The sequence below is a fragment of the Triticum aestivum genome, chromosome 7B (genome assembly GCF_018294505.1).
Source record: "Triticum aestivum cultivar Chinese Spring chromosome 7B, IWGSC CS RefSeq v2.1, whole genome shotgun sequence".
NCBI classification, from domain to species: Eukaryota; Viridiplantae; Streptophyta; class Magnoliopsida; order Poales; family Poaceae; genus Triticum; species Triticum aestivum.
In genome coordinates, this window is record NC_057813.1 from 454,693,266 (window position 1) to 454,837,444 (window position 144,179).

The following is a 144,179-nucleotide window of genomic DNA, read 5'->3' on the forward strand; positions in this document are numbered from 1 at the left end:
GGCTACACTTCTGGTGCATGCGGTAACAGCATGGTGCTCGTCTTCCTCATCCCTTCCGCATATGTCACATACACGGTCGTCTGCAATTGTCCTTCTGAAGGCATTGTATTTTGGTGGCTAGAGAGTTTGTGGCCACTCTCGAACCGAATATCTTCACCTTCTTCGGGGTCTTAGCTTTCCAGATGGCATCCCATATGCTACGGCCACCCGGCTCCGTTGAGGAACTCGTAACTTTTTCTGTACATTTTCCCTTAAGCGACTCTGCAAGTTTGTAAGCACTCTTGACCGTGAATGCACCCGTTTCATAGTGCCAAGCGATACAGTCCTTGAATCCCCCCTCTGGATTTTTAATTTGCATATCTCATCCGCATCAAAGGAGTGGAAATTTTGCTTTACTAGATCAACCTTCCACTCTTTTGTCTGGGGATCGATCAACTGGTTAACCCACCTAAGCCTGGACCTCTTTATAAATGATGCCACCTTTAGCCCCTCTTTCCTTGGGATCCATTGATCTCTCGTGATTTGAATGTTTCTTCCATCCCCGATTCGCCAGATGAGGCCCTTTTTCAAGAGTTCCAGGCCAAACTCAATTCCCCTCCACATGGGTGATGCATCCGACGAGAAGACGGTGTCAAGAAGATTACCATTGGGATGATATTTGGATTTTAGCACTCTAGCACAGAGACTCTCTGGCTTGTGTAGCAACCTCCATCCTTGTCTGGCAAGGAGGGCCTGATTAAACAGATGCATATCCCGGAAGCCGATCCCCCCATCACATTTTGGCTTCGGCATGTTCTCCCATGACATCCAGTGGACCTTGCATCTATCATCTTTGTCTCCCCACCAGAAGTCTCTAATAATCTTCTCATAATTGTCGCAGAAGCTCTTATTGAGTTTAAAGACCCCCATTACATGTGTGGGAAGAGCCTGCGCCACCGCTTTCACATTTACCTCTTTTGCCGCTTGGGACATAAACCTCTCATTCCAATTGCCGCATCTCTTCTAAATCTCTCCATGGTCGGTTGAAAATTGTCGTCCTTCATTTTTCCCTCTAGCGTTGGTAGGCCCAAGTATTTACTCTCAAACAAGGATGATTCCACTCCCAGGATTTCTTTGATCTCCTTTCTTTCCTGGTCAATGCTCGTCTCACTAAATAATAGTGAGCATTTGTTATGGCTTAGGAGTTGGCCCGTAGCCTTTTGGAAGGCATTAAGCACCTCACTCACTTTGGTGGCCTGGGTTGTTGTAGCCTTGAAGAAGAGGAGGCTGTCATTCGTGAATAGCAAGTTTGATATTCCCGGGCATCCACGACTAATTTTGATTGGCGTGATCCCTCCGTTTCTCACCTCTCTGTCAAGCAAGGTAGTAAGGCTGTCAGCCACAAAGAGGAATAAGTATGGACTGAGGGGATCACCTTGTCTGAGCCCTCTGGAGGGGTAGAAGGTTTCTAGGAGATCTCCATTACATCTGACAGAAAAACTCACTGTCCTGACGCACGTCATCACCCACTTTGTAAACCTCTCATCAAAACCCAGTTTCTGTAGCACCTTCTCAAGAAAATTCCACTCAACATGGATCTTGCAAAAGCGTATGGCGCCCACCTCATCTGCAGCTGTGAGCGAGCAATGGCTCCCACGGTTCCTTCCATGCTGCCATCGGAACGGATGCTATTGGGTCGGACGTCAGGCTGCAAGTGGGACTATACTTGGGAGTCCCACCACCAATCCGCCAGGTCCTAACACAGTTTAATGTTAAAAAAGTGGTCATCCCACCAAAACTAACATTGAGTAAGTGGGAATAAGTGGGATTCCCACTTATAACCCAATAGAGCAGTTAACACAATAGAGCGTGTGTACGCCAAGAACCAGCGGCGTACTGTTGTAGCTGGAGGTTCATCATAATGGATGAATCAGTGGGCGTTTGCTTCATCCATTACATCATTGGGTTCGACACTGAATTGGATGAACGAGCGGATACATCATTGGGTTCGACACCTTCTGAATCATTAGGTTCAGACACTGAAACCAGCGGCGTACCAGGAACCAATCCGCTGGTTCTGAATCAGTGGGCGTTTGCTTCATCCATTACATGATAACATCCAGCGCGGGCCGCCGGCGTGATTGACAAAGTAGCCTATGGTGCCTTGGAGCTCGATACTGTCGAAGCCTGCCATGGCACGTCACGGTTGTTATCTGATTACAGAAATGAAACAGGGAGTTGGGCTTCGTCACTCGAAAACAATTTGACGCAACAAGCTCCCACGCACGCACTGGCAATCCGGCATCGATGGCATTACCGGCGGCGCGTCTGAACGCGTCGACGATGTCGGGCGTGTCCTCGGCTGCCACCCTCCTCGTGACGTGTGCGTGCTCCTTGGGGCGGCCGTCGAAGCTCATCTTCGGGCTCACCTGATGACTTTGCATGACGGCGTCGCCGACGCCGGCCGCGGCGTGCCAGAGCCCGGAGCTGGCAGAAGAAGACGGTGCCCTTAGCACGCACGACACAGCCACGACGAGCTTCCATGCCCGGACCAGATTCGTGAACGACGACAACTGCTCGTCCTGCCGCGCCGGCGCGAGGCAAGTGGCCTCATTGATGGGAGGCCGCCGGGGGTGGCGCGGTGTGAGGAGGAAGAAGCAGGGACGCGATGGCGGACTGGCGGTGGCAGGAGCACGCTGCGGCACTGCCCTGGCGGCTACTACGATGACCATTCCTACAATCCCACCAGTGCCAACCGTGCCCGCGCTCACGACCGGCAGTGCCGTCGATGTCGGCCGTCCCACGCTCACCGTTCCCCGTGGCATCTGGTGCGGCCCCTGCTGTTGCCGCCGCGTCGACGGAGGGGAATGCGCCGCCGTGGAACGCGTGCGTCGGGTGATGGTGGTGTTGCTGATGATGCAGGGCAGCGCCCGACGAGGGACAGAGAAGGGTGGCTTGGCATCCTCGCCGGCGAGCGTGAACGGGAGGCCGTGCCCCGTCCTTCATGAGTGGCAATTTTGTGGCTGGTGCAAACCATCCTAGGCACCCTCAGAATCTGCGAGTTCGATTCATGGAGCAGCAGTGCGCTGCATCCCCTCGTGTGGACTACCTCGAGCTCAGGCTTGAGGTTTTTTTTTTTTGAGACAATCTCGCGAAGCTTTTATTAAACCGTCACAATGTTTACAGGGACGAACGGAAAATCTCCGGGCTGGCCTAACCAAACATGGCGGCCAACCCCTAGAGAAAGTGCATGCTTCGCTAAATTGTGAGCCTCATAATTTGAGCTCCTAAAATTCATGGCTAAACTTGCAAAAATCAAAAAACGACGAGTGATCTATTATTTCATGTATGATTGCTCCATACCGAGATGTATTCTCCTTCGTAATGTCCTCAACCACCACTTTGCAGTCAGACGCCACATGGATCCTCCGCAAATATAGATCATCTGATAGTGCAAGGGCTTCTCGAATGGCCAATGCTTCCAAAGTCTCCGGTTCTGAAACATGTCTGAACACTAGGGCTGAGGTTCCCAGGAACGATCCATCCGCGCTCCTGCTTATCGCACCCACGGCTCCATATCTTCTGTTTTGAGGTACTGCCGCATCCACATTTACTTTTGCACTGTCCGCTACCGGCAGTTGCCAGATAGTCGATCTAACGGGCTTTGCTACCGCCGGCTTCGACGATACAGTATTCAACACTTGAAGCTCAGCCAGGTATCGCGTGATGAAACCATGTATAGATAATGGTGACTGGAATATGGCCTCGTGGATTGCTTTCCTTCTCGCTCCCCAAATTGCCCACAACGTGACAACAAGCCGAACAAAATCTCCCTTACTCAGTATATCATGTAACACAAAAAGCCAGTCCTTTGGGCTCTCCTCTTGCCGATCAACAAGGTGTTGCACCAGATGTTCAGGGGCCAGCGCCCATACACTGCTGGACATCGGACATGTCAGTAACGCATGCTTCCATGTGTCTCTTGCCCCGCAGAGATTGCATGTATCTTCTGTCGACATATGGCGACGCATAAGTAACTCACCGCAGGGCATAGACTGTCTAGCTAACCTCCAAACGAACATCCTAAGCTTTGAAGGTACTTGGATGTGCCAGATGCTGCTCCAATCCTTGCTTTCATGCTGAACAAATGATGATCCTTCCGTTTCATGCAGCCATGCCTCTCGATTGATTTTTGTTCTCAAAATCATACGGTATGCCGAGCCAACACTGAAAATACCATGTCGTTCCTCGTGCCATGCCTAGAAGTCTAAAACTGTACGCGTACACAGTGGTATCTTTAGGATTTCCTCAGAATCAAAGGGAGTGAAAATGGCCCGGACTAGTCCTTCATCCCAAGTCGCAGAAGATGCACTGATGAGTTGCGCCACTCTAGTAGGAGGAGGATGCACCAGAGAAGTTATAGGTCTTTTGAAACTCTCCCTCGGTATCCAGTTGTGTTCCCAAATGTCTGTGGTTTCTCCATCTCCAATCCTTCTAATCAAGCCTTGTGCCAAAATGTCTCGGCCATCCAAAATAGCCCTCCAAATCTGCGATGGGTGAGCCCCCAGCTCTGCGTCTATCAATGAACAGTTTGGGAAATAAACTGATTTTAGGATCCTGGAGCTTAACGAGGATTCCGAAACCATTGTGCGCCAAGCCTGCCGTGCAAGAAGTGCTAGGTTAAATATCTCCATGTCTCTGAATCCGAGGCCCCCCATATATTTCGGTCTCGTCAAGACATCCCATGACACCCAACTGGGCTTCCTTCTGCCCTGCTTACTCCCCCACCAGAATTGCCTTATGATCGATGTGATGTTCTCGCAGAGCCCCCTCGGCAACCGGAAGCATGCCATGGAATAAACAGGTATCGCTTGTGCAACAGACTTAATCAAAACTTCTTTGCCCGCCGAGGACATCAGCTTCTCCATCCACCCTTTGATCTTTTCCCTTACTCTATCTCTCAGGTATTTAAACGTTCCATTCTTTGACTGACCCACATCAGTTGGCATTCCCAGATACCGTTCAGACAAGGACTCGTTTTGGACCTGCAAAGAATTCTTCACCTCTGTTCTGGTGGGACCCGGACACCCCTTGCTGAAAAATATGGAGGATTTATCATGGTTTATCCTTTGCCCCGAAGCATCGCAATATTTCTCTAGCAGGTTTGACACTGCAACTGCTCCCTCTATACTCGCCTTGAAAAGCAACAGGCTGTCATATGCAAATAGAAGGTGGTTAATGGTTGGAGCCGTGGGGGCCACCTTGATACCTGCTAGTGATGACTGAGAACTGGATTTCAGGAGGCACGAAAGGCCCTCTGCTGCAATCAAGAATAAGTAGGGGGAGATTGGGTCTCCCTGCCGGATTCCTCTGGTTGGTTTGAAAGGATCAAGCTTCTCACCATTGAAAAGAACTAAAAAAGAGACCGATGAAACCATAGCCATGACTGTGTTTATCCACTGTTCTGCAAAACAAAGTTTAGTCATGATAGCTCTCAAATATGTCCACTCTAGCCTATCATAGGCCTTCATCATATCCAACTTCAGTGCACAAAAACTGTTTGACTTCGCCCTGGACCGCTTCATAAAATGCAAACATTCATACGCACAAATGATGTTATCCGTAATTTGCCTCCCTGGCACAAATGCAGACTGCTCCTCCGAAATAATCTCAGGTAATATGACCTTCAACCTATTAGCGACCACCTTGGATGCGATTTTGTACAATACATTGCAAAGACTAATAGGTCGAAACTGAGACAAAGCAGTGGGATTTGTTACCTTCGGAATAAGAACCAACACTGTGTCATTGATGCATTCAGGACTTTCTTCCCCACGGACTATGCTTAGGACGACCTTGGTAACCTCGTCACCACATACATCCCAATGTCGCTGATAAAAGTGTGCGGGAAAGCCATCTGGGCCCGACGCCTTGGTAGGAAACATTTGAAACAAAGCATTTTTTACCTCTTCGTTTGTGTATGGAGCACAAAGTGATGCGTTCATCTCCTCCGTCACCTTCTGCGGGACCTTATCCAGCACTTCTTCCATATTACTAACACCCTCCGTAGTGTACAAATTTTTGTAGAACATGTTTGCCATGTCCCGGAGTTCAGCCGGATCCGAGATAACAGCACCCAGGGAGTTTTGTAAGGCTTTCACCATATTTTTCTTTCTGCGGAGGCTAGCGCGAAGGTGAAAGAATTTGGTATTCTTGTCTCCCGCTGAAAGCCACTCGACCCTTGCCCGCTGTCTCCACATGATCTCCTCTCTGTGATACATCTCGATCAGCTGCTCGTTGATCTTTAGTTCAACATGAGAAGGTCCAGCTCTCAGTGGGTCGCCCCTAAGCTCCTCTAGCATTTGCTTAAGCCTCTTAATTTCCTTCCTAACACTTCCGAAAGTGTCCTTGCTCCATCTAATCAGCCCGCCTGCAAGGTTCCGTAGCTTGTCACGCATCTGTTCCACGCTACTGCATGGTGGTTCCCTGGCCCATCCTTCTGACAAGATCGTTTTGAGCCCCTCATGTGTCTCCCACATTAGCTCATATTTGAAAGATCTCTTCCCCCTTTCAGTTGTTCTGTTTCCATATTCAAGCAAGATTGGAGAGTGGTCTGATGTGGCACACATAATGTGTGATACTGATGCCAAAGGGAACCTCGCTAGCCATTCCGCATTCTCCATTGCTCTGTTGAGACGACACCGTGTGTAGGTACCCCCACAACCTTTTTTTCAAAAGTCCAAAAATTGCCCTTATAGCCTAAGTCCAGCAGCATGCAATCATCCGTAGCGTCCCTGAAGGCCTGTATTTGAGCGTTACTACGCTGTCCACCCCCCTCATGTTCATTCGGACGTAAAACTTCGTTGAAATCACCTATGCAGAGCCAAGGGAGTGTACTCAAAGTACTAATGTTCTTCAGAACCTGCCATGTTTGGTGACGAAGGTGTGTCTGAGCCTCACCGTACACACAAGTCATCCGCCATATTTCTTGTTCATCTTCCTCTACCGACACATCTAAATGATAGTCAGAATAGCCAAGAATCTTCACTTTTATTGAATCATTCCAAAACAGTCCAATACCACCGCTTCTACTGCGGCTATCAACATCATATGATTTATCATATCCAAGAGTACTAGCTAAAGCTTCTACCCTAGCTCCTTCGATTTGTGTCTCAACTATACACAGTAGGGTAGGGGCAAACTGCCTCGCGAAGTCGCGAAGTTCACGAACTGTCGCAGCGTTGCCCGCGCCACGACAGTTCCAACATAAGGTACTCATTGGCCTCGGCGGCGCCCCTCGAGGCTCGCCAATATTATGTCACACTTGCCTTGCACTCCAGTCTTGTCCATGTTGTTCTTGCCATCATCTTTCTGCATCTTCGTCCTCTTGGGCTCCTGCTTACTACTCGGGCTGGGAGGGACAGCGGGAGCTGGGAGTGCCAACGTAGCTTGCTGTCCATTGCTTGTCGCTGCATGATTTCCTGCAGGCACCACAGTCTTCCCCATTGCTAGGTCTGACCCCCTCTTTCTGTTATTCTCAGCCTCCTTCATCACAACACCACTATCGTCCTCTAGATCCTCCTCCGAACCATCATCGCCATGGTAAGGCTGGTACTGAGCGCTTTTTCCTTGGCCATCAGATCGGCCACCCCTTCTGCCTCCTTTCCGGCCTCGTCCCTCACCAGGACCCCGGCCAGTACGCATAAACCAGCCTGCCCTCAGATCCTTAAAAACTAAAGCTGAAGGAGGGTGTATCCCATTGCCATGCTCCTTGTATTGGTGGCCAAGCATCCTGCAGACCGCACACCAATCCGGAAGCTTTTCATATCTGACCCTATAAATCTGCCTTTTGCCATCACGAATCATGGATACAGCATTCTTGAGAGGTTTAGAGACATTGACCCTCCTCTGTGTGGGGGCTGGTGGGTCAAGTGGGATTCCGATGGGCTAATTGAGCTACCCCACTTAATATTTTTTCTATCCAATGGAGGCCCACGAAACAAGTTTAAGTGGGATGAGCTTGCTAGTCCCACTCAACCCCGCTCCCACCTGCAGCGTGAGTCGGCCGACTCGATTGTTCTCTGTTCATTCATCAGGTCAAGGGCACCACCACCTTCGAGGAGGAGACCGTGCTCAGGCAGGGCTGGCTGGCCGCTGTGTCGCCGAGGCCCACGGGCCACGGTGCACTAATGGCAGGTGTGTGTGCAGCTGCCAGCCGCGATGCCCGATTAGCGGAGAGATGCTGCACACAGACGCGCAAGTGCTTGATCATAATACTGTTGGACACGGTCACGTACTTGTCATGCAACAGCCGATCGATGCATCAGCTCAGCTGGCGTTTTGCCGGAGATTCATGTCATGTCACTGCCCATATTTCTATTTTTCTTTTCTATTCTCATTTCCCAAGTTACCCATATTCTTCTTGTTATTCAAGTGAGGTCCGGAAGGGCCGGGGCGCATGTGCGTGACTTGAGTTCGGTGGTTTCGGTAGGGACAGCTCATGCGTGTGTGCATACGCGCAAATCTGGATACTGGCCTAGCTAGTGGACAGCAATGATGTTGGTAGTACAGTGATGGAATGGTTGGTATCCATTTTGCTGGGCTGGACCTGGACGATGTCGAGCTGGGTCCTCGTGTGAACTCTACAAAGAATAGAATGTACGTAGACGAGGATGATGGATGGTCGGTTCGGCAGCATAGCTCCGACTCGTACTGCTCTCGCCTTTTTCCATGGGACCTTAACCCTCCTGATGCTCCAACATGTACATGTGTCGAGAAGGTCAGGCATAAAATTTGATGTGATAAGAGCAACTCCGAGGGGGCCATCCAAACGGACACGGACGGCGATTTCATCCTTTTTTGTCCGCTTGCGTCGGCCGTCTGTCGTCCGTTCTGTTTTAGATATGGGTCGGCAGCGTGTGGGTCGATCCATGTGTGCCGACATGACCGTCTGACCGTCCTATTTTGCATTGATGAATTTACATTTAAATATATAGTTAAATAACATAGTTTGAACCGAATAAAATAGCATAGTTTTACAAGCCAAATAATAATAAAAATGTCTCACATAGTTTTGCAAACGAATAAAAGAAGATATATCTACTGATTGCCAATATGAGCCCACATATACTCAACCAAATCATTTTGCAGTTGCACGTGAGTTTCCCAATCACGCATGTCATGATGAAATTGGATGAACTGTTCAAACGTTGCCGCTCCTTCATGCTCAGGCACAACATTCTCACCCTGAAACTGAAACCCTTGATCATACAAACGTTTCGGACGCTCGTCTTCTACGATCATATTGTGCATGATCACACAAGCAGTCATCACCTCCCATAGTTTCTGTGTGCTCCAGGTATTAGCAGTATACCGAACGATGCCCCATCGAGATTGCAAAACACCAAAGGCACGCTCGACATCCTTCCTAGCGCTCTCTTGCTCTTGGGCAAATCTTTTCCTCTTCTCTCCGACGGGGTTGGGTATTGTCTTGACAATAGTGGTCCACTGAGGATAGATACCGTCACCCAGGTAGTATCCTTTGTCATAGTTGTGGCCGTTGACAGTAAAGTTCACCGGTGGGCTATTGTTTTCGGCAAGCCTAGCAAACACCAGCGAGCGCTGAAGCACGTTGATATCATTGTGTGATCTGGCCATACCAAAGAAAGAGTGCCAGATCCACAGATCTTGAGACACTACAGCCTCTAGTATGACAGTGCAAGCCCTGACATGACCCTTATTCTGCCCTTGCCAAGCAGAAGGGCAGTTCTTCCACTCCCAATGCATGCAGCCTATGCTACCAAGCATCCTTGGGAAGCCCCTACTGGCATTCATCGCCAACAAATAGGTTGTATCTTCAGCAGTCGACTCTCTCAAGTACTCAGGGCCAAACATAGCAATAACAGCCTTGCAGAACTTACATGGACTCTAGGCATGTAGACTCGCTCATACAGACGTACTCCTCAATGAGATCATCGGACACTCCGTATGCAAGCATTCGGACGGCGACAGTGCATTTACGATAAGAGGAGAAACCAATCTTGCCAATGGCATCCTCTTTGCACTCGAAATAGTCATCATAGCCGACCACCCCCTCTCTAATACGGTTGAAAAGATGCCTACTCATACGGAAACGGCGGCGGAATTTTTGATATTTGAACAACTGGTTTGTTGTATCAAAATAGTCCTTCCAAAAAAGGAAATGCCTGCTCTCTCGGTTGCGATTCAACGCCGGAAGGTGGCCCGGAATGGAGCCACGGAACAAAGGCCGCTGGCTGTTGAGATGGTGATGGACCAACACGGCAACCAATATCTCCTCCTCGCCATCGGACGACGAATCGTCGGAGTCGCAAATGAATTTGTGAAAAAGAACTCATCGGTCCATTTTGTACCTTGGCAAACTGTCGAACAACTTGCGGGCGTCGACGAAGGAGACGGCCGGCGAAGGGAGTCGCGGCGCGCACGGACCAGCTAGCTGTCGTGTCGGTGTCTGTCGGTGTCAAAACCGGCAGATCTCGGGTAGGGGGTCCCGAACTGTGCGTCTAGGCGGATGGTAACAGGAGACAGGGGACACGATATTTTTACCCAGGTTCGGGCCCTCTCGATGGAGGTAAAACCCTACTCCTGCTTGATTAATATTGATGATATGGGTAGTACAAGAGTGGATCTACCACGAGATCAGAGAGGCTAAACCCTAGAAGCTAGCCTATGGTATGATTGTTGTTCGTCCTACGGACTAAAACCCTCCGGTTTATATAGACACCGGAGAGGGCTAGGGTTACACAGAGTCGGTAACAATGGGAGGAGATCTACATATCCGTATCGCCAAGCTTGCCTTCCATGTCAACGAAAGTCCCATCCGGACATGGGACGAAGTCTTCAATCTTGTATCTTCATAGTCCAGGAGTCCGGCCGAAGGTCATAGTCCGGTCATCCGGACACCCCCTAATCCAGGACTCCCTCAGTAGCCCCTGAACCAGGCTTCAATGACGATGAGTCCGGCGCGCAAATTGTCTTCGGCATTGCAAGGCGGGTTCCTCCTCCGAATACTTCATAGAAGATGTTGAACACAAGGATAGTGTCCGGCTCTGCAAAATAAGTTCCACATACCACCGTAGAGAGAATAATATCCGTACAAATCTAATCTGCTGACGTATTCTGCAGCGTGACATCATGCCACGACCAAGCCTTTATTCGAATCATTTTACGTCCCACCTCAACGCGTTTAGCGAGGCGGTTTCTGTTGGAAATATGCCCTAGAGGCAATAATAAAAGCATTATTATTATATTTCCTTGTTCATGATAATTGTCTTTTATTCATGCTATAATTTTATTATCCGGAAATTGTAATACATGTGTGAATACATAGACCACAATACGTCCCTGGTGAGCCTCTAGTTGACTAGCTCGTTGGTCAACAGATAGTCATGGTTTCCTGACTATGGACATTGGATGTCATTGACAACGGGATCACATCATTAGGAGAATGATGTGATGGACAAGACCCAATCCTAAGCATAGCACAAGATCGTGTAGTTCGTTTTGCTAGAGTTTTTTCAATGTCAAGTATCTCTTCCTTAGACCATGAGATTGTGTAACTCCCGGATATCGTAGGAGTGCTTTGGGTGTACCAAACGTCACAACGTAACTGGGTGACTACAAAGGTACAATACAGGTATCTCCGAAAGTGTCTGTTGGGTTGACACGGATCGAGACTGGGATTTGTCACTCCGTATGACGGAGAGGTATCTCTGGGCCCACTCGGTAATGTATCATCATAATGAGCTCAAAGTGACCAAGTGCTTGGTCACGGGATCATGCATTACGGTACGAGTAAAGTGACTTGCCGGTAACGAGACTGAACGAGGTATTGGGATACCGACGATCGAGTCTCGGGCATGTAACGTACCGATTGACAAAGGGAATAGTATACGAGTTGCTTGAATCCTCAACATCGTGGTTCATCTGATGACATCATCGAGGAGCATGTGGGAGCCAACATGGGTATCCAGATCCCGCTGTTGGTTATTGACCTGAGAGCCGTCTCGGTCATGTCTGCGTGTCTCCCGAACCCGCAGGGTCTACACACTTAAGGTTCGGTGACGCTAGGGTTATTAGGAAGACTTGTATGTGAATAACGAATGTTGTTCGGAGTCCCGGATGAGATCCCGGATGTCACGAGGAGTTCCGGAAGGGTCCGGAGGTAAAGATTTATATATGGGAAGTTGTCAAACGGACACCGGAAAGTTTCGGGGGCATATTGGTATTGTACCGGGGCCACCGGAAGGGTTCCGGGGGTCCACCGGGAGGGGCCACCCCTCCCGGGGGGCCACATGGGCTGCGTGGGGCAGGAGCCAGCCCCTGGAGGGCTGGGCGCCCCCCCCTTGGGCCCATGCGCCTAGGGTTGGGGGGGACCCTAGAGGGGGCGCCCCCTTTGCTTGGGGGGCAAGTCCCCCCTCCCTGGCCGCCGCCCCCCCTCTAGATCCCATCTAGAGGGGCCAGCCCCCCTTGCCCCTTCCCCTATAAATAGAGGGGTGAGGGGAGGGCTGCATACCCAAGCCAAGGCGCAGCCCCTCCCCTCCCCAACACCTCTCCTTCTCCGTCACGAGCTTGGCGAAGCCCTGTCGGAGTGCTGCTTCTCCACCAACACCACGCCGTCGTGCTGCCGGTGGAGCTGTCTTCCTCAACCTCTCCTTCCTCCTTGCTGGATCAAGACGGAGGCGACGTCGCCTGTACCATACGTGTGTTGAACGCGGAGGTGCTGTCCGTTCAGCACTTGGTCATCGGTGATCTGAATCACATCGAGTACGAGTCCATCATCACTGCTCCCTCGAACGCTTCCGTACGCGATCTACAAGTGGTATGTAGATGCAAACTCACTCCCTTAACTCGTTGCTTAGATGAACTCATAGATGGATCTTGGTGAAACCGTAGGAAATTTTTTAATTTTCTGCAACGTTCCCCAACAGTTTCCTTGGCACGTCTTGTCAAAGCAGAGATTGTGTCCCCTTATTCCGGGATTCTCATCAATACGGGTGTGGGTAACCCAACCGCGCCATTAATCACGGTGCTTGGGAGATAAGCGAGTTTTACTAGGCTGGTGGGGGTACATAGTTTCGTCCGCCCATATAAGGGGATAAGGATCCACTCTTTCCATTTACGCTTTTTTCCTCCTTTGCTTATCCATCTCCGCGCACTCGAGCTCCAGCGCCCAAGTCCGCACCTCCCACCTCAACCTTCTCCAGCCATGTCCGGAGCGGGAGGCAGGTGGATGGCCTCCTCCGTCACGGAGAGGCACATCAAAAAGTTGAGGAAGGCCGGATACTTGTCAAACGACATCGCGCACCGGCTCCCAGATGAGGGGCAGCTCATCCCCACCCCCAGGTCCCATGAGAGGGTGGTGTTCCTCCCCCATTTCCTTCGCGGACTAGGCTTCCCACTCCACCCATTTGTCTGGGGGCTCATGTTCTACTATGGCCTGGATTTCCACGATCTGGCCCCAAACTTCATCCTCAACATCTCGGCGTTTATCATCGTGTGCGAGGTCTTCCTCCGCATCAAGCCCCACTTCGGCTTATGGCTGAAGATCTTTAATGTCAAGCCGAAGGTAGTGGGCGGCCAGCAGGCAGAGTGCGGAGGCGCCATGGTGGGCAAGATGACCAATGTCACGTGGCTCGAGGGTTCATTTGTGGAAACCATCAAAGGGTGGCAATCGGGGTGGTTCTACATCACCGAGCCGCGCGACCCTGAATGGGCAGCGGCCCCCGAATTCCGATCTGGCACCCCCACGCGGCTCACCTCATGGAAAGAGACGGGCCTATCGTGGGGTAATTCGACAGAGCTGACCGGACTCCAAACCTGCATCAAAGACCTGATTGACAGGAAGGTTAAACTTGTCACTGTAGTCCAGGTCATGCTCTTCCGCTGGATCCTCCCGTGTCAACGACGGGCTTTCAATTTGTGGGAATTCGACCCGGCCCAGCACCAAACTCTGTCCAGGCTCTTCGACACAACGCATGAAGATGCCTAGAAGGTGCTTTTCAAGAGCTCCGAGGTTCACCCTCCCATTACCGAGGATCGCGGATTCTGCGCGAAGCGCCAAGCCAGCGCGGTAAGCTTAGTTTACCCATTACAGGGTACTTGTTTTCCATAGTTTGACTCTATGCAGGATCTAAGCTCCCATTCCTTTAACAGGACTGGCAGAAGAAGTCCGGACAGATCGACTGTCCGGCTCCTTTGCCCGAAGGCCCAGCAGATGCCCGCTTGCGAAGCTGCTGGTCCCGGCACCTCACGTGGTGCTGGAGAAGAAGGCCAAGAAGAAGGCCACGGGAACACGAAGGAGCTCCCGGCGCCTGGTGGTGTCGGACTCATCACCCGACGACCCCGAAGCGCCCTCCTCCTTCGAAGACGAGGAGGAGGAAGAAGAAGCCTCTCCCCCTCCAACGGGGGAGGAAAGAAAAGGAAGGCCGCCCCAACTGGGGAGGCCGGAGGGTCCAAGAAGGGGAAGGCCCTTCTTCCGGACTACGCCACCGACACCGAAGACGGCGGAGAGGAGTGGCCATCCAAGGCCAAGCCCCTGGCAACATCATAAGTATCCGGATACCAGAATAACTCATGGCGTTCCCTTAGTGCACAATATCTTCTAACGCCGAACATAATCATGCAGTCCGTCCAAGGCCCAGTTCGACGCTTCGTCGAGCGGATCCCTGGATTCGTCGGATGTGAATAGTCTTTCACTTCCGACTGCTACCTCCCCTCGCCCCATGGACGATGCCGAGGTGGAGTCCCAGAAGGGGCCAGGCCAGGAGGAGGTAGCCCCAGAGGCGCCGCAAGGCGACCTTCCGTACTCCAGGCGCAAAGGGGATAAAACTCCAGAGGGATCTAAGTACGGCCCTGGGCCGGATGCCGCACCGGAACCTTCAGTGGTTCCGGAGTCCGACAAGCGGCCCCTTCGTAAGAAGGGCAAGCCCTATGACGCCAGTGACCTCCGTCCAACTGGAGGCACCGGATAATTTGCTGGAGGTGCTTAACGGCGCCTCCATCGATGAGGAGCACTGCACTATTATAAGTGCGGTGATCCAGAAGGTTCGGTCCGCCAAGAGCGGGCTGACAGAAGCCTGTGCCAGCTTTCTAACAGGCTTTGAGGTATGTATTTAAGACATGTGAAAATATTACCGCATAGACAGTAGCCCTTGATGCTCTGTTCGGTGTTCGGAAAGAAAAGCCGGACTGAGAATCTGAAAAGATATACGCAGGAGTCTAACATAAATATGTCAATATGGGAATGCAGGCTGCGCTCCTGACCTCTGTCGCACTGACTGCGGAGGTCGATGCATTGAAGCAGAGCCTCGAGCGGTCCGAGAACGAGCTCGGCCTTGCCAAGAAGCAGCTCGAGGACAAGGAAGGTAAGTAGTACCTTATTTAAGTATATAAAAATACCTGGTTGCAAATAATGACAGGACCAACGTGAATGTTACAGGGGCCACAACCGAGGTGGCGACCTTGAAGGAAGCGCTGTCCAAGGCCGAAGACAATGCGGCCGAGGAGCGCACCGAGCGAGAAAAGCAGGAGGCGCGGGCGGAGGAAGTGCGGCAAGAGCTCCATGCTCTTGTGAAGAAACACGAGAGATTGGAGCTTGACTCAAAGACTCGAGAGTCCGAGCTTGCCTCGGCCCTTGAGAGCGCCAAATCCGCCAAGGCCAAAGCCCAAATAGCCCTCCAGGAAATTGAGGCAATGAAGAAGATAGCGGCGGGTAAGGCATTCTTTATGCAAAGCAAGCACGTGAAAGTGAATTACTTATTACTTACCCGAGTCCGGAGCTCTCCAGGAGCATTCACAGATCTGCCCCATAGTGTGTCCGACACTGCCGCATTCTACCGAGCCGAAGAAGGGAGCTCGACGGAGAAAGTGTTCTGGTCCCAGTATGCTGAGGCCGGACACCCGGTGCCCTTGAGCGACTAGCTGAAGCAGCTGGTCAAGCTCCATAAGGTAGCCGACCAGGCCATGAAGGGCCTTATAGGCCGGCTGTGGCCTGGGGAGGTCCTGCCTAGGAGCTACTTTGGACTGGTGAGGCGGCTGGTGGATGCCTGTCCACGGCTTGAAGTCATCAAGCGCTCCGTATGCATCGAAGGCGCCCGTAGGGCCCTTGCCCGCACTAAAGTGCACTGGGGCAAGCTGGATGCTGAGAAGCTGGTGACAGATGGGCCACCCGAGGGGAAGGAGCATCGCAGGCCCGAAATGTATTATGAGGGCGTCCTGAAGGGTGCCCGCCTTGTGGCGAATGAATGTACCAGGGATGTAATTTTTGAGTAAACTCGCTCGTGTTTATCCTGTGCGCTGAAAACTTGTTCATATGTGCTAAGCAACGCTTTTTGAATTTAAAATATTACCTTCCGCGCGGCCGTTTATTGAATCCGAGAGATGGAAGTCGTCGGCTTCTACCCCCATGCCACGAGTGCTGGGGTGTTCGGGATAAACCTGAGCTCTCTTGTTCCCATTCTTGGGTCCTTCGAGGGAGGCGCTCAGCACAATGAACAAGGCAATCAGACTATAATGCTTTATCACTCTCACTTAGCCATAGAATTCTATAATTTTAAATTTCGACGAAGCCCCTAGTATTCGAAAGACCGAGTTCGGGGCGCTATCCACGCCTAGGCCGGACAAAGCCAGCTCCTCGCTCTAAGCGGCATAAGTCTTTAGGGACTCAAAAACCTCTCGAACAGCGACCGACTCTCTCCCTATCATGACGGTCAGTTTTAGCTTTCTCTACTGAGGTGCTCAACCCAGCTCAACTGGGGCACAATCGCAGTAGTTCTCCCAGTGCTACCTTAGCCGATATAACGGAACGTAAGGTACCAAAACATGGGAGCCAGGCAAACCCAACTATTGACCCAAGACATGATTCAGAGCCGATGCATATAATGCTATAAGTTCGGGATGCCGCACTCGTGAGAGTGTTTGGTCTTCTCACACCATATTCTGGGGTACTTAAGCCCCTGGTGTATTGGTCGTACCAAAGTGTATGGTTGCATAATGTTATAACTGAACATACTTAAAGAAAAAGTGAATGCAAGAATAGACAAGAGCTATGTATTGTTTATTAAAGGGCTGCTGTCAAAGCAGAACGATACAAATAGTGCGATAAGCAAGAGATGAGATTATTTGACATGTCCCCCTCCAGGGGCAAGCTGCGGGAATTTATTTAAGACAGGTATTTAGCTCGTTAAAGAGACCACCTGGACATTCCACGCAGCTTGCTGCCTCCCTGGCTGTTGCATCGTGTGTTCGGCGATTGTACTGCCGGACAGGCCTTCCGGAGAATCGAGTCCTGAAAGTAAGAAAAAAGAAATGAAAAAATCGGGAGCCCCTAGTGAGCCGCATTTTAGGCGTGCCGTGGTTGTGCCCCTCCCCTTATGCCCATGGTATTTCCAGAGCGTAATTATGTACGCGTAGCACTGGTTTCGCAATTTTGCGAGGGCTGGGGTTGGGGCCGCACTGCTACGCTTGCACGGAACGTGCCAGGCGGTCTTGTTGTAGGTTACTCCGGGCGCGCTTGACGGTGTCCGGACGTGTAATAGTCGGATTGGAGAATTGCCTTGAGAGGCTACTTTGTACTTCCGCCGCGAGGGCCGCCGTATGCTCCTCTGTTCGGAGTGAGCGTTCGGTGTTTCCATTGACCGTAATGACTCCTTGAGGGCCTGGCATCTTGAGCTTGAGGTATGCGTAGTGCGGCACCGCATTGAACTTTGCAAATGCGGTTCGTCCGAGCAGGGCGTGATAGCCACTACGGAACGGGACTATGTCGAAGATTAACTCCTCGCTTCGGAAATTATCCAGGGATCCGAAGACCACTTCTAGTGTAACTGAGCCTGTACAGTTGGCCTCTACACCTGGTATGACGCCCTTAAAGGTCGCCTTTGTGGATTTAATCCTTGAGGGATCTATGCCCATTTTTCGCACTGTATCCTGATAAAGCAGGTTTAGGATACTGCCGCCGTCCACAAGGACTCTAGTGAGGTGAAATCCGTTAATGATTGGGTCTAGAACCAATGCGGCGAATCCGCCGTGGCAGATGCTAGTGGGGTGGTCCCTTCGATTGAAGGTGATCGGGCAGGAGGACCATGGGTTGAACTTTGGGGCGACTGGCTCCAACGCATAGACATCCCTGAGTGCACGCTTCCGTTCCCTTTTAGGGATGTGGGTTGCGTATATCATGTTCACCGCCCGCACTTGTGGGGGAAAGCCCTTCTGTCCCGTATTGTTCGGCGGCCGGGGCTCCTCCTCGTCATCGCGATGCAGCCCCTTATCTCTGTTTTCGGCGCTTAACTTGCCTGCCTGCTTGAACACCCAAGAGTCCCTGTTGGTGTGATTGGCTGGTTTTTCAGGGGTGCCGTGTATCTGGCACAAGCGATCAAGTATTCGGTCCAAATTGGACGGGCCCAGAGTACTTCTTTTGAATGGCTTTTTCCGCTGACCAGGTTTAGAGCCTTGGAATCCGGCGTTAACTGTTGTATCCTCCGCATTATCACCGTTAATGCGGCGCTTGTGTTTGTTGCGAAGCGACCTGCCATTGTTGTCCTTGGTATCCGAATTACCAGGGCTCTTGGTCATGTTATTACTACGAGCTAGCCAGCTGTCTTCTCCCGCGCAAAAACGGATCATGAGTGTTGTGAGGGCTGCCATGGATTTCGGATTTTCCTGTCCTAGGTGCCGGGCAAGCCATTCATCACGGATGTTATGTTTGAAGGCTGCCAGGGCCTCTACGTCCGGACAACCAACTATTTGATTTTTCTTGGTTAAGAACCGTGTCCAGAATTGTCTGGCCGATTCCTCTGGCTGCTGAATGATGTGGCTTAGGTCATCGGCGTCTGGTGGTCGCACATAGGTGCCCTGGAAGTTGTCAAGGAATGCGGCTTCCAGGTCCTCCTAGCAACCAATTGACTCTGCTGGCAAGCTGTTAAGCCAATGCCGAGCTGGTCCTTTAAGCTTGAGTGGGAGGTATTTGATAGCGTGTAGATCATCACCGCGGGCCATGTGGATATGAAGGAGATAATCCTCGATCTATACTGCAGGATCTGTTGTGCCATCGTATGATTCGATGTTTACGGGTTTAAAACCCTCGGGGATTTGATGATCCATTACTTCATCTGTGAAGCATAGTGGGTATGCGGCGCCTTTGTACTGGGCTATATCACGACGTAGCTCAAATGAGCTTTGTCTGTTGTGTTCGGCCTAGCCGTATTTGCCATGTCCGGCATGACGGTTATCGCCATGTGCCGTGGGGCGCCCACGTGATTCGTAGATCGATCTTGTTTGCCTTGCCTTGTCCTCCAATATGTCTCGCAGGTCCGGCGCATTTCTCCGTGCCTTGGTATAGCGGCGCCGGGGTGCGGCTTGAATCGATGGCCGAGAGGCCTCTCTGTCGCTGCCACAAGGTGGCCGATCGGCCGCGTCGTGCACTGGTGAAGTAGGTTTAGGTGCTTCCTCCTATAATCAGGGTAGCAGCCTACACTTTGGGTAGCTCTTGGAGGGGCGTTCGAGTTCATACTCTTCGGCCGCAAGGACTTCAGTTCATCGGTCGGCTAGCAAGTCTTGGTCAGCTCTAAGCTGCTGCTGTTTTTTCTTGAGGCTGCTTGCCGTGGCCATAAGCCTGCGTTTGAAACGCTCTTGTTCGACGGGATCCTCAGGCACGACAGATTCATCGTCTTCGAGGCTTGCCTCGTCTTCGGAAGGAGGCATGTAATTATCATCCTCGACCTCCCTGTCTGCCGCTCTCTCATGAGGGCTGGCTTCTCCATCCTCCTATGCTGAATCCTGCTAGAGGGGGTTGTCTTCGATATTGTCCGGGGTGTTATTATCTCCCGCACCGGAATCACCGTTTTTGCTTTGGCGGGATTTAGAGCGGCGCCGCTGACGCCGGCGCTTAGGCTGCTTCTTGGAGGGGTCGTCCTCCGTTGTTCCATCGCCATTCCCTTCTTTTGGGGTGTCCACCATGTATATGTCGTATGACGAGGTGGCCTTCCAGTGCCCTAGAGGCGCTGGGTCTTGGTCGTCTCCTGCATCGTCGTCCATACCGTCGATGTCTTCGGAGTCGAAATTGAGCATGTCGGTTAAATCATCGACAATGGCTATTAAGTGGGTGGTGGGTGGGCTTTAAATTTCTTCGTCGTCCGCATCCCATCCTTGCTGACCATAGTCCGGCCAGGGCTCTCCTGATAAGGAGAGAGACTTTTAGTGAATTCAGAATGTCGCCGAAGGGCGAATGCTGAAAGATGTCCGCGGCGGCGAACTCCATGATCGGTGCCCAATCGGATTCGATCGGCAGGGGCGCGGAAGGTTTGGAGTCCGGAGAGGAGTCCGGCACCTTGGAGTCGCGAGCTTCGCAAAGGACAAGACTGGTGTTCGGCTCGATCGCCGTAGAGGTTGCAGCCCCCGAGGCGGTGTCTAGCCATCCGTCCTCGATTGGCGCAGTTGGCTCCGAACTAAGGGTCGGAGTGGACACCAGGGCGGCCTCCTGGGCACTGTTCGGCGGCAGAGCTAGATCATGCCCATCGCGACAGTGCGGCGCGCCCAGCGTGGCTCGAATCCATCGAAGATCAAGTCTCCGCGGATGTCGGCCGTGTAGTTCAAGCTTCCAAATCTGACCTGATGGCCAGGGGCGTAGCTTTCGATCTGCTCCAGATGGCCAAGCGAATTGGCCCGTAGTGCAAAGCCGCCGAATACGAAGATCTGTCCGGCGAGAAAAGCCTCACCCTGGACCGCGTCATTGTTAATGATCGGAGGAGCCATCGGGCCTAAAGATGACGACATAGAGGAACTCTCAATGAAAGCACCAATGTCGGTGTCAAAACCGGCGGATCTCGGGTAGGGGGTCCCGAACTGTGCGTCTAGCCGGATGGTAACAGGAGACAGGGGACACGATATTTTTACTCAGGTTCGGGCCCTCTAGATGGAGGTAAAACCCTACTCCTGCTTGATTAATATTGATGATATGGGTAGTACAAGAGTGGATCTACCATGAGATCAGAGAGGCTAAACCCTAGAAGCTAGCCTATGGTATGATTGTTGTTCGTCCTACGGACTAAAACCCTCCGGTTTATATAGACACCGGAGATGGCTAGGGTTACACAGAGTCGGTTACAATGGGAGGAGATCTACATATCCGTATCGCCAAGCTTGCCTTCCACGCCAAGGAAAGTCCCATCCGGACACATGACGAAGTCTTCAATCTTGTATCTTCATAGTCCAGGAGTCCGGCCGAAGGTCATAGTCCGGTCATCCGGACACCCCCTAATCCAGGACTCCCTCAGCTCCAGCGAGTGGGCCGGGGTCCGACGAGCGTGCCAGTGAAGATCTGGCCGGGGCGGCGAGGCGGCTTCTTGGTCGGGGGCGGCTGTGTGGTGGGGGGCACGGGGGTGGGAAGCAGTCAGCTCCCCGACGGCAAGACAACGGTGGCGGGGGACATGGGAGTGGGCGGTGTTGCTGGGCGGATGTGGAGGCGCCGACAGCTGGCAGAGTCGTCGGCAAAAATGGGCGGCGGCATCAGCGACAAAGGAAGTGGGCGAAGGTTGCTGTTGGATGGGGGGAGGTCAATGTGCCACCAACCAGCAGGCCCAGGAGAGGAGAAGGCGAGCGTGCGCGCGTCCGTCGCGTGTCCGCCCCGATGCAAATCTGGCTTAAAAATGGGCCAGGAATGTGTCGCCTACGGATGAAAAGCGAACACGCGTCCATTTGGGCCGACGCGTTGAGCCGTCTTTTGTGTCTGCGCCGACCCAAACGGACGACGGCGGATGAAATGGGTCGCCTCATTGGAGTTGCTCTAAGTTAACTGAAAAAATAGTTTGATGACCTCAGAAAAAATGATGCAAAGCTTATGTATCTAATTGGAAGCACAATTATGAGTCTACAACTATTAAATGAAGGAAACTTAGTAGCAAAAGGATACTAACATCTATGCATTGGGGACTTGAGTTACTAACCCGTTTAATATACTTGGCATCTCATCTAAGCACCTTTGCATTGCAAGAGGCCTAATATCTGCTCACGACAGCTGGAGCTAAACTCACTATTGAGTAAAATGCATCATAAGTCCTAAAACTATTGGAGGTCTATCAGTTTAGTCCTATAACTTTGAAACTGCAGGCCATCAATGGCGGCCGTACCGACGGGAGAGGGATGTCATCCTCCATGCCGACTGGCTCGGGGTCTCCCCGCGTCCATGCCAAACCTCTCAGCGAGGTTGCCCTGCACCTCATGGCCACGCAGGTGGTAGGCATACAGGTTGCAACACACACTGTGACATGGAAGCCTATGAGCCACATTTTGGGAAGTAAACATATATAAAAGGCTCATTTTAAAAATGCACCATAGATGATGATCATTCAATCTTAGAATCTTAGATGAACAAACTTACATAGTTTTGAGACCCAAAACTACAGTTTCAAAATTATAAGACTAAACTGACACACCTCTAATACTTTAGGATGTAAAACTACAGTTTCAAAGTTATAGTACTAAATCGACACACCTCCAATAATTTTAGGACTTATGATACATTTTCCTCATTCCTATTCAGCGCTTATAGAGTTAGTTCCTTCATTATCGGTACACAACGCTCACATCTCGTATGATCCCTATATGAGCCGGCCCAGGTGGGGTTTTCACCCTCTGGTTTTGGGAACGTTGTTTTTCTAGGGTTACTTTTCTCTGGTTTTATCAGGATGAGCTTAATTTGGTTTTCTATTTTTCTTTTTATTTTTCTTTATTCATTTTCTTTTTTGGTATAGGACGAGTTTACCATTTTTCTTTTTTTTCTTTCTTAGTTTCTCTGGACGGGTTTATGGGTTTTCTTTATTTTCTTTATTATAGCATCCGGTTCACTCTACAACCTCAGTTTTTTCTCTGTTTTTATTTCTACTATTTTTAAAAATGAATATATACAGTGATTTTTTAATACACATTGAACATTTTTGAAATATTTGTTGAATAATTTTTGAATTCACATTGAACATTTGTGTAATATATGTTAAACCAATTTCAAATACACAATGAACATTTGTATTGTATGGTGGACGACTTCTTAATATGCTATGAATATTTTAATAATGCAGAGAGGACTTTTTGTAATATACCACATTTTCTTAATATACGAGAAACATTCTTGCAATACACTGTAAACTTTTGTATCATACACAAAAAAGAGAAATAAAATAAAAAAAATGGGAAAAGTAATAAGTAAATAAATAATCAAATAATCAAATCAAATAAAAGAAATACAAATGGAAATGGAAAAAAACAGATGGCGCTTAAGGTAGGGCTCGCGCGGAAACTACCCCGACCGCAGACTTCGGATCATTAACATTGGATGGTCCGCTACCTCGCCAGCTGGTAGTGGAACAGGAAAACAAATCAAGTTTCTCTATAGGTTTAAAAAAATATTAGATTAATAACCACGAATTCGTAAGAAAAAACATGATGTAAAAAATGTTCAAGATGTTTTTGAAAAAATCACAAATTTCACAAAGGCCAATTTGAAAAAGTGTTCAAGAATTATTACAGATTTTGTGTGAATTTGAAAACAGTCACAACTTTTTTCCTTAAATTTAAAAAATGTTATCTAAATTTGACATTTAAAAAAAATTAAACAAAGTTTGTGAATTTAAAAATGTTTGCTGATTTTTCTAAAATTTCACAACTTCAAAAAGGTTAGTGTATTTTAAAGATTCTATATGGATCTAAAAAAATCTCGAATTTTGATAATATCCATGGATTAAAAAATATTTGGGATATGTTTGTAATTTTTTTTAAAAATCCTGAATTAATGTTCATGAATTTTTTAAAAAAGTGTGAAAAAGACGGCAAAAAATAGAAAGACAAAACAGACCGAAAGCTTGCTAAAACCATTACTGTGTAAAGATAAAACGTGCCAAAAGCTTGTGGAAACTTCCGAAAAGTGGGACTAATGTATAGCTTATACTTGCCGGCCCAAAGGAAACAAGCTTGGACACTGCCTACCACTACTAGGAAAACCCTAGAGGTAGCGCAGGATAAATACCTAGCAGTAGCGCTGGGGCCTGTACTATTGCTACGACGCTACAACTAGTGTTTAGCAGTAGTGCTGGTTGAACTAGTGCTACTACTACGACGCTACAACTAGTGTTTAACAGTAGTGCTGATTGAACCAGCGCTACTGCTACCCCTATCTAGCAGTAGCGTGGATCATGTCAAGCGCTACTGCTAACTACCTGTAGCGTTGTTGTTTGACCCGTGCTGCTGGCAAACCAGCGCTGCTGTGACAGGTTAATCTACGCTACTGCTAAACTTTTCTATATTTTTTTTCCTGTGTATTTGTGCTGTATTTGTACGAGTTTTACATAGTAGTCTCGTCATATCATTTTTTATGATGATCGTGAGTTATTATATCATTGCGCGAAAGAAACACGGATCTATCGTCATAATAACCACTCATCATCATCATCATGATCATCATCATGATAACAACTCATCATAGTCATATAACAACTCCTCATCATCATCTATGAGTCATATATCAACTCATCATTCTAACACATTGTAGCACATAACTCATCATCATCATAATAACAACTCATCATCATCATCATCATCATAGTCATAATCAACACTAGCTAATTGTTTTTACTACCTAGGACCTACTCCTCTCTCTCAGGTAAAATAGCATAAAATAGGTAATCTGGTCCATCTCCAAAATGGAAAATGGAGATCCACCTGTCGCCAACTTGTGGCTTGGGCACATGCATGTTGTCTCCAATCGGTTGCGTGTGCGCATTCATTAGTTATCTCCATCCTTTGGTATTGAGCCTTGCATCTTTCAGAGATATAGAGTATGGACTTTGGTAAGCCGTCGGCGGAAACAGTCGTAAGCTAGCCATATACATATGACCTTTGCTGAGCATCATGTCAGTCACAACTTCCTTCGGGAGCTTCTGTTGAACAACATAATAGTAACATGTATAGTTAGCACTGTAGTTTACTTTAGAAGAATGTATGCAATCAAGTTACCATCATTAACAAAATCATACTAAGTTTTTGGCAATGAAGTTACTATCTTGCAACTCATGGACTAGTGGCACATATCCACTAAAATTCGTCCTCGGGATCATCATCTTGCAACCCAAATGTCGATATTATTATCAATATCATCTTCAGGATGAATATCGAAGGTTATTTGAATATTCTCCTCAAATCCATAGGCCTTGCAAAGAGCTTCCTAGTTAGAGCAACCGAAATGTCTGTGATTAAGTGCATTGTAGAGCTTAACCCGAAAAGCATAACCATGTGTAGTCCCCAGGTGAAATATCCTCGTATCCATATTCTTAAACTCTTGGAAACCAAGCTTCTCCAAGACATATGGTCTTGCATGGCAGGGGATGTACTAGTCGATTTTTTTTGGAAACTACACGTTGAAGGAAAGAAGCACAAGTCATGATTAATTACGAAGAAATACTTTTCATCGTTGCGTATCATACAAACATCAAAGGTCTCTTCCAGGTTGACGGTGAAGAACCTACCATTTTGTAGGTGAGGCTCCCTATCGCACATACCCCGATCATCGCAACAGTATTCACACTCGGTGATCCTATCATCGTCACACATTTCCTATGTTTAAAATTCAAAGATTATAAAGCGATGGTAATTACCAGGAACTCAACACACATATCACTATTCACTACGAGTTGACTTCTGGTCTGTTGAGTCTTTCCTTGAAAACTCTCATCTCACGTGGTGTTTACGGTAAGCACTCCCTATCTGATATATTCGACCGTCGGTGATGGCCGCTCCTCCCTTTGTTCCCGAGTGCATTACACCAAAATGTCTAGCACATGGGAACGAACGAGAAGCGATTGTCGACGTCAAAACCGGTGGATCTCGGGTATGGGGGTCCAGAGCTATGGATCTTGGATCGATGGGGAATAAGGGACGATGAACACAATGTTTACCCAGGTTCGGGCCCTCTCTAAGAGGTAAAACCCTATGTCCTGCTTGATTGTATTTGATGTGTATAGTATGGTTACAGAGTCGATCTACCTCGAGATCAGGCGAGCTAAACCCTAGGTTGAGGAGGGATTGGATGTTGCTCTAGCCCTAAAGACTAAAACCCTCTGGTTTATATAGACACCAATAGGTGTCGGTGTCAAAACCAGCAGATCTCGGGTAGGGGGGGCCCAAGCTGTGCGTCTGAGGATCAATGGTAACAAGGGACAATGGGACACAATATTTACCCAGGTTCAGGCCCTCTTAAAGGAGGTAAAACCCTATGTCCTGCTTGATTGTATTGGATGAGTATAGGGGTTACAAGAGTTGATATACCTTGAGATCGTAATGGCTAAACCCTAGATGTGTAGCCTATGAATATTCTGATTGCCTCTACGGACTAAACCCTGCGATTTATATAGACACCGGAGGAACCTAGGGTTGTATTGAGCTGGTATACAAGGAAGGGAAATAGAATATCCAGACACCAATCTTGCCGTCCACGCATATAGGAGTCCTACCCGGACATGGGGGATGATCTTCTGCTTTATCTTCATGGCCCATTGGTCTGGCCCATATAGAATAGACCGGACACCTGAGGACCCCCTAATCCAGGACTCCCTCAGTAGCCCTTGAACCAGTCTTCAATGACGATGTGTTCGGCATGCAGATTGTTTTTGGCATTTGAAGGTGGGTTCCTTCTCTTGAATATCGTACGTCAGCTCCCCTTACAAAGGAACTATGTTCGACTATGCATAATTAATACAACTCGTAGCCACAAAGCCAATATGTCAAAACAGGGATAGTGCCTTTTACTGACAACTTTTTTCGGTGAAGCATCACACTTGACCTTTCAGCATTTCGAACCGTTTTCACACCTCCCGTTTCGTGTTTCGAGGTCGAGCCTCCACTGGCACGTCTTGTCAAAACAAAGATCGTGCCCACTTGTTACAGGATTCTCATCAGTGGGATTTGGGTAACCCAACCACGCCTTACACACAATCTCATGGGGAACAAGCGGGGTTTAAGGCTTAAGAGAGGGACGGTTGGCATTTTCACCGTCTATAAGAGGACAAAGATTCCTCCTTTCTTCCCCATGTCTTCCTCTAGCCTCTGTCTTCCAATCTCCAAGCTCTAGCACCCCAAAAGCTCCAATCTTTCCCACCGCCACCACCGTCCCCAGCCATGGCCGGGTCCGGCTCCAAGGGCAAGTGGGAGGCCTCCTTCGTCACTGAAAAGGACGTCAAGGATCTCCGGAGCACGGGCTATCTGTCCGCGAACATCGTGCACAGGCTCCCCGACAAGGACCAGGTCATCCCCACTCCGGGGCCCGGCGAGAGGATTGTGTTCATCCCCCATTTCCCCAAGGGGCTAGGATTTCCCCTCCACCCCTTCGTCTGAGGCCTTATGTTCTACTACGGGCTAGATTTCCACGATCTAGCCCCAAATTCCTTCATCCAAATATCGGCATTTATCGTCATGTGTGAGGCTCTGCTCTCCATCCCGCCACACTTCGGCTTATGGCTCAACATTTTTAATCTAAAGACGAAGGTGGTCGGCGGACAACACATGAACTGTGGTGGGGCCATGGTAAGCAAGCTGCCCAATGACACATGGCCCAAAGGGCATTCATTAAGACCGTCAAGGTGTGGCAGTAGGAGTGGTTCTACATCACCACACCTCACCGCGCCAACTGGGTGGCCATACCTGAATTCAGATCCGGACCCCCCACGAGACTCACCTCGTGGACCGCTAATGGCCTTGATTGGGGGTCTCAAATGGAGGTGAAGATGCTACAGAAACGCATCACCAACATGCTAGGTACGAACATTGGCCTCACGAACGTGGTTCAAGTGATGCTCTTCCGTCGCGTCCTTCCCTGCCAACGCCAGGCCTCCCCCATGTGGGAGTTCAATCCGGAGGGGCCATGGACCCTAAAGCGCTTCTTCGGCACCACACATGAAGAAATATGGAAGCTGCTCTTCAAGGCCTAGAAGAGCTGGCCAATGAAGACCGATGACATCACACTCGACATCGAGAATCTGGCCTCAGAGGTAAGCATTAGTTTTCTCGTAGACCTATTCGGTTGATATTTTAATCGATAGATATCTTATCACCTACCTTCCACACAGGGCTGGACAACAAAGGCGGAGTAGATCGAGTGTCCATCTCTGCTGCCGGAAAACCCAGCCACTCCCCAGCTAACGGAGATGCTAGTCCCGGCGCCTTATCAGGCGTGGGATAAGAAGGCCAAGAAGAAGTGCAAGGAAGCCAAGGGCGGCCCCCGCCGCAGAGGTCCTTCGGACACTGTGTCTGGAGAGGCCGAGGTCCTATCCTCCCACGAGGGAGACGAGGAAGAAGAGGAGAAGGAGGAGGAGGTGGAAAGCGACCCCCCACCCCCACAAGGGGAGGAGGAAGAAGAGGACTGCCTCCGACGATCCAAAGGGGAAGGTTCCAAACAGAGGGAAGCTGGCCCTCTCAGACAGTTCGGACACAGAGTCCGAACACGTCCCCAAGAGACCTCCCAGGGTGAAGCCCCTGGCCGAGTCGTAAGTATTCATAAACTTTATTGTTTGTCTCCAGACCTTCTGTCTCTTGTTATGTAATTTGTTTTGTTATTTGCCTTGCAGCCCTTCCCGTGAGATTCTGCAGACTCCCTTATCGGAGGGGAACTCCCTGTCGCGGAGCAGGAGGAGAGTGACACGCCACCGCGAGCCTCCTTGCCTATCACCATGGAGAACGCGGTACTATTGTCCTGAAGGACCTCTCCTGGCCGAGGAGGGGCGGACGAGGTCATCGAGAAGGCGCTTGAGGTTAATACCTCGGTCGCCGAAGACCTGGGAGAGGTGACCCCCATGACAACCAACGGTGGGGAGCCCCATCAATCCGGCCCCCCATCGAACACCATTTTGGAGACCAACGCGGCTCCGGGATTGAATACGCAGCCCCCTTCTAGAGAGGGGGGAGGAGCAACAACTCCATCTGCAGCCTTTGTTAATCTGGAGGTGGCTCACGCTCTGGAGGAAGCACTGCAAAGTGCTTCCATCATGGAGGAGCACCGCACCCTGATGGGTGCGGTTATGGAAAGGGTTCAGTCTGTGAAAAGCAGACTAACGAAGCCTTCTGCAGCCTGCTGATAGGCTTTGAGGTATGCAACATAATGCTCTAAAAATCTGTTCATATGAAAGGATAAACCTGTGTACACACAGTAGCCCCTGAGGCTCTGTCCTGATTAGAAAAATCCAGACAGAGGATCCCAATGATAACCCGGAAAATAATATAATGTGCTACTTTTGTAACATGCATCGATGTTGGTGGCTGCCGCCCAGGCTGCAGAGGTTTCCAAACTCAACCGGAAGCTTTGAGTGGCCGATGAGGAACTCGACCGCATTAACAAGCGGTTCGAGGAAACGCAAGGTATGCGGAAATTTTGAAGAAGGAATTTATTTTGATATCAAGAGTGATATGTATATTGAGTAATTTAACTCATGGATTTTTTTGGATTTTGATCATAGTTGGTGCAGCCGAGGTCGAGTCCCTCAAAGGCGCGCTTGCCCAAGCCAAGAAGGAGGCAGAGGCAAACAAGGCAGCCGCTGATGAAGCGGCTGCGGAGCTGGAGGCATAGCAGACTGGCCGCCGCCAACATGAGGCTCGGGTGGCCGAAGTCGAGCAAGAGCTAAAGGACGCCATCCGCAAATGCGAGACCTTGGGGCAGAAGACTTCAAACCAGTCATTCGAGCTTGCCAAGTCTCTCAAGGATGCCAAAGAGGCGCGGGTTGAGTCTCGGAGTGCTCGCGAGGAGATCTAGCAGGCAAGACAGATAGCGGCTGGTAAGGCCTTTCTTTTGCAAAGTAGCTTTGGAGGTAAGAGGTATATCTTGCTTACCCGAATTTGGAGTTCTCCAGGCGCATTTGCGGATCTTCCGAGGAGCGTCGTCGATGCTACGCAGTTTTTCCGATCCCAAGAGGGGAATTCAACCGAGAAGCCGTTCTGGTCGCAATATCTCGTGTCGGAGCATCCGACGCCTCTAAGCGACCAACTGAAGCAGTTGACGGAGCTACATAGGGTGGCCGACTTGGCCATGAAGGACCTAGTACTCCAACTCTGGCCAACCAATCCTATTCCTAACAGCTACTTCGGCTTAGTGAAGCGGCTCGTCGATGCGTGGCCAAGGATTGATGCTATAAAGCGTTCGGCCTACATAGGGTGCCCGGATGGCCTTTGCCTGCGTCAAGATGCAATGGGCAATGATGAAGGCCACCAAAGTGACGATCGCAGGCCAGCCCAAAGGCAAGAATCATCGGAAGGCGGAGAGGTACTTTGATGAGGTCCTAGAAGGATCCCGAATAGTAGAGGGCCAATGTTCAAAGGCCATCATGTTCGATTAGATGTATTCGGGTTGTACAAACTATGTTATGAATCCGTGCTATACTTGCGCCTTTTGTTTTCATTAATTTATCCTCTTGTGCGGCTGTTTATTGTTTATATTTCCGAAGTTGCCAGTCATCAGCTTCTGCCCCCATGTAAATGCTATGGGGGTGTTCAACATAATGCATGACCGCACTTTATCCAACGTCTTGGTCCATAGAGGAGGCGTCTGTAGGGTGAACTAAGCAATCGGACTATACGTCTTTATTACCTTTACTTAGCCACATGAGTCTAACGGTGGGGCTAAGTACTAGACCTTGTGGCATGTGCGGCTATCCGGATTACACTGCCTTTGCAACGCGGCTGGTTAAAGACCAGCCCCTCGTATGACACAGTGAGAATCGCTAATGATTTGTAGTATAACATTAAGTCACCGGATCGCTAACCGGCTCTCGTATGTCATGACAATCAGTTTTTGGCTTTCTCTACTGAGGTACTTAACCGGACAAACCAGAAATACAATCACACTAGTTCTCCCTTTACTACCTTAGTCGAACGAGCGGAACGTAAGGTGGTAAGCACATGAGCCGGGCAACCCAACTATGGACCAAAGACATGATTCGGAGTCGATGCATATAATGCAATATCCGGGACGCCGAAGAGCTCACTATAGGTGTTCGGACTTTAGATTGTGTCGGATCAATTACAACCCCTGGCGTTAAGGCCAGACTAAAGAACGTGTGGCAGTCTGAAGTAGGGAGAGAATACAGATGATAATATAACATAAGTACCAAACAAAAATGGTGATCAACTTCTTCCTTTATACAATGATTAATACATCGAGACGTGCATCAACACAGAATGCCAAGAATATTGTGGTCATGTTACATGCCAAAAGTTTACATAAGGGAAAGGTTTACACAGGGCCTAAAAGTAGCGGTTTGAAGATCCCAATGGTGCCCTGCCGCACGTTTGCATCATTTCTCCTTGGTAAGCAATCCTTTGAAAGCAGGAGTTGATGGTTGTCTAGAAAAGAGAGGGACCTGGCGAGGAGCCCCCATGCAACCGTAGAGTCGATAGGTTTTCTTAACAAACCTGCAATGAGAAAACGTATTTAGGGTCCAAATAGGGTCAAGCCGTACTACGGACTTTTTCTGCAGTGTGCCTCTGGCGTTTGCCCAAGGTATTTCAAGTGCATAATTATGCACACGTGGTACGTATGTCGCCACCTTATGGGGCAGTCGGTGGAGGCCGAACTGCTATTCGAGGTCCGGATCCGTCGAGCTATCACACTGAGATGTGGACTGGACTTGCTTAGTAATGTCACCAGTTTTGATCACCGATAAGTTGTTCGGCTTAATGAGGCCGTTGTGTACCTCGGATGCTAGGGCCGCAGTGTGCTCCTCAGTACGGAGGGAGCGCTCCATATTTCCATTTACTGTAATGACGCCACGTGGTCCAAGCATTTTGAGCTTCAAATAAGCATAGTGTGGGACCATATTAGAGCGGGCGAAAGCAGTTCGTCCGAGCAGTGCGTGATAACCACTTCGAAAAGGGACGATATCGAAGATAAATTCTTCGCTTTGGAATTTGTCTGGAGAGCCGAATACCACTTCCAGTGTTAAGGAGCCCGTGTAGCAGGCCTCCATGCCATGCATTACTCCTTTAAAGGTAGTATTACTAGGCTTGATTCTTTACGGGTCGATGCCCATTTTACGGACAGTATCTTGATAGATCAAGTTAAGGCTGATGCCGCCATCCATAAGGACTCTAGTAAGATGGTATCCGTCAATGATAGGATCGAGTACCAGGGCAGCTGAACCTCTATGACGGATACTGGTTGGGTGGTCCCTGCGATCAAAGGTGATCGGACAAGCCAACCATGGGTTAAATGTTGGGGCGACAGGCTCTACGGCGTAGACGTCCCTTAGTGCGTGTTTGCGCTCCCTCTTGGGGATGTGGGTGACATAAATCATGTTCACCATTTTCACCTCGGGGGGAAACTGCTTCTGCCCCCCAGTGTTCGGCTGACAGGGCTCGTCATTGTCCTCACTTGGAGATCCTTTCCCCTTATGCTCGGTATTTAATTTACCATCCTGCTTGAAAACCCAACAATTTCTATTGGTGTGGTTGGTAGGCTTGTCGGGGGTGCCATGAATCTAGCAAGGGCTCTCGAGGATTTTGTCCAAGTTGGATGGACCATCTCTGTTGCCCTTGATAGGTTTCTTCCACTGACCGGGTTTGGAACCATTGAATATGGCATTAACTGCCATATCTTCTATGTCATCCTTATTGTTCCAACGCTTGTTTTTATTGTGGTGTGGTCAGCCATTGCCGTCCCTGGCCTTAGAAGTGTCGGGGTCGCTAGAACTGTTGCTTCTATGAGCTAACCATCTATCTTCGCCTGCACAGAAGTGGGTCATGAGTGTTGTAAGAGCTGCCATGGTCTTCGGCTTTTCCTGCCCAAGGTCTCAGGCGAGCCATTCGTCATGGACGCTATGTTTGAAGGCCGCTAAGGCTTCAACGTATGGACAGTCCATGATTTAGTTCTTTTTAATTAGGAACAAATTCCAAAGTTTGCTAGCTGACTCTCCGGGTTGCTGGACTATGTTACTTAGGTCATCAGCATCCGGTGGCCGGACATAAGTGCCCTAAAAGTTTGCCCGGAAAGCATCTTCTAAGTCTTCCCAGCTCCGAATGGAATTCTCTGGGAGGCTATTCAACCAGTGTCGTGTTGGTCCCTTAAGCTTCAGGGGAAGGTATTTAATGGCATGGAGGTGATCTCCACGAGCCATGTGAATGTGGAGAAGAAAATCTTCAATCCATACGGCGGGGTCCGTCGTTCCATCGTACTGCTCAATGTTCACGGGCTTAAACCCTTCCGGAAATTGGTGCTGCATTACTTCATCGGTAAAGCACATAGGGTGTGCGGCACCTCTATACCGGGTGACATCGCGACGGAGTTCAGAGGGCATCTGTGTTCGGTGCTGACCCCTAACTTGATGATGCTCACCGTGCCAGGCTTGATCGTCGTCTTCTCGTGCCGGAGTGATGTCTACTATGCAACCTTCTTCTTGTAGACATTTTTGGGCCTCCAAGTGCAGAGGTTTGTAGGACAGTAGCAAATTTCCCTCAAGTGGATGACGTAAGGTTTATCAATCCATGGGAGGTGTAGGATGAAGATGGTCTCTCTCAAACAACCCTGCAACCAAATAACAAAGAGTCTCTTGTGTCCCCAACACACCCAATACAATGGTAAATTGAATAGGTGCACTAGTTCGGCGAAGAGATGGTAATGCAAGTGTAATATGGATAGTAGATATAGGTTTCTGTAATCTAAAAATATAAAATCAGCAAGGTAACAAGTGGTAAAAGTGAGCGTAAAACGGTATTGCAATGCTTCGAAACAAGGCCTAGGGTTCATACTTTCACTAGTGCAAGTTCTCTCAACAATAATAACATAATTGGATCATATAACTATCCTTCAACATGCAACAAAGAGTCACTCCAAAGTCACTAATAGCGGAGAACAAACAAAGAGATTATTGTAGGGTACGGAACCACCTCAAAGTTATTCTTTCTGATCAATCCATTGGACTATTCCTATAAGTGTCACAAACAACCCTAGAGTTCGTAGTAAAATAACACCTTAAGACACAAATCAACCAAAACCCTAATGTCACCTAGATACTCCAATGTCACCTCAAGTATCCGTGGGTATGATTATACGGTATGCATGACACAATCTCAGATTCATCTATTCAACCAACACAAAGAACTTCAAAGAGTGCCCCAAAGTTTCTACCAGAGAGTCAAGACGAAAACATGTGCCAACTCCTATGCATAAGTTCACAAGGTCACTGAAACTGCAAGTTGATCACCAAAACATACATCAAGTAGATCGCGTGAATATCCCATTGTCACCAGAGATAAGCACATGCAAGACATACATCAAGTGTTCTCAAATCCTTAAAGACTCAATCCGATAAGATAACTTCAAAGGGAATGCTTAATCCACTACAAGAGAGTAGAGGGGGTGAGGGAGTCCTGGATTAGGGGGTGTCCGGATGGCCGGACTATGACCTTTGGCTGGACTCCCGGACTATGAAGATACAAGATTGAAGACTCCGTCCTGTGTCCGGATGTGACTTTCCTTGGTGTGGAAGGCAAGCTTGGCGATACGATATGAAGATCTCCTCCCATTGTAATCGACTCTGTGTAACTCTAGCCCTCTCCGGTGTCTATATAAACCGGAGAGTTTTAGTCCGTAGGACGAACAACAGTCATACCATAGGCTAGCTTCTAGGATTTAGCCTCTCTGATCTCGTGGTAGATCCACTCTTATACTACCCATATCATCAATATTAATCAAGCAGGAGTAGGGTTTTACCTCCATCGAGAGGGCCTGAACCTGGGTAAAAACATCGTGTCCCTTGTCTCTTGTTACCATCCGCCTAGACGCATAGTTCGGGACCCCCTACCCGAGATCTGCCGGTTTTGACACTGACATTGGTGCTTTCATTGAGAGTTCCTCTGTGTCGTCGCCCTTAGGCCCGATGGCTTCTTCGATCATCAACCACGACGCGGTCCAGGGTGAGACCTTTCTCCCCGGAGAGATCTTCGTATTCGGCGGCTTCGCACTGCGGGCCAACTCACTTGGCCATCTGGAGGAGATCGTAAGCTACGCCCCTAGCCATCAGGTCAGGTTCGGAAGTTTAAACTACACGGCCGACATCCGCGGGGACTTGATCTTCGACGGATTCGAGCCACGGCCGAGCACGCCGCACTGTCACGATGGGCATGATCTAGCTCTGCCGCCGGACAGCGCCCAAAGCGTCGCTTAGGTGCCCGCTCCGACCATTAGCTCGGAGCCGACTGCGCTAGTCGGGGATGGACGGTTGGACGCCACCCCAGGAGCCACAGTCTCTACGGCGATAGAGTCGAATACCAGCCTAGTCCTTTGCAAGGCCCATGATTCCAAGGTGCCGGACTCTGTTCCGGACTCCGAATCCTCCGCACCCCTTCCGATCGAACCCGATTGGGCTCCGATCATGGAGTTCACCTCCGCGGACGTCTTTCAGCACTCGCCTTTTGGCGACATCCTGAATTCACTAAAGTCTCTCTCTTTGTCAGGAGAGCCCTGGCCGGATTACGGTCAGCATGGTTGGGATACGGACGAGGAAGAAATTCGAGGCCCACCCACCACCCACTTCGTAGACATTGTCGACGATTTAACCGACTTGCTCGACTTTGACTCCGAAGACATCGACAGTATGGACGCCGATGAAGGAGACGACCAAGAACCAGCACCTATAGGGAACTGGAAAGCCACCTCGTCATATGACATATACATGGTGGACACCCCCAAAGCAGGGGATGGCGAGGAGAAAACGGAGGATGACCCCTCCAAGAAGCAACCCAAGCACCGACGTCAGCGGCGCCGCTCTAAGTCCCGCCAAAGCAAAAACGGCGATTCCGGCACCGAAGATAACAACATGCCGGACAGTCCCGAAAATAACCCCCTCCAGCAGGATTCAGTGCAGGAGGACGAAGGAGCCAGCCCTCATGAGAGGACGGCCGACAGAGAGGTTGAGGACGACAACTATATGCCTCCCTCCGAAGACAAGGCAAGCCTCGACGATGATGAATTCGTCATGCCAGAGGATCCCGTCGAACAAGAGCGTTTCAAACGCAGGCTTATGGCCACGACAAGCAGCCTCAAGAAAAAACAGCAGCAACTTAGAGCTGACCAAGACTTGCTAGCCGACAGATGCACCGAAGTCCTGGCGGCCGAAGAGTATAAACTCGAGCACCCCTCCAAGAGCTACCCAAAGCGCAGGCCGCTACCCCAACTTGAGGAGGAAGCAACTAAACCTACATCAACAGCGTACGATGCGCCCGATCAGCCACCCCGTGGCCGCGACAGAGAGGCCTTTAGGCCCTCGACCCAAGCCGCACCCCGGCACCGCTCAAAACATACCAGAGTACGGGGAGACGCAACAGACCTGCGAGACATATTGGAGAACAAGGCAAGGCAAACAAGATCGATCTACGGATCGCATGGGTGCCCCGCTTCACGTGACGCTGGCCGTCACGCCAGACATGATAAGTTTGGCCAGGCAGAATACAATAGACCAAGCTCATTCGAGCTGCGTCGTGATATAGCCCAGTACAGGGGCGCCGCACACCCACTATGCTTCACAGACGAAGTAATGGATCATCAAATCCCCGAGGGTTTTAAGCCCGTAAACATCAAATCATACGATGGCACAACTGATCCCGCGGTATGGATCGAGGATTATCTCCTTCATATCCATATGGCCCGTGGTGATGATCTACACGCCATCAAATACCTCCTGCTCAAGCTTAAAGGACCAGCTCGACATTGGCTTAACAGCCTGCCAGCAGAGTCAATTAGTTGCTGGGAGGACCTAGAATCCGCATTGCTGGACAATTTCCAGGGCACTTATGTGCGGCCACCAGACGCCGATGACCTAAGCCACATAATCCAGCAGCCAGAAGAATCGGCCAGGCAATTCTGGACACGGTTCCTAACCAAGAAAAATCAAATAGTCGACTGTCCGGACGCCGAGGCCCTTGCAGCCTTCAGGCACAACATCCGAGACGAATGGCTTGCCCGGCACCTAGGACAGGAAAAGCCGAAATCTATGGCAGCCCTCACGACACTCATGACCCGCTTTTGTGCGTGAGAAGACAGCTGGCTAGCTCGCAGCAATAACATAACCAAGAGCCCTGGCAATTCGGAACCAAGGACAACAATGGCAGGTCACGTCGCAACAAGCACAAGCGCCGCTTTAACGGCCACAATACTGAGGATACGGTAGTCAATGCCAGATTCAGAGGCTCTAAACCCGGTCAGCGGAAGAAGCCATTCAAAAGAAACCCTCCGGGCCCATCCAACTTAGATCGGATACTCGACTGCTCGTGCTAGATACACGGCACCCCCGAACAACCAGCCAACCACACCAACAGGGATTGTTGGGTGTTCAAGCAGGCAGGCAAGTTAAGTGCTGAAACCAGAGACAAGGGGCTGCGTAGCGATGATGAGGAGGAGCCCCGGCCGCCGAACAACAGAGGACAGAAGGGATTCCCCCTGCAAGTGCGGACGGTGAACATGATATACGCAACCCACATCCCCAAAAGGGAGCGGAAGCGTGCTCTCAAGGACGTCTATGCGTTGGAGCCAGTCGCCCCAAAGTTCAACCAATGGTCCTCCTGCCCGATCACCTTTGATCGAAGGGACCACTCCACTAGCATCCGTCACGGCGGATTCGCCGCATTGGTCCTAGACCCAATCATTGAAGGATTTCACCTCACCAGAGTCCTGATGGATGGCGGCAGCAGCCTGAACCCGCTTTATCAGGATACAGTGCGAAAAATGGGTATAGATTCCTCAAGGATTAAACCCACAAAGACAACCTTTAAAGGCGTCATACCAGGTGTAGAAGCCAGCTACAGGCTCGGTTACACTCGAAGTGGTCTTCGGATCCCCGGATAATTTCCGAAGCGAAGAGTTAATCTTCGACATAGTCCCATTCCGCAGTGGCTATCACGCCCTGCTCGGACGAACCACATTTGCAAAATTCAATGCGGTGCCACACTACACATATCTCAAGCTCAAGATGCCAGGACCTCACGGAGTCGTCACGGTAAATGGAAACACCAAACACTCTCTCCGAACGGAGGAGCACACGGCGGCCCTAGCGGCGGAAGTACAGAGTAGCCTCTCAAGGCAATTCTCCAATCCAGGCGTCAAACATCTAAACAACGTCAAGCGAGCCTGAAGTAACCTACAACAAATCCGGCTGGCACGTCCCGAGCAAGCATAGTAGTGCGGCCCCAACCCCATCCCTCGCCAGATGGTGATACCGGTACCACGCGTACATAATTACGCCTTAGAGATACCGTGGGCATAAGGGGAGGGGCACAACTACGGCACGCCCAGAATGCGGCTCAACCGCACTAAGGGGCTCCCTATTCTGCCGTTTCTTTTTTATACACTTTCAGGATCCAACTATTCGGAAGGCCTGTCTAGCAACACACTCGCCGAACATACGATGCAACAGCCAGGGAGAGAACAAGCCGCGTCAAATGTCCAGGTGGTCTCTATAACGAGCTTAATACCTGTTTTACTTAAAATCCCGCAGCTTGCCCCTGGAGGGGGGCATGTCAAATAATCCCATCTCTTGCTTATCGCACTACTTGTATCATTCTGCTTTCGTAGCAGCCCTTTTTTAATAAACAATTCATAGCTCTTATCTATTATTGTACTCATTTATTTTTTATACATACAAATATGTTCAGTCATGACATCTGCAACCGTACACTTTGGTACGGCCAATACACCAGGGGCTTAAGCACCCCATAACATGGTGTGAGAAGACCGAACACTCTCATGAGTGCGGCACCCCGAACTTATAGCACTATATGCATCGGCTCCGAATCATGTCTTTGGTCAATAGTTGGGTTTGCCCGGCTCCCATGTTTTGGTACCTTACGTTCCGCAATGTTGGCTAAGGTAGAGCTGGGAGAACTACTGCGATTGTGCCCCAGTTGAGCTGGGTTAACACCTCAGTAGAGAAAGCTAAAACTGACCGTCATGATAGCGCGAGAGACCGGTCGCTGTTCGCGAGGTTTTTCGAGTCCTTAAAGACTTATGCCGCTTAGAGCGAGGAACCGGACTTATCCGGCCTAGGCGTGGATAGCGCCCCGAACTTGGTCTTCCAAATACTAGGGGCTTCGCCGAAATTTAAAATTATAGAATTCTATGGCCAAGTGAGAGTGATAAAGCATTATAAGTCTGACGGCCTGGTTCGTTGTGCTGAGCGCCTCCCTAGATGGACCCAAGAATGGGAACAAGAGCGCTCAGGTTTATCCCGAACACCCCAGCACTCGTGGCATGGGGGTCGAAGCCGACGACTTGCATCTCTCAGATTTGATAAACGGCCGCACAAAAGGTAACATTTTAAATTAACAAGCGTTGCTTAACGCATATGAACAAAGTTTTTAGCGTATAGGATAACAGATGCGAGTCTACTCAAAAATTACATCTTTGGACCATTCGTTCGCTATACGGCAAGCACCCTTCAGGACGCCCTTATAATACATCTCGGGCGTGCGATACTCCTTGCCCGGCGGTGGTGCGTCCGTCAAAAGCTTCTCAGCGTCCAGCTTGCCCCAGTGCACTTTAGCACGGGCAAGGGCCCGATGGGCACCTTCGATATAGACGGAGCGCTTGACGACCTCAATCCACGGACATGCGTCCACCAGCCGCCGCACCAGACCGAAGTAGCTCCCAGGCATGGCTTCTCCAGGCCACACCAAGCTATGATGCCCTTCATGGCCTGTTCGGCCACCTTGTGGAGCTCGACCAGCTGCTTCATCTGGTCGCTCAGGGGCACCGGATGTTCGGCCTCAGCATACTGAGACCAGAACACCTTTTCCGCCGAGCTTCCCTCTTTGGCTCGGTAGTATGCGGCGGCATCAGACACACTACGGGGTAGATCAGCGAACGCTCCTGGAGAGCTCCGGATTCGGGTAAGTAGCAGATAATTAACTTTTATATTCTTGCTTTGCATAAAGAATGCCTTACCCGCCGCTATCTTCTTCATCGCCTCGATCTCCTGGAGGGCCTTCTGGGCTTCGGCCTTAGCGGTCTTGGCACTCTCAAGAGCCAAGGCGAGCTCGGACTCTCGAGTCTCCGAGTCACGCTCCAAACCCTCGTGTTTTTCCACGAGAGCTTGGAGCTCTTGCCGCACCTCCGCCACCTGTGCCTCCTGCTTCTCTCGCTCGGTGCGCTCCAAGGCCGCACTGTTTTCGGCCTTGGAGACCGCCTCCTTTAGGGTCGCCACCTCGGCTGTGGCCCCTGCAACATTTACGTTGGTCCTGTCATTATTTGCAACCAAGTATTTCTATATACATTTACATGCGGTATTACATACCCTCCTTGTCCTCGAGCTGCTTCTTGGCACGGCCGAGCTCGTTCTCGGACCGCTCGAGGTTCTCCTTCAAGGCATTGACCTCCGCAGTCAGTGCGGCAGAGGTCAGCAACGCAGCCTGCATTCCCATATTGACGTATTTTTATTAGACTCCTGCGTATATCTTTTTAGATCCTCAGCTCGGCTTTTCTTTCCGAACGCCGAACTGAGCATCAGGGGCTACTGTCTATGCGGTAACAGTTTTTATATGTTTTTTAACACATACCTCAAAGCATGTTAACAGGCTTGTACAGGCTTCTGTCAGCCCGCTCTTGGTGGACTGAACCTTCTGAATCACCGCACTCATAATAGTGCGGTGTTCTTCGTCGATGGAGGCGCCGTTAAGCACCTCCAGCAAATTGTCCGGCGCCTCCGGATGGACGGGGGTCGCCGGCGTCGTAGGCTTGCCCTTCTTATGAAGGCGCCACCTGTCGGACTCTGGAACCATTGATGGTTCCGGAGCAGTGTCCGGCCTGGGGCCGGACTTGGATCCCTCCAGGGCTTTATCCCCTTTAGGCCTGGAGTCCGGGAGGTCGCCTTGCGGCGCCTCCAGGACCACCTCCTCCTAGTGCAGTCCCTTTCGGGACTCCACCTCGGCGTCATCCGTAGGGAGAGGGGAGGAGGCCGTCAGGAGTGAAGCGCTATTCACGTCCGACGAATCCAAGGAGCCACTTGTCAAATCGTCGAGCTGAGGCTTGGGCGGACTGCATGATCAAATTCGGCATCAGAAAATGCCAAATAACGGAGAAGCGCCATAAGTTATTCGGACATCCGAATGCTTACAATTTTTCCAGGGGCTTGACCCTGGATGGCCATTCCTCCCCGCCGTCTTCGGCATCAGAGGTGTAGTCCAGAAGAAGGGTTCTCCCCTTCTTGGACCCTCTGGCCTCCCAAGTTGGGGCAGCCTTTCTCTTCTTTCCTCCCCCCGTTGGAGGGGGAGAGGCTTCTTCTTCTTCTCCTTCCTCCTCCTTGTCTTCGGAGGCGGGGGGTGCGTCGGGGTTGTCGGGCAATGAATCCGACACCACCAGGTGCCGGGAGCTCTTTTGAGTCCCCGTGGCCTTCTGCTTGGCCTTCTTCTCTGGCACCACGTGAGGTGCCGGAACCAGCAGCTTCATTAAGCGGGCGTCCGCTGGGTCTTCGGGCAAGGGAGTCGGACAGTCGATTTGTCCGGCCTTCTTCTGCCAGTCCTGTTAAAAAGATGGGAGTTTAGATCCCGCATAGAATCAAATCTATGAAAAATGAATACCCCGTAAAGGGAAAATTAAGCTCACCATGCTGGCTTGGCGCTTGGCGCAGAATCCGCGATCCTCGGTGACGGGAGGGGAGACCTCGGAGCTCTTGAATAGCACCTTCTAGGCATCCTCATGCTTTGTGTCGAAGAGCCGAGACAGAGTCTGGTGCTGTGCCGGGTCGAACTCCCACAAGCTGAAAGCCCGTCGTTGACACGGGAGAATCCGGCGGAAAAGCATGACCTGGACTACGGTGACAAGTTTAACCTTCCCGCCGATCAGGTCTTTGATGCAGGTTTGAAGTCCGGTCACTTCCGCCGAATTACCCCACGAGAGGCCCGTCTCTTTCCAAGATGTGAGCTGTGTGGGGATGCCAGATCGGAATTCGGGGGCCGCTGCCCATTCCGGGTCATGCGGCTCGGTGATATAGAACCACCTCGATAGCCACCCTTTGATAGTCTCTACGAAGGCGCCCTCGAGCCATGTAACGTTGGCTATCTTGCCCACCATGGCACCTCCGCACTCCGCTTGGCGGCCGCCCACGACCTTCGGCTTGATGCTGAAGATCTTCAGCCATAGGCCAAAATGAGGCTGGATGCGGAGGAAGGCCTTGCACACGACCATGAACGCCGAGATGTTGAGGATAAAATTCGGGGCCAGATCGTGGAAGTCCAGGCCGTAGTAGAACATGAGCCCCCGGATGAACGGGTGAAGAGGAAAACCCAGTCCGCGGAGGAAATGGGGAAGAAAAACAACCCTCTCATGGGGCTTGGGGGTGGGGATGAGTTGCCCCACATCTGGAAGATGGTGCGCGATGTTGTCAGACAGGTATCCGGCCTTCCTCAACTTTTTGATTTGCCCCTCCATGACGGAGGAGGCCATCCATCTACCTCCTGCTCCGGACATGATTGGAGAAGGTTGAGGTGGAAAGTGCGGGCTTAGGCGTTGGAGCTCAGCGTGCAGGGACGAATAAGCAAAGGAGGAAGAAGGTGTGAATGGAAAGGGCGGATGCTTATCCCCTTATATGGGCGGCCGAAACTACGAGCCCCCACCGGCCTAATAAAACTCGCTTATCTCCCAAGTGCCGCGGTTAATGGCGTGGTTGGGTTACCCACGCCCGTATTGATGAGAATCCCAGAATAAGGGGACACGATCTCTGCTTTGATAAGACGTGCCAAGGAAACCGCCTCGCTATACGCGCTGAGGTGGAATAGTGAAATGAATAAAAGCCTGGCCGTGGCGTGATGTCACACTACAGAATACGTCGATAGGTTGGATTGGTGCAAATATTATTCTCTCTACGGTGGCATGTGGGACTTATTTTGCAGAGCCGGACACTATCCTGGTGTTCAAACATCATCTATGAAGTATTCAGAGGAAGAACCCGTCTTGCAATGCTGAAGACAATTTACGCGCCGGACTCGTCGTCATTGAAGCCTGGTTCAGGGGCTACTGAGGGAGTCCTGGATTAGGGGTGTCCGGATGGCCAGACTATGACCTTTGGCCGGACTCCCGGACTATGAAGATACAAGATTGAAGACTCCGTCCCGTGTCCGGATGGGACTTTCCTTGGCGTGGAAGGCAAGCTTGGCGATACGATATGAAGATCTCCTCCCATTGTAACCGACTCTGTGTAACCCTAGCCATCTCCGGTGTCTATATAAACCGGAGAGTTTTAGTCCGTAGGACGAACAACAATCATACCATAGGCTAGCTTCTAGGGTTTAGCCTCTCTGATCTCATGGTAGATCCACTCTTGTACTACCCATATCATCAATATTAATCAAGCAGGAGTAGGGTTTTACCTCCATCGAGAGGGCCCGAACCTGGGTAAAAACATCGTGTCCCTTGTGTCCTGTTACCATCCGCCTAGACGCACAGTTCGGGACCCCCTACCCGAGATCCGCCAGTTTTGACACCGACAGGGGGAGAAACATCATAAAGTCCAACTATAATAGCAAAGCTCGCGGTTCATCAAGATCGTGCCATATCAAGAACAAGAGAGAGAGAGAGAGAGAGAGAGAGAGAGAGATCAAACACATAGCTACTGGTACATACCCTTAGCCCCGCGGGTGAACTGCTCCCTCCTCATCATGGAGAGCCACCGGTCATGATTCCCCCCTCCGTCAGGGTGCCGGAACAAGGCCCCGATTGGTTTTTCGTGGCTATAGAGGCTTGCGATAGCGGAACACCCGATCTAGGTTATTTTCTGGGGGTTTCTGTATTTATAGGAGGGTTTGGCATCGAGAACAAGTTAGGGGGCCCACAGGGAGTCCACGAGGCACAGGGGTGCGCCCTCCACCCTCGTGGGCCCCATAGGACTCCCCTCCGGTAACTCTTTGTTCCAGTATTTTTATATTTTCCAGAAAAAATCTCGGTTGATTTTCAACGCATTCCGAGAACTTTTATTTCTGCACAAAAACAACACCACGGTAGTTCTGTTGTAAACAACGTCAATCCGGGTTAGTTCGAACCAAATCATGCCAAAATCATGTAGAAATATTATAAACATGGCATGAATACATCAAAAATTATAGATACGTTGGAGACGTATTAGCATCCCCAAGCTTAATTCCTGCTCGTCCTCGAGTAGGTAAATGATAAAAACAGAATTTTTTTATGTGGAATGCTACTTAACATATTTATCAATGTAATCTTCTCTATTGTGGCAAGAATATTCAGATCCATAAGACTCAAAACAAAAGTTTAATAGTGACATAAGAACAATAATACTTCAAGCATACTAACAAGGCAATTATGTCTTCTCAAAATAACATGGCCAAACAAAGCTTATCCCTACAAAATCGTATAGTTTGGCTATGCTCCATATTCGTCACACAAAATATTCAAATCATGCACAACCCCAGTTTCAGCCAAGCAATTGTTTCATACTTTAGTATTCTCAAACTTTTTCAACTTTCACGCAATACATGAGCGTGAGCCATGGACATAGCACTATAGGTGGAATAGAATGGTGGTTGTGGAGAAGACAAAAAGGAGGAGATAGTCTCACATCAACTAGGCATATCAACGGGCTATGGAGATGCCCATTAATAGATATCAATGTAAGTGAGTATGGATTGCCATGCAACAGATGCACTAGAGCTATAAGTGTATGAAAGCTCAAAAAGAAACTAAGTGGGTGTGCATCCAACTCGCTTGCTCAGGAAGACCTAGGGCATTTTGAGGAAGCCCATCATTGGAATATACAAGCCAAGTTCTATAATGAAAATTCCCACTAGTTTATGGAAGTGACCACATAGGAGACTCTCTATCATGAAGATCATGGTGCTACTTTGAAGCACAAGTGTGGAAAAGGGATAGTATCATTGCCCCTTCTCCCTTTTTCTCTCATTTTTTTTATTTTTTTTGTTTTTTTGGGCCTTCTCTTTTTTTGGCCTCTTTTTTTTGTCCGAAGTCTCATCCCGACTTGTGGGGGAATCATAGTCTCCATCATCCTTTCCTCACTGGGACAATGCTCTAATAATGAAGATCATCACACTTTTATTTACTTACAACTCAAGAATTACAACTCGATACTTAGAACAAAATATGACTCTATATGAATGCCTCCGGCGGTGTACCAGGATGTGCAATGAATCAAGAGTGACATGTATGAAAGAATTACGAAAGGTGGCTTTGCCACAAATACGATGTCAACTACATGATCATGCAAAGCAATATGACAATGACGGAGCGTGTCATAATAAATGGAACAGTGGAAAGTTGCATGGCAATATATCTCGGAGTGGCTATGGAAATGCCATAATAGGTAGGTATGGTGGCTGTTTTGAGGAAGGTAAATGGTGGGTGTATGGTACCGGCGAAAGTTGCGCGGCACAAGAGAGGCTAGCAATGGTGGAAGGGTGAGAGTGAATGTAATCCATGGACTCAACATTAGTCATAATGAACTCACATACTTATTGCAAAAATCTACAAGTCATCAAAACCAAGCACTACATGCATGCTCCTAGGGGAAGTCTTGGTAGGAGTTAACCATCGCGCGATCCCGACCTCCACACATAATGAGGACAATCAAACACATACCTCATGCTTTAAATTTTTTACACAACGGTTACCATACGTGCATGCTACGGGACTCACAAACCTCAACACAAGTATTTCTCAAATTCACAATTACACCACTAGCATGACTCTAATATCACCATCTTCATATCTCAAAACAATCATAAAGAATCAAACTTATCATAGTATTCAATGCACTTTTTATGAAGGTTTTTATTATATCCCTCTTGGATGCCTATCATATTAGGACTAAATTCATAACAAAAAAAAATTACCATGCTGTTCTAAAAGACTCTCAAAATAATATAAGTTAAGCATGAGAGTTCATCTATTTCTTCAAAATAAAACTACCATCATGCTCTAAAAGATATAAGTGAAGCACTAGAGCAAATGACAAACTACTCCAAAAGATATAAGTGAAGATCAATGAGTAGCCGAATAATTGTGCAACTATGTGAAGGCTCTCTAAATTTTAAGAATTTCAGATCTTGGGATATTATTCAAACATCAAACAAAACAAAATAAAATGACATGACGCTCCAAGAAAAGCACATATCATGTGGCGAATAAAAATATAGCTCCAAGTAAAGTTACCGATGAACAAAGACGAAAGAGGGGATGCCTTCTCGGGCATCCCCAAGCTTAGGATCTTAGTTGTCCTTGAATATTACCTTGGGGTGCCTTGGGAGTCCCCAAGCTTAAGCTCCTGCCACTCCTTATTCCATAGTCCATCGAATCTTTACCCAAAACTTGAAAACTTCACAACACAAAACTCAACAGAAAACTCGTAAGCTCCGTTAGTATAAGAAAATAAAATCACCACTTAGGTACTATTGTGAACTCATTCTAAAATCATATCTGTGTTATATCTACTGTATTCCAACTTCTGCATGGTTCATACCCTCCGATACTACTCGTAGATTCATCAAAATAAGCAAACAACACATAGAAAACAGAATCTGTCAAAAACAGAACAGTCTGTAGTAATATGTAACTCCTGAATACTTCTGTAACTCCAAAAATTCTTAAATAAATTTGTGGACGTGAGGAATTTGTCTATTAATCTTCTTCAAAAAGAATCAACTTAAAATCGCTCTTCTGTAAAAAAATATTACAGCTAATCTCATGAGCAAAGTTTCTGTTTTTTACAGCAAGATTGCATTAACTTTCACCCAAGTCTTCCCAAAGGTTCTACTTGGCACTTCATTGAAACAAAAGCTATAAAACATGATAACTACAGTAGCTTAATAATCTAAACACACAAAAACAGTAGGGGTTAATATTGGGTTGTCTCCCAACAAGTACTTTTCTTTAATGCCTTTTTAGCTAGGCATGATGATGACAATGATCTCACATAAAAGATAAGAGTTGAAACATAATGGGAGAATCATGAAGCATATGACTAGCACATTTAAGTCTAACCCACTTCCTATGCATAGGGATTTTGTGAGCAAACAACTTATGGGAACAGGAATCAACTAGCATTGGAAAGCAAAACAAGCATAACTTCAAGATTTTCAACACATAGAGAGGTAACTTGATATTATTGCAATTCCTACAAGCATATATTCCTCCCTCATAATAATTTTCAGTAGCATCATGAATGAATTCAACAATATAACTATCACATAAAGCACTTTTTTCATGATGCATAAGCATAGAATTTTTATTACTCTCCACATAAGCAAATTTCTTCTCATGAATAGTAGTGGGAGCAAACTCAACAAAATAACTATCATGTGAGGCATAATCCAATTGAAAATTAAAATCAAGATGACAAGTTTCATGGTTATCATTATTCTTTATAGCATACATGTCATCACAATAATCATCATAGATAGGAACTTTCTTCTCATAATCAATTGGAACCTCTTCCGAAATAGTGGATTCATCACAAAATAAAGTCATGACCTTTCCAAATCCTCTTTCATCAATATAATCATCATAAATAGGAGGCATTCTTTCATCATAATAAATATTCTCATCAAAACTTGGGGGACTAAAAATATCATATTCATCAAACATAGCATCCCCAAGCTTGTGGCTTTGGATATATTTAGCATCATGGATATTCAAGGAATTCATACTAACAACATTGCAATCATGCTCATCATTCAAAGATTTAGTGCCAATTTTTTTAATGCATTCTTCTTCTAGCACTTGGGCACAATTTTCCTTTCCATCATTTTCACGAAAGATATTAAAAAGATGAAGCATATGAGGCACCCTCAATTCCATTTTTATTTTTCTTTTATAAACTAAACTAGTGATAAAACAAGAAACAAAAAGATTCGATTGCAAGATCTAAAGATATACATTCAAGCACTAACCTCCCCAACGACGGCGCGAGAAAAGAGCTTGATGTCTACTACGCAACCTTCTTCTTGTAGACGTTGTTGGGCCTCCAAGTGCAGAGGTTTGTAGGACAGTAGCAAATTTCCCTCAAGTGGATGACCTAAGGTTTATCAATCCATGCATGGGAGGCATAGGATGAAGATGGTCTCTCTCAAACAACCCTGCAACCAAATAACAAAGAGTCTCTTGTGTCTACAACATAGCCAATACAATGGTACATAGTATAGGTGCACTAGTTCGGCGAAGAGATGGTAATGCAAGTGTAATATGGATAGTAGATATAGGTTTCTGTAATCTAAAAATATAAAATCAGCAAGGTAACAAGTGGTAAAAGTGAGCGTAAAACGGTATTGCAATTCTTCGAAACAAGGCCTAGGGTTCATACTTTCACTAGTGCAAGTTCTCTCAACAATAATAACATAACTGGATCATATAACTATCCCTCAACATGCAACAAAGAGTCACTCCAAATTCACTAATAGCGAAGAACAAATGAAGAGATTATTGTAGGGTACGGAACCACCTCAAAGTTATTCTTTCCAATCAATCCATTGGGCTATTCCTATAAGTGTCAGAAACATCCCTAGAGTTTGTAGTAAAATAACACCTTAAGACACACATCAACCAAAACCCTAATGTCACCTAGATACTCCAATGTCACCTCAAGTATCCGTGGGTATGATTATATGATATGCATCACACAATCTCAGGTTCATCTATTCAACCAACACAAATAACTTCAAAGAGTGCCCAAAGTTTCAACCGGAGAGTCAAGACGAAAACGTATGCCAACCCCTATGCATAAGTTCAAAAAGTCACTGAACCCGCAAGTTGATCACCAAAACATACATCAAGTAGGTGAATATCCCATTGTCACCACATATAAGCACATGCAAGACATACATCAAGTGTTCTCAAATCCTTAAAGACTCAATCTGATAAGATAACTTCAAAGGGAAAACTCAATCCATTACAAGAGAGTAGAGGGGGAGAAACATCATAAGGTCCAACTATAATAGCAAAGCTCGCGGTTCATCATGATCATGCCATATCAAGAACATGAGAGAGAGAGAGAGAGAGATCAAACACATAGCTACTGGTACATACCCTCAGCCCCGAGGGTGAACTAATCCCTCCTCGTCATGGAGAGCGCCGGGATGATGAAGATGGCCACCAGTGATGATTCCCCCCTCCGGCAGGGTGCCGAAACAGGGCCCCAATTGGTTTTTTGTGGCTACAAAGGCTTGCGGCGGCGGAACTCCCAATCTAGGTTATTTTCTGGGGGTTTCTGCATTTATAGGAGGGTTTGGCGTCAAGAACAAGTTAGGGGGACCCACGAGGAGTCCACGAGGCACAGGGGCACGCCCCAGGGGGGTGGGCGTGCCCTCCACCCTCGTGGGCCCCACGGGACTCCCCTTCGGTACCTCTTTGTTCTAGTATTTTTTTATATTTTCCAGAAAAAATCTCTGTTGATTTTCAGCGCATTCCGAGAACTTTTATTTCTACACAAAAACAACACCACGGTAGTTCTGCTGAAAACAACGCCAGTCCGGGTTAGTTCTAACCAAATCATACCAAAATCATGTAGAAATATTATAAACATGGCATGAATACATAAAAAATTATAGATACATTGGAGACGTATCACGGAGCATGTCCTATGGATCCATAGATTGATCTAGTCTGGCCGGTTTTATTGTCCAGGTCCTGACGTATGTCATATGTGTAGTCCGGAGCCGCTGTCTCCTTGCCTCTACGATGAGGGGGTGCAGGCTGATGTTTGGCGTGATGAGCCATTTTGTCCCGCCACGTGGTGGTCGGTCTGTTGATCAGCATAATTGTATCTTGATGGTATTGGCCCGAGGGCTTCGTCTTCGAATTGTGGCAGCAACCTGCGCTTGGGGTAACTCTTTACTAGTCGCAAGAGGCTGTATTCTTTGGTGGCTAGGACCTTGGTCCATCTGTCGTTGAGAGTGTCCTATTCAGCTCAAAGCTGCTGCTGTTTCTTTTTCAGGCTCCGTGTGGTGGCAATGAGTTGTTGCTTAAAGCGTTCTTGTTCGAGGGGTTCCTCTGGGATGATAAAGTCTTCGTTATCGAGGCTAACATCCCCTTCAGAGGCAGGTAAGTAATTACTGTCTTCCGAATCTCCATGATCAGCATGTTCGGGGCTGTATTGGCCCTCCTCCCTCTCGTTTTGTTCAAACATGGGTTCGACGGGGTGGTCAGGGTCTTTGGTGTTATCTGGAGTGTCATTATCTTCGGTGTCGGTATTGCTATCCTTTGCCCGACATGATCGTGAGCGGCGCCGCTGACGCTGGTGCTTTGGTGTTTCATCGATGGGCTTGTCCTTGCCTGGATCTTGAATGTCGTCGTCGTCCTTCTTCTCTAGCATGTCCAACATGTATACATCATATGTGGAAGTGGCCGTCCAACGCCCAGTGATATGTGGGTTTTGACCTGGTTCGGCATCAACATCATCGTCCATGCCGTCGATGTCTTTGGAGGCGTAGTCTAGCATGTTGGTTAAGTCCTCAACAATGGCTACCAAGTGGGTGGTGGGTGGGGTTTAAAATTCCCTACTCTCAGCCCCCAGTCTAAGCTGGGTGTAGTTCGGAGGCGATACTTCTGTGATGGTGAGGGATTGTATTAAGTCCAGTGCTTCGTTTAAGAGCAAAAGCTGGACAAGAGTCTGAGGATCTGCGGGGCTAGGTTTGGTGATAGACACTAGATCGAGCCCAATGGACGCGGACCTCGATAGTTTGGAGTTATCTTCCAGATGCGAGTCCGGCTCCCTGATGAATAGGAGAGTCCTGTTTGACTCTAGGTTCGCCAATGGCATGATCGCATCTGGGTCTCTGGTTGGGACCTCTGTGACAGGAGAGAGTACGGCGGGGTCAATCCTCCCGTCTTCGGACAACTTGATCTGCCCCAGATCTAAGGCCGCGACAGGTATGTGTATTGCTCCCTGGATGGGATCTGATAGCGTATCCGAAGGACCTTCTTCGTAACGGTGGGGAGCGGTAGTCGAAGCCGCGAACCCTTCAAATATCAGGTCTCCTTGGATATCAGCAACGTAGTTTAGTCTTCCAAACCTGATCTGGTGACCGGGGGCGTAGCTGTTGACCTGCTCAAGGTGGCTGGCCGAGTTAGCACGTAGCATGAAGCCGCCGAACACAAAGAGTTGACCGGAGAGAAAGGTCTCCCCAGAAACAAGATTGTCGTTGATGATGAGGTGAGTCGTCGATTCCTCTGTTGACAACACAGTGGAGCTCTCAATAAAAGCACCAATGTCGGTGTAAAAACCGGCAGATCTCAGGTAGGGGGGACCAAGTTGTGCATCTGAGGATCAGTGGTAACAAGGGACAATGAGACACAATATTTTCCCAGGTTCAGGCCCTCTTAAAGGAGGTAAAACCCTACGTCCTACTTGATTGTATTCGATGAGTATAGGGGTTACAAGAGTTGATCTACCTCGAGATCGTAATGGCTAAACCCTAGATGTCTAGCCTATGAATATTCTGAATGCCTCTATGGACTAAACCCTTTGGTTTATATAGACATGGAGGGACCTAGCGTTTTATAGAGCCGGTATACAAGGAAGGGAAATAGAATATGTGGACACCAATCTTGCCGCCCATGCATATAGGAGTCCTACCCGGACACGGGGGATGATCTTCTGCTTTATCTTCACGGCCCATCAGTCCGACACATATAGAATAGACCGGACACCCGAGGACCCCCTAATCCAGGACTCCCTCAATAGGGTTACGACTACATGCGACCGGTTAAAACAAAGGAAAGACTATGCTAAATCTTGACTTGGAGGGTACACCATGGCCCCGAAGATCTCCTGTCTAGTCACGGGTCCACGCCCTAGTTCGGCTCTATGGGAGCCCATCAGTCCGGCCCATATGCAGTGGGCCAGAGGCCCGAGAACCCCTTAATCCAAGACTCCCTCAGTAGCCCCTGAACTAGCCTCCAATGCCAGCGCTTGTGTCTGGCATCCATATATCCCACGGTCTTCGGCTTGCGAGGCGAGCTCTCCATTTTGTCCTATGCGTGTTTGGAGTCGAGTAGTGATACGTCTCCAACGTATCTACTTTTCCAAACACTTTTGCCCTTGTTTTGGACTCTAACTTGCATGATTTGAATGGAACTAACCCGGACTGACGCCATTTTCAGCAGAATTGCCATGATGTTGTTTTATGTGTAGAAAAGAAAAGTTCTCGGAATGTCCTCAAAATCCACGGAGGCACTTTTTGGAATTAATAAGAATTTCTGGGTGAAAGAAATACACCAGGGGCCCAGGGCCTATCCACGAGATAGGGGGCGCCCCCCTGTAGGGCGCGCCACCCTATCTCGTGGGCCCACTGGACCTCCAGCGACCTCAACTCCAACTCCATATATTCCGTCTCGTGGAGAAAAAAATCAGAGAGAAAGTTTCATCGCATTTTACGACACGGAGCTGCCGCCAAGCCCTAATCTCTCTTGGGAGGGCTAATCTGGAGTCCGTTCGGGGCTCCGGAGAGGGGGACTCATCGCCGTCGTCATCATAAACCATCCTCCATCACCAATTTCATGATGCTCACCGCTGCGCGTGAGTAATTCCATCGTAGGCTTGCTGGACGATGATGGGTTGGATGAGATTTACCATGTAATCAACTTAGTTTTGTTAGGGTTTGATCCCTAGTATCCACTATGTTCTAAGATTGATGTTGCTATGACTTTGCTATGCTTAATGCTTGTCACTAGGGCCCGAGTGCCATGATTTCAGATCTGAACCTATTATGTTTTCATGAATATATGTGTGTTCTTGATCATATCTTGCAAGTCTATAATCACCTATTATGTGTTATGATCCGACAACCCCGAAGTGACAATAATTGGGATACTTCTCGGTGATGACCGTAGTTTGAGGAGTTCATGTATTCACTATGTGTTAATGCTTTGGTCCGGTTCTCTATTAAAAGGAGGCCTTAATATCCCTTAGTTTCCACTAGGACCCCGCTGCCATGGGAGGGTAGGACAAAAGATGTCATGCAAGTTCTTTTCCATAAGCACGTATGACTATTTACAGAATACATGCCTACATTACATTATTGAACTGGAGCTAGTTCTGTATCACCCTATGTTATAGCTATTACATGAGGAATCGCATCCGGCATAATTATCCATCACTAATCCATTGCCTACGAGCTTTTCATATATTGTTCTCCGCTTATTTACTTTTCCGTTGCTACTGTTACAACTGCTACAAAAACCCAAAAACATTTATCTTTACTTTTGCTACTGTTACCATGATTGTCATACTACTTTGCTACTAAATACTTTGTTGCAGATACTAAGTTATCCAGGTGTGGTTGAATTGACAACTCAACTGCTAATACTCAAGAATATTCTTTGGCTCCCCTTGTGTCAAATCAATAAATTTGGGTTGTACTTCACCCTCGAAAGCTGTTGCGATCCCCTACACCTGTGGGTTATCAAGACAAATTTCTGGCGCCGTTGCCGGGGAACATAGCTCTATTCTCTGAGTCACTTGGGATTTATATCTGTTGATCAATATGAAGAACTTGAAAGACTCTAAAACCAAGATTTTGCCCTCAACTACGAGGGAAGGTAAGGAACTGCCATCTAGCTCTGCACTAGATTCTCCTTCCGTTATTAGTAGGCTTGCGACACCTAAACCTGCTACTACTATGAATTCTGATATGTCGCATGTTATTGATGATGCCACTTCTGCTATGCATGATGAAACTACTTCTGTGCGTGATACTACTTTGCCATTAGGTGAATTTCTTGATGAACAACTTGCTAGAGTTAGGGGGAATGAAAATATTGAAGATGCTATTATTGATGATAGTGATGATGAAGGTTCTCCCAATGATTATGTATTGCCTGTTGTTCCTAAGGGTTATGTTATGAATGAAGAAGCTGCTAGGGAAATCTTTGCTTGCAATGATAGATATGATCTTAAGAAAGTATTAGCTAAATGGAAGCAACAGTCTCTTAATGCTAGAATGAAACCTGACCCTGCTTTTGCTACTTCACCTATCTGTGTTACTGATAAGGATTATGAATTCTCTGTTGATCCTGAGATTATTACTTTAGTTGAATCTGATCCTTTTTATGGACTTGAATCTGAAACTGTTGTGGCACATCTTACCAAGTTGAATGATATAGCTACCCTGTTTACTCATGATGATAAATCTCGCTACTTTTATATCCTTAAGATATTTCCGTTCTCATTAAAGGGTGATGCTAAGACTTGGTATAATTCTCGTGCTCCTGGTTGTGTGCGTAGTCCCCAAGATATGATTTATTACTTCTCTGCTAAATATTTCCCTGCTCATAAGAAACAAGCTGCCTTGCGGGAAATATATAATTTTGTGCAAATCAAAGAAGAGAGTCTCCCACAAGCTTGGGGGAGGCTTCTTCAGTTACTTAATGCTTTGCCTGAGCATCCTCTCAAGAAAAATGAAATACTTGATATCTTTTATAATGGACTAACCGATGCTTCCAAGGACTACTTGGATAGTTGTGCTGGTTGTGTTTTCAGGGAAAGAACAGTCGACGAAGCTAAAATATTATTGAATAATATATTGACTAATGAAAATAATTGAACTCTTCCTGAGCCAATTCCTGAACCAATTGAGCCAATTCCTGAGCCTATTCCTAAACCTACTCCGAAGAAGAGAGGTGTTTTATTTCTCAGTCCTGAAGATATGCAAGAGGCAAAGAAATCAATGAAATAAAAAGGTATTAAAGCTGAAGATGTTAAGAATTTACCTCCTATTGAAGAAATACATGGTCTTAATATACCACCTATTGAAGAACCATATTGTCTTGATAAACCGACACAGGTAGTAAAGGTAAATTCTCTCTATAGATATGATAAAGTTGAAATCCCCTCTACTAAATTTCATATCCCTTGCTTAGATGAATTTGATGACTTTATGGCTAGACAAGAAAGTTTTAATGCTTATGTTGGTAGAGAGTTAAAGAATAATGCTTTCGAGATAGGACGTGTAAGTGATAATCTGGCTAGAGTTAAAGATGAACTTCACCTCGTTAGCAAATATGCTTCCATGGTTGCTACTCAAGCTGAGCAAGTTCTTAAAGCTCAAATTGATTTGCTTGATGAATTAAATAATAAAAATGACTTTGCTATTAGAGTGGCTACTAGAACTGGTAGAATGACTCAGGAACCTTTGTATCCTAAAGGCCACCCTAAGAGAACCGAGCAAGATTCCCAGAGAAATAATTTAGAGGCACCTAGTTCTTCCAAAAAGAAGAAAAAGAAAAATGATAGGACTTTGCATGCTTCTAGTGATCCTACTGTAGATACACCTGAGAATCCCAATGATATTTCTATCTCTGATGCTGAAACACAATCAGGTGATGAACATGAACCTAGTGATAATGTTAATTATAATATTCATGTTGATGCTCAACCTAGCAAAAACAATGATGTAGAGACTGAACCTGTTGTTGATCTTGATAACCCAAAATCAAAGAATCAACGTTATGATAAGAGAGATTTTGTTGGTAGGAAGCACGGTAAAGAAAGAGAACCATGGGTTCAGAAACCCATGCCCTTTCCTCCTAAACCATCCAAGTCAAAGGATGATGAGGATTTTGAGCGCTTTGCTGAAATGATTAGACCTATTTTCTTACGTATGCGTTTAACTGATATGCTGAAAGTAAATCCTTATGCTAAGTATATGAAGGATATCATTACAAACAAAAGAAAGATACCGGAAGCTGAAATTTCCACCAGGCTTGCTAATTACACTTTTAAGGGTGGAATACCAAAGAAACTTGGAGATCCAGGGGTACGGACTATACCATGCTCCATTAAAAGAAATTATGTTAGAACTGCTTTATGTGATCTTGGAGCCGTTGGTAGTGTTATGCCTCTCTCTTTATATCGTAGACTTGAATTGAATAAGTTGACACCTACTAAAATATCTTTGCAAATGGCTGATAAATCAACTGCTATACATGTCGGTATTTGTGAGGATGTGCCTGTTGTGGTTGCAAATGTCACTATCTTAATGGACTTTGTTACTCTTGATATACCCGAGGATGATAGTATGTCTATTATCCTTGGTAGACCATTTTTGAACACTACAGGGGTTGTTATTGATCGCAACAAAGGCAATGTCACTTTTCATGTTAATGGTAATGAGCATATGATACACTTTCCGAGGAAACAATCTCAAGTTCATAGCATCAATTCTATTGAAAAAGTTCCAACTATTATTTTTGGAGGTTTTGAATTTCCTCTCCCTACTGTCAAGAAAAAGTATGATATTCTTATTGTTGGGGATTTTCATATCCCCGTTGAGGTAACTTAGTGTTATTCGAAATTTCTCCGGTTCCGTGCTATTCGGAATGAGTTTGTTAACAAGACTTGATCAACCTTGTTAGTGGGTTCATTTTGACGATCACGAGATGGATGAAACTAGAAGGCACAACCTTCTGTACCCTCTTTTTACTTTCTGTTATTTAGATTAAATAAAGCAAAAATAGTATTATCCGTCTGTTTTCTGAATTATCCATGCATTAAAAAATAGTCGGAAAATAAAAGTGCTCCAAATGCCCTGCAAATTTAGTATGATTTTTTCTGGAATATTTGAGGATTTTAGGCACTGAAAACACTGCAGGAGGGGCAAGCACCAAGCCACGAGAGTGGAGGGTGCGCCCCCCTATAGGGCGCGCCCCCTGTCTCGTGGGCCCCTGGTGGCTCCCCTCCACTTATGCCAGCACCCACACACTTCATCTTCTACCCAAAAAAATCCGCATCCAGCTCAAGCACGAGTTCTAGCTCATTTTGCTGCGATTTTCGATCTCTTAGCTCAAGGCTCCATTCACAAAATTGCTTTGGGAGATTGTTGTTTGGTATGTGACTCCTCCATTGGTCCAATTAGTTTTGCTTTATTCATTGCAAATCCTTGCTGCCTTGGTGACCCTGTTCTTGAGCTTGCATGTTAAATTTATGAGGTTCCAAGCATTTCTGATGCATGATATAGGCTCTAGGCACTTGTAGGAGTAGTTGCTATCAATCTTGTTTAGTTTTATGCACTTTTATTTTGAAGTTACTAAAATTTCAGATTTATTTTAGAAAAAGAAATATGCTTAGGAGAATGTACCAAGGCGGTTCCTCGGTGAAGAAATGGCCCGGGATTGCTATACGTGAGCAAGATGTTGGATTGCCGAGGAACGCGTATGTACGAGCTTGTGAGTGGCCATCCGATGATTTTATGGTCAAAGCGGGCTTTAAGGAGGAATTTGACGCATATGTGCGTAATGCTGAGCTGGAGGACTTCTTACAAGATAAGTGTCCTCAGTACTATCAATTGGCCGATTCCTTTGTGCGGAGGTCTAAATATAACTGCACGCGTAATTCTCCTAGTGTCATATTTGATATTTATGATACATCTTGTACCATGGATTTAGAGGATTTCACAACTGCTTGCAAACTTCCGCAGTGGGGTAATTTTAATGATCCTCACAAATCTGAATTTAGAGATTTTCTTGCTAGTATTACTGTGGGAGAATCTAGGGACATAGCACAAGCTACCATATGGAGCATTCATTTTCCTGCTATACATTATTTTGCTCTCTTCATTGGTAGATGTATTAACGGTAAGGATGAAGCTTGTCACATGTGTGTCCCTGATCTGTGTGTCCTCAAGAGTGATGTGTTAGGTTATAAAGGTTATAACTTGGGGGGGGGGGCAATAGTTGCACGAAGGTTGCAGAATAATAGTAGAAAGGGAAATTTCTTTGGAGGAATTTATGCAACCCGTGTGGCTAATTATCTTAATATAGCCCCACGAGAGAGGAATATGATTTTACCCCCTGCTTATTTGGATAAAGAAGCTATGTTCAATCATCATTTTCTTGAGAGGAATGAACAATTCCTCCATTATCGACTAATCTATGACAACCGCAACATCGTCGATGTTACTCTTCTTGCTCCCTACCTTTTTGATTATCAGGCAAAAGGAAGATATGTTGTCACCAGGGAGGAAGCAGCTGAATACGAGAGGGGAGTTGAGGCAGCTCGCCAACACGCTGCAGCTCAGGAGGCGGTTGCCGCTGCATCTCAGTACAACCCCGGTTTCACTTATGGATATCAGCCAAGCGATCCTTGGTATTAGACCAACTTAGGCCAAAAGCCTAAGCTTGGGGGAGTACGTATTTCTCACCGACTTTACATTCATGTCCACACACTGGTCGTCGGTGCTCATACTCTTTCATTGTATTATCCTTGTTAGTTTAAAGTTCCTTTTTCTAGTTCTTCTTCTTTCTTGTTGGGAGCTTTCCTGTGTAAATAGTTTTCTTTTCTTTTCTTTCCTTTGGGGGTCGAGAAGACCTTATTGAAAATGTTTAGTGGCTCTCATATGCATGATTGTTTATTTAATTTAGAGCCCATATTACTTGTCTTCTCTTTTGAGTTGAATGCTTGCAGATTCCAGCTTAGTCCAATGCACATGCACTCTTATTATTATACACATCGTTCGGTCGTGCAAGTGAAAGGAAATAATGACAATATATGATGGACTTATTGGGATGAGAAAAGCTAGTATGAACTCGACCTCTCTTGTTTTTGTAAATATGATGAGTTCATGGTTTCTGAGTCAGCTTATTATGAAGTAAACATATTTGCAATGACATTTAGAGATTATAGTTGCTTGTGCCATGCTTGATTAGCTTTGAGTTATAATGGTTTACCTTGCATGCCAACATCCTATTAGAATGATTATGATGTGGTATGATGGGATGGTATCCTCCTTTGAATGAATTGAGTGACTCGACTTGGCACATGTTCACGCATGTAGTTGAAAAAAATCAACATAGCCTTCATGATATTTATGTTCATGGTGGATTATATCCTACTCATCCTTGTATTCGGTGTGAATTAATTTTAATGCATGTTCATGACTGTTGTCGCTCTCTCAGTTGGTCGCTTCCCAGTCTTTTGCTAGCCTTCACCTGTACTAAGCGGGAATACTGCTTGTGCATCCAAACTCCTTAAACCCCAAAAGTTGTTCCATATGAGTCCACTATACCTTCCTATATGCGGTATTTACCTGCCGTTCAAAGTAAATTTGTATGTGCCAAACTCCAAACCTTCAAATGAAATTCTGTTTTGTATGCTCGAGCAGCTCATGTTACAACTAGGGCTGCCTATATCTTCCATGCTAGGTGGGTTGTTCTCAAGAGGAGTGGACTCTGTTCCTCATTCACGAGAAAGGGATGGTAACCGGGATGCCCAGTCCCATGATCCAAAAAGATCAAAGCAAATCAAAATAATTAAACAAAACTCCCATAGGGCTGTTGTTAGTTGGAGGCACTCGTTGTTTCGAGCAAGCCATGGATTGATGCTTGTTGGTGGTTGGGGGAGTATAAACCTTTACCATTCTGTTTGGGAACTGCCTATAATGCATGTAGTATGGAAGATACAGCCAACTCATAGTTGTTGCGTTGACAGTGAAAGTATGCCGCTCAAAATGTTATTCAATCTCTATTTTAAAATCGAGCTCTGGCACCTCTACAAATCCCTGCTTCCCTCTGCGAAGGGCCTATCTATTTACTTTTATGTTGAGTCATCACCCTTCTTATTAAAAGCACACGTTGGAGAGCACACTATCATTTGCATTGATTTCTATTGGTTTATATTGGGTATGACTTGACTGGATCTCTTTTACCATGCATTACAATGTTTAGTCAGTCCTTGATCTTTAAAGATGCTCTCCATTTATCTTTTGCGGTCTCAGAAAGGGCTAGCGAGATACCATTTTGTTATATCATGTTATGATTGTTTTGAGAAAGTGTTGTCATCCGAGTTTTATTATTACGGCTCGCTAGCTGATTATGCTATTGATATGAGTAATTGTGAGACCCAAGTGTTATTGTGAGTATGGTTAGTTCATAATATTTGCTAAAACTTGAATGCTGGCTTTTCATGTTTACAACAACAAGAGCAAACATAGTTTGTAAAAGTTTTTCTTTATCACTTTCAGTTTATCAACTGAATTGCTTGAGGACAAGCAAATGTTTAAGCTTGGGGGAGTTGATATGTATCCAACGTATCTACTTTTACAAACACTTTTGCCCTTGTTTTGGACTCTAACTTGCACGATTTGAATGGAACTAACCCGGACTGACGCTGTTTTCAGCAGAATTGCCATGATGTTGTTTTATGTGTAGAAAAGAAAAGTTCTCAGAATGTCCTGAAAATCCACAGAGGCACTTTTTGGAATTAATAAGAATTTCTGGGCGAAAGAAATACACCAAGGGGCCCAGGGCCTGTCCACGAGACAGGGGGGCGCGCCCCCCTATCTCGTGGGCCCACTGGACCTCCACCGACCTCAACTCCAACTCCATATATTCCGTCTCGCGGAGAAAAAAATCAGAGAGAAAGTTTCATCGCGTTTTACGACACGGAGCCGCTGTCAAGCCCTAATCTCTCTCAGGAGGGCTGATCTGGAGTCCGTTCGGGGCTCCGGAGAGGGGGATTCGTCGCCGTCGTCATCGTTAAGCATCCTCCATCACCAATTTCATTATGCTCACCACCGTGCGTGAGTAATTCCATCGTAGGCTTGCTGGACGGTGATGGGTTGGATGAGATTTACCATGTACTCAAGTTAGTTTTGTTAGGGTTTGATCTCTAGTATCCACTATGTTCTGAGATTGATGTTGCTATGACTTTGCTATGCTTAATGCTTGTCACTAGGGCCCGAGTGCCATGATTTCAGATCTGAAGCTATTATGTTTTCATGAATATATGTGTGTTCTTGATCCTATCTTGTAAGTCTATATTCACCTATTATGTGTTATGATCCGACAACCCCGAAGTGACAATACTCGGGATACTTCTCGGTGATGACTGTAGTTTGAGGAGTTCATGTATTCACTATGTGTTAATGCTTTGGTCCGGTTCTCTATTAAAAGGAGGCCTTAATATCCCTTAGTTTCCACTAGGACCCCGCTGCCATGGGAGGGTAGGACAAAAGATGTCGTGCAAGTTCTTTTCCATAAGCACGTATGACTATTTACGGAATACATGCCTACATTACATTGATGAACTGGAGCTAGTTCTGTATCACCCTATGTTATAGCTATTACATGAGGAATCGCATCCGGCATAATTATCCATCACTGATCCATTGCCTATGAGCTTTTCATATATTGTTCTCCGCTTATTTACTTTTCCGTTGCTACTGTTACAACTGCTACAAAAACCAAAAAAAAATTATCTTTACTTTTGCTACTGTTACCATTATTGTCATACTACTTGGCTACTAAATACTTTGCTGCAGATACTAAGTTATCCAGGTGTGGTTGAATTGACAACTCAACTGCTAATACTCAAGAATATTCTTTGGCTCCCCTTGTGTCGAATCAATAAATTTGGGTTGTACTTCACCCTCGAAAGCTGTTGCGATCCCCTACACTTGTGGGTTATCAAGTAGTATCCGGAGTCTAGAGCATTGTCTTTACTTAGCCCTAAAGGCCAAAGTGCTCCAATGTGAACAGTGCGCTCACCTGACAACTTTTTGGCGAAGGGCCACGTCTGGTCATAATACCGAATGGTTGGAATTTCTCGATATGCAGCTCGAGGCCGCCCCTCCATTGGCATGTCTCATCAAGGCAGAGATCATGCCCACTTTTTAGAGGATATGATCAATGATTTCGATCATCCCACCCGCGCATAACGTCTTGAGCATATCGGGAAGTGGAGAGGTCTGCGGCATGAAAAAGGAACCCTTGGCTTCTCCGTGACCCATAAAAAGGGGAAAGGCTGCAGTTACCAGCCTACGCCTGCTTCCACCTTTCACTGTCACTTCCTCAATCTCCATAGCTCCAGCGCCCCGCCTTACACTCTTGTAGAGATTCCCTTCCCCGCCTCCTCCTAGCTACGACCATGGCCGGATCCGGTGCTAATGGCAAGCGGGAAGCCTCCATCATCACCAACAGTGACATCGAGGAGCTGAAGCGAGCCGGCTACCTGCCGGCCGACATCGCTTATCGGGCCCCCGAGAAGGTCTAGGTCGTCCCCACGCCCAAGCCATACGAGAGGGTGGCTTTCCTCCCCCACTTCATCCGGGGGTTGGGATTCCTGTTGCACCCTTCGCGCGGGGATTGATGTTCTTCTACGGGCTGGATTTTCACGATTTAGCCCTGAATTTCCTCCTCCACATCTCCACCTTCATCATCGTTTGCGAGGCCCTTCTGCGGGTCCTATCACACTTCGGCCTGTGGCTGAAGGTGTTCAATGTTAAGCGGAAGGTGGTCGGCGGCTCCCAGGCGGACTGCGGTAGAGCTGTCGTGGAAACGACACCTATGGGATCACGTGGATGCCTTCTACGGTTCAGCAAGGAAAAATGTGTGCATGAAGAGCAGATCCAACGATCAACATGAGGGATTTTTACCCAGGTTCGGGCCGCTGAGAAGTGTAAAACCATAGTCATGTATTGGTCTATTGAGAGTTCTTGAGCTCTCGCTAGTTGCTAGGCATGCAAACTGGGCCAGAATGTCCAAAAGTCCCTCTCTATATCGCCTTGGGCCTCCTTTTATACATCTAAGGGGATACCACAGTGGCGCATAGTGCATACATGAGGTGTAAAGTTGCTACAGTGTATGTGCTTATCATCGACGTCCTAGGACAAACACACTTAATGCGTTGTTTACATGTCCCCAACTTTCTTGGGATACGGAAGAAGTGCATGTCCCGTCCATCGTTGCCTCACCCCATCTCGACATGCACACAGGATGATGAGGCCCGCAATGCCAGGCTGGCAGGCTAGTCGCTGCGCTGGAGCGATGGCAGGGTGGCGAAACCTTGCCAGTGAGAGTCTTCACAAAGATCTACATGCCACCACGCAGACGCTACTAGATCTTGGCCTTGACATTGTCGATGGTGTCAGAGCTCTCAACCTCAAGGGTGATGGTCTTGCCGAGGCTCGGCAACCATCCCAATAAGAATCTTGGTGGGAGCCCAGCTTTAGGTCTTCTATTTTCTGACTATTGGCATGAATGCTTCCTTGGTCGTCTCGTATTTGCTTCTAGTTGTCCCCGTCAAGCGTTGCCGCGGGTACGGCTGCAATTGCCTATGCACAAGTATGGGGGACTAAAGGGCCCAAAATTTAGTACACCGTCAGGAGCCCCCAGGCCCGGGCCACACACGGGTGCGAGGCGTTGTTGGGCTAGGCCCAAACAGTGCATGGGCACGCGTGGTAGGGGTTAACTACTGTAATCATCTTGTCTGTTGCACCCCCACGATCCACATTGAGTGCTCGACGTGGGATACGCGCGCTGATCAGCCGCAGCACCATCATGCCCGCGAAAATGCTTTCAAATCGAATAGTAAAGAAGCAGCCTCGCACCTTCCCTATAAAAAGAGGAATCGGTAGAGGCGCCGCTCATTTACCTCTCGCCTATTCCAATCTAGAAACCGCAGTCGTCTTCTTCCTCTAGCTCGAAGCAGAGTTTTCCCCATCTGTACGCCACCGCCGCACTCTCATCGTCCTTGGCTCCCTGTCCCCCCTCAATTGCCATCGTGCCTAAGGCAATCAAGGGCAAGGAAGGGCCGAAGAGCGAACTGGCGAAGTTGCGGAAGGAGCGCATCATCTTCTCACCGACGCTCGATGCGCGCGCCTTGAAGGAGCGGTACTTATGCATGTGGTCGAGGAAGGCGAAGGCTCAACCTCCACTCGCGTGAGTCTAGCTTCCACCGAGGGTGGCCCAGATAAATTCCCCTTCTTCGCCGAGTACTTTTATTGTGGGCTCTGCTCACCGTTTCCTGATTTCTTTGTCGACATCATGTACATTCGGCTTCCACCTCTTGGATTTTGCACCGAATGCCGTGACATGTATGTCAGTCTTCGCCCACCTTTGTGAGGAATTTTCCAGAGTAATCCCCAATACAACCCTCTTCCGCCACTACTTCATCCCCCATATCCAGGTTGGAGAGGCCCTTTCTGGTTTCATCACTTGGATTCCTAGGGCGTGGAACAAAGAGATATACACATACGGGGTCTTCCGTGATAAGTGGGATGATTGGCGGGGCAAGTGGTGCTGGATTATGGAGAAAGACCCGCAGCCGTTCTGTTCGCCCCGGCAAATGAGGCTGACCCACAGCAAGGATTGGAGTGCCCTCTATTCTCAAGATGAGAAGCTCACAATCGCAATCACCAGGATCAAACGCCTCAGAGCTGCTAGGCTCACGATAGAGATGGTCGGCGTTGATTTCCTCCATCCCGCATCACCCCTCTGCAGAACAAAGGGAGACCAACCTAGGAGTTTCGAAATGCAGCAGATATCATGAGGTTGCGCCCTGGCTTGAACAACAACTTGACGTTCATGGAACACACAACTCTCTGCCACAAGCTGTTCAGGGCCGACAGGTCGTTCAAGTTGCCAGCAAGCATCATTCCCCTGTGCAACAACTCTGTTCTGTCCTCAATCATCGCCATGATGCCGGTGTTCAATGTCCACGACCTTGACGGAACTTGGGTCAAGCCATCCGCGGAGCGCACACATAAGTTCTTCGACAACTTGTCAAAGAGGGTCATCCGGGAGGAGTCGAACTTCATCCGCCCAACTACTAACGAAGAAATATCATATATTGCTAGTAGGGCGGAAGAGGCGAGTCTTGCCGTGGAGGCCAGCAGTGTTGGCTTTGTGGAACAGGAAGCAAGTGAAGAGGAAAACCTTGTAGAGCAGGAGGGAATTGCCAGGGAGCAGAGTGGCACAATTATCGGGGGCTCTTCTATCAAAGATACAGTCGAGGAGCAGTTGCACGAGGAGCCCCCAGCTCTGGGGAACAAGAGGCGTACTCTTTGGAAAGCCATCTCCGGCGAGCCAGTCCAACAAGTTCCATTGAGTGGCAAGGTTCCCGGCAAGGGGGTGGTCGGCAAGGCTATGCAGCGGCAAAAACCTCAACAACAACACGTGCATCGTTCGGGGCGCGCGATCGCGGCAGCATATAAAGCAGCAGGGGTGGCTCACACAACGGCACTAGTAACCGGGGCGGGCCCACATCAGCCTGCCGCCCCTGCCACCACCAAGTGATCCAGATCCCCTTGAAAGCACAAGTGCTCCTTCGGTGATTTTGGTAATTAATGTCAACATATCTCTTGTTGGACTAATGCTTCTACCTAGTATATTTCAGATGAGTTCAACATTGGAGTGGCAGGACATGAGGATGTGGAACCCCTTCAAAATGCTAAGGACAAACATTGGCAAAAGCTCAAGACTCTACATTTCCATTTTAGTGATCCAAGATCACATTGAGTCCATAGGAAAGCCAATACTATTAAAAGGGGGGTGAGGTGTTGCTTAATGGCTTGCTTGCTCAAAGTGCTTAGTACTATGTTCCGAAGCCCTCAACCACTTTCTCATTTCCATATATGTCCTAAACCTAAAGTCAAACTCGACCCCACTAATTTGATTCATCCGGCGCCACCGATTTCACCTAACATAGCCACCGCCAGAAACCCTAATCAGTTCGGTATCACCAATGGGATCTCGCTCTCATCGAGATGGCCTTGCAAACTCTCTATTACCTATTGTAGTTATTTCGATCTCACCGAAATGTGCAATCGGTCCCATCGAGTTTTCTTGACCAAGTCTTTGTTTGCTTATTCTGAAACCGGTCACACCAAGTTCACGCAATTAGTTTCACCGAGATGAGGTTATGCCCTAACCCTAGCACATCGGTCCCACCGAGTTGATCTTGTCGGTCCCACCGAAAACTCTAAATTTCATATTTTCAGCCATATCGGTCTGACAGAGTTTCACTATTCAGTCCCACCGAGTTTGGAAGATTGTGTGTAACGACTAGATTTTGTGTGGAGGCTATATATACCCCTCCACCCCCTTATTCATTTGAGAGAGAGCCATCAGAACGTGCCTGCACTTCCACTACTCATTTTTTGAGAGAGAACCACCTACTCATGTGTTGAGACCAAGACATTCCAATCCAACCACAAGAATCTTGATATCCAGCCTTCCCCAAGTTGCTTTCCACTCAAATCGTCTTTCCACCATAGCCAAATCTGTGAGAGAGAGTTGAGTGTTGGGGAGACTATCATTTGAAGCACAAGAGCAAGGAGTTCATCATCAACACACCATCTATTACCTTTTGGAGAGTGGTATCTCCTAGATTGGTTAGGTGTCAGTTGGGAGCCTCCGTCAAGATTGTGGAGTTGAACCAAGGAGTTCGTAAGGGCAAGGAGATCTCCTACTTCGTAAATATCTACCCAAGTGAGGCAAGTCCTTCATGGGCGATGGCCATGGTGGGATAGACAAGGTTGCTTCTTCGTGGACCCTTCGTGGGTGGAGCCCTCCGTGGACTCGCGCAACCGTTACCCTTCGTGGGTTGAAGTCTCCACCAACGTGGATGTACGATAGCACCATCTATCGGAACCACACCAAAAATCTCCGTGTCTCTGATTACGTTTGCACACTCCAATCCCATCCCTTTACTTTCTTGCAAGTTGCATGCTTTATTTTCCGCTGCTCATATACTCTTTGCATGTTTGCTTGAATTGTATTATAAATGCTTGAAATTGTGCTAATTTCCAACCTCAACTTGAAGAACCTAAAAACGACTATCTTTACTTGTTGAGGGTCTAATCACCCCCCCTCTAGACACCTCTTCTCGATCCTTTCTATTGGTATCAGAGCTTTGGTCTCCATTTCTTTGGTTTAAACACCATTGGAGGAAGATGGATGAGTCCACAATTGGGAGTATTAGACGTAGAGTGCCTATACTTGATGGAGAGTTCTTTATTACTTGGAAAAATGAGATGCGTGAGATTTTCAATGAATATCACTTGAACAAGTACATTACTACCCCTTGTGCGCCCCTTGTTGACCCCTTGCATCCTACCCCTGACGAGTCTCTTGATATGATTCACAATCTTAGAACTATCAATCTTATAACTAGAGGATTACGTAGAAACTTGATTGCTCGCTTGCCAACTCTTGAATGGGCTTACACTATATGGAGATTTCTTGAGGAAAGATTTCCAGACTATTCCTTGAAAAACTTAGATGAGATTCTTCACAAATCTATTGCTTTGAATAAGATGAGTCCCAATGACCCTAAGTTTGGTGATTGTCTATTTGAGCTTCGTGATCTTATGCATGCCAAAGGAGATGTTGGAATCATTAGCAATATCATTTCCGAAGTCATTAGAATTCATAAAGATGCACATTGTCATGATCACAAAACTAATGATTCACTCTCTCTAGGAAATGATCAATCACAAGGATACTATGATGAGGATGATGATAGTGACTATGATCTCGATGAGTCTATGAGACACTTTGGTCTTATGGCAAACCTTTACATGGTTGGAGGAAAGTAATGGGTTCTTGATAGTGGATGTACAGATCACATGACCGGAGACAAGGATATGTTTGGTGAACTTGCTGAAAATGACGGCCCTCGAAAGTATGTCACTTTTGGTGATAACTAAAAGGATAAGGTGGTTGGCCTCGGTAAGGTGGCTATCTCACATGACAGCTCCATACAAAATGTTATGCTCATTGAATCTCTTGGCTATATTTACTTTCTGTATCTAGAATAGCTGATTTCGGTTTCAATGTCCTATTTACTGAAGTAGATTGCCAAGTGTTTCGAAGAGAAAATCATAATATGTTCTTTACCGGCATACGTAGAGGTGATCTATACATTGTTGATTTCACTAAAAAGGCTCAACCTAGAACTTTCTTAATTGCTAAATCCTCTAAAGGCTGGTTGTGACATAGACAGTTAGGTCATGTGGGCATGTGAAATCTTGACAAGCTTATTAAAGGTGATCATATCCTTGGTGTTAAAGATGTTATATTTGACAAGGATAGACTTTGTAGTGCTTGCCAAGTAGGAAAACAAGTTGGGGGAAGTCATCCCGTGAAGAACATCATGAACACGAGAAGACCACTTGAGCTACTTCACATGGATCTCTTCGGTCCCAATGCCTACAAGAGTCTCGGTGGTAACTCATTCGGATTGGTCATTGTTGATGATTTTTCAAGATTTACGTGGGTGTTTTTTCTTGATGATAAATCGCAGGTCCAAAAGATCTTCAAGAACTTTGCTAGGAAGGCCCAAAATCAATTTGAAGTGAAGATCAAGAAGGTTCGTAGCGACAACGGAACAGAGTTCAAGAACGCCAATGTGGACACCTTTCTTGATGAAGAAGGGATTTCACATGAGTTCTCAGCTACGTACACGCCTCAATAAAATGGAGTTGTTGAGAGGAAGAACTGAAGAACCAGACACTCATCAAAATGGTGAGAACGATGCTTGACGAGTACAAGACGCTAAAACACTTTTGGGTGGAAGCGGTTGAGACAGCTTGCCATGCAACGAATCGTCTATATCTTCACAAGCTACTCGGCAAGACGACATATGAGCTTCTCACCGGTAACAAACCCCAAGTTGGATACTTTTGGGTATTCGGCTCAAAGTGTTACATTCTTGATAAGCATCGTCGTTCGAAATTTTCTCCCAAATCTCATGAAGGAATTCTACTTGGTTATGGCTCAAACTCTCACACTTACCATGTCTACAACAACTTCACCCAAAAGGTTGAAGAGATGGTAGATGTGAAGTTTGATGAATCTAATGGCTCACAAGTGGAGCAATTGTGAATTGATGTAGGTGAAAAATATCCTTCGGAAGCTATACAAGACTTGTCTATTGGCAAGATTCGCCCAACGGAGGTGAAGGAGAGTACCTCGTGAAAGAGGCAAAGGTGTCCCGATGTTTCGATGAGATGGTGGCTATCGTTTTCTGTGGGAGTCGACCTTGACGATCCGACTACAAACATGCGAGACGTCGCGCCTTAGCAATCGCTAAACCAACTTCTGAGGGTTATTGACCACACCAGAGCATGATCAACCTGACCACGAGGGTCTGTTTCCTGCGAGCAAACGAAGAACAAGCAAGAAACTGAGATTGCAATCTGGATATTGCGAATATAAGAGGAAAGCTTTATTAATGAAGGTGGGGTTCTGTGACGTCTTGGTCTGGTCGTTGAACACAAACGAAGTACGCGAAGTTGCAGCTATGCCGAACTTTTAATCTAAACAAAACCTAAAGTCTAAACGGTGCCCTAAGGGCTGTATATGTGGAGGAAGAGGGGGGAATTTTGTGGCCCTTAGTGGAAGGGTCCGAAACCAACCCCATCTCTTGTTTCCCCACACATACAGACTCTAAAAATAGCCTATGCTTATGTATTTCGAAATTACATGGGCCTAGCCCAATAAAAAGGCGACGCAGCACCTAGAATAGCCTCTGGACGAAACTTATAAAGTGCCATCTTGTATATTTCGTCCAACGCTTCGTGCACTCATTATGGTGGCTTCAAAGTCCTGAAATCATCACTTGTAACTCCGTTCTTGTTCCCCTTGCGCATGCCATCATCTCCATGCTTGGTCTTGATCCAATGTTCATCCTTCTCCAAGCTAGGCCCTTCATTTGTAAGCAAAACAAATGTATCCAATTTAGGCAGCATCATATTCTCATGAACATTAGAATCATTACCAAGAAACAAAAGTACCTGGTAATTTAATTGGCGTGCGCGAGCTCTAGTAATTGGTCCAGTATGTATAGCAGCAGTGGCTGTGGGTGTAACAATGGTATTGATGTCGTCATCATCCTCCCCTTCTTGAAATGAAGTCGTCCTCGATGGAAGTTCATCTTCCCCTCCCAAATAAGGCTTCAAATCTGCAATGTTAAAAGTGGGACTAACCCCGAAATCTACAGGCAGCTCAAGTTTATATCCATTATCATTTATTTTCTCTAACACCTTAAAAGGTCCGTCAGCACATGGCATTAGCTTTGATTTGCGCAAATCAGGAAATCTATCCTTACGCAAATGTAAGCAAACAAGATCTCCAAGTGCAAACACAACATGTTTTCTACCCTTATCTCTTGCAAGTTTTTATTTAGCATTCATACGCTCAATGTTTTCCTTAGTTAACTCATGCATTTTTAAAATCAATTTAGTATGTTGTTTAGCATCAAAATTAACCTTCTCCGAAGATGGAAGAGGCAACAAATCAATAGGTGCACGAGGTAGGAAATCATACATAACTTCAAGAGGGCACAACTTAGTAGTAGAATGCAATGGACGATTATAAGCAAATTCAATATGAGGCAAGCATTCCTCCCACATTTTCTTATTATTCTTCAAAACAGCCCTATGCATAGTAGACAATGTTATATTGACTACTTCAGTTTGTCCATCAGTTTGGGGTGACAAGTAGTACTAAAAAGTAGTTTAGTCCCCAACTTAGCCCATACACATCTCCAAAAGTGGCTAAGAAATTTAGTATCACGATCTGAAACAATAGTATTTGGCACACCATGCAAGCAAATAATTTCACGAAAGAACAAATCAGCAACATTAACAACATCATCACTTTTATGACATGGTATAAAGTGTGCCATTTTCGAGAATCTATCCACGACAACAAATATGCTATCCCTCCCCTTCTTTGTTCGAGGTAAACCTAAAACAAAGTCCATAGATATATCCTCCCAATGAACACTAGGTATAGGCAAAGGCATATATAAACCATGATGATTGAGTCGTGACTTAGCTTTTTGACATGTAGTGCAGCGAGCAATAAAACGCTCAACATCCTGTCTCATCTTTGGCCAAAATAAATGTGTAGCAAGTACGTCCTCCGTCTTATTCATGCCAAAGTGTCCCATTAATCCTCCTCCATGCGCCTCCTGCAACAACAAAAGACAAATAGAGCTAGCTGGAATGCATAGCTTGTTAGCACGGAACACAAATCCATCATTAACAATGAACTTGTTCCATGTTCTCCCTCCTTTACAATTCTTCAATACATCTTTAAAATCAATATCATGCACATATTGACCTTTGATGGTCTCCAAACCAAATATTTTGAAGTCAAGTTGTGAAAGCATAGTATAGCGACGAGACAATGCATCAGCAATAACATTTTCTTTACCCTTCTCGTGTTTAATGACATAAGGGAAAGTCTCAATGAATTCAACCCATTTAGCATGTCTACGATTCAGTTTAGCTTGACTTTTAATATGTTTCAAAGATTCATAATCAGAATGTATAACAAATTCTTTGGGCCATAAATAATGTTGCCATGTTTCTAAAGTCCGAACAAGAGCATATAATTCTTTATCATAAGTAGAATAATTCAGACTAGGCCCACTCAATTTTTCAGAAAAGTATGCAACAGGTTTGCCATCTTGTAATAGCACACCTCCTAATCCAATTCAACTAGCATCACATTGAAGCTCAAAAGTCTTATTTAAATCAGGAAGTTGGAGTAAAGGAGCATGTGTCAACTTATCTTTCAATACCGTGAAGGCTTCTTCCTGTACGGTACCCCAAACAAAAGGCACATCCTTCTTTGTAAGCTCATTGAGAGGTGCCGCAATGGTGCTGAAATCTCTCACAAAACGCCTATAGAATCCAGCGAGGCCAAGAAAACTCCTCACTTGTGTGACCGTTTTGGGCTGCGGCCAACTCTCAATAGCTTCAATCTTGGCTTTATCAACTTCAACTCCCTGTGGAGTAACAACATAGCCAAGAAAAGATACTCGGTCGGTGCAAAAGGTGCACTTCCCAAGGTTACCAAACAAACGTGCATCACGGAGAGCAATAAAAACAACACGTAAATGTTCCAAATGTTCCTCCAAAGATCTGCTATAAATCAGTATATCATCAAAATAGACTACCACAAATCGTCCAATGAAAGCACGTAAAACTTCGTTCATTAATCTCATGAAAGTACCAGGTGCATTAGTTAACCCAAAAGGCATGACTAACCACTCATATAATCCAAACTTAGTTTTAAATGCTGTTTTCCGTTCATCCCCCAATTTCATACAAATTTGATGGTATCCACTACGCAAATCAACTTTGGAGAATATTGTAGAGCCACTCAATTCATCAAGCATATCATCTAGCCTAGGAATAGGATGACGATAACGAATAGTAATATTATTAATGCCTCTACAATCAACACACATACGCGATGTACCATCCTTTTTTGGCCCTAGAATAATAGGAACATCACAAGGACTAAGGGATTCATGTATATAACCTTTGTCGAGAAGCTCCTGTACTTGACGCATAATCTCCTTTGTCTCCTCTGGATTGGTACGGTATGGCGCACGGTTTGGTAGTGAAGCACCGAGAATTAAGTCAATCTGATGCTCAATCCCTCGAATAGGCGGTAATCTTGGTGGCACGTCTTGTGGAAAGACGTCAGCGAACTCCTGCAAAATGTTAGTGACAGCAGGAGGAAAAGAGGAAGGCACGTCCTCGAATGAAAATAATGCCTCTTTGCACACAAAAGCATATCAAACAGATTTGCTGAAATCTAGCTCATCAATATCAGATTTGGTGGCAAATAAACATGCACTTTTCAATTTAATTTCAGAGGCAACACTAGATGGTTTATTATTAGGCTTCATTTGTTGCTCAGATTCTTTTGCCACAATCTGATTTTCACTCTTATTCTATTCCTGTTTTGCTTTATTAGCTCTATTAATATCATCTTTCAAAATGGAATCAGGAGTCATAGGAAGCAAAGTAATGTTTTTATCCTTATGAACAAGAGTATACTGATTGTTTCTATGATGGTGTACATGATTTTTATCAAATTGCCATGGTCGACCAAGTAATAAGGGATTTTTTGTCAAAATAGACCACCTGATGAACGGAATTGTCAAAAAAGACCCCTCCCAGATGAAAATGACAAAAAGGACCCCCTCGACCGTGGCGGCAGGCGCGCCAGGCGACATGTGGCACCTGCTGCCACGGCGCGAGGCAGCAGGCCCTGCCGCCATGACGTCAGGCGGCATGCTGCGCAAAACGGGATACGGCGCTGGCGACAGAACAGACTGGCCTGGTGGGTCCCTGCTGCCTCAGGGGCTGGCGGCGGCCCTGGACATGCGCTGCTGCAGCGGCGTCGTTTTCCAAAAGAGTTAAAGATCTAGCGCCATTGACTCCGTTCGGACAGATCCATTTTACAATGTCCCAGTCAAAACGAAAAGTCCTGGAAAGAAGCGTCTCGAGTTAGGTAGCTCTGCAGCCTAAACGTACCACTGCTCTCGCCTTTGGTTCACATAGAATCAGAGAGACCGATTTGAAGCCGTTCCATGTTGGACTCCTTTTGATGCAAAGCCCAGGCCGCTAGATAGATATAGGTGGTAGATACACTTGACTGAACTGGTTCCTGTTCCCTAGCCTTTAACTCTTTTGGAACGACGCCGCTGCAGCAGCACATGTTCAGGGCTGCCACCAGCCCCTGAGGCGGCAGGGACCCACCAGACCAGCCCGTTCTGTCGCCAACGTCGTTTCCCGTTTTGCACAGCATGCCGCCTCGCGCCGTGGCGGCAGGTGCCACGTGTTGCCTGGCGCGCCTGCCGCCACGGTCGAGGGGGTCCTTTTTGTCACTTTCATTCGGAGGGAGTCTTTTTTGACAATTCCGTTCGGCCGGTGGTCTATTTCGACAAAAAATCAGTAATAAGGAACATGCTTGCATAGGTACCACATCACAATCAACATAATCATCATATGTAGAGATACTAAAATGCGCACGAACAGTACGTGTTACCTTAACCTTGCCGCTGTTGTTGTTGAATCATTGGATGTAGTAAGGATGTGGATGTGGTCTTGTGATGAGAGATAACTTCTCCACCATCTCCATGCTAGCCAAGTTGTTGCAGCTCCCTCCGTCTATGATGACATGCACATAACGTTCCTTCACAACTCCCTTTGTATGGAACAAATTATGCCTATGATTTTGCTCAGCTTGTGTGACCTTCACACTCACGTTGAGCAACTAAACATTCGTACCTGTCAGTGTCTTCAGGAGCCATGTATTGTGTCTCATGATCAGAATCATCTCCACCGTGTTCTTCACTTGTAATAAGAGCTATAGTCTCCTCATCATAGTCACTAGCAGACTCATACCCACCATCCTCAGTAGCAATCATCACACGCTGAGATTTGCATTCTCGCGCATAATGTCCTCTTCCCTTACAATGACGACAAATAATATCACGTGTGTGCCCTGTTGATGCCATGGAAGAAGAAGAGCTCTGTGCAAGCCCGGTAGGTGTGCTCTTGGCAGATAGTGGTGGTTGTGTCTGCTTTCTTGTATCACGACTGGAGATGGCACCTGATGGAGGTGATAGTGCAGTGGAAGTGGAGGACACATGCGGTGTCCATGATGAAGGTCGACCTGCAGAAAAGTTAGTTTGCGCCAATGCCTGTCGATCCTGCACTTCATATTCAGCTTTACAAGCAGGATGGATAGCAGTTTTCAAAGCAGCCCAAGTAGCTAGAATATGATATAATCTACAATGTTCAGACCACCATACACATGCAAAACTAGTGAAAGAACAAACAGCAGCAGCAACCCGTCTCTCCTCGGGATATTGTAAACATGTAAAACGTTGTTCAGTTTCTAACTCTCAAGTAAGATATATATCAGGAACATATCTACCCTCAAATGGTGGAATATTCAATTTCAGTTTAGGAATATGGTCATTATCTCGTACCTGAGGTGGTGGTGCAGGCCTACCATTTCAAATATATACCTGAGGTCGACCTGCTGGTGGTGGTGCTGGTGGCTGCACGTAGTTCTGATTCTGATCAACCTCATCCTCATAATCGCCCGCATAATCATCCTCCTCCTGGGTACCAGCAGCAGCAGTAGCAGGAGCCAAAGAAGCATAAACAATAGTTACAACAACACTAGAAGTTTCGCCATCCTCAAGAGGAACACGCTTCGCTCGTCCAAACTCATTCGGAAGGGGGCGTTGTTGTTGTCGTTGTAGAGGTGCAATAGGTGCAGCCGGCGGTGGTTGTTGAAGACACGTGAGAAATTCATTAAACTTGTTATCGAGCTTTGTTTCGAATGTCTTCTCAATGCCATCTATCTTCTCCATGGACTCTTCAAATCTATTTAGCACATCTTACACTTGTCCACTCATCATTTGCTGAAATTTATCATGCAGTTGTTTGTTCGTCATGTTCTCCCAATCAGTCTCATCGGCTTGTGATCGTGCCATGGTTAGCAACAATAGAAACACACAAGAATATGATCCTATGGACTACTAGGAAGTGGTGGTGGTGTGTCACAAACCCGTGAAGCGAATCTCAAATTCTTACAAGTTCGTACCCAACAACAGGTGGTGATCGGCAACCGTTGTAGTCAAAACTCTCAAAGCTTGGATAGAGCGATGGCCAGGTGGTGTCAAACGCACGACGTAGATGTATGTGGAGCTGGGAAGGCTTATAATATGGTAGTAAAAAGGGTCAGCAACAATCAGTTCAGAGATGCAAAGTTGAATAAACGCTCAATGACGGTACTGTGCTGGTCCTAGGCTAGACCGTGCTAGAGACGCGAGCCTAGAACACTAACAAAATCATGACGCGGCACGTAATCAAGGGAGGAGCACACTCTGAATTTTTTTCTCTCCTTTTTTCACTTTTTCACTTTTTTTGCACTTTTTCCCCTTTTTTTTGCTCTGCAACAATTTTTTCGAAAAAGTCTACAAATGTTCTAAAAACTACCTAGCCAGAATTTTCCGGACTTAGTTTTTTTTTAAACTGGAACTATTTTTCTACTGCGGATAGCACAAAAGTTGGGGAGTCCGTCTTGGTCACGTCTCGTAGTATCGCGTGATCTGGAACTCGGAAATAAAGGAACACATATTGGACTCGGACTAGGACTGGTGGCAGAGATGAATCTGGTGGAACTCGGACTGGTGATGATGGTATATGATGGGCGGTGAAGCACAGACTGGTGGCGAATATATGATGGAAAAATATGGCAACGATGGTGGTATATGGATATAGACTGGTGGTGGTATATGGATACGGATTGGTGATGGTATATGGATACGGATCGGTGGCGGACAAGCGGTGGTGGTAAATGGCAGGAGCGATGATGATAGTGCGGCGGCAGCATGACAACTTATGACCAGAACTCGAAACTCTAAAAGACTAGACGCTAAGACCAACAACTTGACATGACGATGCAACCGCAAATTCAACAAAGCAAATATAGAAAAGATTATGCAAAGGCTCAGATTGGTTCGGATAGGATGAACTAACCCTAGTAGTTTTTTGGCTTTTTCGTGGACTATAGGTATGAAGAAACATACTCGATCTAAACTATGAAAAACCGTAAAATCTCACCGAGCAACCTGAAAATCTGATACCACTTGATAGAGGCAAAGGATTCCCGAGGTTTCGATGAGATGGTGGCTATCATTTTCTGTGGGAGTCGACCTTGACGATCCGACTACAATCGTGCGAGACGTCGCGCCCTAGCAATCGCTAAACCAACTTCCGAGGGTTATTTACCAGGCCGGAGCACGATCAACCTGACCACGAGGGTCCTTTCCTGCGAGCAAACAAAGAACAAGCAAGACACTGAGATTGCAATCTGGATATTGCGAATATAAGAGGAAAGCTTTATTAATGAAGGTGGGGTTCTGTAACGTCTTGGTCTGGTCGTTGAACACAAATGAAGTACGCGAAGTTGTAGCTATGCCGAACTTTTAATCTAAACAAAACTCAAAGTCTAAACGGTGCCCTAAGGGCTGTATATATGGAGGAAGAGGGGGGAATTTCGTGGCCCTTAGTGGAAGGGTCCGAAACCAACCCTATCTCTTGTTTCCCCACACATACGGACTCTAAAAATAGCCTATACTTATGTATTTCGAAATTACATGGGCCTGGCCCAATAAAAAGGTGACGCAACACCTAAAATGGCCTTTGGATGAAATTTATAAAGTGGCATCTTGTATATTTAGTCCAAGGCTTCGTGCACTCATTATGGTGGCTTGAAAGTCCTGAAATCATCACTTGTAACTCCGTTCTTGTTCCCCTTATGCATGCCATCATCTCCATGCTTGGTCTTGCTCCAATGTTCATCCTTCTCCAAGCTAGTCCCTTCATTTGTAAGCAAAACAAATGTATCCAATTTAGGCAGCATCATATTCTCATGAATATTAGAATCATTACCAAGAAACGAAAGTACATGGTAATTTAATTGGCGTGCGCGAGCTCTATTAATTGGTCCAGTATGTATAGCAGCAGGGGTGTGGGTGTAACAATGGTATTGATGTTCTCATCACCTCGTCTATCCAAGTGGAAGCCTCAACTTCACGCCCAGGTGAACTACAAGTTGACTTGGGGGCATCCACAGGTGGGACACATCAAGACGATGGAAACAAGGATGTACAACAAGATGAACCTCGGCGACCTCCTTCTCCACCTCCACGAGAGAACAACAACGCCAACAACAATGAAGAAAGACCAGAGGAAGAACAAGACAATGAAGAGGATGTTCCACCCTGAACCAAAGAAAAGCTCTCACGAGTTCGAGCAAGAATCTCAAGAGATCATCCCGTCGAACAAATCTATGATGATATTCAAACTGGGAGAATTACTCGCTCTAAAACTCGTTTGGCTAACTTTTGAGAACATTAATCATTCATTTCTAGCATTGAACCAATGAAGGTTGAAGATGCTCTTGATGATCTGGATTGGGTGGACGCTATGCATGATGAGCTACACCATTTCGAGCGGAACCAAGTGTGGACGTTGGTTGAAAAGCCTGATTAGAACCACAATGTCATTTGAACCAAATGGGTGTTTCAGAACAAGCAAGATAAAGATGGACAAGTTGTACACAACAAGGCTCGTCTCGTTGCTCAAGGCTACACTCAAGTCGAAGGTATGGACTACGATGAGACATATGCCCCCGTTGCTACACTTGAGTCCCTTCGCATCTTACTTGCTTATGCCAATCATGATGATATCACCCTATACCAAACGGACATTAAAAGTGCTTTTCTTTATGCTGAAATTGAGGAGGAAGTTTATGTTAAACAACCTTCCGGCTTTGTTAATCCCAAGAAACCTGATCATGTTTACAAACTTCACAAAGCTCTTTATGGTCTTAAACAAGCTCCTAGAGCATGGTATAAATGCTTGACTAAATTCCTTTTTGAAAAAGGCTTTGAAATTGGAAAGATTGATTCTACACTTTTTACTAAAAGGGTTAATGGTGAATTATTTGTGTGCCAAATTTATGTGGATGATATCATATTTAGTTCGACTAACCCTCATTTTAGTGAAAAATTTGGAATGCTAATGTCGGAGAAGTTTGAGATGTCTATGATGACTGAACTCAAGTTCTTTCTTGGATTGCAAATCAAGCAAACTAAGGCGGGTACCTTTGTTTCTCAAACAAAGTACCCCAAGGACTTATTCAAGAAGTTCATCATGAAAGAATGCAAAGGTATGAGGACCCCCATGCCTACTAGTGGACAACTTGACTTGACAAAGGATGGTGAACCGGTTGACCAATAGGTTTACCGCTCTATGATTGGTTCATTGTTATATCTATGTGCCTCCCGTCCCAATATTATGCTAAGTGCGTGCATTTGTGCATGATATCAAGCGGCCCCCAAAGAATGTCATCTTAAGGCTGTGAAAAGGATAGTGAGATACTTAATTCACACACCAAACTTTGGCATTTGGTATCCTAGGAGGTCTTCTTTTGATCTTGTTGGCTAATCCAATTCGGACTATGCCAGAGACAAGGTTGATAGAAAGTCCACTTTGGGTACTTGTCAATTTCTTGGTAGATCTCTTGTGTCTTGGTCCTCCAAGAAACAAAACTCGGTATCCTTATCCACCGCCGAAGCGGAATACATTGCCGCTGGTTCATGTTGTGCTCAACTACTTTGGATGACCCGAACTCTTAAAGATTATGGGATATATGTGAAACATGTTCCATTGCTTTGTGACAATGAAAGTGGTATTAAGATTGCTCATAATCTCGTGCAACATGCTCGAACTAAGCATATTGAAGTTTGTCATCATTTGATTCGACATCATGTTGCTAAGGGAGATATGAATCTTAAACACGTTCATACCGATAAGAACTTGGCGGATATATTCACCAAACCGCTTGGCAAGAGAGTGTTTTGCCGTTTGAGAGGTGAATTGAACATCATTGATGCCTCAAACTTGAAGTAGAAATTCCATGTGGATGCATGCAAGGCATGAGCCTTTCTATGACTAATCCTTGATATTTCTCTTATGATGATGATCATATGTCTTGGATGTAATTGTACTTTTGCATGCTATCTAACCCTTGTAGGTACTTGGATAAGCCCTACTCAATGAGATTGCAACTCAATCACATTCTAAGCAATCTCTACATCTCCAAGTCTCTACAATATAGTGGTTGGAGACAAGGAAGCATGAATGCCTTCTATATATCTTTTGACAATTTCTATATATCAAATTTCATTTGGTATCAAACTTCATGATTGTCAATTTGGATACACAAGTGCTCTTCCTTGCAAAACTAACCCATGTAGGAAGATGAACTCCAACTACAAGCGGCGCTCCCAACTCATGATGAACTACATCAACTTTGAGCATCCTACACAAGTTCAACTACATGATCAAGATCACCACCACCAAGGTATGTCATTCCATCTTAGAGAAGGTTTACTCCAAGACATGGGTCAAAGCAATTCAACAAGATGTAAACACATCAAATGATTAAACAGAAAATGGCAACCCCATTTTGAGCTTAAACGATGAGTATGACCTATGATCAAGTGTCTTCACTTGACTCCTAAGTCAATATGCTCTAACATAGGTGACTTTGTTGCCGACCAATTCTAGATGAAGTTCTCTAGTGTTACTCTATGTTCTTGCATTTATCTCTTGCTTGTTTGTTTCCCCTCTCAAAAAAAGACTTCATCTAGATTCTATTTGTATTCTCTGCTATTTTCTACATTCCCTGCATTTAATTCATTGCAAATCCTTTACTTAATTCCCTGCAAATCTTTGTGAGAACTTATTTGCCAAGTGAGTTGAGATGACAAAATCCTTTCTTTGTGATAAACTCGGCCTCACCGATCTTTTAGTTTTGTCCAGATCGAAATAACTCAGTTTTACCGAAGAAAAGGACTCGGTGTTACCGATTTCACCACTATGGAAACATTTTGCCATTTTCATCCTGCATTTCGAATCCAGCTCCACTTGATGATTCCTATCCTCTACCTGCATCACATTTTTCATACTGCTTTTCCATGTGACTCAAGGACCAAACCTAATTGACTCATACTCCAGAAGATCCCTTCTTGGAAATTGATGTCAAAGGGGGGGAGAGAGATCACATCAAAGCTTATCTTATGGGCCAAAGAGACCCTATGGGAGAGAAAGACTTCTTAATCTCCCCAGATGCTTAGTAAACAAAAAGGAGAGAAGCCACATGTCTTTAAGAGGGGAAGGACATGTTAGTTAAAGATATTTCTTTGTGCCTTCTGCTCTATTTTTCATTTGCTTTTCATTTGCTCTGATTTTCTATTACCCTATCTTCTCCCATTATCCAATGTCAGATTCAGGGGGAGAAAGACATCTAAGGGAAGACAATCTTTGGAATTCACTACATATCTTTATCATTGGGGACATGTCAATATCCAACTATAGTACTAAGTACTCACTCTCTACATGTCATCACAGTCTTGGTACTCTTGTGGTTTCTCATTCTTGCTCTGATTAGTGGGTGTCCCTGCGTTATCTAACCCTGTTCTCTCATGTTCATCTCTTCCTAAGTTAGATCAAGACCACAAGGTAAGTATATGCATCATACTCATGTGCATGAGGATCTCTTGCTGATGTATATATTGTTTGCAAGAAGGACTCATGAACATGTAGGTACATTCTGTGCATTTCACATCATTTGCTCTGATGCATATAGCCAAGATACATGTAACTCATTGCTTGCTCTGACATGTTTATGCTTCCACATACTCTTATGATCTATCTTCCCATGGTTGCATACATGTAGGGGAAGCTAATGCATGTTACATGGTCTTCCAAAGCTTTACTTGTTATACTTCATATCTTTATCTAAACTTTGATGTATGTTGTCATTAATTACCAAAAAGGGGGATATTGAAAGCACAAGTGCTCCCTGGGTGATTTTGGTAATTAATGTCAACATATCTCTTATTGGACTAATGCTTCTACCTAGTATATTTCAGATGAGTTCAACATTGGAGTGGCAGGACATGATGATGTGGAACCCCTTCAAAATGCTAAGGACAAACATTGGCAAAAGCTCAAGACTCTACATTTTAATTTTAGTGATCCAATATCACAATGAGTCCATAGGAAAGCCAATACTATTAAAAGGGGATGAGGTGTTGTTTAATGGCTTGCTCGCTCAAAGTGCTTAGTGATATGCTCCAAAGTCCTCAACCACTTTCTCATTTCCACATATGTACTAAACCTAAAGTCAAACTCGGCCCCACTGATTTGATTCATCCGACGCCACCGAGTTCACCTGACATAGCCACTGCCAGAAACCCTAATCAGTTCGATCTCACCGATGGGATCTCGTTCTCACCGAGATGGCCTTGTAAACACTCTGTTACCTATTGCAGTTATTTCGGTCTCACCGAAATGTGCAATTGGTCCCATCGAGTTTGCTTGACCAAGTCTCTGTTTGCTTATTGTTGAAACCGGTCTCACCGAGTTCACGCAATCGGTCTCACCGATATGAGGTTTTTCCCTAACCATAGCACATCGGTCCCACCGAGTTGACCTTGTCGGTCCCACCAAAAACTCTAAAGTTCATACTTTCAACCTTATCGGTCTGACCGAGTTTCACTATTTGGTCCCATCGAGTTTGTAACATTGTGTGTAATGACTAAGTTTTGTGTGGAGGCTATATATGCCCCTCCACCCCTTCTTCATTTCAGAGAGAGCCATCAGACGTGCCTACACTTCCACTACTCATTTTTTGAGAGAGAACCACCTACTCATGTGTTGAGACCAATACATTCCAATCCAACCACAAGAATCTTGATCTCTAACCTTCCCCAAGTTGCTTTCCACTGAAATCATCTTTCCACCATAGCCGAATCTATGAGAGAGAGTTGAGTGTTGAGGAGACAATCATTTGAAGCACAAGAGCAAGGAGTTCATCATCAACACACCATCTATTACCTTTTGGAGAGTGGTGTCTCCTAGATTGGTTAGGTGTCCCTTGGGAGCCTCCGTCAAGATTGTGGAGTTGAACCAAGGAGTTTGTAAGGGCAAGGGGATCGCCTACTTCATGAAGATCAACCCAAGTGAGGAAAGTCCTTCGTGGGCAATGGCCATGTTGGGATAGGCAAGGTTGAGTCTTCTGGACCCTTCGTGGGTGGAGCCCTCCATGGACTCGCGCAACCTTTACCCTTCTTGGGTTGGAGTCTCCACTAATACGTCTCCAATGTATCTATAATTTTAGATTGTTCCATGCTAGTATATTGCCCGTTTTGGATGTTTATGGGCTTTACTTTACACTTTTATATCATTTGTGGGACTAACCTACTAACCGGAGGCCCAGCCTGAATTGCTGTTTTTTTGCCTATTTCAGTATTTCGAAGAAAAGGAATATCAAACGGAGTCCAAACAGAATGAAACCTTCGGGAGCGATCTTTTTGGAACAAACGTGATCCAGAGGAATTGGAGTGAAATTCAAGAAACAAGCGAGGCGACCACGAGGGTGCCTAGCGCGCCCCCAACAGGTGGGCGCGCCCCCACCCTCATGGGCCCCTCGAGCGTCCACCGACGTACTCCTTCCTCCTACATATACCAATGTACTCCGAAAACATCAAAGGCGACCACGAAAAACTATTTCCACCGCCGTAACCTTCTGTATCCGCGAGATCCCATCTTGGAGCCTTCGCTGGCGCTCCGCCGGAGGGGGAATCAATCATGGAGGGCCTCTACATCATCTCCAATGCCTCTCCGATGAGTTGTGAGTAGTTTACCATAGACCTTCGGGTCCATAGTTATTAGCTACATGGATTCTTTTCTCTCTTTGAATCTCAATACAAAGTTCTCCTTTGTCTTCTTGGAGATCTATTTGATGTAACTCTTTTTGCGGTGTGTTTGTCGAGATCCGATGACTTGTGGGTTTATGATCAAGTTTATCTATGAGAAATATTTGAATCTCCTATGAATTCTTTTATGTGTGATTAAGTTATCTTTGCAAGTCTCTTCGAATTATCAGTTTGGTTTGGCCTACTAGATTGATCTTTCTTGCAATGGGAGAACTGCTTAGCTTTGGGTTCAATCTTGTGGTGTCCTTTCCCAGTGACAGCAGAGGCAGCAAGGCACATATTGTATTGTTGCCATCGAGGATAAAAAGATGGGATTTATATCATATGGCATGATTTTATCCCTCTACATCATGTCATCTTTCTTAATGCGTTACTCTGTTCTTCATGAACTTAATACTCTAGATGCATGCTGGATAGCGGTTGATGTGTGGAGTAACAGTAGTAGATGCATGCAGGAGTCGGTCTACTTCTCACGGATGTGATGCCTATATACATGATCATGCCTAGATAATCTCATAATTATTCGCTTTTCTATCAATTGCTCAAAGTAATTTGTTCACCCACCGTAATAATTATGCTATCTTGAGAGAAGCCACTAGTGAAACCTATGGCCCCCGGGTCTATCTCTTATCATATAAGCTTTCAATCTACTTTTATTTGCATCTTTACTTTTCCAATCTATATCATAAAATACCAAAAATATATTTATCTTATCATATTATCTCTATCAGATCTCACTTTCGCAAGTGGCCGTGAAGGGATTGACAACCCCTTTATTGCGTTGGTTGCGAGTTCTTGTTTGTTCATGTAGGTGCGTGGGACTTGTGAGGAGCCTCCTACTGGATTGATACCTTGGTTCTCAAAAACTGAGGGAAATACTTAAGCTACTATTGCTACATCACCCTTTCCTCTTCAAGGAAAACCAACGCAAGCTTAATACGTAGCAAGAAGGATTTCTGGCGCCATTGTCGGGGAGGTCTTCGCTCAAGTCAAGACATACCAAGTACCCATCACAAACTCATCTCCCTCGCATTTACATTATTTGCCATTTGCCTCTCGTTTTCCTCTCCCCCACTTCACCTTTGCCGTTTTATTCGCCCCCTCTTTCCCAATCTCCTCTCTTTCCCATTTGCCTTCTCGTTGCCATGGACGAATCGAAAAGAACTAAGGGTCCTTTCCTAGGTTTTAGTACCTTGGGTAGTCCCTCTATTCTCTCTAAGCTCATAAATAATGATGCTATGGAAAGACCTACCGGTGTCACCAATGAGAGTTTGAACAATTTTGATGAAGATGACTCCGGAATTTTTCGTTATTTACTTGATGAGTCTTTAAAAGATGCTTGGGATAGGTTATTAAGAATTCGGGCTAGTTATGTGCCACAATATCAAATTGAGGTTTACTTAAAAAGTTTCTATGTTGGCTTACCCGCTTCTTTCAAGCAAGTTCTAGATTCTATTTTTGAAGGGGGTTTTCTTGAAGGGGATGCTATAGGTACCTATGAAAGAATGAAAACTATATTTGGGCACCCCATGAATGATAAGGTTGAATCTACCACCCTCTTATGCTTTTATCAAAACGAAATTATCAAAAAGATGAAGGCTAGCTTAGTGCAAATTTCCGTAACGTGCGTAATCTTACTTCCTCCATTAATGGCAATGTACTTTCCATAAATAGAATAATGAATGCCATAGAAAGGAAATTCGCTCTTTTCTTTCCAAGTGCCAAAGATGGCACTACTTAGATCTATCCTCGCTTTTATGTCTAGCTAGGGGCGCTAAACGATAGCGCTAGTTGGGAGGCAACCCAATTTTACTTTTATTTTTTATTTTTTACTTCTGTTTAATAATAAATTTTTCATATACCTTCTGTTTAGATGTGTTTTCATGTTTTAATTAGTGTTTGTGCCAAGTAGAACCTATAGGATAACCTATGGTGAGAGTTAATTTGATTCTGCTGAAAAACAGAAACTTTGCACTCCCGAGAAAAAATTCAATAAATCATAGAAACGTGATTTTGCGTTGATTCTTTTTTCTTTACATCAATAGACAAATTTCCTAGGACTTCCTATTTTGGTAGGATTTTACTATTTCCATAAGTATTCGAAAGTTACAGATTGCTACAGACTGTTCTATTTTTGACAGATTCTGTTTTTCGTGTGTTGTTTGCTTATTTTGATGCATCTATAGCTAGTATGTAGGGGTATGAACCATAGAGAAGTTGGAATACAGTAGGTTTAACACCAATATAAATAAAGAATGAGTTCATTACAGTACCTTATGTGGTGGTTTTTCTTTCTTGCATTAACGGAGCTTATGAGATTTCCTGTTGAGTTTTGTGTTGTGAAGTTTTCAAGTTTTGGGTAAAGATTTGATGGACTATGGAATAAGGAGTGGCAAGAGCCTAAGCTTGGGGATTCCCATGGAACCCCAAGATATTCAAGGATAACCAAAAGCCTAAGCTTGGGGATGCCCCGGAACACATCCCCTCTTTCGTCTTCGTCTATCGGTAACTTTACTTGGAGCTATATTTTTATTCCCCACATGATATGTGTTTTGCTTGAAGTGTCTTGTATGATATTAGACTTTGCTTTTAGTTTACCACAATCATCTTTGCTGTACACACCTTTTGGGAGAAACCCAATTGATTGGAATTTATTAGAATACTCTATGTGCTTCACTTATACCTTTTGAGCTAGATAGTTTTGCTCTAGTGCTTCACTTATATCTTTTAGAGCACGGAGGTGGCTTCATTTTGTAGATATTGTTAATCTCTCATGCTTCACTTATATTATTTTGAGAGTCTCTTAGAACAGCATGGTATTTGATATGGTTATAAAATTGGTCCTAGAATGATGGGCATCCAAGTTGGGTATAATAAAAACTATCATAGGAAGTGAATTGTATGCCATGATCAATTTGATACTTGATAATTGTTTTGATATATGGAGGTAGTGATATTAGATTCATGCTAGTTGGGTGATTATGAATTTAAAGAATGTGTGTGTTTAAGTTGGCAAGTCCCGTAGCATGCACGTATGGTAGAAGTTGTGTAACAAATTTGAAACATGAGGTGTTCTTAGATTGTGCATCCTTATGAGTGGCGGTCGGGGACGAGCGATGGTCTTTTCCTACCAATCTATCCCCCTAGGAGCATGCGCGTAGTGCTTGGTTTTTGATGACTTGTAGATTTTTTCAATAAGTATATGAGTTCTTTTTGACTAATGTCGAGTCCATGGATTATACGCACTCTCACCCTTCCATCATTGCTAGCCTCTTCGGTACCGTGCATTGCCCTTTCTCACCTTGAGAGTTGGTGCAAACTTTGCTGGTGCATCCAACCCCCGTGATACAATACGCTCTATCACACATAAACCTCCTTATATCTTCCTCAAAACAGCCACCATACCTACCTATTATGGCATTTCCATAGCCATTCCGAGATATATTGCCATGCAGCTTTCCACCGTTCCTTTCATCATCATGACACGCATCATTATTGTCATATTGCCTTGCATGATCATATAGTTGACATCGTATTTGTGGCAAAGCCACCATGCATGATTTTTCATACATGTCACTCTTGATTCATTGCCCATCCCGGTACACCGCCGAATGCATTCATATAGAGTCCTATTTTGTTCTAGTATTGAGTTGTAATTCATGAGTTGTAAATAAATAGAAGTGTGATGATCATCATTATTAGAGCATTGTCCCCAAATAAAAAAAAGAAAGGCCAAAAAGGGAAAGGCCAAAAAAAGGCCAAAAAAGGCCCAAAAAATAAAAAAATAAAAAAATAAGGGGGCAATGTTACTATCCTTTTCCACACTTGTGCTTCAAAGTAGCACCATGTTCTTCATATAGAGAGTCTCATATGTTGTCACTTTTATATATTAGTGGGAATTTTTCATTATAGAACTTGGCTTGTATATTCCTACGATGGGCTTCCTCAAAATGCCCTAGGTCTTCGTGAGAAAGCAAGTTGGATGCACAGCCACTAGTTTCTTTTGTTGAGCTTTCATACATTTATAGCTCTAGTGCATCCGTTGCATGGCAATCCCTACTCCTCATGTTGACATTAATTGATGGGCATCTCCATAGCCCGTTGATTATCCTCGTCAATGTGAGACTTTCTCCTTTTTTATCTTCTCCACACAATCTCCATCATCATATTCTATTCCACCCATAGTGCTATATCCATGGCTCACACTCATGTATTGCGTGAAAGTTGAAAAAGTTTGAGATTATTTAAGTACGAAACAATGGCCTGGCTTGTCATCGGGGGTGTGCAAGATGGGAGCATTTTTGTGTGACGAAAATGAAGCATGACCTAACTATATGATTTTGTAGGGATGAACTTTCTTTAGCCATGTTATTTTGAGAAGACATGATTGCTTTGATTAGTATGCTTGAATTATTACTATTTCTTATGTCAATATGAACTTTTATTTTGAATCATTTGGATCTGAACATTCATGCCACAATAAAGAAAATTACATTGAGAATTATGCTAGGTAGCATTCCACATCAAAAATTCTGTTTTTATCATTTACCTACTCGAGGACGAGCAGGAATTAAGCTTGGGGATGCTTGATACGTCTCCAACTTATCTATAATTTTTGATTATTCCATGCTATTATATTGCCCATTTTGGATGTTTATGGGATTTACTTTACACTTTTATATCATTTTTGGGACTAACCTACTAACAGGAGGCCCGACCCGAATTGCTGTTTTTTTTGCCTATTTCAGTATTTCGAAGAAAAGGAATATCAAACCGAATCCAACGGCGTGAAACCTTCGGGAGCGATCTTTTTGGAACAAACGTGATCCAGAGGACTTGGAGTGGAAGTCAAGAAACAAGCGAGGCGGCCACGAGGGTGCCCGGCGCGCCCCCTACAGTTGGGCACGCCCCCACCCTCGTGGGTCCCTCGAGCGTCGACCGACGTAATCCTTCCTCCTACATATACCCATGTACCCCGAAAACATCAGAGGCGACCACGAAAAACTATTTGCCCCGCCGTAACCTTCTGTATCCGCAAGATCCCATCTTGGAGTCTTCGCTGGCGCTCCGCCGGAGGGGGAATCAATCATGGAGGGCCTCTACATCATCTCCAAGGCCTCTCCGATGAGTTGTGAGTAGTTTACCACAGTCCTTCGGGTCCATAGTTATTAGCAAGATGGCTTCTTCCCTCTCTTTGAATCTCAATACAAAGTTCTCCTTGATCTCTTGGAGATCTATTTGATGTAACTCTTTTTGCGGTGTGTTTGTCGAGATCCGATGAATTGTGGGTTTATGATCAAGTTTATTTATGAGAAATATTTGAATCTCCTATGAATTCTTTTATGTGTGATTAATTTATCTTTGCGAGTCTCTTCGAATTATCAGTTTGGTTTGGCCTACTAGATTGATCTTTCTTGCAATGGGAGAAGTGCTTAGCTTTGGGTTCAATCTTGTGGTGTCCTTTCCCAGTGACAGCAGAGGCAGCAAGGCACATATTGTATTGTTGCCATCGAGGATAAAAAGATGGGATTTATATCATATGGCATGATTTTATCCCTCTACATCATGTCATCTTTCTTAATGCGTTACTCTGTTCTTCATGAACTAATACTCTAGATGCATGCTGGATAGCGGTTGATGTGTGGAGTAACAGTAGTAGATGCATGCAGGAGTCGGTCTACTTCTCACGGATGTGATGCCTATATACATGATCATGCCTAGATAATCTCATAATTATTCAGTTTTCTATCAATTGCTCAAAAGTAATTTGTTCACCCACCGTAATAATTATGCTATCTTGAGAGAAGCCACTAGTGAAACCTATGGCCCCCGGGTCTATCTCTTATCATATAAGCTTTCAATCTACTTTTATTTGCATCTTTACTTTTCCAATCTATATCATAAAATACCAAAAATATATTTATCTTATCATATTATCTCTATCAGATCTCACTTTCGCAAGTGGCCGTGAAGGGATTGACAACCCCTTTATTGCATTGGTTGCGAGTTCTTGTTTGTTTGTGTAGGTGCGTGGTACTTGTGAGGAGACTCCTACTGGATTGCTACCTTGGTTCTCAAAAACTGAGGGAAATACTTACGCTACTATTGTTGTATCACCCTTTCCTCTTCAAGAAAAACCAACGCAAGATCAAGACGTAGCGTCCACCAACGTGGATGTACGATAGCACCACCTATCGGAACCACGCCAAAAATCTCCGTGTCTTCAATTGCGTTTGCACACTCCACTCCCATCCCTTTACTTTCTTGCAAGTTGCATGCTTTACTTTCCGCTGCTCATATACTCTTTGCGTGCTTGCTTGAATTGTATTGTAAATGCTTGAAATTGTGCTAATTTCCAACCTCAACTTGAAAAACCTAAAAACTGCTATCTTTACTTGTAGAGGGTCTAATCACCCCCTCTAAACACCTCTTCTCAATCCTTTTACACCTTCTCCACCCCTTCGCATGGATGCTACAGCGGAGGTCGACTTCGACCTCTCTACTTTTAGCCCAGAGAGACAAGAGAGCCTGGAAAGAGACGAGTAAGTGTCATTCCGCCTCCTTTATCCCCTAAGTTTCCTGTTTTGCTTATCTTATTTGTTCTTGCTTTGGCCTGTCCCCGCAGAGATAAGAAGACGTTGGCACAAATGATGGCGAAGAAGGCCAATACTTCGATGGGCGACGAGCCTCCGGCAGGCACCTTAGGTGTGTCGGAGACCATCATCATCAGCCCGGAGTCCAGACCATGACGTAGTCCCCAACCCAGCCCCATTCGTGAGTCCACTACTCATTTCCCACTAGCAGGCGTTGGGGTGTACATCTTGACTACTAACATCGCCGGGCTTGCAGGAGAAGAACGGCAGCAAGGAGGGCCACTAAGGGCCGCCCCCGATGTGCCACCTCCGTCAACCACATCGTCCAGGGATGAATCCCCAGCACAGGCTTCCACTGACGAGCCCACTCGCGTAAAGGAAGAGCTGGCAAGCATGGGCGCCGGCAGTCCTATACTGGCAACAAATGTTGCTGGGAGGGGACCACCTCCCAACAGCTCGTCCCCGGTAAGCCGCTTGCTTTCGGGCACTTGTCATTCTTCCTGTATGATCTCTCTCTCTTTTCTTTCTGCCTTGAACTTGATCTTTGGTCTCATCTCATTTCTCCTCCATGGCTTTCAGATTTCCCCTTGACGAAACAAATGGATGCCAACGTCATCATCGAGGAGACCGCCAAGGACGTTGTCGCTGAAACCGCCAGAGCCGCAGCTGACGAGGCCGCCAAGGACGTGCATGAACAAACCGCCAAGGGGTCTGCTGAGGGGGGGGCGACAAGGAGACCAGTGACCATACTTACAACATTCCTGCTACAGGAGCGCCTGGCGCTACATAGATCCCGGAGCCCCCAGTTGCCGGTTAGGCGGTTGTCGAGGATCAACCGTCAACATCCGAAGTCCCCCCCTCAAGCAGATACCTGAAGGTGGGCGACAACCTGTTCGTCAACATCCCAGGGACGGCAAGCACTAGAGCGCCCATCGAAGGAGAGACTTTTGGCGAGGAAGTCATCGCTGCTACCGGGCTCAAGATCGTTGCCAAGACACGTGCCAACAACAGTGGATCCATAGAAGAGCAGCTCCTCTAGTCCATGAGCAATAACTTCCCGAAGCTTCAGGCACTTCACCGCACCCGAAAGGATAAGTCGGACTCCAGGGCAGCAGTTGTCGAAGCAGCAGAGGCAGACTTCTAGAGTCACGTTGAGGAAACGCAGGGTTGGTACATCGAGGCCTGGAAAGAGCTGAGGACTGGCCAGGAGCAGTTGAGCCAAAGTTGGGACGAGCTCCTCTTGAAGCAGTCCGACGTCGAGAAGGCACATGAAGAGGCCGCTCAAAAGGCTGGTGCAGAAGAGGCTCAGTTAATGGAACGCTATGTTGGGCTCGATGCTCACGAAGAGGACCTCGCCGCCCGCAAGGAGGCGCTTTCCGCCAAGCTCTACGGTAAGGACAAAGAAACTGAGAAGCTTGTCGCGCAGCGGACCCAAGAGCTGGAGCAAAAGCACAAATAAGCACTTGACGCTCTGGTCTCGCACCACACCGGCAATCTAAAGGAAGCCATCAATGACGCCGAAGCTATAGAGTCCGCCAAGAACGAGCTGGCTGACAAGGTGAACAAGCTGGAGGCTGATCTGGAGGATCACGACAAGGAGATCTCGATGCTCAAGGATAACAGAGAGAAAACTCTCTATGACTTGGCGGAGATGCAAACTACCATATCCGAAAAGACCAAGAAACTCTCCTCGGCCACTGAATCCATTGCTGATCTGGAGCTGAAGCTGACCACACTGAAGGAGTCCCTTGAGAGCAGCAGGGATCACGAGAAGACCCTGGCCAAAGATCTCCAAAACGAGAAGGAGTCGCTCGAGAGCGCCGCCGCCACCTAAAATGACTATGAGAAAGGCGTGAAAGTCTGGACTGAGCGCCTTGTTGATGTCACGGGAAGGCTTGCAGCACATCTTTCCACCATGGGCCTACCGAACTTCAACTATTCTTCCGACGACAGGGTGTCTACGAGCGCCAAGCTGACCATGTTCTTCGAGGGCCTCGTCGACGCCCTGAAGCTGCTCCACTCCATCCAAGCAACCTAACTGGCCAATGAATCCCGCAGACTCTGCCGGGCCGTCCTCCTCAAGGTGCTCATCAAGGTGGTGCACAGGAATCCCGACATCAACCTCACCAATGTGCTTGACCGCTTGCCGAAGGATGCAGACCGCAAGGCACTCGAAGAGCTCGTCGCGCCCATCATCAACAGGGTGGACCAAGTCAAGAGTATCGAAGGCGGGCATAGGGACTAGCCACTTCACTTCTTCTCGCCGCCATGAATCCGTGTCCAAGACAAGTCTATCTTAAGTTAGAATTGTGGTGACTATTGATGTAATATAACTTGTTGTGTTTTGGATGAATGCGTGCTATCTCTCTTGTCTGATCTTTCTATGTATGGCATACACCCTACGCTTTGTTGGGAACTTGCTGGTGTGCGCACCCTTGCCGCGAGCGCTTTGAGGAACGAATCCTTAGCAACCTGTTGGGGGTGTCGCTGCTAGCAAGATACCTTGCCATTCTCAGTGCAGCCACTTAAGCTATTGAGCGGACTCGAAACAAAGTAAGGGCGCAACTGATCATGACAAGGTTCCTTCGCGTGCAAGTTTTCCATACAAAAGTCAAATCGTCCAAGGAAAATAACTTCACATTTAAAAGGAATTTACTCAAGGTTTTGCAACTTAGGTTTTCATTGTTGTACTCCTTCCTGCAAAATGTCACTTTGGACGTCGCCTGTTGGTGTCCATACTCCATACCATCATCCCCCCGGCAAAGTTGCACGCGAGGGAACCTTCTATCCTTTGAGACAAAGAAAGAAGAGAAAATAGGGGCATGGAACCTTGGCGGTTTGTCAGTGTTTGCTGTGAACAAGCGTAACACAATATCTTGGACAAGCATGCACATAGATATACATGAAAATCGACAAGAATTGTATAATACTTAACTTTATTCAACTGTGCACAAGATCTTCACCTAGCTTTGTACAGAGGGTTATATGCCTTGCCGGCAAGGCTGGTACAAAAGGTGGTTGCCGGGAGACCCAACAACCGCACCTTATGGACAAAACTTACGAAGATGTTCGATATTCCAGGAGTTGCTCACTGGAATGCCATCTTCGGTCTCCAGGCGGACTGCGCCAGGCCTGGTGACTCGTACTACCCGATAAGGTCCCTCCCACTTTGGTGTCAGCTTGTTAGAATTCTTGGCCGACTGAATGTGCCGAACAACAAGGTCGCCTTCCTCAAGGCTTCGGGCATGAACCTTACGGCTATGGTAGTGGCGCAAGGCTTGCTGGTAGCGCGCAGCTCGCATAGCAGTCTGAAGACGATCTTCCTCTAGGAGCATAGTGTCATCTTGCCACAATTGCTCTTGCTCAAGCTCATCATAAGCGAGCACTCGATGTGACCCGTGTATGAGTTCCTTGGGGAGAACTGCCTCCGCCCCGTATACCAGGGAGAAGGGTGTTTGGCCAGTAACTCGATTTGGTGTCGTCCTGATTGACCAAAGAACTACTGGCAACTCATCAATCTAGCGTCTCCCGCACTTGTGCAACCTGTCAAAAGTTCTTGTCTTGAGACCTTGCAGCACTTCAGCATTTGCCCTTTCCATCTGGTCGTTGCTCCTTGGATGGGCAACAAAAGCAAACCAGATTTTTCCGCCAAGGTCTTGGACATACTGGATGAAGGCATGGCTCGTGAACTGTGTGTGTCGGATTTCGGGTTCCGGCAGACCCTTAAGGTTCAAACTCTGGGGTGCGCGCGGAGATCACTCCTCTACCAACTCACGTCTCGTCGCCTTGCAAAGGATCTAGGCTACACGAAGAACAACACAAGGGACGCAAGGTTTATACTAGTTCAGGCCACCATTGTGGTGTAATACCCTACTCCAGTGTGTGATGTGTGGATTGCCTTAGGGGCTGATGATGAACAATACAAAGGAAGAACCGCCTCGCGAGGGGAGGAGTTCTTGTGTTGGTGTGGTGGTTCTGGCTAAGGTTCGATTTTGGTCCCTCCTTCTTGAGAATGGCTAGTCCTATTTACAGAGCGAGGCCCTGGTCCTCTTCCCAAATATTGAGCGGGAAGGGCGCCAACAATTGGCCATTTTGAAGGGGAACATCTAGTACACTTATCCTGACTAAAGTTGGTCCTCGTCTGCCAAAGACTCTGACGATGACGCCTTCCTAGGCTCCACGATGACCTCCATCCTGCCGTTCTGCTGGTCTTGGTCTTGTTGCACCGAAATGGTAGCCTTTGCTTGATACCTTGGCCTGTGCTTGCCCCCTTTGCACCAAAGGAGAAACAAGGACACTGCCCAGGCCGGCGCCCACGGGCACCTCGTGAGGTACTCCGCCTTGATCTCTCCGCCTCCTCGCGAGCCAGCCTGATGAGGCCGCGCCTGAGGAAGCTTCCTGTCGTCCGCCCCGCGAGGCTTGGCCCCTCACGAGGGTCTTGAGCTTGTGTTGACGAAGATGGGCCGTACTGGGCCACTCCTTGAGCCACGCTGCAGGTCGCAGGCAGGCAAGTCTGGGTACCCCCATTCCCAGAACGCCGACAGTAGGCCCCGGGCCCAAGGCGCCCGGACTTGGCTTAGCAGAGAAGCGAAGGGGCAAGTGCAAAGCACCGCGTGCCCCAATAGCCTGCGGCCTTGGGTGCCATGTGGCGGTTGATTGGACGTGGGCGTCCCCGCTTCCCCATGACGCCTCGGCAACTGCATGACTTGACAAGTCCCTGCATGCAAAACGGGTCATGATTACGTGTGATAGTGGAGGTCGACGGTTGGCCTCCTCCAGCTATATGTACAAAACGGTGCGAGCCCTTTCGGCCCATCCCTTCCTACTACTCCTTTCTTCTTCTTCCTCGCCCTTGCTCCACCTTACGCCAATGGCACCAATCCGCCGGTTTTCTGCAGAAGAGAAGGGAAAGCCCCCCCGAGAGGGTCGTGACCCGCTTCCGCCAAAGAAAAGGCTAGCCCTTAGCCGCGGAGACGGGGGTGCTTGGCAAGAGGTGTCGAGGCCCTGGTTCGAGCGACCGCTGCCTGGGTTTCTGCTGCCCTTGTAAGCCCGTGAAAGTGCAACTATCCCTAGGTGGTTTTGGTAATTCATAACAACATATAGCTCATTGAGCTAATGCTATTCCAAGACTATTATTTCAGGAAAGCTCAATGAATGGCATGGCATGGATGATGAAAGTGGATCCCTCAAAATACTAAGGACAAAGGATTGGCTCAAGCTCAAAGGCTCAAGACTCTTCATTTTATATTTTAGTGATCCAAGATCAGATTGAGTCTATAGGAAAAGCCAATACTATCAAGGAGGGATGAGGTGTTGCTTAATGAGCCTCTTGCTTCATGTGCTTTGTGATATGCTCCAAAACCCTCAGCTACTTTCCCACATCCACAAATGACCTAAACCCAAAGCCAAAATCGTTCACACCGATTCTTCCAATCCGGCGCCACCGATTCCAAAAGTCATAGCCACTGCCACAAACCCTAAGCAAATCGGTCCTACCGATAGGGATCTCGGTCTCACCGAGATGGGATTGTAATCTCTCTATTTCCCTTCGTAACGTTTCGGTCTAACTGAAGTGAGCGATCGGTCCCACCGAGATTGCAATGTACACTCTCTGTTTCCCTTTTGTAACATTTCGGTCTCACCGAAAAGAGCAAATCGGTCCCACCGAGTTTACCTGACCAACTCTCTGGAAGGCTTATTACCAAAATCGGTTTCACCAAGTTTGTGTAATCGGTCTTACCGAGATTACGTTATGCCCTAACCCTAACCGAATCGGTCTCACCGAGTTGCATGTCGGTCCCACCGAAAATCACTAACGGTCACTAGGTTTACTAAATCGGTCCGACCAAGTCTGTTGAATCGGTCCCACCGAGTTTGGTAAATTGTGTGTAATGGTTAGATTCTGTGTGGAGGCTATATATACCCCTCCACCTCCTCTTCATTCGTGGAGAGAACCGTCAGACTAAACCTACACTTCCAACTTACCATTTCTGAGAGAGAATCACCTACTCATGTGTTGAGGCCAAGATATTCCATTCCTACCATATGAATCTTGATCTCTAGCCTTCCCCAAGTTGCTTTCCACTCAAATCCTCTTTCCACCAGATCCAAATCCTATGATAGAGAGTTGCGTGTTGGGGAGACTATCATTTGAAGCACTAGAGCAAGGAGTTCATCATCAACGCACCATTTGTTACTTCTTGGAGAGTGGTGTCTCCTAGATTGGCTTGGTGTCACTTGGGAGCCTCCGACAAGATTGTGGAGTTGAACCAAGGAGTTTGTAAGGGCAAGGAGATCGCCTACTTCGTGAAGATCTACCGCTAGTGAGGCAAGTCCTTCGTGGGCGACGGCCATGGTGGGATAGACAAGGTTGCTTCTTCGTGGACCCTTCGTGGGTGGAGCCCTCCGTGGACTCGCGCAGCCGTTACCCTTCGTGGGTTGAAGTCTCCATCAACGTGGATGTACGATAGCACCACCTATCGGAACCACGCCAAAAACATCCGTGTCTCCAATTGCGTTTGAATCCTCCAAACCCTTCCCTTTACTTTCTTGCAAGTTGCATGCTTTAATTTCCGCTGCCTATATACTCTTTGCATGCTTGCTTGAATTGTGTGATGATTGCTTGACTTGTCCTAAGATAGCTAAAATCTGCCAAACTCTAAAATTGGGAAAAGGTTAAGTTTTTAATTGGTCAAGTAGTCTAATCACCCCCTCTAGACATACTTCAAGGTCCTACAAGTGGTATCAGAGCATGTGGTCTCCATTTTCTTTGATTTCCATAGCTTTTGGTGGTCATAGCCTTGGTTTCACAACCTAGGAGTGTATGGCGTCTAGTGAGGGAAATTATCCCCATAGAGGTCCTTACTTTGATGGTACTAATTTTGCTAGTTGGAAGCATAAGATGAAAATGCATATTCTCGGACATAACCCCGCCGTTTGGGCAATTATTTGTATTGGCTTGCAAGGTGAATTCTTTGATGGGAGAGAACCGAACCGTGAAGCGAATGCGGAAGAATTGAAGTTGCTGCAATACAATGCTCAAGCTTGTGATATCATCTTCAACGGATTGTGCCCCGAAGAATTCAAAAAAATCAGCCGTCTTGAGAATGCAAAGGAAATTTGGGATACTTTGATTGATATGCACGAAGGTACCGAATCCGTCAAGGAATCCAAGTTGGATGTGCTCCAAAGTCAGCTTGACAAGTTCAAAATGAAGGATGGTGAAGGTGTCGCTGAAATGTACTCTAGGCTTGTAGTTATCACAAATGAGATTGCCGTCTTAGGGAGTGAAGAGATGACCGACAAATTCATCAAGAAGAAGATCCTAAGAGCATTGGATGGAAAGTATGATACCGTGTGCACATTGATCCAAATGATGCCAAACTACAAAAATCTCAAGCCAACGGAAGTCATTGGAAGAATTGTTGCTCATGAGATGTCACTCAAGGATAAGGAGGAACTTCACAACAAGTCAAGTGGTGCTTACAAAGCCTCAAGTGAAGCCCCCACATCATCAAGTGAGAAACAAACCTTCAGTGAAGAATTGAGCTTAATGGTGAAGAACTTCAACAAATTCTACAAGAGTAGAAGCAAAGAAAGAAGCTCCAAGTCAAGGTCTTATCATGACAAAAGATCTTCTAGTCGAGAGCGCAATTGCTACAATTGTGGGAGGCCGGGACACTACTCCAATGAGTGTATGGCACCCTACAAAAGAAGAGAAGATTCTCCAAAAAGAAGAAGCAAAAGAGAAGAATCACCACCAAGAGAGAGGAGGAGTAGAGATGATCGTTATGAATGAAGACCCTCACGAAGAAGCAAGGATTCGGAAAGGAAGGACAAGTCATCAAGGAGCTACACAAAAACGAAGACATCAAGCTCATGTTGGTGAATGGGTATCCGGCTCCGACTCTGACAATCACTCCGAGAGAAGCTATCACTCCGACTCCGAACATACTCAAGATGAAGGTGTTGCCGGTCTAGCACTTGTGTCAACCAACTCCTACGACATATTTGATTCACCAAATGAAGGAATTGGAAGATGCTTCATGGCCAAAGGTCCAAAGGTAACACATCCTGAGTATGTTGATTTCAATAGTGATGAAGATGACTTGCTTGTGGTTGATGATTTACTTGTTGACAACTCTAGTGATGAATACTATGATGAAACGTCAATTAATCATGCTAATCAAACGAATGACAATGATAAGGAGAAAATTGAGCTTCTAACTAAAGAACTAAATACTCTTAAGTTGGCTCATGAAACTATCTTCGAAGATCATCGAGAACTTTTAAGGGCTCATGAGAAGTTATGCTTTGAAAAGCTCAATCTTGAGCAAGAGCATGAGTTCTTAAAGGCAATCAATGATGATCTCCGTAAGAAAAGTTCTTCTTACATTTCCAAGCGTTTACTCTTATCTACTTACATGCCTCAAGTCAAGTCTGGTAACAAGTACAAGAAAGATACTTCCTCTAGTAGTAACAATAATAATGTAAAATCCAATATTGTTGCTTCTAGTACTTCTCTTGATTCCACTAATGATTCTCTTAGCCAAGTTACACTTGAGCAAGAAAATAGCTTATTGAAGGGAATTATAGAGAAAGGTGTTTACAAGAGCCTTGCCGGGAGTAAGCAATTCGAGGAAATTGTACGCAAGCAAGGAAGACACCAGAAGAATCAAGGTGTTGGTTTTGAACGAAAGTTCAATGCCAATGGAGTTGAGTGGGAAGAAGATCAATACCCCAAGACGAAGTTTGTTCCTCAACAAGAGAAGTATGATCCTACTTCCTTCAAGGGAACACAAGCTCAAGATGATCTTCCTCCACAAGACCACAAGAACAAAGGCAAGGATAAGCTTCAAGAAGAGATTGATGCATTTGAAGAAGCACCTAAGGTCTCGGTCAAGTGGATTCCCAAGACTACGTCAAGTTCTACTTCATCAAGTACAACTACAACTTCAAGGATTCCCATCAAGATGATGTGGATCCCGAAGAAGAAGAACTAGAGAGTTTTTGAGGGTGACTCCGCCAACATTCTTCACTCATATCTTTATGGCAAGGACAAGTGCAATCAACTTCCACATCTTACACTAGTTCAAGGAGTCACAAACCCTCATGTTGGTAAGGCAAGGGACAAGGTAACCTAATGGTTTCATGGACATCATCTTGTGTGTGTGCATCACTCTATGTCTATGGATATTCTTGTTTGTTCCTTGTGGGACTAACCCATGTAGGCAAGTTGAAAGAGCAACTCACTCCAAAGGAATGCTCCAAATGATCTACTTCAACATTGAGCATCCACATCTTCAACACCTACATGAAGTCATCATCGACAAAACCCAAGGTTAGTTCATCCCTCTAAAGGGGGGATCTCACATCTAGGGGGAGCTTAACTCAAAAAATTGAGTCAAAGCAACTCTAATGGTGTGAACACATAAATGCGTTATGTAAAAGTGGTAACCCCACTTGAGCTTAAACGATGAGTATGACTTATGATCAAATGTTCTCATTTGACTCCTAAGTCAATATACTCATATATAGATGACCTAGTCATCGCCAATTGTTTGATAGATGCTAGAATTGGTTGTGCATGCTTTGCCACATATTTCATTTGCCATTTTATTATGTGAGCATGTTGGTGCATATTTTACTCATTCAAGGACATCCACTTGTTGTTTTGATTGCTTGGTTCATTCTTCTTTTTGCCAAGTGGATGGACAAGAATGCCTAAGAACCCTCTCTAGCTGTCTATGCTTTTCTCGTCTCAAACTCTATTCATGCTACATCACAAAATTTGATCAAGTCAGATTCGAACCACTCTGTGTGAGGAGCACTCGGAGTCCCCGATTCATCATAGACTTAAACTTCCAAAACCTCTTTGTGATTCTCGGTCTGACCGATTCCTCCATTTCGGTCCTACCGAGATCATTAAGTTGATCTGAGTTTTCAATCTCGGTGCAACCGATTTGAACTTTTCGGTCACACCGAGTTGCTGTAACTGAACACAGTTATGCATCTCTGTGCCACCGAGTTGTTCCACTCGGTCACACCGATAGGTTCGGGCTATATATAGACACGGGCAAAATTTTGGAAATTTCTCCGGACCCCTTCGCCCATGCAATAGCTCGATCTGCCATCGAAGGTCTCCAGATCGTCTACTCATCGCTAGCCGCCTCCTGTCGCTGGTCTCCACCGCTGTCAACGGAATTCAACCCCACCGTTGCCGCTGTAGCGAGTTCATCGCCGCACTAGGGTATGGACTCGATCTTTGTGCTATCCACATCTGATTCCTAGCACATTGTACTCTTACTGATTCTTGCCACGATTGAAACAATCCTATCCAGCCAAAGTAGTCCATAGAGTAGATTAGATTCAGATTTTTAGGGTTAGGTTTCCGCCGAAACCATCTCGGACCTACCGAGTTGAAAAACTCGGTCTCACCGATTTGGCATATGCCATTGCACAAGTGACTCTCGGTCTGGCCGAGAATTACTAATCGGTGCGACCAATTTTAGGATTCTGTGCAACCCTAGCAGTCTCGGTGCCACCGAACTATGACTCGGTCCAACCGAGTTCATTAGTTTAGGTTCCAAAAACTGCTTTGGTATCACCGAGTTTGAAAATCGGTTGATCCGAAATGCTTTCTGTGGAAAACTAAAACTGAAATTTTGAATCATTCTTTTGAAAAATCTCTGCATTTTGTGATGTTTATCCACTCTATCTCATCTATAACTCTTCATAGGGTCAGCAGTCAGCTTTTGCAGCATGTCAGACCAGAGTGACAGTTAGAACAGGTCAGAAGGGCAGATGCAAATGAGTGAGGGCACTAGTCCCTTCAGCACTTCAGATGAAGGCAACAGGAGCACTCCTAGAAACCTGCCTAAGGCTGCTACCAGGCAAAGGAGAAAGAGAACCTCAGACTCAGAAGATGAGGACTACAAAGCTGAAGAAGATGAGGCTACTTCCAAGAAAGTGGTGCTCAAGAAGGAATATGGCTCAGCAAAGGATATAAAGCCAGGCATGAAGATTAAAAGGCTTGCAGGAAGACAACCAATGTCCAAGGCCAGAGCATCAACTCAACTGCCTGAAAAGCCTGATCCCAAAGAGCCAGCTGCTGAAGGCAAGAAGAGGAAGCAAGGGTCAACAAGACCATGGCCAGAGTTGTTGGGCAACCTTCCATGATGGAAGAGGAAGAGCTTACTGCACCAGCACCAAAGCTTATGGGTGATGCTATTAAATCTGGGGCTGCAACATCTAAGCCCAAGGAAGCACCCAAAGCTGCCCCCAAGGCCAAGTCTGCACCAAAGAGGAATACCAGGAGTATTCCAGCTGCTGAGAAGAACAAGGCCCCAGTGCCTGAGGTTGCTGAGGAGGAAGATGAAGAAGGACAGGTTCTAAGTAAGCTCAAGCCTAAGATACCAGATCACAATGATGCCCATCCTGTGGCTGAGGACATGAACATCAGAAAAGACTCAGGATTGAGGCTATGGAGGATGGCAGATCCATATGCCACAAGGAGAAGAACTGATGTTGATTACAGGTTCCATACAAAGGAACAACAGGACTTCTATGAGACAATCTTATTGGACAAGAAGCCCATAGTTTGTGATATGAGGTGGGTCGACTGGACCTACATGAAGGAAAATGAAGAGCACTAGCCTGGAGTGCAAGACAGCTTTGTTGCTTGTGGAGTTGCGGATTTTGTTGGGAAAAAGCTCACAAACTGGAATGATGAACTTATCATGCAATTCCACTCCACAACACATTTTTACCCAGATGGAAGAATTGTTTGGATGTCTGAAGGTACAAGGTACCAATCCACTGTTGAAGAATGGGAAAAACTGATAAATGCCCCAAAGAAAAATGATGATGATCTAGATGTTTATGCCAAGAAGAAAATGGGACACAATACCATGGCACACATGTACAAGGAGATCCCAGACAAAGCCCTAGAGACTTTCTCTTTTGGATCAGTCCATTTTCTGTTGTTAGGGCTGCCTACTATCAATTGGATTCTAAGGCACACTCTGTTGCCCAAGTCTGGTGACCACAACATGATCAGAGGGCATGCCATCAATATGTTGCATTTATTTGATGTGCCACAGAAATTCAAAGTCATGAGCCTTATAGTAGAAATCATTAAGAGGACTGCAGCAGATCATAAGAGGAGTTGTGGATATGCCCCTCAGATTCAGGAATTGATCAACTCAAAGATGGGAATTGGCAAATATCTATTGGATAGGGAACACTTTCCACTCTATCCAGACTTTGAAGACAATGAGGTTGTCATGAATGAGGATGATCCATCATCAGTTCAAGCTCAAGAGAAGAAGGAGAAGCCAAGGAAGGAGAAGGCTGCCAAGATGCCAACTCAAGAGGAGGCATCTGAGTATTTCTTGAAAAACAAGCAGGAGCAGCTTGGTTACTTGATAGCATCATCACTGAGGATTGAGAAGGGGTTGGCCACCTTAACTCAGAATCAGGAGAGCCTGGAAAGAATCATGGAACAAAAATTCTATGATCTAGATGTCAAAGTAACTGAGATTCAGTCAGTTGTGGAGCAACTGCAGGATGACATGCAGGAGAGGAAGGGCAAGACAACCACAAATGTCTTTGCCAGAGTGCCTAGAGCTCAGAGGTCAGCTGTTGTGCCAGTGCTAGACACTAGAGCAACATCTTCAGCACCAGCTACTTCCCCTTCAGCTCCAGTGCAACCAGCTTCAGCATCAACTCTAGCACCCTCTACATCAACTGAAGCCTTCGTCCAAGGAGCCATCTCTACACCACCAACTAAAGATCAAGCCTGAGAGTCGATCTTGCACTATGCATTTTCTATGAACTTTTTGGTAACTTGTTGCCAAAGGGGGAGAAAAATGTATAGATCATAGGCTTCGAGAGAGAGAGTGTTGCTTTTTTTTCTCTCTTGCCTTGTTGGTTCAAACTTGTTTGCTTTTTGTTTGGTTGTGATACTATGCTTGTGAGACATTGATGATCATGTGTTTGATCAAAAGCTACACTTATGCATGTTTGATGATATTATCCTATCTATCTTATGTGATCATTCACTTTGCTTGGTGATGAGTGCATGTATTCAATACTTATCATTTTGAGCGCTCCACCAAGATGTATGTGACATGGAAGAGTAACCCATGATCCTAATTCCTTGTTCATTTGCAGTCCAAAGCAAATTTTAATCTATGCACAAATTTAGGGGGAGCTCTTGCTTATCACATACTTCTCAAAACGACGATGTTTTTATTCTTATTATCATTTGTCGAAGCTTTGATCTATATGTTGTCATCAATTACCAAAAAGGGGGAGATTGAAAGTGCAACTATCCCTAGGTGGTTTTGGTAATTCATAACAACATATAGCTCATTGAGCTAATGTTATTCCAAGACTATTATTTCAGGAAAGCTCAATGAATGGCATGGCATGGATGATGAAAGTGGATCCCTCAAAATACTAAGGACAAAGGATTGGCTCAAGATCAAAGGCTCAAGACTCTTCATTTTATATTTTAGTGATCCAAGATCACATTGAGTCTATAGGAAAAGCCAATACTATCAAGGAGGGATGAGGTGTTGCTTAATGAGCCTCTTGCTTCATGTGCTTTGTGATATGCTCCAAAACCCTCAGCTACTTTCCCACATCCACAAATGACCTAAACCCAAAGCCAAAATCAGTCACACCGATTCTTCCAATCCGCTGCCACCGATTCCAAACGTCATAGCCACTGCCACAAACACTAAGCAAATCGGTCCTACCGATAGGGATCTCCGTCTCACCGAGATGGGATTGTAATATCTCTGTTTCCCTTCGTAACGTTTCGGTCTAACCGAAGTGAGCGATCGGTCCCACCGAGATTGCAATGTAAACTCTCTGTTTCCCTTTTGTAACATTTCGGTCTCACCGAAAAGAGCAAATCGGTCCCGCCGAGTTTACCTGACCAACTCTCTGGAAAGCTTATTACCAAAATCGGTTTCACCGAGTTTGTGTAATCGGTCTTACCGAGATTACGTTATGCCCTAACCCTAACCGAATCGGTCTCACCGAGTTGCATGTCGGTCCCACCGAAAATCACTAACGGTCACTAGGTTTACTAAATCGGTCCGACCGAGTCTGTTGAATCGGTCCCACCGAGTTTGGTAAGTTGTGTGTAATGGTTAGATTCTGTGTGGAGGCTATATATACCCCTCCACCTCCTCTTCATTCGTGGAGAGAGCCATCAGACTAAACCTACACTTCCAACTTACCATTTTTGAGAGAGAACCACCTACTCATGTGTTGAGGCCAAGATATTCCATTCCTACCATATGAATCTTGATCTCTAGCCTTCCCCAAGTTGCTTTCCACTCAAATCCTCTTTCCACCAGATCCAAATCCTATGAGAGAGAGTTGAGTGTTGGGGAGACTATCATTTGAAGCACAAGAGCAAGGAGTTCATCATCAACGCACCATTTGTTACTTCTTGGAGAGTGGTGTCTCCTAGATTGGCTTGGTGTCACTTGGGAGCCTCCGACAAGATTGTGGAGTTGAACCAAGGAGTTTGTAAGGGCAAGGAGATTGCCTACTTCGTGAAGATCTACCGCTAGTGAGGCAAGTCCTTCGTGGGCGACGGCCATGGTGGGATAGACAAGGTTGCTTCTTCGTGGACCCTTCGTGGGTGGAGCCCTCCGTGGACTCGCGCAGCCGTTACCCTTCGTGGGTTGAAGTCTCCATCAACGTGGATGTACGATAGCACCACCTATCGGAACCACGCCAAAAACATCCGTGTCTCCAATTGCGTTTGAATCCTCCAAACCCTTCCCTTTACTTTCTTGCAAGTTGCATGCTTTAATTTCCGCTGCCTAAATACTCTTTGCATGCTTTCTTGAATTGTGTGATGATTGCTTGACTTGTCCTAAGATAGCTAAAATCTGCCAAACTCTAAAATTGGGAAAAGGTTATGTTTTTAATTGGTCAAGTAATCTAATCACCCCCTCTAGACATACTTCAAGGTCCTACAGCCTGGATCGAGGGCCCTGGAGAAGGAGGCGCCGAGCGACATCGCCGGAGCTGCCGTCGTTGCCGGCGAATTACGGCGGTGCGCATCATTCCTCCTGGAGTCCATGCCGAGGGCTCCTCTCGCGAGCTTATGCTTCACGCCGCCATGCCTCCTCTATCTTGGATTCGCCTTCCTTCCTCCTTTGCCTTCGAGATACTGCCGAGGGGGCCTCTTGAGCTCTGGCTGCAGCATGCTGACTACAGTACCCCTACGACCGGAGCGGAGGTCGAGGTTGTCGCTCCGGGCAAGGTCTACATGACCCGGGGCTGGGGCGAGATTGCCCGGGTCTGACGATCGGAGGGGGCCCTCTTGATCCACCTTGAATACGATGGCGCCTCCTTAATGTTCTTCAAGGTCTTCGACGCGGAAGGACGCGGCTAGAATGTTGCCCCGAGAAAGGCCTCTGGGGCATCGATGTGGCGAGGACCAGGCCCGCCAACCGCTTCCCCAGCGGCTCCTCAGGTAGCAGCGGAGGTGCCAGAGGGTCCAGCGACTCCGCCGAGCTTTACGCAACTCCAGAGACGAGCGCCGACAGCTATGAGCCCCCGAGCTCGCGTCGCGCTCGGAGCGGGGCAGCTACATCAGGCCGTCGACGCCATTGATCTGGATGGGGTTGGCGCCGGCGCCTGATGGCCCACTGTAGATGATGGCGTCTCCCGCGGAAGCGCGCGTAGTTAACGCTCCTTAGGATTAGCACCTTTTGTTCCCTGTGCTGAATCAAAGTACCACCCCACGGGGGTATGTAAGGCGCTGGCCATGTCTTTTGTGAATATACATCCTTATTATGAATTGATGCGAGATGCTAGTCCTGTCCCGGCTCGGCTCCCCCTTTCTTTCCTCACGAAGGCTTGGTGCTCTACGCTGATAGGTCCCGGTCCCCAGGCAGGCTTCAGCCGTCGCTGGTATGCCAGGTCACGATGCCGTGGTCAAGGCCAGGAGGTGAGCGGCCCGAGGTCCGGTAAGAGCCCCTGAGTCGCGATGCTCAGGAGGTCCCCTTTAGCGCTCAAGCAGCCTCCGCTGGGCAAGAAGGGTAGGCAACGTTGCCGTGACAGAGCTGCAGTAGGAGAGGGTTTAGTGCTAAGTCGAATTAGTTTTGGTGTGACTTATCTTGTCGGTTTGGAGTAGTTCTCGGTGAAGTGCCGGGCCTGCGTGGCGGCAGCTGAGGTGTTGCTGGGCCAGGTCTTCGCGACCTTCTTCCCTCTCCCCCACACTTTCCTTCATGCTCTACGTCCTCAGGTCCTGGCCCTCGAGCAAGCTCAGCCGCTGCTGGTACGACAGGTCGTGATGCCGTGGGTCAAGGCCAGGGGGTGAGGGCTGGAGAGCCAGTAAGAGCCCATGAGTCGCGATGCTCAGGCGCCCCCCTTTTAACGTGCAAGCGGATTGTGCCGGAGAGAAGGAGAGGAGGCTCACGTCGTGCCCAGCGTTGTTCCTGGAGCTGGTCCTGCGTACCAATCACGAGAGAAAGCAAGGTCTGTTGTTGCGGTTGCCAGCTAACCATTGGTCGCTCCGAGGGAGTGATTGGGGCACTGAGGGCCCGGTGAGGTGGCGCCTTGCGGGGTTGCCGCAGCCAGAGCTCGACCACTCAGATTTATTGTCGTTGCAGGGACGGACCCGTGTGCAAGTGCTGCGCCAGAGCGAGCGGCTCCAAAGGTAGGTGTCAATTGAGCCGGCGATCAGGTTGAGCACATTAAGCATGAAGGAGCAAATCCATTTAGATAGATGCAAAAAAGGGAAATGCCACTGGGCCAGGCCCGAGTGGCTTGGGGATAATGCAGCCCGAGGGGCGCCCCCAACAAAGTAACCTAAAGGCATGAACAAAAGAGATACATGCCGCAGGGACGGACCCACGCGGCCTGGGAATGATGCAGCCCTGGGGGCGCTCCCAGCTAAAAATGAAACTCGAAAGATGTCACCTGATGATGTTGGAGATGAAGGAATGCTGAAGTAGCGGACGACGTTCACTGCGGAAGCCGATCCTCACGAGCCCCCAGGCCCAGGAGCCTTGGGGGGCTCCGGGGGCGCAGGCGGCTCCTCGAGGGCCATCTCCATCTCTGCCAGGACTGCGGAATGCCTGACCTCTTGAGCCTCCAGAATGCTCCTCAGCAGGCACTGATCAGCGGCAACTGCATTCGGTAGGCCAAAAGGCATGCGAACGTAGTTATGAGGTGGACCCTCACAACGCCCCACGCGCGAAGGCCATAGGCGCTCTTGAGCGGCGGCTCGGTTGAGCCCTGGTATGTCGATGCAGACGCGCAGCCCACCATCCTCGCCTGGATGGGGAGCTACGGCGGGTAAGCGGCGGCTGCCACTCATGACTCTTGACTCCTGCAGCTCCTGAATGATCCCACTGATGAACTCCCAAGGGTTTGGCCCTCCTTGCCTCGTTCCTTCCTGAGGGAAACGTGCTTTGAAGCACGCCTCCAAGTGGTGCCCGAGTGCCTCCCTCGTGACCTTGGCAAAGTCGGTGGCCCTCCAGGAGAGAGCCCCCGAGCCTTGCCCGAGGAGGGCGCCGGGCGCGCCTTCCTATGCGACAGAAGGAGGCACCCCTTGAACGGGCACGGATCCTGACACAACGCCACTGGAGATGCCTGCCTCCCGACGGTTCGGACCAGGTGACGCCTTCTTCTTCTGAGGGACTGCCTCGGGAAGTCTTTCACTCCTGTGATCTGGGTCTTCAATTGCCGCGGCTTGAAAAGCACGCCCAAGAGAACACACTGCATCCCTCTCCTCACAAGGCACCGTGATGACTCCACCGCTTCCTGACATCTTGAGGACATTGTAGCCGTGATGAGTCACTGCCATGAACTTGGCCAGGGCTGGGTACCCGAGGATGGCATTGTATGGCAGGCGTATGTGGGCGACGTCGAAGTCAATGAGCTCGGTGCGGTAGTTGTTGTGCTGCCCAAAGGTGACAGGAAGGCAAACTTGCCCTATTGGAACGGTGGAACCATCAGTGACTCCTGAGAAAGGCTTGGTTTGCTGAAGCTGATCGTATGGCACTTGGAGATTGTTGAATGTTTTGACGGATAGGACGTTGAGTCCCGCTCCGCCATCGATGAGGGTCCTGGTGACTTGCACATTGCTGATGGATTGGGAGCAAAGCATCGGGAGGACTCCGGCTGTGGCTGCGCACTTGAGCTGATCTGCTGAGCTGAACGTGATAGCACATGCTGACCACCTGAGAGGGCGCGTGGCCTCAAGCTTGGGGAGGACTGCATTCACCTCATGAGCAAACTATTTGAAGATGCGCTGAGAGGCTGGGGCCTGAGCGCCGCCCAGGATGCAAGGGATTGCGCGCGGCTCCTGGAAGCCCCCAACCCCTTCGTCCTGATGATGGTCTTCATTCCTCCTCAGCGGTGGTGACAGAGGAGGGAGGCCTGCATTGCCTTGAGTGCGATCCTCACGAGGCTGATCCCTCTAGCCTCCCTCGCGAGGCTGGTCCTGCTAACGGTCCTCGCGAGGTCGGTCACGCCACCCTTGGCGAGGGTCATGGTCTTCCCATCGTCCTCCACCTCTTCCTCCTCCTCGGCCATAGCCCCGGTCATTGCGCTCAGGGCATCGGCTGATGCGCCCATCTCGCACAGCCCTAAGCTCTTGGCATTCGTTGGTGTTGTGGGTGTGGAGGTCGTGGTACACGTAGTATCGGATGCCCTTGGATGACTCAGGCTGATCCCTGCCTCGCTTGGTGTCTGGCTCTGCTGCAAGCACAATAGCCCCCTTGCGCTTCACGTCCTTGACCTTGGGCTTCTTCTCTTCTAGATCGGCAACCGGAAGCTCGAGGAGGGAGAGGCGCCCTTCCTCAGCCCCGGCGCACTTGGTCGCCAAGTTGAACAACTCCAGGGATGTGCACAGGTCTTCATGGATTGCTAGCTCCTCTTTCATCTTGATGTCATGCACGCCGTCAGAGAAGGCTGAGATGATGGCTTCCTCAGTCACCCTGGGGATCTTGAGGCGAGTGTTGTTGAAGCGCTGGATGTACTTCTGCAGGGTCTCTCTTGGCTGTTGCTTGATGCGGTGCAGGTCGCTCATGGCCGGGGGCTAGTCGCGAGTGCCTTGGAAGTTGGCGATGAAGCGAGTGCGCATCTCGTCCCAGGAGGAAATCGTGCCAGGAGCTAGGTTCAGGAGCCAGGTGCGGGCACCGTCCTTGAGCGCCATGGGAAACCAGTTCGCCATGACCTTCTCGTCCCCGTTGGCGGCTTCGATGCCCACCTTGTAGAGCTGTAGGAACTCCGCAGGGTCGGCAGTGTCGTCATAGCATGGGGGTAGATCTGGCTTGAAATTGCCCGGCTCGGCCACGCAGCACAGCTCGGCGGTGAAGGCGCGGCAGCCTGCAGTGGCCACTGGAGGCCTTTGGTGACGAAGGGCTTGATCTTGGAGGTCTCCGCGCGCTGCAGCCAGGAGTAGCGCGGGGTCTTGGCGCACTGGAGCAGGAGCGTGGTCATGATGTGCCGGTGCGGGGAGCACACGGGCAGCTTCTTGAGGACGAGGGATCTCTTGGAAGCTCTTTTCTTGTCGCGCGGGCACCGGGCGCGGTGGGTCTCGTCCCGGGGTGCACGCCGTGGAGCCAAGACACCTTATTAGTGAGGAGGTGGCGGAGGCACCTCCTGATCCGCGCCTCCTGCGCAGGGTGGAGGCCGAGGCAGCGAGAGAGAGGGCATAGGAGAGCCCCCTGCAGTGCTAACGAGCTTGGTGATGCGGGCGAGCCAGTCCTCGTAGAGGTCGTCAACGGGACGGTAGTGTAGGAGCTCTGACGCCAGGAGCATCGCGGCGTGCGCATCTATGGGTGCGCGACGGGCGTGGGACGACGAACTGGCTGGAGTCAGCGACGGGGTGGCGGTGCGACCTTCTCGCGGCACCGAAGGATGCAGAGACGATGCCTTCCCCACCGGGCCGGTGTCGGCATGGGTGGCAGGCGACAGGGAACGACGGGGAGGCCCTCCGACGGGGCCGTCTGGGCGACATGGGCCACGAGGGCAGCCCGGCGCTCGGGGCAGGATCGACGAGCATCAGACATGGATGCAATGGACGATGAAACGCAAGGCGGCGGAAGGCATCATTCCAGCGCACCCTATAATACCCTACTCCAGTGTGTGGTGTGTGGATTGCCTCAGGGGCTGATGATGAACTATACAAAGGAAGAACCGCCTCGTGAGGGGAGGAGTTCTTGTGTTGGTGTGGTGGTTCTGGCTAAGGTTCGATTTTGGTACCTCCTTCTTGAGAATGGCTAGTCCTATTTATAGAGTGAGGCCCTGGTCCTCTTCCCAAATATTGAGCGGGAAGGGCGCCAACAATTGGCCATTTTGAAGGGGAACATCTAGTACACTTATCTTGACTAAAGTTGGTCCTCGTCTGCCAAAGACTCTGACGATGACGCTTTCCTGGGCTCCACGATGACCTCCATCTTGCCGTTCTGCTGGTCTTGGTCTTGTTGCATTGAAATGGTAGCCTTTGCTTGATACCTTGGCCTGTGCTTGCCCCCTTTGCACCAAAGGAGAAACAATGACACTTCCCAGGCCGGCGCCCGCCTGGCGCCCGCCTGGCTTCAGTCGCCATGGCTTACGTCACGGCACCTCGTGAGGTACCCCGCCTTGATCTCTCCGCCTCCTCGCGAGCCAGCCTGATGAGGCTGCGCCTGAGGAAGCTTCCTGTCGTCCGCCCCGCGAGGCTTGGCCCCTCGTGAGGGTCTTGAGCTTGTGTTGACGAAGATGGGCCGTACTGGGCCACTCCTTGAGCCACGCTGCAGGCCGCAGGCAGGCAAGTCTGGGTACCCCCATTCCCAGAATGCTGACAGTGTGTCGTTGTTAGTGATGACCCTGTTTGGCACACCAAAATGGGAAACTGATCCTTTGAAGAACTTGACGGCTGACTGTGCTATCACCTTTCTCACTTCTTCCACTTCCGGCCAATTTGTGAACTTGTCGATTCCGACGTACAAGTACTCTAAGCCCCTAATAGCACGGGAAAAGGGGCCCAATATGTCGAGCCCCCAGACTGAAAATGGCCAGGAAAAAAGGATTGTCTGAAGAGCTTGAGCTGGTTGATGCAATTTCTTTGAATGGAACTGACATGCTTCACACTTGGTTACTAGCGCAGTTGCATCCTGGAGGGCAATGGGCCAAAAGAAACCTTGTTGGTACGCCTTACCAGCAAGGGCCCTTCATCCTACGTGGGAGCCACATATGCCTCCATGTATTTCTACCAAGAGCTCCAGTCCGTCCTCCCGAGGAATATGCTTCAATTTCACACGGTTCATTCTTTTTCTATTAATGTTATCATCCACGAATTGGTACATATTAGACCGATGGGATACTTTCTCCTCTTCTTCCTGTTCCTCGGGGATTCCCCTGTTTGGAGGAACTAGACGATGTGTTGTGCCCATGCTGGAGCTTGAGGCTCGACAACAAGGACTAGAGGCATGTCTTCTGCCGCGGGAGCAGTTGTCTCTACGGCAAGGGCTTGAGGCCCTGCCGGAGCCTGTTTCTCCCCGGCAAGCTTGAGGTTGTCCCCGACAACTTCCTCGCCGACGGCTTCTAGGAGCTCTTCGAGAAAGTAGTAGTCGGAGCTCAACTTCCTTTGCTTATCTTGCCTTGTTGATGGTTCCACGGATGGTTGAGTCAATTTGAGCATAAAAGTCCCTGGTCCCAGAGGTAACTTGAGGGTAACACGTTTTGACAGGTCGTCAGTAATGCTGTTATCTGCACTAGGAACATGCTCTTCTTGCATACCGTCAAAGTGCTCCTTAAATTTCCTCACTTCATCTACGTAAGCTTCCATCAACGGGCTCTGATAATCTTTGTTAACTTGTTTGACGACAAGCTGTGAATCACCTCTGACGATGAGCTTCCTAATTCCAAGGTCTGCCGTGATCCTGAGACCGGCAAGCCGTCCTTCATATGATGCACTATTGTTTGTTGATCTCTTCCAGGGAAAGTGCATTTGGACTACATATTTGAGGTGCTCTCCAGTGGGTGCGACAAGAAGCACGCCGGCACCGGCGCCTTGCAGCGAGAAAGCCCCATCAAAATACATAACCCATTCTCGTCTCATTTCCTTACCGGGGAGAGTTGTCTCTTGAATCTCTTCGTCTGGCGTTGAGGTCCATTTTGCAATGAACTCCGCCAAGGCTCTGCTCTTAATTGTTGAAGTGCTTTCAAACTTGAGACCAAAGCTCGATAGCTCCAACGCCCACTCCACAATCCTTCTAGTCACATCTGCATTGTGTAAAATCCGTTGCAACAGGAAACGAGTGATGATGGTAATCTCATGTGCCTGGAAATAATGGCGCAACTTTCTCGAGGCAATAAGGAGGCCGAAGAGCAACTTTTGCACACCAGAGTATCTTGACCTAGCCCCCTGCAAAAGGGAACTGACAAAATAAACTGGGTGTTGCACCATCTTCTTCCTCTATGTTGCTTCATTTGCTTGCGCGGATCTTGCCTTGTTGGCACTAGACTCTACCGAGGAGGGTCCCGGCTCATCATTTGACGGTCTCGCCGCTGTCGCTGCTTCTTCGTTGATTTCTCTCTGCGCCACTAGCGCAGCACTAACCACTTGATTCATTGCCGCTAGATATAGAAGCAATGGCTCTTGTGGTTTAGGCACGACTAGTATTGGCGTACAGGAGAGGTACCTCTTCAAATCCCGCAGCGCTGCCTCCGCTTCCGGAGTCCATTTGATTGGAGCTTCCTTTTTCAAGATTTTGAAAAAGGGCATGGCACACTCAGCAGATTTGGAGATGAACCTGCTTAGAGCAGTGATACGCCCATTTTGCATCATGCTTTTATATCAATATTTATTGCATTATGGGCTGTTATTTCACATTATGTCACAATATTTATGGCTATTCTGTCTTATTTTACAAGGTTTACCATGAAGAGGGGGAATGCCGGCAGCTGGGATTCTGGCTGGAAAAGGAGCAAATATTGGAAACCTATTCTGCACAGCTCCAAAAGTCCCACAACTCCACAAAAGTTACTTTTGGATTTAATAAGAATTTATGAGCAAAGAAAATACCCGAGGGGGCCCACACCCTGGCCAGGAGGGTGGGGGGCGCGGCCCCCTATTGGGCGTGCCCCCGTATCCTGGGCCCCCTGGTGGCCCTGCGGTGCCCATCTTCTGCTATATGAGGTCTTTTACCCTGGAAAAAAAATCATAAGGAAGCTCACGGGACGAAACTCCACTGCCACAAGGCGGAATCTTGGCGGAACCAATCTAGGGCTCCGGCGGAGTTGTTATGTCGGGGAAACTTCCCTCCGGGAGGGGGAAATCATCACCATCATCATCACCAACGATCCTCTCATCGGGAGGGGGTCAATCTCCATCAACATATTCACCAGCACCATCTCCTCTCCAAACCCTAGTTCATCTCTTGTATCCAATCTTGTATCAAAACCACAAATTGGTACATGTGGGTTGCTAGTAGTGTTGATTACTCTTTGCAGTTGATGCTAATTGGTTTACTTGGTGGAAGATCATATGTTCAGATCCTTTATGCATATTAATACCCCTTTCATTATGAACATGAATATGCTTTGTGAGTAGTTCCGTTTGTTCCTGAGGACATGGGTGAATTCTTGCTATTAGTAGTCATGTGAATTTGGTATTCGTTCGATATTTTGATGAGATGTATGTTGTCTCTCCTCTAGTGGTGTTATGTGAATGTCGACTGCATGACACTTCACCATTATTTGGGCCTAGAAGAAGGCATTGCAAAGTAATAAGCAGATGATGGGTTGCTAGAGTGACAGAAGCTTAAACCCTAGTTTATGCGTTGCTTCGTAAGGGGCTGATTTGGGTCCATATGTTTCATGCTATGGTTAGGTTTACCTTAATACTTCTTTTGTAGTTGCAGATGCTTGCAATAGGGGTTAATCATAAGTGGGACGCTTGTCCAAGCAAGGGCAGTACCCAAGCACCGGTCCACCCACATATCAAATTATCAAAGTACCGAATGCGAATCATATGAGTGTGATGAAACTAGCTTGACGATAATTCCCATGTGTCCTCGGGAGCGCTTTTCTCATTATAAGAAATTGTCCAGGCTTGTCCTTTGCTACAAAAAGGATTGGTCCACATTGCTGCACCTTATTTACTTTCATTGCTTGTTACTCGTTACAAATTATCTTATCACAAAACTATCTATTACCTACAATTTCAGTGCTTGCAGAGAATACCTTACTGAAAACCGCTTGTCATTTCCTTCTACTCCTCGTTGGGTTCGACACTCTTACTTATCGAAAGGACTACGATAGATCTCCTATACTTGTGGGTCATCAAGCAGCAACACAGCCGACAAGTCGACGCACATCTTTGAATCGTCTTGGTGCTTCAATCTGCTCAATTGCCTTGATCTTGTCGGGATTTTCCTTCATCCCACAATGAGACACAAAGAATCCGAGAAGCTTGCCGCATGGAACGCCAAACACACACTTCTCAGGATTGAGCTTCATATTGATCTTGCGCAGGTTTGCAAATGTTTCTTCTAAATCTTGTATGAGCGGTTGCTTTGTCCTTGGTTTCAACCATTATGTCATCCATATAAGCTTCCATATTTCTATATAGCTGGGGCTCAAAACCGATCTGGACCGGTCTCGCAAACGTTGAACCAGTGCTTTTCAACCTGAAAGGCATCCGTATAAAACAGTACGTACCACATGGGGTGATAAACGCGGTCTTCTCTTCATCTTCGTTCATCATGAAGATCTGATGGTACCCTGAATAAGCATTAAGAAATGACAACAAGTCACATCCGGCAGTGGAGTCCACAATCTGGTCGATGCACGGCAAGGGGAAAGGATGCTTTGGACATGCTTTATTGATATCTGTATAATCAATACATAGCCTCCATTTCCCATTCGCCTTGTGCACTACAACCGGATTGGCCAACCACGTTGGATGAAGCACTCCTCTGACCAAACCTGCCGCTTCCAACTTCCTGATCACTGTAGTGATAAACTCTTGCCGCTCCAAAGCCTACTTCTTGGCCTTCTGCTTGACGGGCCACGCATGAGGATAGACAGCAAGATGGTGCTCAATCACCTCCCTGGGAACGTTGGGGATATCAGATGCTTGTCATGCAAATCATCAATATTCGCTCGCAGGCAGGTGATGAGCGCGCTTTCCTATTTGCCGTCAAGGGTGGAACTTATGGTGAAAGTTCTGCCCGTGCCGTCCTCCTTGACTGGCACCTTCTTCATTTTTGGTGGAGCTGCCTTGGATTTCTTGCTCTTGCTGGTGGAGCTCTCTGGTACTTACTCGATTGGAAAACAACACTCCAAGGAGGTGCGTTTGCCGGAGTGCGTGCAAGAGGTCTCGCCGGTCTTCTTCGCCCCGGGAGCACCAGTGGCAGGAGTTGGTACCTTGGCGGCATGTTCTACAACTGCCTCTCGGTAGAGTTGGTCAGTGCACGTAAGTGCATCTTTTTTTCAGAACCGATAGTGATGACGCTCATCGGCCCGGGCATCTTCAATGTGTTGTAGGCGTAATGTGACACCGCCATGAACTTGGCTAGCGCTAGGCGGTCGAGGATCTCGTTATACAACAATGGGATCTTGGTGACATAAAAAATGATCTTTTCCATCCTATAGTTGATCTCACCACCAAATGTAACTAAGAGCATGATTTTACCTTTCGGTTGGCTTCTTGCTGGATTGATCCCTTGAAACGTGCCCATGTCTTCAAGATCTTTATCATAAATTTGCAACCTCTTGATCACATTGAGTGAGATCAAGTTCAATCCGGCCCCACCATCAACTAAGATTTTTGTTACTTTGAGGTTGTGGATTGTTGGTGAAACCAACAACAGGAAACACCCGACCGCAGTTGTGCGATCTGGGTGATCTTCAACATAAAAAATGATAGGCGTGTTGGACCATTTCAATGGCTTCTGTGCATCGACAAATGGCTCTGCCGCATTTATCTCGCACACCCACTATTTAAGTTGGCGGTGAGAAGAATGCAGCGAGGCGCCACCATCGATGCACATGGCTTCAGTGCCTTTTTGAAACTCATGCTCGCTGGTCTCGTCGTCCTATTCGTGGTCATCATCCCCCTCTTTATTATCGCATCCCCGAGCAGGCCTCTCCTATTGCTTGTCCTTGCTGCGGCCTCCCCCGTGCTTCTTGCCGGACCCCTCAGCACCATCCCGACCCTTCTCCATATCTCGCCTTTCATATTGAACTTTCTACCTCTCGACAAGTTGCTCAACTTGCTGTCAGTTCTGGAGGTCATGGCCCTTGGTGTGATGGATCTTGCAGTACTGCTTGTCGGAGCCCTTCGGCTTGTCGACAGCCGCCAAGACCTAGCAGGCGGCGCACCCGGCAACCTCCTTGCCAGGGTCATCAACCTTGGTCTTCTTGGTGGTGACGGGGTTGCTGGATCCCTCGACGGCAAGCATAGTTTTGCCCTTATGCTTCCTATTACGCCGTCGACCTTCTTTGCCGGTGCGGCGGAGTCTTCATCTTCGGAGTCAGTTCCCACGCTGGCATCTTCGCCGAAGTATTTCCTTTGTTCCTCAGCTCTAGCACATCTATCAGCTAAAACGTAAAGCTCGGCAACACCCCTAACCTTGTTCATCGCCAGCTCTTCACGCATCTTGCCATTGCGCATGTTCTGATGAAACGCGCTGATAACAGCGGTAGGATGAATGCCTGGGATGTTGTAATGTACACGACTGAATCTTTGTATGTACTTGCGCAAGGTTTCAGCCTCTTTCTGGGGGATGAGATGTAAATCACTTGCCTGGTCGGGAGCTTGGTGGCCTCCAGTAAAAGTGCCAACAAACTCGTGACACATATCCGACCAAGAAGAGATGGAATTTTCTGGCAGGTGCATCAACCACGACCTGACGTTCGGCTTGAGTACCAACGGGAAGTAGTTGGCGAGCACCTTGTCGTCTCGAGCCCCGGCAGCCTGCACCACGATGGTGTAGATGCTTAGGAACTCCGACGGGTGAGTCTTGCTGTCAAATTTCTCCGGGACCTCTAGTTTGAATGTGCGGGGAAGTGGGCCACTGGACTCGCTGCAGCTCACGGGTAAAAGCTGGACAACCCACCTCGTAAAGTAAGTCACCAGAATCCCCAGCGCGTGCTTGTCTATAGTGGGCCCTGCGTGCCTGTTAGATTGATGGCGCGCCTCCTGCCGCCGCTCGATGGTAGTCCAAGCATCTTCTTTGACTCGTTCCTGAAGGACTTGACGTTGATCGCGGTGAGTTCTCAGATTGGATGATGCTGTGGACCCATCATCACGTGCATCGATTCGATGAACTAGCGACCGCTGCTGTCGTGGTGGAGGAGAGTGCACCATGGTCGCACCACCTTCGATCCTTCTGCCATCAGCACACGCCGGCTCGATGGACGGTCGCCGCGAGGGCCCCGCCTGCTACTGGACATCTCCGTTGGAGAAATTGATGAGGCTCTGAATAGCAGCTCTCCATTCTTCGAGCATCTCCGCAGCACGAGGAAAATCCAGGAGTAGCTGCGCTCGCGCCAATGCTTCTATTTGTGTAGGCGGCAAGGACATGCGCGAAGAACGTGAGGTGCTATGACTCCTAACCGTGTTAGAAGGAGCTCCATCACGGTCCCGCGGCCGCGCGCTCTTTCCACCGGCCTCTTGGCGTGCATGCTAGCCCCGCGCATCTTGAGAGTGATGCTGAGGGCTCTTTCCATGGGGACGCTTGGGGTCACCAATGCCGGGACGCTGCTCAACGCGCATGACCTAGGAAGACCGTGACACATGCACTGGCAGGGGTGTCTTGGAAGTCGCCTTTCCACCTTTGGAGGTCGCTGCGCCACCCGTTGACAGCACGACTCCGTCCTTGAGTCCGGCGGTGCATGGGCCATCGTCGCGGCAGCAGACGATACCGCTCGCCTGGCTCTGTTCGCCAGAACATCGTGGAAACTCGTCATCTCCAGCTCCTCCTCCACGTGCGTCCATCCCATCGCCTGTCCGTGTTGGTACGGGCAAATTGGCCGCAGATGAACCAATCACTATGATACCCTTTCTCTTGGGAAGCATGGTGATGAAGATGTTGAAGAATTTGGCGCGCTGACTACTAGATCATGTTCTTGCATCCTTCTCCCCCTGCCTAGCACGCCAAAGGTGTCGAGGAAACGACACCTATGGGATCACATGTATCCCTTCTACAGTTCGGCAGGGAAAAAGGTATGCGCGAAGAGCAGATCCAACGATCAACATGAGGGATTTTTACCCAGGTTCGGGCCACCGAGAAGTGTAAAACCCTAGTCCTGCATTGGTCTATTGAGAGTTCTTGAGCTCTAGCTAGTTGCTATGCATGCAATCTAGGCCAGAAACTCCAAAAGTCCCTCTTTGGATCACCTTGGGCCTCCTTTTATACGTCTAAGGGGCTACCACAGTGGCACACAGTGCATACGGGAGGTGTAAAGTTGCTACAGTGTACGTACTTATCACTGATGTCCTAGGACAAACACACTTAATGCGCCATTTACGTGTCCCCAACTTTCTTGGGGGACGGAAGAAGATCCCGTCCCATCCGTCACCGCCTCACCCCATCTCGACACGCATACAGGAGGACGAGGCCTGCAATGCCAGGCTGACAGGCTAGTCGCTGCGCTGGAGCGGTGGCAGGATGGCGAAACCTTGCCAGTGAGAGTCTTCACAAAGATCTGCATGCCACCATGCAGACGCTACTAGATCTTGGCCTTGACATTGTCGATGGTGTCTGATCTCTCAACCTCAAGGGTGATGGTCTTGCCGGGGCTCTGCAACCATCCCGACAAGAATCTTGTCGGGAGCCAAGCTTTAGGTCTTCTGTTTCCTGACTATTGGCTTGAATGCTTCCTAGGTCGTCTCGTATTTGCTTCTAGTTGTCGCCGTCAAGCCTTGTTACGGGTACGGCTACAACGGCACGTGCACAAGTATGGGAGACTAGAGGGCCCAAACTTTAGTACACCGACAAGAGTGATGATCAGCAAGCTCACCCAAGTCCAATGGCTGGAGGGCACATTCATCAACACTATCAAAGTGTGGCAGAAGGAATGGTTCTATATAACAGAGCCACGGGATGCATGCAGCCTATACGGGAGCCCTCAAGTTTAGATTCGGACGCCCAGCGAGATTGACCTCATGGACCAAGAAAGGTATTGATTGGGGATCCGTCGACGAGGTGAAGAAACCGCACAAACGTGTTTCCAATGTGGTGGAGGCCAGCGCCAAGCTGACCAACGTGGTTCAGATAATGCTTTGTCTCCGCCTCCTTCCTTGCCAACAGAGGTGAGTCTGATGTGGTCTTACAAGCCTAAAGACCCGGCCACTATGCAGTACATCTTCGGCACCACCTATGACAAGGTGTGGAGTCTGTTGTTCAAGCCCCGGAAGGAGTGGACGGCCGAGATAGAAGACATTGGTCTCGACACCGCAAATCCCCCAAAGAAGGTAATTGATCCTTTGCCCGACTTATATTTGGGCGCTCATACTGTCCAAAGTTTAGTCTAAGTACCTTTCTGTTGCCTTCACGGGGTTGGCTCGAGAAGGCCAAGAAGATCAGCAGTACGGCTTTGCTTCCCAAAGAGCCTCGGTCAGCTCAACTGGGGGAGCTGCTGGTCGTGGTGCCTTACAAGGTGCTAGAGAAGAAAGGGAAGAAGAAAAAGGATCTGCCAGAGGCCAGGGGATGCCTTCGCTTGAGAGACCGTCCATATACCAAGGCCGGAGACTCCGCGGCCCCGTCTGCCCAAGACGGGGAGGAGGACGAAGACGAGGACGAAAGTGCTTCCTCCCACTCCAAGAAGAGGGTGGCGTTCGAAGACGTCGAGGAGGAACAACCTCTTCGAGCCCCTAAGAGGCAGTGCAGGACCTAGTTGGTCCTGCCCGAAAGCTCGGCCTCCGATGAGGAGTGCATCTGAAGAGGTCCCGGAGAAGGACTGCAGGGTCAAGCCCCCTGCCACAAGGTATGAACTTCAACACTTCTTATTTCATTTTACTAGTCTTCTATTGATGAAAACAAATCAGTTGATATTCGAGCCCACCACGTGATCACCCTGCCGAGCAAACCTCAGAGGGGACTTCTCCGCGCGCCGAATTGGCGGACAGTGGATCAGCGACGCGCTCCGCACCCCCTGATCCCCGAAGAGGCCAGGGAGGTGTTGTCCCAAAGGACCCCTCCCCATCCGAACACGGGGGAGGGTGGCGACGCGATTATGGCGTGGCCGATGCCTCCGTCAACAAAGACCAGGAGGATGTGTCCCTCCTGGCAAACATGGGAGGGGAGTCCGGACCATCCGGCCCTCCCAGCCGGCTGCACCTGAGCCCCCCCCCCCAAGGCCCTCGGAGGTGCCAATCCCTCCTTCCGACAAAGGGGGAGCCAGGGTGCCACCGCCTATGCCAAACACCAACAACTGGACAGCGGCAGGCTGGCCGCATGTGATGGAGGAGTTGGTGAACAACTCTGTCATCGTCACCGAACACCACACCATTATGGGTGCGATTCTACAAAGTGTTCGGTCCATCAACACCGGACTGAGCAATGCTGTCCAAGGCCTGGCTTAGAGGTGAGTCAAGTAATGCTCTTCCCATGGAACGGTTTTAGCTTGTAGATAGAGTTGGAGTATGCCTTGTACATAAAAGCCCCCGAGACTCTGTGAGGATTGCAAAAACCTTTCAGAGGGTCAAATATCCGTAGGGCAGTAGCCGAGGTGTGATTATTTATTTGATATTACAGGCATCATCTGTGGCTGCGGTTGCTAATGCCGCAGCACTGGAGGAGATGGATCGGAAGCTTAAACGCTCTAATGCAGAGCTTGACCTTGTCAACTGATACGTCTCCAACATATCTATAATTTTTTATTGTCCAAGCTATTATATTATCTGTTTTGGATGTTTTATATGCATTAATATACTATTTTATATCATTTTTTGGGACTAACCTATTAACTTAGTGCCCAGTGCTAGTTGCTCTTTTTTCCTTGTTTTTGGCTTTTTCAGAAAGGAATGTCAAATGGAGTCCAAACAGAATAAAACTTTCACGATGATTTTTCATTGGACCAGAAGATACCAAGAAGGCTTGGGGAGGGGGTTAAAACACTCACGAGGATTCCACAAGCCCTCAGGGCGCGCCTTAGGGGGGCACACCCTCGCTTGTGGTCCCCTCGGGAGTCCCCTCAACCCTAATCTTTGCACTATAAATTCCAAAATATTCTCCAAACATCAGAAGCGTCCACAAAAATACTTTTCCACTGCTGCAAGATTTTTTTCTCGTGATAGCCCTTCTTGGGGCCTTTTTTGGCGATATCCGGAGGGGGATTTGATCATGGAGGGCCTCTACGTCAACCTTGCTGCCCTACCGATAATGTGTGAGTAGTTTACCATAGACCTATGGGTCCATAGCTAGTAGCTAGATGGCTTCTTCTCTCTCTTTGATCTTCAATACCATGTTCTCCTCGATGTTCTTGGAGTTCTATCCAATGTAATTTTCTTTTGCGGTGTGTTTGTTGAGATTTGATGAATTGTGGATTTATGATGAGATTATCTATGAATATTATCCGAGTCTCCTCTGAATTCTTATATGCATGATTTGATAGCTTTGTATTTCTCTCTAATTTATTGATTTGGTTTGGCCAACTAGATTTATCTGTCTTGCAATGGGAGAGGTGCTTTGTGATGGGTTCAATCTCATGGTGCCCTCACCGAGTGACATAGTAGGGGTAGGGAGGCACGTATTGCATTGTTGCCATTAAGGGTAAAAAGATTGGGTTTACAACATCATGGTGCTTGAGTTTATCCCTCCACATCATGTCATCTTGCTTAAAGTGTTACTCTGTTCTCTTGAACTTAATACTCTAGATGCAGGCAGAATCGATCGATGTGTGGAGTAATAGTAGTAGATGGAGGCAGAGTCGGTCTACTTGTCACAGATGTGATGCCTATATTCATGATCATTGCCTTAGATATCGTCATAAGTATGCGCTTTTCTATCATTTGCTCAATAGTAATTTGTTTACCCACGCATGCTTTATTCAATAGAGAAGCCCCTAGTGAAACCTATGGCCCTCGGGTCTATCTTCCATCATATATTTTCAGATCTATAAAACCAAAAACACAAAAAAATACCTCGCTAATTTTATTTACTTTTATTTGTTTTAGATCTGTCTCTATTAGATCTCACTCTTGCAAGTGACCGTGAAGGGATTGCCAACCCTTTTTTCGTGTTGAGTGCAAGTGTTTGTTAGTTTGTGCAGGTGCTTATATTGGAGACTTGCTTGTGCCTCCTACAGGATTGATACCTTGGTTCTTAAATAAGGGAAATAGTTATCTCTACTTTGTTGCATCACCCTTTCCTCTTCAAGGGAAAAATCTATGCAAGCTCAAGAAGTAGGAGGAAGAATTTCTGGCACTGTTGCCGGGGAGGTTCTACACCAAGCCTACTAAGTACCTATCATAAACTCTCATTTCCTGCATTACATTATTTGCCATTTGCCTCTCGTTTTCCTCTCCCCAATTCTAAAACATTTTCAGAAAAACACAAAAATATTTGCATTTTTATTTGCCTTCTTTTCGTTTGCCTTTATGTCTTACTTGGTTTGTTTGCTCGTTTACTTGGCATAATTGTGTGTTTATTGCAATTCGGAAGAAAAAAGAAAAAAAATATGGATCCTCATCCACTTGCTAATCTTTTTAATAGATCCAATTATGATGAACCAATTGCTAGTGAGTTGAGTGCACTAGATTATCTTTATGAGGTTTTGCTTGAAATTCGTGAATTTGAAAATTGTGATGAAGTGTTAAAAGAAGAAATTTATAAAGTGATTCACAATAGCTCCTTGAGTGAAAAGCATGATTGCAATGATGTTATTATAAATTCTATTAATGTTAATTGTGCTAATAATATGCAAAACCTTAAGCTTGGGGATGCTAATTTTGCTATCTCCACTATTTGTTGCAATGATCATGATTTGGGTGATTGTTCTTATAGTCTTGAAAACTTATTTAAGCCCCATGATGAATATGTGATTGATAATAATGTTTGCAATAGTATAGAAAGTGGGTTTGAATGAGTGCCAACTTTAAATCCCACATATTTGGATAATGTTCAATCTTATGATTTGTATGATAAAACTGGGTTTGGAGATGTCATGACTTTATTTGATGATAATCCCACTATTTTGGAAGAGTGTCAAGTTTGCATGCATATGGGTCATGTAGAAAGTATTGATAGCTATATTGTGGAATTTTATTATGATCCAACATGAAACTATTATGACAGAGGAAAAACATAGTTGCAGAAATCTTCATGTTACTAAATTACCTCTCTTGATGCTTAGATTGTCAAAGTTTTTTTATTCTTCCATGCATATGCTATTTTTTGCTTGCCTTGATAATTTGTTTGCTTATAAAATTCCAATGCATAGGAAGTATGTTATACTTACATGTGTTTGTCACATGTTTTCTGATGCTCTCTTTGTGCTTCAATTCTTGTCTTTCATGTGAGCATCATTGAAATATCAATGCCTAGCTAAAAGGCTTTATAGAAAAGCGCTTGTTGGGAGACAAACCAATTTTTTTGTTTCTAAATAATTATTTCATCTAGCCTCTGGTTATATTTGTTTTTATGTTTTAATTAGTGTTTGAGACAAGTAAGACCTTTGGGATGGTCTACGGTGATAGTTGATTTGATCTTGCTGAAAAACAGAAACTTTTGTGCTCGTTGCTAGAATTTTAAAATATCACAGAAGCTTGATTTTGATCTGAAATTTTTACACAAGATTGATATACAAATTTCCTAGGTTTTACTAATTTTTCAGAATATTTGGAGTTACATAAGTATACGACGTTTCCTGATTGCTACATACTGTTCTATTTTAGATGGATTCTATTTTTATTGTGTTCTTTGCTTATTTTGATGAATCTATGGGTACTTTGGGGGGTGTGAACCATGGAGAAAATGAAATACAATAGATATAAAACCATTATAAATTTATAATGAGTTTGATTGGCTTTTCTTATACTAATGGATCTTACGAGTTTTCTGTTGAGTTTTGTGTTGTGAAGTTTGCAAGTTTTGGGTAAAGATTTGATGGACTATGGAATAAGGAGTGGCAAGAGCCTAAGCTTGGGGATGCCCAAGGAACCCCAAGGTAGGACAAGCAAGCATATAAGCTTGGGATGCCCTGGATGGCATCCCCTCTTTCGTCTTCAATCCATCGGTAAATTTACTTGAGGCTATATTTTTATTCACCACATGATATGTGTTTTGCTTGGAGCGTCTTGTATGATATGAGTCTTTGATTTTTTGTTTGCCACAATCATCCTTTCTGTACACACCTTTTGAGAGGGACATACATTAATCATGAATTTATTAGAATACTCTATGTGCTTCACTTATATCTTTTGAGCTAGGCAGTTTGCTCTAGTACTTCACTTATATCTTTTTAGAGCACGGCAGTGGTTTTATTTTGTAGAAATTGATGAACTCCCGTGCTTCACTTATATTATTTTGAGAGTCTTAAACCGCATGGTAATTTTCTTAGGTTATGAATTTAGTCCTAATATGATGTGCATCCAAGAGGGATATAATAAAAACTTTCATATAAGGAGCATTGGCTAATATGAGAAGTTTGTTTCCTTGCATTTGTTTTGAGATATAAAGATAGTGATATTAGAGTCATGCTAGTGAGTAATTGTGGGTTGGTATAAATACTTGTGTTAAAGTTTGTGATTCCCGTAGCATGCATGTATGGTGAACCGTTATGTGATGAAGTCAGAGCATGATTTATTTTTTGATTGCCATCCTTTGTATGGAGGTCGGCAGTGCGCGATGGTTAAGTCCTACCAACCTCTCCCCTAGGAGCATGCGTGTCGTACTTTGTTTCGATGGATAATAAACTTCTTCAATAACTATGTGAGTTCTTTATGACTAATGTTGAGTCCATGGATTATACACACTCTCACCCTTCCACCATTGCTAGCCTTTCTAGTACCGCGCAACTTTCGCTGATGCATTAAACCCGCCATATACCTTCCTCAAAACAGACACCATACCTACCTATTATGGCATTTCCATATCCATTCCAAGATATATTTCCATGTAACTTCCACTGTTCTATTTATTTTGACACACACCATCATTGTCATATTGTTTCATACTAGTAAGGTACACGTGGAGTGCCCGCATGAGATTTGGCAACCAAATTATGATAAGTACCACACTATAGCATGTAAGATTTGAGTCATATATTCATGATGTTGATGTCTGTTTAATTCTTATAGTTCATCTCATTCAAAATCAATTAGTTTTTATAAAAAAGTAATCTATTTTATGATCCATGGAATTGTGCGTTGTAAAGCATAAAGTAAAAAACAAATAATTTCAATTCAACTAGAAAAAAGTTTGGGCAATTATGATACGGAAGATTCTAGAACAAAGGAAAAGTACTTGTGTTTTGAGGTTTATGAATTATGCTTAAGTTCAACCATGGAGTCTTCCAGATTGTACATGTGGCAGAATCTGGTGGAATGTAGATGATATCCAACAGCATGTAGTGCTCGGATTTGCCATCTCTGCACCGTCGGATTGGCTTCATCGAACGACCATGTTTCAAAGTTATTCGCACACTATATAGGGGTATAGATGCATGAGGCATTCATATAGAGTCATAGCTTTGTTCTAGCATTGAGTTGTAATTCTTGAGTTGTAAGCAAATAAAAGTGTGATGATCATCATTGTTAGAGCATTGTCCCATGTGAGGAAAGGATGATGGAAGCTATGATTCCCTCACAAGTTGGGATGAGTCTCCAGACTTTAAACAGAAAAAAAGAGGCCAAAGAAGCCCAAAAAAAGAGGCCAAAGAAGCCCAAAAAAGAAAAAAATGAGAGAAAAAAGAAAATAAAAAATGAGAGAAAAAGAGAGAAGGGACAATGTTACTATCCTTTTCAACACTTGTGCTTCAAAGTAGCACTGTGTTCGTCATGATATAGAGTCTCCTATTTTGTCACTTTCATATACTAGTGGGAAATTTTCATTATAGAACTTGGTTTATATATTCCAATGATGGGCTTCCTCAAATTGCCCTAGGTCTTCATGAGCAAGCAAGCTGGATGCACACCCACTTAGTTTATTTACAAGCTTTCATACACTTATAGCTCTAGTGCATCCGTTGCATGGCAATTCACACTCACTTGCATCGATATCGATTGATGGGCATCTCCATAACCCATTAATTTGCCTAGTTGATGTGAGACTTTCTCCTTCTTTTTATCTTCTGCACAACCACCATATTCTATTCCACCTATAGTGTTTTATCCATGGCTCACGCTCATGTATTACTTGAAAGTTGAAAAAGTTTGAGAACACTAAAAGTATGAAACAATTGCTTGACTAACATCAGGGTTGTGCATGATGATATACTTTGTGTGATGAAGATGGAGCATAGCAAGACTACATAATTTTGTAGGGATAACTTTCTTTGGCCATGTTATTTTGAGAAGACATGATTACTTTATTAGTATGCTTGAAATATTATTGTTTTTATACCAATATTAAACTTTGTTTTGAATTTTATGCATCTGAACATTCTTGCCATAATAAAGAAGATTACATTAATCAATATGTTAGGTAGCATTCCACATCAAAAATTCAGTTTTTATCATTTACCTACTCGAGGACGAGTAGGAATTAAGCTTGGGGATGCTTGATACGTCTCCAACGTATCTATTTTTTTGTTGTTCCATGCTATTATATTATCTATTTTGGATGTTTTATATGCACTAATATACTATTTTATATCATTTTCTGGGACTAACCTATTAACCTAGTGCCCAGTGCCAGTTGCTGTTTTTTCATTGTTTTTGGCCTTTCCAGAAAGGAATATCAAACGGAGTTCAAATGGAATAAAACTTTCACAATGATTTTTCTTGGACCAGAAGACACCCAGAAGGCTTGGGGAGGGGGGGGGTTAGAAGACTCAGGAGGAGTCCACAAGCCCTCAGGGCGCGCCCCCAGGCTTGTGGGCCCCTCGGGAGTTCCCAACCCTAATCTTTGCACTATAAATTCCAAAATATTCCCCAAATATCATAAGTGTCCACAAAAATACTTTTCCGCCGCCGCAAGCTTTTGTTCTTGTGAGATCCCATCTTGGGGCCTTTTTCGGCAATCTGTCGGAGGGGGTTCGATCACGGGGGGCCTCTACATCAACCTTGCTGCCCTAGCGATGATGTGTGAGTAGTTTACCATAGACCTACGGGTCCATAGCTAGTATCTAGATGACTTATTCTCTCTGTTTGATCTTTAATACCATGTTCTCCTTGATGTTCTTGGAGTTCTATCTGATGTAATTTTCTTTTGCGGTGTGTTTGTTGAGATCCGATGAATTGTGTATTTATGAGATTATCTATGAAATATTATTTGAGTCTCCTCTGAATTCTTATATTCATGATTTAATAGCTTTTTATTTCTCTCCAATTTATTGATTTGGTTTGGCCAACTAGATTGATCTATCTTGGAGTGGGGGAGGTGCTTTGTGATGGGTTCAATCTTGTTGCGTCCTCACCTGTTGACATAGTAGGGGTAGCGAGGCATGTATTGTATTGTTGCCATTAAGGGTAAAAGATGGGGTCTACATCATATTGCTTGAGTTTATCCCTCCACATCATGTCATCTTGCTTAAAGCCTTACTTTGTTCTCTTGAACTTAATACTCTAGATGCAGGCAGGAGTCGGTCGATGTGTGGAGTAATAGTAGTAGATGCAGGCAGGAGTCGGTCTACTTGTCACAGATGTGATGCATGTATTCATGATCATTGCCTTAGATATCGTCATAACTATGCGCTTTTCTATCAATTGCTCAACAGTAATTTGTTTACCCACCGTATGCTTTATTCAAGAGAGAAGCCTCTAGTGAAACCTATGGCCCCCGGGTCTATTTTCCATCATATATTTTCAGATCTATAAAACAAAAAACACAAAAATACCTCACTGATTTTATTTACTTTTATTTGTTTCCAATCTATCTCTATTAGATCTCACTCTTGCAAGTGACCATGAAGGGATTCACAACCCCTTTTTCGCGTTGAGTGCAAGTGTTCGTCAGTTTGTGCAGGTGCATATATTGGAGACTTGATTGTTCCTCCTACTTAATTGATACCTTGATTCTTAGCTGAGGGAAATACTTAACTCTACTTTGATGAATCAGCCTTTCCTCTTCAAGGGAAAAAGCAACGCAAGCTCAAGAAGTAGCATCAACAAATAGCTTGACAAGGCGCAAGGTAAGCCCTTATCAAATTGCATAGTGAATATCACCGGATAATTATGTTCCAGATTGTATGCTGAGCACATGGTGTTTGGCGACTGCCGCTGCCGCTGCGGAGGTCGAGGGCCTTAAGGCCGCGCTGAAGAAGGCCGAGGCCAAGGCGGCCGAGAGAAAGGTGGTTGCCGAGAAGGTGGTGGCCGAACTTGAGACGACGAGGACCGCCGGCAAGAAGCATGAGGCTCGAGTGGCCGAAGTGCAGGTGGAGCTCAAGGATGGTGTCACGAAATGTGAGGCCCTTGAGCAGAAACAAAAAGAGTAGTCCTCCGAGTTATCTAAGGCGGAAAAAGAGCTCCGGGAGACCAGAACGGAAGTGTGGGGTTCCCGGGAGGAGCTCCTCCAGGTGAAGCAAATCGAAGATGGTAAGAAATACTTACTGCAGAGTGTTTTTGGCGACAACAGGTTCGCCTTGCTGACGCGGGTCTGGCGCTCCGCAGGCATTTTTTCCGAACTTTCGAAGAGTGTGGTGGTTGTAGTGGAGCACTACGCCACACGGGAGGAGGACTCCGAACAACGGCTTTTCTGGTAGCAGTTCCAGCCGCCGGAGCACCCTCCCCTCCTCAGTAGCCAAATGAAGCAGCTGATGGAGCTACATCGGATGGCCGAGCTATCCTTGAAGGACCTATGCGTCCAGCTGTGGCCCATAGAGCCTATTCTGGACAACTACTTTGGTGTGGTGCGGAAGCTGTGTGAAGTGCTGCCCGAAATTGATATAGTCAAGCGTTCTACATGCCTCGAGGGAGCTAGTATGGCCTTTGCGAAGACCGTGGTTCATTGGCCTAAGATCAAGCCAATGGACATGGCCACTAGTCCCCTGCTGGTTGGAAAGGAGCATCGCCATCCCGAACTATATTTCGCACAAGTTATGGATGGTGCTCGTGTTGGGGAACGTTGCATGGAAAACAAAAAAATATCTACGCACACGCAAGAACTATCCATGGAGATGCATAGCTATGAGAGGGGATAGTGTGTCTACGTACCCTCGTAGACCGTTAAGCGGAAGTGTTTATCAATGTGGTTGATGTTGTCATACACTTTCACAATCTTCCCGATCAAGTACCGAATGTGCGACACCTCCGCGTTCAGCACACGTTCATCTCGATGACGTCCTCACCTTCTCGATCCAGCAAGAGAGGTGAAGTAGTAGATGAGCTTCGGTAGCACGACGAAGTGGAGACGATGGTGGTGAAACTATCCGCATGTCTTCGCCAAGCACAACGGACGTGTGCGGAGGAGGAACTAGAACTAGAGGGAGACAGGTCACCGCACACGGCTTGGGGATTGTGGTATGTGTTGCCCCTCTCCCTCCTCTCATACATATAGGTGGGGGAGGAGGGGAGGCAGCCTAGGGAGCCCCCAAGGGGACCGGCGGCCAGCCCTAGGGCCTGCCCTTGCCGCCCCCCTTCCTTCTTTGGCGCCTGGGGAGAAGGTAGGAGGGGAGGCGCCCCCCTTCCTTTCTCTTGAGGGGAAGGCAGAAGGGGCTAGCCCTCCTCCCTTTCCTTCCCTAAGGCCGGTGGCCTAGAGGTGGGGCGCACCAGCCCCTTGTGGGCTGGTGTGCTTCCCTCGTTGGCCCAATAAGCCCAATAAGTCCACGTGGCCTTCCCGTAACCCCTTCCGGTGATCCAATAAATACCCGCTGCATTCTGAAACCTTTCGGAGATCAAATAGTATCATCCTATATATCAATCTTTACCTCCGACAATTCCGGAGCTCCTCATCATGTCCGTGCTCTCATCCAGGACTCGAACAACATTCGGTCACCAACTCACATAACTCATATAGTACTATATCGTGAACGAACAATAAGCATGCGGACCCTATGGGTTCGAGAATGATGTAGACATGACCGAGACGCTTCTCTGGTCAATAACCAATAACGGGACCTGGATGCCCATATTCATTCCTACATATTCTAGGAAGATCTTTATCGGTCGAACCTTTATGAAAACATACGTAGTTCCCTTTGTTTGTTGGTATTTTACTTGCCCGAGATTCGATCATTGGTATCTCCATACCTAGTTCAATCTCGTTACTGGCAAGTCTCTTTACTCGTTCTGTAATACATCATCTCGTAACTAATTCCTTAGTCACTTTGCTTGCAAGCTTCTTGTGATGTTGTTTTACCGAGAGGGCCCATAGATACCTCTCTGATACACAGAGTGACAAATCCCAATCTCGATCCATGCCAACTCAATAGACACCTTCAAAGATACCTGGAGAGAATCTTTATGATCACCCAATTACGTTGTGACATTTGATAGCACACAAGGTATTCCTCTAATATTCGGGAGTTGCATGATCTCATGGTCGAAGGAATATGTATTTGACATTAAGAAAGCAGTAGCAATAAACTGAACGATCATATGCCAAGCTTACGGATGGGTCTTGTCCATCACATCATTCTTTTAATGATGTGATCCCATTATCAAGTGGCAACACATGTCTATGGTTAGGAAACCTTAACCATCTTATGACCAACAAGCTAGTCTAGTAGAGGCTCACCAGGGAAACAATATTTGTTTATGTATTCGCACATGTATTTTAAGTTTCTGGTCAATACAATTCTAGCATGAATAATAAACCTTTATCATGAATAAGGAAATATAATAATAACAACTTTGTTATTGCCTCTAGGGCATATTTCCATCAGTCTGCCACTTGCACTAGAGTCAATAATCTAGTTCACATCGCCACGTGATTAACACCATAGTTCACATCACCATGTGACTAACACAAAAAGAGTTTACTAGAGTCAATAATCTAGTTCACGTCACCATGTGATTAACACCCAAAGATTTTACTAGAGTGTTGTCATCTTTCAACGGGTCTGCAACACTCAGATCCATGTGTACTTTGCAAATATCAATGTCTACAATGCTCTGCATTGAGCTACTCTAGCTAATTGCTCCCACGTTCAATACGTATCCAGATTGAGCTGCAGAGTTATCTGGATCAGTGTTAAAGCTTGCATCGATGTAACCCTTTATGAGGAACTCTTTACCCTCTCCATATCCGAGAAACATTTCCTTAGTCCTCTTTAGGTACCGAAGGATAATTTTGACCGTTGTCCAGTGATCATGGATCACTGTTGTACCTCCCTGCCAAATTTATGGTAAGGCACACATCAGGTTCGATACACAACACGACATACATTATAGAACCTATGGCTGAGGCATAGGGACTTCCATTCTCTCTCTATCTTCTGTCGTGGTCGGGCTTTGAGTCTGACTCAATTTCAAACCTTGCAACACAGGCAAGAACCCTTTCTTTGACTCATCCATTTTGAACTTCTTCAAAACTTTATCAAGTATGTGCTTTGTGGAAGTCCTATTAAGCGTCTCGATCTATCCCTATAGATCTTGGTGCCCAATATATAAGCAACTTCACCGAGGTCTTTCATTGAAAAATTCTTATTCAAGTATACTTTTATGATGTCCATAAATTCTATATCATTTCAAATCAGGAATATGTCATCCACATATAATATTAGAAATGCTACAGAGCTCCCACTCACTTTCTTGTAAATACAGGCTTCACTATAAGTCTTTATAAAACCATATGCTTTGGTCACCTCGTCAAGTGTATATTCCAACTCCGAGATGCTTGCACCAGTCCATAGATGGATCACTGGAGCTTGCACACTTTGTTAGCACTTTTAGGATCGACAAAACCTTTTGGTTGCATCATATATTTGCAACTCTTCTTTAAGAAACACGTTAAGGAATGCAGGCTTGACATCCATTTGCCATATTTCATAATCATAAAATGTGGCAATTGCTAACATGATTCTGACAGACTTAAGCATTTCTACGAGTGAGAAAGTCTCATCGTAGTCAACCCCTTGAACTTGTCAAAAACCATTCCGATAAGTCGAGATTTGTAGACACTGATATTACCATGTTCGTCTTCCTCTTGAATATCCATTTATTCTCAATGGCCTGCCGATCATCAGGCAAGTCCACCAAAGTCTACACTTTGTTCTCATACATGGATCCTATCTCAGATTTCTTGGCCTCAAGCCATTTGTCAGAATCTGGGCTCATCATAGGTTCTTCATAGTTTGTAGGTTCACCGTTATCTAACAACATGACTTCCAGGATAGGATTACCATACCACTTTGGTGCAGAACATGTTCTGGTCGAACTACGAGGTTCAGTAGTAACTTGATCTAAAGTTTCATGATCATCATCATTAGCTTCCTCTCTAGTTGGTGTAGGCATCATGAAAATGTTTTTCCCTGGTGTGCTACTTTCCAGTTCAAGATAAGGTACAACTACGTCATCAAGTTCTACTTTCCTCCCACTCACTTCTTTCGAGAGAAACTCCTTCTCCAAAGGACCCATTCTTGGCAACAAAGATCTTGCCTTCAGATCTGTGGTAGAAGGTATACCCAATAGTCTCTTTAGGGTATCCTATGAAGACGCACTTCTCCGCTTTGGGTTCAAGCTTATCAGGTTGAAGTTGTTTAACATAAGCATCACATCCCCAAACTTTAAGAAATGACAGCTTAGGTTTCTTGCCAAACCATAGTTCATACGGTGTCGTCTCAATGGATTTAGACAATGCCCTATTTAATGTGAATGCGGCTGCCTCTAATGCATAACCCCAAAATGATAAAGGCAAATCTGTAAGAGACATCATAGAACGCACCATATCTAATAAAGTACGGTTACGATGTTTGGACACACTGTTAGAATGTGGTGTTCCAGGTGGCGTGAGTTGTGAAACAATTCACATTGTTTTAGATGAAGGCCAAACTCGTAACTCAAATATTTGCCTCCGTGATCATATCATGGAAACTTTATATTCTTGTTACGGTGATTCTCCAATTCACTCTGAAATTCTTTGAAGCTTTCATATGTTTCAGACTTGTGTTTCATCAAGTAGATATACCCATACCTACTTAAATCTTCTGTGAAGGTCATAAGATAACGATACCCGCCGCGTGCCTCAACACTCTTTGGACCGCATACATCAGTATGAATTATTTCCAATAAGTCATTAGCTCGCTCCATTGTTTCGGAGAACAGAGTTTTAGGAATCTTACCCATGACGCATTGTTCACAAGTATCAAAATAATTCATAATCAACTGATTCCAAAAGTCCATCCACATGGAGTTTCTTCATGCGCTTTACACCAATATGACCTATACGGCAGTACCACAAGCATGTTGCACCATCATTATCAACTTTGCATCTTTTGGCATCAATATTATGAATATGTGTATCACTATGATCAAGATTCAACAAACCATTCACATTGGGTGTATGACCATAGAAGGTTTTATTCATGTAAATAGAACAACAATTATTCTCTGACTTAAATGAATAACCGTATTGCAATAAACACGATCTAATTATGTTCATGCTCAACGCAAACACCAAATAACATTTATTTAGTTTCAACACTAATCACGAAGGTAGAGGGAGTTTGCGATGGTGATTCATAACCCACAAGTATAGGGGATCGTTTGTAGCTTTCTTTGATAAATAAGAGTGTCGAACCCAACGAGGGAGCTAATGGCAGAACAAATATTCCCTTAAGTTCTATCGACCACCGATACAACTCTATGCACACTTTACATTTTCTTTACCTAGAACAAGTATGAAACTATTTTTCAAGAATAAAACTATGAGTAGTTTGCGAGAATAAAACTAAGAATAAATTGCAAGGTAATAAAAGTGGATAGCTTTTGTCAACAAGAAAGACATTTGTCCCTAGGCAATCGATAACAAGTACCGATAATCATTCTTGCAATTTTATATGAGGGAGAGGCATGAGCTAACATACTTTCTCTACTTGGATCATATGCACTTATGATTGGAACTCTAGCAAGCATCCGCAACTACTAAAGATCATTAAGGTCGTGAAACCCAACCATAGCATTAAGTATCATGTCCTCTTTATCCCATACGCAACAACCCACCTACTTGGGTTTAATCTTCTGTCACTCTCGCAACCCACCATAAGCGAATCATGAACGTATTGCAACACCCTACAGCGAGGGCACCTCATGTTTGTGCGAGAGAGAGAGCACCACAGGACAGCACCATAAATAAAATATACAATCATACCAACCAAGATCACGATTAACCGATCTACTCAAACATCAAAAGATAGCCAAATATCATTGGGAAATAATATATGGAGTTGAGCACCATGTTTAAGTAGAGCTTACAGCAGGGAGAAGGGGTGTTACACTGCTGCATAGAGGGGGGAGAGTTGGTGTTGACGGTAGCAAGATGGTTGATGTAGATTGCCATCACGATCCTTGCCCCGGCGGCGTTCTGGCGCCACCCGGAGAGATGGGGAGAGATCCCCCCTCCTTCTTCTTCCTTGGCCTCAACCCTAGATGGGAGGAGAGTTCCCCCTCTGTTCCATGGCCTCCATGGCAGTGGAGGGGCGGGAGCCCCTTCGAGATTGGATTTCCCTGTCTATTCTCTTATGTTTCGTGCTCCCTAGATCTGGCCCTTCACGGTTTCTTAAATTCCTGGAGACCCGTAACTCCGATTGCGCTGAAATTTTTACACTATTTTTTCCATAAATATCTTTCTTGCGCCAGAAGAAGGGCTCCAACTGATATTCAAGGAGGGCACAAGACACCATGTCACGCCTGGGGCCTAAGGCGCGCCCTGGTGGGTTATGGGCTCTGTGGGCCCCAGTTTGTGTTGATTCCACCTCCCAAAAATCACATAAATTCCAAAATAATTCTCCGTAAATTTTTATCGCATTTGGACTTCGTTTGATATGGATTTTGTGCGATACAAAAAACATGAAGAAAACATGAACTTGTACTGGGCACTGGATCAATAGGTTAGTTCAATAAATCATATAAAAAGTTGCCAAAAGTATGTGAAAGTTGTATAATATTGGCATGAAATAGTCAAAAATTATAGATACGATGGAGACGTATCAGTGATCATATCAATCTTGGAAACACTTCCAACACACATCGTCACCTCGCCCTTAACTAGTCTCCATTTATTCTGCAACTCCTGTTTCGGGTTATTAATCTTAGCAACTGAACCGGTATCAAATACCCAGGGGCTACTACGAGCACCAGTAAGGTACACATCAATAACATGTATATCAAATATACCTTTGTTTACTTTGTCATCCTTCTTATCTGCCAAGTATATGGGGTGATTCCGCTTCCATTGACCATTTCCTTTGAAGTAGAAGCACCCAGTTTCAGGCTTGGGTCCAGCTTTGGGATTCTTCACGGGAGTGGCAACTTGCTTGCCATTCTTCTTGAAGTTCCCTTTCTTTCCCTTGCCCCTTTTCTTGAAACTAGTGGTCTTGTTAACCATCAACACTTGATGCTCCTTCTTGATTTATACCTCCGCCGATTTCAGTATCGTGAAGAGCTCGGTAATCGTTTTCGTCATCCCTTGCATATTATAGTTCATCACGAAGCTCCAGTAGCTTGGTGATAGTGACTGGAGAACTCTGTCAATCATTATCTTATCTGGAAGATTAACTCCCACTTGATTCAAGCAATTGTAGTACCCAGACATTCTGAGCACATGCTTATTGGCTGAGCTATTCTCCATCTTGTAGGCAAAATACTTGTCAGAGGTCTCATACCTCTCAACACGGGCATGAGCCTGAAATACCAATTTCAGCTCTTGGAACATCTCATATGTTCCATGCCGTTCAAAATGTCTTTGCAGCCCTGATTCTAAGCCGTAAAGCATGGCGCACTAAACTATCAAGTAGTCACTAGATCGAGCTTGCCAAACATTCATAACGTCTGCATCAGTTCCTGCAGTAGGTCTGTCACCTAGTGGTGCATCAAGGACATAACTCTTCTGTGCAGCAATGAGGATAATCCTCAGATGATGGACCGAGTCCACATTATTGCTACTGTCGGATTTTGGGTTCCAGCAAAACCCTTGAGGTTCGAACACTGGGGTGCGCACGAAGATTTCCCCCTACCGAATCTCGCTCTCAGCCTCGCTGCGATCCCTAAGCTTATCTAGACGAACTCACAACACAAGAGACACAAGATTTATACTAGTTCGGGCCACCGTTGTGGTGTAATACCCTACTCTAGTGTGGTGTTGGTGGATTGCCTCTTGGGTTGATGATAAACAGTACAAGGGATGAACAACCTCCAGAGGAGAGGTGTTCTTGATCTGGTGTGGTGTTCGGGGAGGAAAATGATCCGTCCTCTCCACTGTGGTGGCTAGCCCTATTTATAGAGGCCATGGTCCTCTTCCCAAATATTGAGCGGGAAGGGATCCAACAACGGCCAATTTGAAGGGGGGAAACTAGTACAAGCTATCCTGACTAAAGGTGGTCTTCGCCTGCCAAAGGCGCTGGTGGTGACGCCGTCTTGGGCTCCACGATGACCTCCGCCTTGCCATCATGTTGGTCTTGGTGTTGTTGCACCGATATGGAAACCTTTGCCTGATGCCTCGGTACTCCGCCGCCTGCGCTTGCCCCCTTTGCACCAAAGGGGAAACGAGGACACTGCGCACGTGGGCGCTAGCCTGGCGCCCGCCTGGCCTTGGTCATCTTGGCTTGTGTCACGGGAACCTCGCGAGGTACCCCTTGACTTGATCTCTCTACCTCCCTCGTGAGACTGCCTGGCGAGGCCGCCCCTAAGGAGGCCTTGTGTCGTCCGCCTCGTGAGGCGTGGCCCCTCGCGAGGGTCTTGAGTGTTGCTTGATGAAGATGGGCCGTACTGGGCCGCTGGTGGAGCCATGCCGCGGTCCACAGGCAGGCAAGTCTAGGGACCCCCATTCCCAGAACACCGATAGTAGCCCCCGGGCCCAAGGCGTGCTCGGACTTGGCTTAGCGGCAAAGCCAAAGGGCAAGTGCGGAGCGCTGCGAGCCCCAACAGCCTGCGGCCTTGGTCGACGCATGGCGATTGATTGGACGTGGGCGTCTCCGCTTTCCGATGCTGCCTCGACAACTGCCCGACTTGACAAGTCCCTGCTGCATGCAAAAAAGGGTCATCATTACCTACGATCGTGGGGGTCGACGGTTGGCCTCCCTTGAGTTATAAATGAGGAGGGGTGAAAGCCCCCGTTGCCCATCTCTTCCCATTCCACTCGCTTCTCCTTCCTCGCCCCATTGCTTGTAGCGTCCCCCATGGTGCCCGCGAAGAGGTTTTCGGCCGCGGAAAAAGGGAAGGCTCGCTAGGAAGGGCTTGGCTCTCCTCTGCCTAAGTGTGGATGCGGTCACCCTCACAAGCACTCCGCGACCCCCGCCGTGGCTTCCCGCGGTCGTGGCGGTGGCCCTGCGCGTGGTGGGGGCCACCCATGTCGAGGCAGCCCGGTTGGTGGAGAAAGGCGTGTTGTGGCCGCGCAGCCTCCCCGACCGCGCTTCCACTCGGTGGAGGTGCTGCCGGAATTTGTCGTGTGGTTGGAAAGCTCGGTTGGCAGCTAGCTCCAGCTCCCGCGCTTCTTCATCAGCGATCTACCGGCCGCTGACCCAAGCGGGCTCTGGTTGCAGGTGGACGGCTGTAACACCCCGGTGTAATGATGCTACAGTAACCCCTGGGGTTAAGTTAATTGTTTTGCTAAACTTGTGCCTGATCATTATTGTCTCATGTTCTTTCACATTCCAGTTGAATTCAAATTCAAATTCTGTGTAAAATTCAAAATGCTCAAACATGAAAACTAAAATCTTCATCATGTGGAAAGTATTCTTCTGGTAATATTGGTGGTGAACCGATATTTTTGCAAAATGTCTAAATGGCTTGAAATAGCTAAAACCAGAAAAGCTTAAAAAAAAGAGGGAAAGCCCCCCCCCTCAACTAGGCCGGCTGGCCCAGCTGGCCACCGCGCCCCCTTCCCATGGGCCTCGGCCCACCACAGTAAGCCGGCCCAGCTCCCCGTACCGCGCCCCCCTACTGTTTCCCCGGTGCGCCCCTACAGGGGCTTGTCGCCGCCCGACCACCTCGCCGGCAGCGCCGCGGGTGGATAAGAGTGCCCCCCTCCGTCTCCTTGAGTCCTCCCCCACCTACCTCCACCCACTCCCCTGCTCGCCCTCTCTGCTCTCTCCCTCACTCTCCAGATCCCCTCCCCACCTCAACCGAGCGCCGCCGTCGCCATGGCTGTGCCGTAGCCGCGGCCATCGCCTACCCCGCGCCTCGCCAGAAGGTCCAGGAGGCTCGTCGCCGACGCCTTCTTCGACTACCTCACCGAAATGAGGCGGGGAAGCCCCATCAGCGTCGCCATCGTCCTATCTTCCCCAACGGTCCCCGCCACCACTCATCGGCGATTCGTCGCCCACAGCACCGCCTCGACCTCCCTCGAGCCCGCTGCCATCCCCCTACAGCTCCCGGTGAGCCACCGCGTCTCTCCCCTCGCTCCCCCGCATGGATCCATCACCGTAGCCTCCGCGCCTTTTTTTGCCCGAACGGAGCTACGCCGCCGTGGCTGCTGCTATCGCCACAGGCGTTTTCGACCTCGGCTGAGCTCGTAGTCGTGCCCGCCGTAGCCGTAGGATTCGAATGTGCCACTCGCTTCCCTCCCCATGCTCCTTAGCCATGTCCTCGACATCGCCTGTTTCCGGCCGCCGCCTTTGCTCGTCCCCGCCGTCTCCACAGGCCACTTCAGGTCGTGCCACCGCCACCAAACGATGCGGAGTTGAACGCCCATTCCAACGCACCCAACCGCGCGCAAAACGAGCCACCAGAGCGCGTTTCCGAGCTCGCCGGAGCTCACCGCCGCGTTACGGGCTCGCCGGAGTAACTCCGGCAGCTGGCGCTGATGTGGCGCCTATGTGGCAACCCCTTGGGTCACTGGCAGCTGGGCCCGGCGGTCCCAGTTGACCAGGTCAACGACTGACTAGGCAGCTCCAGTCACTAACTGGTGGGCCGCAGTTGACTGGTCAACTGGTCAGCCGACCGCTGACGCTATGCTTGCGTCATGCTGACGTCATCATTTACTGTTCTGGATAATTCGTGTTTAATAACTAAATTAATTTTAGGAAATGGTTTAATCTTTGAAAATTCATAGAAATTAAACCATAGCTCAGATGAAAATGTTTTCTATATGAAAGTTGCTCAGAAAAATCCAACGAATCTGGATGCACGGTCCGTTTACCTATCAGATACCTCTAACTATCTGAACATGGAATATTCCCCCTCCGGTCATCTGTTTGACACAGGTCCGGAACCGGGAAAACATTCCCGGTTGATTTTCCCCCTTCACCTTCATCGTGTAGCCATACGTTAGGTCACACCCGGCACAGCATATTGCCACGCTATGCTTTGTGATGCTATGTTTGCTTAATATTTACTGTTTCTTCCCCCTCTTTTCTCCGGTAGACCCTGAGACCGATGCTGCCCCTGTGATCGACTACGTCGACGACGACCCTCCTTGCCAGAGCAACCAGGCAAGCCCCCCCTTTGATCATCCCGATATCGCCCATTCCATTCTCTCATGCTTGCATTAGATTTTGCTACTGTTATTGTTTGCTCCTATTCTGATGCATAGCCTGCTTTTGTATCTACTGTTGTACCTTACCTGCTTATCCTAAACTGCTTAGTATAGGTTGGTTAGTGATCCATCAGTGACCCCCACTTTGTCCCGGCTGCCCCGTTGGATTATTAGAAGACCCGATCAACGGGATCGAAGACCAGGCCCCGGCACCGCACATCACTTTCCCCTTAGTTGCTCGACAATACCGGGTTACTATCGAGTACCGAGGGTGAGACCTCATCAGTACTTCTGATGTTAACCCAGTAGTGTAGTTATTCGGTCGTGGTCATCAAGGGTGATTTCCTCTTTAACCACTTCTGATACGACTCTGTCATGCAACCCCTCAAGTGTGGACCTCGAGGGTGAATCCTCTTACGTTCACCTTGATGACTACATCGAGTGGAATTCACCGGGGGTGATTCCTCGGGCTTTCCCCTTGATGTTTAGACACACAATTACTATGGTTACTATGACTTTACACTGAGCCATGTTACTAAAGACGGGTCGACCCTGAGGGGTACCCGCGCAAGCTTAATTGCGAGTGATGTGGAGACGGGTTGACCTGGAAGGTGCCCGCGAGATAATTACGAGGCGTGGCCGGGCATTCCTAGCCCTTGCCGCAAGTCCTCGAGATGGGGCGACGGGGTCACATCTTTCGTGAGTCTCTGCTTGTTACCGCGCGTTCCTAATCCACTACGATTTGGATATTTGATCCGAGGGGCCTCTGGCCTGATAGCACTAACCATCACGTGGGCATAGTATGGGCGTTCTGTGTCGTATGCATCAGCCAAAGCTTAATAGACGTCAGCGACTGAGCGGCGCGCGCTGGGTTGGACTGGTTACGCCTTCTCTTGTATAAGGGAGGCTAGGTCTGCTCACCGGCCGCGTACGCAACGTGCAGGAGTTTCCGGGGAGATGGCCCATGACCCCTGGGGGCATAGGTTTAGTCCGGCATGCTGACCTCTCTATTTAGCCTAGGTCGGGTTGCGGCGTATTGTTTGGCCGAGGCCGGGCATGACCCAGGAAAGTGTGTCCGGCCGGAGTTAATCAAGCCTGGTGGGTAAGTTGGTGCACTCCTGCAGGGAAGAAAACATCTATCGATAGCCTGTCCTACGGTAACGGACACTCGGAGTTGTATCCCGATTGATACAACTAGAACTGGATACTTGTGATGAGAATTGGATGGTGATGAGAATTGGATGGTGATGAGAATTGGATAGTACGGCTCTGGGACTTCTTTCTCGCAGGGAGTCGAGAAAGGATCTCTGGCCGAGGTACTCTACTCCCTCCTGTTTGCTGCAAGATGGTGGTTTCCAGAAGATGCTAGTCTTTGATAGGACTAGGCCTTCTCTCTTTTCCGGCATTTCTGCAGCCCAGTCCACATATACAACCTCCCTTTGATAATGTTGCATATGTAGTGTAGATCCTTGCTTGCGAGTACTTTGGATGAGTACTCACGGTTGCTTTGCTACCCCTTTTACCCCTTTCTTTCTTCTTTCTGGTTGTTGCAACCAGATGGTGTAGTCCAGGAGCCAGATGCCACCTTTGACGACTGCTACTACACCGCGGGCGTCTTCTACCACGTGACGGAGACCGTCGATGACCAGGAGTAGATAGGAGGCTCCCAGGCAGGAGGCCTTGCCTTTTCGATCGATGTTGCTTTTATGCTAGCCTTCTTAAGGCAAACTTGTCTAACTCATGTCTGTACTCAGATATTGTTGCTTCCGCTGACTCTTGTGTTTTCGAGCTTATGTATTCGAGCCCTCGAGGCGCCTGGCTTGTAATATAAAGCTTGTATTATTTTAATTTGTGTCTAGAGTTGTGTTGTGATATCTTCCCGTGGGTTCTTGATCTTGATCATACATATTTGCGTGTATGATTAGTGTACGATTGAATCGAGGGCGTCACAACGGCTGCTGCAGCAGGGCCTCTTGGGTCACAGTGGAGGCCTCCGTCGACGGCAACGCAGCCTTGGCCTGAGGCTGGCAGACATTTGCCCCCACGCGCGGTCTGGGCAGGCCGTGCACCCTCCACTTCAGGTATGATGGCGACGCGACCCTGTACGTAAGGGTGTTCGGAGGGGATGGCCGCCGCATCGGGTGCTGCCCTGAAGACAGCGACGGCGACGAGGTGCTCGGTCCTGGCCACGGTCGTGATGAGGGTGAAGGCGAACCCGCTCCCGGCGGCGACCGCGGTTCGTTAAGCTAGGGCAGCTCCTCCTCTAGTGGCAGCTCCTCCAGCGGCGGCTACGATCAAACGCCGCGCCGCCGCGTCCACCTCGAGGGCGGCAGCGGGGCGTCCCATCGCTGCACTTCGGTGAAGCGCGAGGCGGGGTCTGTCTGAGCTAAGGAGGTCGCCGTAGGTCTCTCCTCGCGAACTGCTGCAAGGCGCGTACTACTTTTGTTTTGTTTTCCTTCCTTCCTGGATTGAGAGAGACAAGTATGGGGCCCCGTGGGGCGTGAAACAAACTATGATTTCCTAGTTAACACAACACATTTATTGTTCCTATGCTGTGTCATGGCGTTGTTGTTGTACGTTGGCGTGTAGGAACAACTTAGCTTGATACGTTTGAAGTAGTTTTCGCCACGCGAGGTGCCAGCTTCAGGCCTTGCCGGGCGCCTTAGGTGCTACAAAAAACTCGTTGAGTGACTGTCATTTTCCGAGCCCTGATCGCAAGGGCGGCCAGCCGTGACCCGACGCTTCATGTCACGGTACCCGAGGGGCACGGATTGGGAGGGGCGCTCCCGTTGCGAAGCCGAATGAGAGAGTCTCGTGAAAATCAGAAGAGAAAGGGCTGACGAGGGCACCCCTGCAGCCCCCTCACGAGGCTTGCGAGAGAGAGCAAGTTAGACTAAGAGATGAAAACAGAAAACTGATGCAGAAGATGATGGAACAGAATCGGCAAGGAACACCAGAAGCAGCTTTAACCAAGGTTCAAACAAGGAAGAGTGAGCCAACTGTAGAAAGCAAATGAAAAGCCGCGTCCGGCACCTAGTCTAGTCTTCAACGTCTTCTCACCAGCGTGGAGCTAAGTGCTACCACTGGGCGTGGGAGGGAGCCCCCAAGGCCCAAGGGTGGCACTCCTAAGACTCCGGGGCGTGTACAACCCCACTCATTATTACGTGAGAGTGTCACGGGCGGCGACCTTCACAGGCACTGGGCCTTCTTCACAGGCACCGGGCCTTTCTTCGGGCAGCGAGCTTCAGAGGCGCTAGGCCTTCTTCACAGGCACCGGGCCTTTCTTCAGGAGTAAAACTTCCGGAGGTGCTAGATGTTCAAGGCGTTCGGGATGGGTACCCCATCATGGGTCTCTAGGCGCACGGCGCCAGGCCTAGAGATGTGGACGACTTTGAACGGGCCTTCCCACATGGGTGATAGTTTATGCAGCCCTTCCCTAGAGAGCACCCGCCTCAGGATGAGGTCACCTACCCCGAGCGTCCTGGGGTGGATGTTGCAACAGTGATACCGCCGCAGCGCCTGCTGGTATCTTACCGCCCATAGTGCGGCTTCATGGCGGCTCTCCTCCCCCAGCACGAGGTCCATACCCCGCATGGCATCCTATTGCGCCTCATCAAATGCCAGGACCCGTGCGAAGCGATGCCTGACCTCGTGAGGGAGCACCGCATCTGCTCCGTAGACGAGGAAGAATGGGGTCTCGCCCGTTGGCTTGGTAGTGGTGGTGCGGATGGACCACAACACGGACTGGAGCTCATCGTGCCAGCCCCTGCCGCAGGCCTCCAGCTTCGGGGGTGCACCACAAAAGCGTAGCATATCTGTGTTCCAAGGTTAGCACAATACGTTTTGAAGAGATTGCTAGTGAACTGCGAACCGTTGTTGGTGATGATGCGGTTAGGGACTCCAAACCGGCTCACGAGGCCCTTGATGAACTTGACCGCGGAGCCAGCTGGGATGGTGAGAACAGCTTCCACCTCCGCCCACTTGGTGAATTTGTCGATGGCGACGTAGAGGTAGCGGTAGCCCCCAGGCGCTCGAGAAAATGGGCCCAGGATATCCAGGCCCCAGACCACGAACGGCCATGAGAGCGGGATGGTCTGCAGGCCCTGAGATGGCTGATGAATCTGCTTGGTGTGGAACTGGCAGGCCTCACAGGACTTCACCAGCTCGGTCACATCGTTGAGTGTCGTAGGCCAGTAGAACTCGCTGCGAAATGCCTTGCCGATGAGGGTCCGTGACTACGAGTGGTGTCCGTAATATCCATCGTGTATGTTGGCCAGCAGCTCTTTCCCCTGTTCCCTAGAGATGCAACATAGGAAAACGTCATACGACCGCTTCCGGTATAACTCACCGTCTTGGATGCAGTAGGCCGTGGCCTGCCGGGCCATGCGCTCCGCATCCTCCTCCTTCTCCGGCAGCGTCCCTTACGTCAAGTATCCCTTGAATTCCTGGGTCCAGCATCCCTCCTGAGGCTCCAGCGCCAAGAGTAGGCGCACTCCCGAGGTCGGGCCACAGGCCATGGCTCCCGTGGCAGGTGGCTGAGGGAGTTCTTCCCGAGGTTGTGCCGTTCTTGAAAGCGGTGGTACTGCCGATGGCTTGAAGAGTCGTTCCTTGAAAATGCCAGGCTCCTGAGGCAGCCGTCTGGATGCCCTCCTGGTGATGTCATGAGCCTCTTGGTTGGTGCCGCGTGGCACATCCTGCAACTCCAGTCCCTACAACTGCTTCTCCATCCTGCGTACCTCCGTGAGATACGCTTCCATGTGCTCGTCCTTCGGCTCGTATACCTTGTTGGAGAAGTTGACAAGGAGTTGTGAATCGCCCTTGATGACGAGGCGCTTCATTCCTAGTGCCATTGTTGCTTTCAGGCCTGCTATGAGACCCTCGTATTCTGCTATGTTGTTGGAGACCTTCTCGTCCTGCTAGAAACAGAGTTGTAC